We start from the raw sequence: 126,519 nt of genomic DNA on the forward strand, positions 1-126,519 counted from the left end.
GGTCTTCTCTGGACACTCCCTTGCTTCATCAAATCCATATTAAATGCCTTTAATGTGTTTGAATTGGTACAAGACATGAACAGGGTCCTCAAAGAACTCATATTTTCTCAGGGGTGAGATACCTAGATATAGCCACCTATAAGGCAAGTCATAACTGTTAAAATAAAAGATCATCAAATTTAATTATTATGGAGTGCAGGTGCTCCTTGACTTACAATAAGATTACATCCCAATGAATCCACCTTAAGTTAAAAAATACGTTAAGTCAAAATGCATTAAATATACACCTAACCTGCTGAACATCCTAGCTTAGGCTAGCCTACCTTAAATGTGCCCAAAACACATAAAATAGCATAAAATTGGGCAAAATCATCTACCACAAAGCCTATTTTATAATAAAGTGTCGAATATCTCATGTGATATATTGAATACTGTAGTTAAAGTGAGAAACAGAATGGTTGTATGGGTACCCCAAACATGGTTTCTACTGAATGCGTATTGCTTTTGCACCATGGTGAAGCTGAAAAATCAGAAGTCAAAAACACCATCACAAATTGGAAACCTATGTACTAGTCCATTACCACCTACGTACCAGCCCATTAATTCCTTCAGGAAGTATTAAGCAAGGCTTTACCAAAAAAAGGCTTTACACTTAAACTGACCTTTAGTTAACCCCCAGACACTATGGGGGTTTCCAATTCTCTGTGACATTCACTTTATAAATGTTTTGCTACAAACGTAAGGCCCTAACTTTACCCCTCCCAAGAATTTCAGAAAAACAAATTGAGGTAGCACAAAATGGAAGAACTTAGAAGTACTGCTGCAGAAGTACAAAACAAATGAATGCAAACCCATTACCTCATTTACTGGGAATAGATTTTTTAAAATCTGTTTCTGATATGTCTGCATACACATGCACAAAAATGTCTGGAAAGGTACATGAAAAAATTCCTCTTGGGAATCTGAGGAATCTGAGGTAGGAGAGAGTTTTTTAACTTTATATCCCTTTTATGGTTTGAAGTTTTAGCCTTATGTATTCTTTCTGTTATTATAAATAAATATATATAACTTTTTCAATAATAAAACAATGGTTTTCGATAAATAATAAATCTAAGAAAAGGAATTAACACCTATCATATGTGTAGTGTATACCAAGGATGGTGCTGTATACTGTACACGTTTATCTCATTCACTCTGTGTAAAAGCCCCAGGTAACATAATGTGTTTGCCCTTTGCACGAATGAGGAAATGAGACTGAAACTGGTATTATTCTACACAGGAGCTTTACGGTTAAGTACATTTGGAGGACGCCAGGTTACACAAAGTTAAACAGTTTTCTCCACTCTAGCATTTCTTAGAGCCTTCACAATGCTCATGTCCATTGTGAACTGCTAGAGAAGACATGTATGCAAGTATGTTCTCAATGTTATTTGAACTCAGAATCCTCTTCTCAAGAAGGATCTCTCAGAGGCAGGGTTCTTCAACATATGCTTTAGAAACACTGCCCTGTGTGGTCATCTGCAGAATGGTCTTAGTTGAACAGTATGACTGAAGGAAGGGATCCTGGGTCTCAAGTTTGCCATCTGGTGATGGTGTTTTTCTCTTGTAGGGTTCTGAATCTTTTGAAGGGATTACAGTCTAGAGACTAGAAAACTAACTTTGATGGTGATCACACATCCTCTCCTCCACAGTTGGTGGATGTCCTGGAGTCCTGGGATGCTGTAATGACTGCTGCTTTTTAGGGCTTCCATGTCCTTACCCACATGACAAGGTTTATAAGGCTTGCCATCTATCCAGCTAGAAACTCCAGAAATTCATGGAATTGAAGAAATCCCTAGGCACAGAAATTAAGATGTTGACATTTATGTAAGGGCATTAATTACTACTGATAAGAGACAAATGTGTAAAGGGTCACCAGTATTTACACATACATACAACACACACATATCAAGATGACAAAGAAGAAAAGGAAAAGAGTTAAACACGAAATAATTCATTTATTCTTTCATTCTACTCAATGCAGACATTGTGCTAGGCACTGGGGATAAAGTAGTGAACAAAAGACAAGATCCCTGTCTTCATCCAACTTACACTCAGGGAGAACTGGATTTGTACCGTTGCTGCCACTAATTTGCTGTGTGACTCTGGGCAAACCATGGGGCTTCCATTTCTTTATATTTTAAACAATCCAGTTGAGGTCTTCCGTTCCCGAACATTTCAGTTCTAAAGTCATTAGCTGAGGAAGAGCAAGGCAGGTGTCTGTGATAGGGGTAGAGAGGGCCAGTGGCCCAGAGTAGGTGTCAGAGCCCCATTGTGGTAAAGAAAGCATTGATAGGCCAGGGCCAGTGGCTCAGACCTGTAATCCCGGCACTTTGGGAGGCCAAGGTGGGTGGATCACCTGAGATCAGGAGTTCAAGACCACCCTGGCCAACATGGCGAAACCCCATCTCTACTAAAAATACAAAAATTAGCTGGGTGTGGTGGCGCATGCCTGTAATCCCAGCTACTCGGGAGGCTGAGGCAGGAGAATTCCTTAAACCCAGGAGGCGGAGGTTGCAGTGAGCCGAGATCGCGCCATTACACTCCAGCCTGGCGACAGAGAGAGACTCCGTCTCAAAAAAAAAAAAAAGAAGAAAGAAAGCATTGATAAGAGGGAGACCTAGCATGAGATGCCAGAGCCCAGGCAGGATAAAGAAGGCATCAATAGGATGAGGGTGGGGGGAGGAGCAGGTGACCTGTCATGCAGAGACAGAGCCCAACCAAGCAGGGCAGGAGAGCACCCTGGGTGGAAAATCAAAGCCAGGGCAGGGAGAGGAGGGTGATCTTCAGGGACCAAGAGCAGTCAGGAGGGCACCTAGGCAGGCCAGCAATGCAGTGTAGGAAGCCGGAGCTGAGTGGGGAGGGTGTCCACACGGAGTGGCCGCCTGGAACAGGGAGTCAGAGCCCAGACACAGAGCGAAGGGGGTCCCCGCATGGATGGGCAGTGGTGGTGGAGCTCAGAGATTGGCTACAAAGAGGATGACAGATCAAACAGTCAAGGACAGGAGGATGCCAGGAGCCAAGTTTCTCCTTCAGAGCTCTGGCTCTGACTTCGCATGCTAAGTTGCCCACCTGTATAGATGAGAAGGGGAAGGACGTTACAAACATGGAAGGGGAGAAAATCTGAGTTCCATGAGAATTTCAAAACAGGTCATCAGAAATAAAGAGAAAGAAAAGCTACATGGTGTGAATTCTGAAGGAAGCAATACCTCCAGGAAAGACGGCTGTCAGACAAATGCATGAATGAAGTCAGGAATTTCTCATGCAAAGGAGAAAAACTGTTACGACGAATACAACAAAGTCAAGTATTTCAAAGGAAGGGATGTGATATTATTTCTTATTTCCAATACTTGAAGTAAATAATTTTTATTGTGCCTTTAGCATAAAAACCTATAGTGTTGTGTTGGAACTGAATGTATCACATGAATCATAATATATATACGTATATATATATACACACACACACACAAAGAGAAAGAGAATATTTTGTATATTTTAAATATATCTAATAATATATATTTATATATAAACAATATTTAAATAAATGTAGACACAAAAGTGTGTTTATATAAACACGCATGTATATTTGTACGTTTTTGATATATATCACATATTTACATACACGTATTCTCTAGCTCTGGCCTGGAAGCAGTGACACCCCGTTAACAATGAGCACACCCAAAACCCAGAACTTGATTTATAAATACAAGTTTCCACCAAGAGGAACATGGCTCCTTGGAAAATGGCTAATTCCAGGACTGCAGCAGAGAAAGTCTTAGGTGAGCCAGGAATATCTTGTGCATAAAGGAAGATACAATGAGTGTATATCAAATGGACACAGAATCCAGCTTGAAAAGACTCCCCATTATCAAATGGTGGACAATTTCAGCATCAAAATAAATAATGCTTATAAATAAACATTATTATAAATAAGTATTTATAACATTATTTTATTACATTATACATAAGTCCTAAAAATAATAAATAATACATATAACAGATTATAATCCGTTAAACAAAATAAGAAAACTGATTAATCTGAAATCCCAGGGTGGCACCCAGCAATCTGTGTTTTAACAAGTCCTCCAAGTGAGTTGATGTCTGCTGAAGTTTGGTAACCACTACTCTGGGGTAATTCTCCCAAAAGAAGTAAATCAAGTTTATAGCAAAGTAGCAAATGTCAAGAGATTAAATGGCATTTTGCTTAATAGGTCATTTCTTTGTTAGTTTATGGGAATACTCATGGTCTTAAAGATAGCCAGATTTTCAGAAAAGCCTGCTAAAATTCATCAAGAGCTTATATTTCTGTTGTCTGTACAAGCACTCTTTTTTGTTTCATTTTATTCACTTATTCTTTTTAGCAGGTTTTTAATGAGCTTGTACCTGGAAGGGTCAAGAGGCTCGGAAATCCCCGTTATTTCCCTATAACCTGCACTGTGACCCCACTGGAAAGTTAAGAACATAGAAACCTGCTTATCATACCTCCTGCAGCATTGATGAAGACTAATCTCAACTTCCCCATCTCAGAACAGAGCCTCTGAGTGTCTCCACTTGGGAAACCACCAGTGCCCTTTGCTGCCCCTTCACTGTTGAAAGCTCTGAGCTACTAATAACAGAGAAACCTTAAACTCATCCTTTAGTACATCTACACAATACAGCACCCTCCATTTCCACCTAGTAGTTAAGGGAGGGCAGGGAGAAAGGGATCCAAAAAGCTTTTCCAGGCCAAAAGGAAGTCACCAGGTCACGCGCCTTTCTTTGCATCTTCTCACTTTTTTCTACAGCCCTTTGTTCTTAGGAACTTCCTACACTCCCCAGAGCCAGGTGTTCCAGATAGGATCTTCGGGGCTGATTGCTTCCTGGAGGCATCATTTTGTGCGAAGTAACTCATTTAACACCAGTGGAAGTTTATTGTACATGAAACTAAAATATGTGCCCATGGGAGATGCTGAACTCTGATTCATGTAACCCTGAATGAAGCTCTCTGTGCTCCAGAAGGTGAAAGAAAAGGAACTCTCGAAAGTCTTTTTTAGCTTTAAATTTACTTCTTCATTTTGCTCTAGAGAACCTCAGTCCCTCTGTTTATCTCTGCGGATTTGTTTCCTTTATCTTTCTTTTTCTATTTCTCATCTTTTGTTTCTTCCATTTTCCATCTCCAAAGTCTGAGCTGGTTGGCAGAGGTGTATAGTAAAGATTAAAAGAGCAGAGAAACAGCCATGGTTAGGTTGAGAGGCACAGTGTAGGAAATAGTTTGATTTTCTTCTTCCATTCTAGAACAAAACCCCAAATTTGTAGTAACTAAGCAAGAGAAACATCTGAGAAATAGTCCTGTATAAACACTAGTCCTAAAAATATTAGTAGGAAGTCATAAGCTGATCTGAGGCAAGATGGGTTGAAATTTGCAATGTCCTGTGTGAAATAGCGCTATCCTTTTTATGTTGACAAGATAATATTCTGGATCCTAATTGTTTCCATGTAGTAAAGTATGATTATTTAATGAAATGATCAGTGTAAGTTATTTATTGCTACACAACAGGTCACCTCAAAACTTAAGAATTTAAGATACAACCACCATTCATTTGCTCATGACTATGCAATTTGGACGGCACTCTGCAGAGATAGCTTTGTTCCTCATGTTTATTTAGCTGAGTCATCTGGAAGCTCAGCTGGAGCTGGAGAATCCAAGTTGGCCTTTCTCACCTGTCTGGGTCTTAGCTAGTTGATTAGAAAGGCTAAGTCAGCTGGACCTGTCTTTACCTCAGTCTTTTCTCCTCTAGGGCCTCTTTCTTCCTGAAGCCTCCTCAACCGAATAACCTTGCTTCTTCACATAGCAGTTGAATTCTAAGACAGCCACAGTGGAAAATAAGACCTCTGGCAGTCTGTTGTACCTGAGCGAGTTAGAGAAAACGCCACACTTTGAGATGAATTGAGTGCGTTTATTTAGCCAGCAGCCAAGAGACGGCTAACGCTCAAAGTTCTCTTGGCCCCGAAGAAGGAGCTAGATTTTCTTTTATGCTTTGATTTAGAAAGGGGAGGAGGTGTCTAGTTAAAACAATTTTACAGAAGTAAAGTAGGCAAAAAAGTTAAAAGGATGAATGGTTACAGGAAAGTAAACAGTTTCAGGTGCAGGAGCTTTAAGACTATTACAAGGTAATAGACTCGGGGCTTTGGGCATTATCAATCGGACGAATTCCTGGGAACTGCAGATATAGCTTGCCACAGTATCTTATCAGTTAATTGCATTCTTGGATGTGCTGGGAGTCAGCTTGCACAAGTTAAGTCCTTGAGGAAGGGGCTGCCAGTGAAAGAGCCAAGATGGAGTCTGTCTGGCTCTCTTAGCTAAGGGAGAGTCAATTCAGGTGGAAACAAGACTAGGTGATTAAAAGAAAGGGAGATTCTAAAAACAGGGTTAGTAAAAACAAGGTTGGGCATTACATTCTACAACCAGAACTTGTTCAGTGTCACTTCTACCATATTCTATTGGTCAGAGAAATCACCCATGATTATTGCAGCACTATTCATGATAGCCAAGATATGGAATCAACCTAACTGTCCATCAACAGATGAATGGATGAAGAAAATGTGGTAGATATGCACAATGGAATACTATTGGGCCATAAAAAAAGAATGAAATCAATTAACAGCTGCAGCTGGGGCAGCAGAGGAAGTCAGGATCCCCATGCACTCCCCCAAGAAAGGAGCATAATCCAGTCGCTAAGAAGCAACTGCAGACCTCGCCTCCATTGCATCTTACAGGCCACAGTACTATTAAGAAGTAAAAGGGTGGGAGTTTCTGATCATCATGGCGGACAGGAGACAGAACTAGCTTATAGCTCTGACTTGTACAGACAGAGCAGTGTGCAGAGGCTTGTATTGTGAATTTTAGCTCCAGAACGCCACAAGAACAAACCAGGAATCCCAAGAGGACCCACAGACCCTCTGAAGGAAGCAGACTACTCCTGCAGGACCCAGGAGACTCCCAAATGCTGTGAGTGTCCCAACTGCGGAAGTGGGAAAAGAAGATTCTCCGCTCCCGAACACACACCCCCACTGGGGAAAATAAAGGTCTACTTTGCAGGAGAAGTTTCTGACCTTACCTGAAGCTGAGTCAATTTAGAGAGCTGAGCAAAATACAGGGGTAGAGCAAGCAGTGGGAAAGGCCCTGGGAGTTTCCTGGGTCCCCAAGTAGGCCATTCTTGCCTGGCACCACAGGGATCCTTCAAGAGGGCAGCCAGAAGTGGGGGGAAAATGCCACAAACAGAAGGAAATCTCTAGCTAAACTTTGTAACAATTTGAACCAGGCAAGAAGCCTCCTGGCCAGAACTCGAGGGAGGACACGAATCCTGCATGCAGACTCCACAGGCGGGGGAAGAACCAAAGTCCTTTTCTTTCCAAGCTGGGAGGCAGGTAGCCTGGGGCAAGTTCTCAAGCCCTGCTTGCCCACTGCCTGGACACAGACTCGGGGCTGTTTGTGGGGGGTCATGGTGGAAGTGAGACCGCCCTTCAGATTGCGTGGGAGCTGGGTGAGGCTTGTGACTGCCAGCTTTCCCTACTTCCCTGAAAACCGGCATGACTCAACAGAGGTAGTGATAATCCGCAACTCCAGTGACCTGAGAACCTCACCCCCATTCCCCACAGCAGCTGGAGCAAGATCTGCCCAAGGAGAGTCTGAGCTCAGACATGCCTGGCCCTGCCCCAACCTGATGGGCCTTCCCTACACACCCTGATAGCTGAAGACAAAGGGCATATACTCTGGGGAGTTATAAGGCCCTGTTCACCACCAGTTCCTCTCCATACTACCATAGCTTATACTCTCTGGAAAGCAACACGTCCCAGCAGGAGGCCAACCACCACAAAATAGAGCATTAAACCACCAAAGCCAAGAACCCTGACAGAGTCCATTTCATTCCCCTGACACTTCCACCAGAACAGGGGCAGGTATCCATGGCTGAGTGACCCATAGATGGTTCACATCACAGGACTCTGTGCAGACAACCCCCAGTACCAACCTGGAGCTGGGTAGACTTGCTGGGTGGCTAGACTCAGAAGAGAGATAACAATCACTGCAGCTCTGCTCACAGGAAGCCACATCCCTAGGAAACGGAGGAGAGTACTACATCAAGGGAACACCCCATGGGACAAAAGAATCTGAACAACAGCCTTCAGCCCTAGACCTTCCCCCGACAGAGCCTACCCAAATGAGAAGGAACCAGAAAACCAACTCTGGTAATATGACAAAACAAGGCTCTTTAACACCCCCCAAAAATCACACTAGCTCACCAGCAATGGGTCCAAACCAAGAAGAAATCCCTGGTTTACCTGAAAAAGAATTCAAGAGGTTAGTTATTAAGTTAATTAGGGAGGTACCAGAGAAAGGAAAAGACCAGTGCAAGGAAATCCAAAAACAAGGTACAAGAAGTGAAGGGAGAAATATTCAAGGAAATAGATAGCATAAAGAAAAACTTCAGGAAACATCGGACACACTTAGAGAAATGCAAAATGCTCTGGAAAGTCTCAGCAATGCAACTGAACAAGTAGAAGAAAGAAATTCAGGTCTTCAAATTACCCAGTCTAACAAAGACAAAGAAAAAAGAATAAGAAAATACAGAAAAATACTCCAAGAAGTCTGGGATTATGTTAAACGACCAAACCTAAGAAAAATCAGTGTTCCTGACGAAGAAGAGAAATCTAAAAGTTTGGAAAATATATTTGAGGGAATAATCGAGGAAAACTTCCCTGGCCTTGCTGGAGACCTAGACATCCAAATACAAGAAGTACAAAGAACACATGGAAATTCATCACAAAAAGATCATCGCCTAGGCATATTGTCATCAGGTTATCTAAAGTTAAGACGAAGGAAAGAATCTTAAGAGCTATGAGACAGAAACACCAGGTAACCTATAAAGGAAAACCTATCAGATTAACAGCAGATTTCTCAGCAGAAACCCAACAATCTAGAAGGGCCCTATCTTCACCCTCCTCAAACAAAACAATTATCAGCCAAGAATTTTGTATCCAGCAAAACCAAGCATCATATATGAAGAAAAAACACAGCCTTTTTCAGACAAGCAAATGCTAAGAGAATTTGCCACTACCAAACCACCACTACAAGAACTGCTCAAAGGAGCTCTAAATCTTGAAACAAATCCTGGAAACACATCAAAACAGAACCTCTTTAAAGCATAAATCACACAGGACCTATAAAACAAAAACACAATTTAAAAAGCAAAAACAAAAAACCAAGGTACACAGGCAACAATGGCAACAATGGCATGATTAATGCAATGGTATCTCACATCTCAATACTAACACTGAATGTAAATGGCCTAAATGCTCCATTTGAAAGATACAGAACTGCAGAATGGATAAGAACTCACCAAGCAACCATCTGCTGCCTTCGGAAAACTCACCTAACATATAAGGACTCAGATAAACTTAAAGTAAAGGGGTGGAAAAGGGCATTTCATACAAATGGACACCAAAAGTGAGCAGGGGTACCTATTATATCAAGCAAAACAAACTTTAAAGCACAGCAGTTAAAACAGACAAAGAGGGACATTATATAACAGTAAAAGGCCTTGTCCAAAAGGAAAATATCACAATCCTAAACATATTTGCACCTAACACTGGAGCTCCCAAATTCATAAAACAACTACTAATAAACCTAAGAAATGAGACAGACAGCAACACAATAATAGTGGAGGACTTCAATACTCCACTGACAGCACTGGACAGGTCATCAAGACAAAAAGTCAACAAAGAAACAATGGATTTAAACTATACCTTGGAACAAATGGACTTCACAGATATATACAGAACATTTCATCCAACAACTGCAGAATACACATTCTATTCAACAGTGCATGGAACTTTCTCCAAGATAAATCATATGATAGGCCACAAAATGAGTCTCAATAAATTTAAGAAAATTGAAATTATATCAAGCACTCTCTCAGATCCCAGTGCAATAAAACTGGAAATCAACTCCAAAAGGAACCTTCAAAACCATGCAAATACATGGAAATTAAATAACCTGCTCCTGATGATCATTGGGTCAAAAACAAAATCAAGATGGAAATTAAAAATTATTCCAACTGAACGACAATAATGACACAACCTATCAAAACCTCTGGGATATAGGCAAGACCGTGCTAAGAGGAAAGTTCATAGCCCTAAACACCTACATCAAATAGACTGAAAGAGCACAAACTGACGTTCTAAGGTCACACCTCTAGGAACTAGAGAAACAAGAACAAACAAAACCCAAATCCAGCAGAAGAAAGGACATAACCAAGACCAGGGCAGAACTAAATGAAATTGAAATTTAAAAAAGACCACAAAAGAGAAATGGAAGAAAAAGTTGGTTCTTTGAAAAGATAAATAAAATTGACAGACCATTAGCAAGATTAGCCAAGAAAGGAAGAAAGAAAATCCAAATAACCTCATTAAGAAATGAAATGGGAGATATTACAACTAACACCACTGAAATACAAAAGATCATTCAAGGCTACAATGAATACCTTTACGCACATAAACTAGAAAACCTAAAAGAGATGGATAAATTCCTGGAAAATTACAACTGTCCTAGCTTAAATTTGGAAGAATTAGAATTATATACCCTGAAAGACCAATAACAAATGGTGAGATTGAAATGGTAATTTTAAAATTACCAACAAAAAAAGTCCTGGACTGGACAGATTCACAGCAGAATTCTACCAGATATTCAAAGAAGAACTGGTACCAATACTTTTGACACTATTCCACAAAATAGAGAAAGAGGGAATCCTCCCTAATTCATTCTATTAAGCCAGTATCACCCTAATACCAAAACCAAGAAAGGACATAATGCAAAAACGAAACTACAGACCAATATCCCTGATGAACATAGATGCAAAAATCCTTAGCAAAATACTAGCTAACCAAATCCAACAGCATATTAAAAAGATAATCCACCATGATCAACTGGATTTCATACCAGGGATGCAGGGGTTGTTTAACATACACAAGTCAATAAATGTGGTACACTATATAAACAGAATTAAAAACAAAAATCACATGATCATCTCGATAGATGCAGAAAAAGCATCTGAGAAAATCTAGCATCCCTTTATGATTAAAACTCTCAGCAAAATCGGCATACAAAAACATACAAAAAACATACCTCAATATAATAAACATACAAAATATATACAAAATACATAAACATACAAAATATACAAAATATATAAACATACAAAAAATATACAAAATATATAAACATACAAAAAACATACCTCAATATAATAAAAGCTGTCTATGACAAATCCACAGCCAACATAATACTGAATGGGAAAAAGTTGAAAGCATTGCCTCTGAAAACTGGAACGACACAAGGATGCCCGCTCTCACCACTCCTCTTCAACATAGTACTGGAAGTCCTAGCCAGAGCAATCAGACAAGAGAAAGAAATAAAGGGCAACAAAATTGGTAAAGAGGAAGTCAAACTGTCCCTGTTTGCTGACGATATGATCGTTTACCTTGAAAATCCTAAAGACTCCTCCAGAAAGCTCCTAGGCTCGGTAGAATGATTCAGCAATGTTTCCAGATACAAGATTAACATACACAAATCAGTAGCTCTTCTAAAAACCAGCAGCAACTGAGCAGAGAATCAAATCAAGAACTCAACCTCATTTACAATAGCTGCAAAAAATAAAATAAAATAAAATACTTAGGAATATACCTAACCAAGGAGGCAAAAGACATCTGCAAGGAAAACTACAAAACACTGCTGAAAGAAATCATAGATGACACAAACAAATGGAAACACATCCCATGCTCATGGATGGGTAGAATCAATATTGTAAAAATGACCATACTGCCAAAAGCAATCTACAAATTCAACACAATCCCCAAACAAAATACCACCATCATGTTTCACAGAATTAGAAAAAACAATTCTAAAATTCATACGGAACCAAAAAAGAGCCCGCATAGCCAAAGCAAGACTAAGCAAATAGAACAAATCTGGAGGCATCACACTACCTGACTTCAAACTATATTATAAGGCCATAGTCACCAAAACAGTATGGTACTGGTATAAAAATAGGCATATGGACCAATGAAACAGAGTAGAGAAGCCGGAAATAAACCCAAATACTTACAGCCAATTGATCTTTGACAAAGCAAACAAAAACATAAAGTGGGGAAAGGACACCCTTTTTAACAAATGGTGCTGGGATAATTGGCTAGACACATGTAGGAAAATGAAACTGGATCCTCATCTCTCACATTATACAAAAATCAACCAAGATGGATGAAGGACTTAAACCTAAAACCTGCAACTATAAAAATTCTAGAAGATAACATTGGAAAAATCCTTCTAGACATTGGCTTAGGCAAGAATTTCATGACCAAGAACCCAAAAGCAAATGCAATAAAAAAAAGATAAATAGCTGGGACTTAATTAAACTAAACAGCTTTTGCACAGCAAAAGGAACAGTCAGCAAAGTAAACAGACAATCCACAGAGTGGGAGAAAATCTTCACAATCTATACATCTGACAAAGGACTAATATCCAGAATCTACAACAAACTCAAACAAATCAGTAAGAAAAAAAAAAACAGTCCCATCAAAAAGTGGGCTATGGATAGGAATAGACAATTCTCAAAAGAAGGTATACAAATGGCCAACAAACATATGAAAAAAATGCTCAACATCACTAATGATCAGGAAAATGCAAATCAAAACCACACTGCGATACCACCTTACTCCTGCAAGAATGGCCATAATTTAAAAATGAAGAAACTGTAGATGTTGGCGTGGATGCAGTCACCAAAACAGTATGGTACTGATATACAAATAGGCACATAGATCAATGGAACAGATTAGAGAACCCAGAAATAAACCCAAATACTTACAGCCAATTGATCTTTGACGAAGCAAACAAAAACATAAAGTGGGGAAAGGACACCCTTTTTAACAAATGGTGCTGGGATAATTGGTTAGACACATGTAGGAAAATGAAACTGAAACACTTCTACACTGCTGGTGGGAATGTAAACTAGTACAATCACTATGGAAAACAGGATGGAGATTCCTTAAAGAACTAAAAGTAGAACCACCATTTGATCCAGCAATCCCACTACTGGGTATCTACCCAGAAGAAAAGAAGTCATTATATGTAAAAGATACTCACACACACATGTTTATGGCAGCACAATTTGCATCACATGCATGTTTATAGCAGCACAATTTGCAATTGCAAAATCATGGAACCAAACCAAATGCCCATCAATCAAGGAGTGGATAAAGAAACTGTGATGTAGATATACACGACGGACTACTACTCAGCCATAAAAAGGAATGAATTAATGGCATTTGCAGCAACCTGGATGAGATTGGAGACTATTATTCTAAGTGAAATAACTCAGGAATGAAAAGTCAAACATTGTTTGTTCTCATTGATATATGGGAGCTAAGCTATGAGGACACAAAGGCATAAGAACAATACAATGGACTTTGGGAACTTGGAAGGGTGGAAGCGGGGGCAAGGGATAAAAGACTACAAATAGGGTGCAGTGTCCACTGCTCAGGTGATGGGTGCACCAAAATCTCACAAATCACCACTAAAGAACCTACTCATGTAACCAAATACCACCTGTACCCCCAATAACCTATGGAAAATTATTTTAAAAATAACTGAAAGAATCATTATACCGAAATTAGTATTTCTAGAAACATCAAAAGCCACAATAAACCAATTCCCCTTTATGTTGTAGAACATTAGTTGAATAGCATTGCTTTATAAAGCCATATGACCATAATAAAAAACTAATAGAAAACTAATGATCTATATCACAACTGAAATCAGTAAATCAATAAAAGAAAATAACAGTGACTCTTAATTAAGCCATTCAGCATCCTTGAGATAAAATAAATAAATAAAATCCTGTCATTTGCAGCAACATGGATGAGACTGGCAGACATTATGTTAAGTAAAATAAGTCAGGCACAGAAAGACAAATGTGACAAGTTCTTACTCATGTGCAAGCTAAAAAAATTGATCTCATGGACACAGAGAGTAGAATGATGGTTACCAGAGAGTGGGAAGGGCAGTGGGGAGGGGGAGATAAAGAGGAGTTGATTAATGAGTACGAAAATATGGTTAGATAGAATGAATAAAATCTAATGCTCAGTAGCAATAGGGCAACTATAGTTAGCAATAATTTGTCATGTATTTTAAAATAACTAGAAGAATTGTTTTAGAATGTTTCCAACACAAAGAAATGATAAATGTTTGAGATGATGGATATTTCAACTACCTAAATTTGATCATTGCACATTACATGCTTGTGTCAAAATATCGTATGTACTCCATAAATATGCATAACCATTATGTATCCATAAAAATTTTAAAAAGACCAGTCCAGATTCATGCTACAAAAAGCATGAATTCAAGATGGCAGGATTCACTGGAGGCTGTGATGGTTAATTTTACGTGTCAGCTTGGCTTAGCCATAATATTCAGATATTTGGTCAAAAATTATTCAGATTTTTTGTGAAGGTATTTTTTATTTAATTCTGTTAACATTGTCTCTTACATTTTCTCCAATTTACAAATAGCCTGGCAACAGAAGTTCTGATAAACTGAATTAAAATCCTCATGCTAAGCTGAAGCTTCACCTTATTTATAAAATTCCTTATTTTCCCGATGATTTTATATCATCTCATTTGTTCAAGATTTTCAATTTTTGGATGTTATTAATTTGCCTGAGTGTTTTGGAAGACACTACCAAATAACCTAGTATCTATCCTTTCCTTCTAAAAAAAAAAAAAAAAAGAACTTTAATTTCAGGAGAGCTAATGGCCTGCAAGCAAGTCACGATATTTCCCAACCTCCCTTGAAGCAAAGTGTGGTTATATGATTAAGTTTAGGCTATCGGAAAAATAGGCAGAAATCATGATTGCACCTTCCAGATTTCCAGATCACATTAGAAATTCCAACCACTCTATTTTCCTCTTCTATAGTCTTGAATGCCGACATGGACATCTCAAAAAATGGTAGAACAATCAAACAAAAGGAGCCTGGGTCTTGAATGTCCTCCTAGGTCAGAGATGAAGATGAAGATATTTTATAGATGAGAATTAACACTTAACATTTAAGTGAGTAGACTTTTTGGATTTTGATTTTTTTTTTTTTTTTTGACAGAGTCTCGCTCTATTGCCCAGGCTGGAGTGCAGTGGCATGATCTTGGCTCACTGCGACCTCCACCCCCCAGCTCAAGTGATTCTAATGCCTCAGCCATCTGAGTAGCTGGGACTACAGGCATGCACCACCATGCCCAGCAATTTTTGTATTTTTTAGTAGAGACAGGGTTTTGCCATGTTGGCCAGGCTGGCTTCGAACTCTTGGCCTCATGTGATCCACCTGCCTTGGCCTCTCAAAGTGCTGGGATTACAGGTGTGAGCTACCCACACCCAGCCTTAAGCCAGTAGACTTTGAGTAAAGTGAATTACCCTCTGTAATGTGGGTGGGCCTCATCTGTATTGGGCCATTTTTGTGTTGCTATAAAGGAATACCTGAGGCTGGATAACTGATAAAGAAAAGAGGTTTAATTGGCTCATGGTTCTGCAGGCTGTACAAGAAGCATGCTGCCAACATCTGCTCAGCTTCCGGTGAGAGCCTCAGAAAGCTCACAATCATGACAGAAGATGACAGGGAGCCAGCATGTCATATGGAGATAGCAGGAGCTAGAGAGACAGCAGGAGAGGTGATACCCTCTGAAACAAGATCTCACGCACTCAGAGAACTCACTGTCACCAAGGGGATGGTGCTAAGCCATTCATGAGGGATCTGCCCCATGATCCAATACCTCCCTATAGGCCCACCTCCAACACTGGGGATCACATTTCAACATGAGATTTGAAGGGGTCACACATCTAAACCATATCATTATACAATCAGTTGAAGGCCTTTTTTTATTTTTTTATTTTTCCATGGACAGGTTTTCACTCAGTCACCCAGGCTGGAGTGCAGTGGTACAATCATCTTATTACAGCTTCAATAGCCCAGGCTTCCCGAGTAGTTGAGACTATAGGCACTGGCTAATTTTTTTTTTTTTTTTTTTTTTTTTAGACACAGGCTGTCGAATTCCTGAGCTCAAGCAATCCTTCCGTCTTGGCCTCCCAAAGTGCTGGGATTACAGACATGAGCCACAATGCCCAGCCCAGTTGAAGGCCTTAATAAAAAAAGACTAACCTTTCCCAAAGAAGAAGGAATTCCTCTGGGCTTGAACTGTAACATCAACTCTTCCCAGCCTGCTGTCCCAAATACATGCCTTATTTTGAATTCTAAAACATGAAGCTTAAAACTAATGTTAAAGTAATAAGGTTGTATTAGTTTGCCAAGGCTGCTATAAGAACGTACCACAGGTTTGGGACTTGTCAGCCTCCACAACCACTTGTGCCAATTCCTTAAAATCCTCCCCTCAACCCTACATTTGTATATTCGTTCTGTTTCTCTGGAGAACTAATACAGGCGCCATTCTGCAATAAGCACCATGCATTTTACAGGATATGGAGGCCCATAATCCCCAGAAAGCTTAATAATAATGTATGACATTCAAGGATACTCAGGAGTTTGTGATCTAGCTAGCAAGCGTATAAAACACTAGAAGACACCAAAGACAACAATGCAGAAGTCACTAGTTGATAAACGATTTACAAGTATAAACACTGCCTCCCAGAGGAATGTTGGAATGACAAGAATACTGGTTAAGGAAACTTGCCAACCTGGTAAGCCCATAAAATAGTATAAATGTATAACTAAGCCAAATTGTCAGTAAGTTTCTCAACAAAGATAATGCATTTTATGGCTGGTAATAAAACTTGGAGTAGATAATATCTTCATCCCTGGCATTCGCCATATTGCCCTCAGTGTACCATTTTCCATGCTTTATTCTGAAGTCTAAAAACCTGAAGCTTAAAACTAATGTAAAGTAATGGGGTTGTACGAGTTTGCTAAGGCTGCTATAAGAAAGTATCACAAACGGAGCAGCTTAAACAACAGAAATGTGTCTCACAGTTCTGGAGGCTAGAAATTCCAGATCAAGGTATTGTCAGGGCCATGCTCCCCTTTCGAGGTGTTAAAGAGAATCTGTTCCATGCCTCCCTCTTAGTTAGCTACTGGTAGTTTGCTGCCAAACTTCGGCATTCCTTCACTTGTAGACATATCACTCCAATCTCTTCCTTTATGTCCATATGGTGTTTTTACGTGTGTGTGTGTGTGTGTGTGTATGTCAAAATTTCTATTTTTTATTAAGACATAAGACATATTAAGTTGGAACCTACCCTACTTCAGTATGGCCTCATCTTAACTAATTTAATCTGGAATTATCATATTTCCATATAAGATCACCTTCTAATGTACTGAGAGTTAGGACTTCAACATATGAATTTTGTGGGGGACGGACACAATTTCACCCATAACAATGGATTAAAGTACTAATAAAACCTAAGATTTTTTAAAATAACTCAAACTCTAACTATTTTTGTGGTCTGACTTTTTGGGGTGAAAGACGCTTCTTTTAGGATGTGAACTTGGTGTTTGCTTTTGAGTTGTGTTTCTACACTCTACCACTAGAGGGCAGCATCATCGCTCTTGTCTGTTTCACTGTTCAGCCTATTCTGCAACATCGTCGGTCCTCAATCATCCTCTGTACTATACACACAATAGATACGGAATATATTTTAGACACATATCTTGAGAAGTGGGAAGTGGGGAAGGTATCTTATTCTGGGGAGTCTCGTGTGCCCTAGTCGTCACTGTCCTGGTGGTGATCCTCCCTTTCCTGAATCTCTGACCAGAATCAAACACCAGAGATATTTCAACAGAAGCTGGCATCTCTTCCTCTGAATGGGACACAGGAAGAGGGGTGGGGGTATGAAGACAGATGGTCCTCAGAATAAGGCAGGTCCATCTGAGAAGGAACTGAGCCATTCACTATGCAATAGTCTAACCGCTGAAGTGGAAAGAGCCCTCACTTCTGGTGCCTGGAGACTTACCTCTGATGATGAGCTTGGCCACTAACTGCATGCTCTTGGGCAAGTCACTAACTCTCCATTCTCAGGGTCTTCACCTACAGACAACATCTTAGGACATATTGATAATATCTTCCTTATACTTTCTCTCTTCTTTCTGCACCTAGAGCTCCCTATTCAATACTACATGTTAAGAAAGTTTCCTTAGGTGCTATAATAGAGACCAAAGAAATATGGTTCTCTTTGGGGAATTATAATACAGTGAGAAGAATTTATGGATAGGGATAATTAAAGGACTAAACAGCATATGATCCAATAATTCCCCAGGCTCTCTGCTATAGGAATTTATAGATGGAAGAGAGCAGTATGAAGCAGTAGGAGGGAAATGTTTGGAATTTGGCCATAAAGAATCTTCAGAATTAAGCTGATAGGCTGAAGGAAGAGAGGGTGGTTAATTCAACATAGATATGGGAATTAAAATACAATGTTTTGGGAGAACAGAGAACAAGTCAGCCTGATTTGTAAAAGCCTTATGTTGAGAACGTAAGATGAGCATATAACTATACATTGAATCCCATGCAATTGACATTATTTGATTTGATTTGATTTGATACCCAAATAGTCTAAGCTTTGAGAATAATGTTAATTAATTTAGACTTGGTATCAGAGGCAAAAGGAGGCTGCGTCAATTTCTGAGCCGATGAAAGAGGGTTGTTCCATCCTAAATTGTTGAGCCCCTTAATTATGTGGGTGAGCTTATTCCTGTATGTTTTAGAGGCTGTATGTATTTGGGCTTCAGGCACAGATCAGCAAATCAGGTGTTATTTGGGCTACACTTTCAGCTTTTTACTTGAAATCTTTAATCCTCCCTTTAGAAGATGTGAAAATAGGCAGAACAGCCCAAGATCATGAGAGGACTCAGATAAGGAGCACTTTTTCACCTCCATTTGAGCATTTCCTTAACCATCATAATTCTTCCCACAACTCATACAGACACTCAAGAAACATATGTCATCCCAACTTTAAGGCATTAAAGGTTAAAGGTGTTAAGAAATACTGACGTCCAATCTCAGAGCTGTTGGTTGAATTACCTTTAAAAAAAGAGAACTAATTGAGGCACAGAGCAGAATGATGGTTACCAGAGGCCGGGAAGGGTAATGAGGTTGCGGGGTAGGATAAAGTGGGGATGGTTAATGAGTACAAAATACAAGTAGGTAGAAGGAATAAGATCCAGTGTTTGGTAGCACAATAGGGCAACTATAGTTAACAATAATTTATTGTATATTTTAAAATATCTTAAAGAGTAGAATTGGAATATTCTCAAAACAAAGAAATGATAAAAGTTTGAGGTGATGGATACCCCAGTTACCCAGATTTGATCATTATGTATTATATGCCTGTATCAAAACATCACATGCACCCCATAAGTATGTACAACTATTCTGAACTCATAATAATTAAAAATTTAAAAAGTTTAAAAATTCTCAGCATAGGATTAAATTAGTATTATGATAATAATACTTAAACATGTAAACATAATAGTTATGAAATTCTTATAGATTTCTAGAGCCACAAAAATAAAATATTATTTTACACATTTTATAAATCAAACACAAATAAAAGTAAAAAAATATTAAAAAATCAAGAATAAATAATTAAAATAAAAGAGGGCGACCTAGAATTTGTTAGGTTATCATCCTTAATAGCTATAAAAATTAAGTAGTCCTATGAGATAGGCAGCATATTTGGAAAAAAATGCAGGATGACATCACGTTCAGAAGGCTTTAGACTTAGAATAAAATCTGTTTAAATTTCTTAAAAGCTAAAGAATTAAAAAACATCTCATCAAGTGACATGACATCCTGGGTGGGAGTTGCAGATTTTCATGAGTAGGCAGCAAAGACAGGTTAATTATAACTCCAACTCAGGAAGGTGCACACCCTGTACACAGAAGGCTGGAACACAACCTATGCAAAAGGTTTGATATGTGACTGTAATGAGTTTCAGATATGCCATTATGGTCACTGTCAAAAATCCTATCCCATTCAGTACCCCTAGGTCTAATATCTCACCATCTGCCTAGGTACTCCCCAACATTACCTGCCATAAACAAATCACTTTCTTAAAGCAAGGCTGTTTTAACAGAGAAAGACTTAGAATTAAATACAGAAATGTTTAAGAGAATCAAGACCACAATGTTGATATTTTCTGTTAAGGAATTGTGTATGTTTACCATTTTAGGTATTTGTAATTTTCAAAATGATTTTTTTCTATTCAGATTAGTTTTATAAACCCAATTTATCAATGTGCAATTCAGCAACACACTTAGGCCTGTGATTTTATGAAATCTCATTAAGTTTATACACAGTATTTGAATATTTAAGAAAACTTAAGTTTCATCACATTTGTAAGTTTAATAAATTAACTTATAAGTTTAATAAATTAGATTTCTAACAATAACATAAGAACTTGGGAGGATTCATGAGTTAATTGAAGTACTTAAGAAGAATGTTAGAATATTTAATTCGTAAATACAATTTAAAATGCTTCAAGGGGAGACTGATTCGAGAAATAAAACTCCGGTCTCCTGCACAGCTGGCTCTGCGTGAATTACTCTTTCTCTATTACAGTTACCCTGTCTTGATAAATCAGCTGTGTCTAGGCAGCAGGCAAGGTGAACCCATTTAGTAGTTACAAATTGGGGGGCTAGTTTGGCATTGCCCTTGTGGCAACTTACCCATGGTTCAGTAGTCTGCCTCCTGCAATGGATCCAGAGGCCTCCTAGTTCTCTTGGACTGGGGGCTGACTCTGGTACTGTCTCTACTGGAGGGGTGCTGCTGACCCAACGTGCATGGATTTAATTGCAATAGAGAAAGAGTCCTGGTAAAACATCCTGTAACTGTAGCTCTATTACAGGGTGTCTGCCTGTAGCTCCATGGTGGGGTGTCTGTAACTGTAGCCCTATTATAGGGTGTCTGTCTGTAGCTCGGTCATGGAGTATCTATAGCTGTAGCCCCATTACAGGGTGTCCGGATTGGTAAATATCCTAGGTGCTGCCAACACCTCTTTCCTTCTCCCAGTTGGTTTGGCTCCTTCAGGGGTTTCAGTTTTTCTGTAGCCCCATAGTGGGGTGTCTGTCTCTAGGACCCTTGTGGGGTGTCTGTCCTCGGTTCAGCAGGGGTCCTGGTTTGTCTGTAGCCCCATTGTGGGGTGTCTGTCTTCGCTCAGCTTCTGAGGGGTCTCGGTTGGCTCTCCCTAATTCTTAGGAAGTGTCTTGGTTCAGGAGACTTCTCAATCAGGAAGATTTCGGGGAGATTTCTCAGATGGAGAATAGGAGGATAGTTTGAAAGGGATACTCCTGGAATTCTTGGTTAGGGATCTTGGTTTGGAAGACCTTCTCTCTGTCTTGTCTTTGTTGTGTGTGTGTTTGTATATATGGATGGGATCTCTGAAGGAATTGCTGATGAAAGTTCAGCAGGCCTAACTTGGAAAGTCTGGTCACATTTAGTGAGCCCTGAAGAAAGTTCAACAGGCCTGACTCAGGGAGAATATCCGCTCTTTGTCTTGCTCAGAGACTACCCGTTGAATTACCAGTCAGAGGCCCTCTCCACCTGGAATGAATCAAAGACAACAGGGACCAATGGGAGAAAGTTTCAGCCTTGCCAGGTGGATATTGAGTGCTGAATGAGGTGATTAGTGTCGTTTTGCTATGTGTATTTTGCTTCACCTGGGATGGAAAATGTTAATTCAGTTTCTCATGCAGCTCATTGGGCAGTATTTTGCAAAAGTGAGATTTTGCCTATGGTTCCATAAGAGATTTTTTTTTAATCTTTTTAAAGAGCTTGATATGGTTTGGCTGTGTCCCCACCCAAATCTCATCTTGAATTCCACAAGTTGTGGGAGGGACCTGGTGGGAGATCATTGAATCATGGGGGCAATTTCCCCCATACTCCTCTTGTGGTAGTGAATAAGTCTCATGAGATCTGATGGTTTTATAAGAGGTTTCTGCTTTTGCTTCTCTCTCATTCTTTCTTTGCCTGCTGCCATCCATGTAAGATGTGACTTGCTCCTCCTTGCCTTCTGCCATGATTGTGAGGCCTCCCCAACCATGTGTAACTGTAAGTCCATTAAACCTCTTTCTTTTGTAACTTGCCCAATCTCTGATATGTCTTTATCAGCAGCACGAAAATGAACTAATACAGAGCTCTGTGGTTAAAATCAGCTCCTTAAAAGTGGATATCCAAGCTATAAATATATTTAAAAGACCTTTATGATTTTTTTCTCTTCTTGGATCTTATTTTTCTTCACAGCTGACTGAATTGCTTTTCTCCATTTTGTCTTCTTACCACTCTTGATGCCCACATGAGAGAACCTAAGATAAATTCTAACAGCCTAGGACTCTTGGGGAAAAACAGAGGAGGTGCCACAGACTCCATTCTGGGAAAAACTTCTGTTTTCCTCATGGAACCCCAGGAATTGAAAGAGAATAAATCCCTCTCAAAAATCTAAGGCTCTATTCTGTTTTACACTACGTTGCCTAACATTTTCTATTTTTTTGGGGGGAGGGGGTGTCAAAAATTACATTGCATTATGGGATAGCTTTTAGTCTTGGTTTGTAATAACCAGGTAGGAAATATACTTAAAGGGATGGCTAATAGCAGTTAGAAGACATGCTTGACTCTGATGTTTGGATTAGAGAAGCATGCTCTTGGCCACCTGGAAGGTATGAAAATATCTCCACCCTCCACTAAGAGATGAGATTCCCAAGGAGGATGGGCTGATTACAAAGTGGGCTTATTGGCTTTGGGTTGCTTTGCAATGAAATGCACAGTAGAAGCATTGCACTATCTTCTCCTGTAGTATTTCCCTCTTTTGGGGGGATCCAGGATGTAGCTTAAAAATGGCACCCTTAATTTGGGGGATATATTTTTCCTTCCATCTGTTGCTACTTATTAGGCCCTAAAAGCTGTGTGCTTTCCTGGCCTGTTCCTCCAAGGGCTCCACCCTGAAGCTAGTAATCCAACTAAGAAACTGGCAAATGAAACATCTTACAACTACTGGATCTTCTGTCTGTCTGTCGGTGTATTTATATGTGTAGTGTGTGTGATGTTTAGATAAAAGAGCTCTGACTAATTGGTTTAGAAAAATAAGCACTTAAATCAAATATTTTGTCAGAAAAATAGAAACTTTTTAATGCCTTCTTCTTCATGTGACTTTGGTAATCTTTCAGAAATAAAGACAGTTTTAAATATTTTTGGTAAAATAAACATGTCTTCAAACTTAAGACATTTGGTCTAAATTAGGTCAGATATCAGGTTTGCTAAATGCTTTAAGGTCATAAACTGCTTCTTTGACTTTTGAAAATTGGTCAACTTACCTACTTTGGAGCCATTAGAGATTCTAGATAAGGCCTGGGGACATGTGGAATTAGCCATGCCCCCCTAGCTATGCTGGAAAGAGTCGGGCCTTGTCTGCACTTCTGTCTGATGTCCTAGGCTCCACATTTAGTACATAATTTAAACCCCTTGCTTATCAGGTTTCTCATAAAAAATAAGCCAGGCACGGTGGCTCAAGCCTATAATCCCAGCACTTTGGGAGGCCGAGACAGGTGGATCACGAGGTCAGGAGATCGAGACCATCTTGGCTAATATGGTGAAACCCCGTCTCTACTAAAAATACAAAAAAAATTAGCCGGATGTGGTGGCAGGCGCCTGTAGTCCCAGCTACTTGGGAGGCTGAGGCAGGAGAATGGCGGGAACCTGGCAGGTGGAGCTTGCAGTGAGCCGAGATCGCGCCACTGTACTCTAGCCTGGGCGACAGAGTGAGACTCCAGGTCTCAAAAATTAAAAAAAATAAAAAAAATTTAAAAAGTTGTTAAGAGTTAACATAGTTGAGACTACTGGAGAAACAGTTTTATATACAAGGTAGGTAAGGAAAGTAGAATATGTTTTTGGTAAAAGATGAAAGAAGACATGGGAATATGGTTTTTGTTAAAGGGAATGTAATTTTGTCTAGTTCAGAGGGTTTTAAAGATTGTCTTAACCTATAAGAGTAATGGGACAAAACTGAAGGTTTAAGCAAGTTGAAAAGAGTTTATGAAGGGTTGATCTTTTGCAGAAAGTTCTGTGGGCACGAGCAAGTTGGCTAGGATTTGAAGGGGATTATTTAACTTTTTTCTGTAGGTTGAACGTTAAAGTAAAAGTACACTAATGCAGGGCCAGAATTTGGGCCCATGTGTCTGAATAGCAGGGTTTGTTTAGAAAATTAATCTGCTGTTTAACAGAAGATTATAAAGGGCTCTAAAAGTTTATGAAAATCTTACTTATGGTCAAACTAATTAAAACTGGATAGATTTATAAAATTTTATTTAAAACCTAGCTGAAGCATTAAAGATGCACTAATGCAAACATGAAATTTGGTTTCCTCTTTTGAAAAATTTTTATGTAGTATTGAGAGAAAATGAAAGATTTTTGTTTGCCTTTTGAATAAACTCCAAAAAAAAGGGAGGAGAGAGAGAAGAAACAGATTCAGTTGACTTCATCCTGTCTCCGTTGGATCTTGTTGTTTGGAAAGCTAAATCTCCTATCAGAGTAAAGGTTTCTATTTTTAAAAATTTTGGAGTTACCATTTTAGCTAATGAATGACTTATGGTGACCTGGGATTCTATTTTGTGATATCCAGTGTTTCAAACCTTTGATATTTGACAAACTGTCCAAAACCAAATTATAAAATATATCTTTTTCTGACATAATTAATCTTTTAGATATTACATCCTCTAAAGTCCAAAAGTGATATATTTGGCTTATTCGGTATAAAAATAATAAGTAAGCATTGCCAAATAAGAAATGGTGTTTGGCTTTCTTTGGGCTACGTTTATGTAAATGTGTTATTGGTATATGTTCCAAAATTATGTGAAACTCCTATAATTCTGATATAACTTAGTCTATGTTATCAGTAATAATTATAAGCGTTACGTTATGTTAAATTATTGTGTGCTGCAGACGTAACACATATCTTTATCAATTGTGTCTTTAACTGTGGCTGCCCTAACACTTCTTGTCATCTATAGACAATTATTATTTTGGTCTGTTCCTCTTTAAATGGTGATTTTATAATCAGCTATACAACTCCAACAGGTGCTCTTAAATGCAGGTTTCTGATAACTTTGGAGACTGTGACATTAGGATAGAGGCAAAACTTTCAGAACTCGCATGGAGTGCTGAAATGTTCATGAATATGAAGCAGAACAGAAGTTAATTGCATGGACTGAACTAATATGACTGAAATAATCCTTTTCGACTTTTTGCTAAAAACATTGCTGATCCTTCTTGTTTTTCAGAGCCAAGTAAACTTTTCTCTTGAGCTATTTACAGCTTTTAACAATTGAGTAAAGTATACTCCTATAAACAAAATTTGGAGCATATGTGTTTCTCTCTAACTGCTTTCTCTAGAATTTGGAAACTATTTGTGAGTATTCTTAGCTTATGGCAATATAGTTATTTGCATAAGTGCAGTAAGAATGTTTTCTTTTGCAACAGAGCACCATCAGAGAAACTGGTTAGTTTACCAAAGCTTGGCTGGAATGTTATGCTTTCCTTTAAGGAATCAAATCTGACATGTAGAGCCAATACAAACCCCTTGGGAAAACTGGCCTCATACTCTGTCTGTGCCGTCCCTGTACAGGGTTCCTGACCTGTGGTAAGTAAAGAATGTCACTTTCTAACAGGCTCAAAAACCCCAAGTTATCTTGGTATCTCAAGAGGAGAGGAATTTACCCAGCTTCTAAGTATTTGAGGGTACGAACCCATGGCTAGGCTTAGCTTTAAAAAAAGTCTTATCTGAGAGTCCTTATGGAACAGAGTTCCATCAAAATCAATTTTAAAAGCCTATGTGGAAAGTAAGTATTCTTGCTGCACTTTATGCAAACAATCAGGTCAATTATAATAAAACCAAAGTTTATTTTGTAAACACATCTGTCCTATCATGACTTGTTTTTGTGTGTTTTTTGGTTTTTGGTTTTATTTGAGATGGAGTCTCACTCTGTCACCCAGGCTGGAGTGCAGTGACGTGATCTTTGCTCACTGCAACCTCCGCCTCCCGGGTTCAAGCGATTCTCCTGCCTCAGCCTGCCAAGTAGCTGGGATTACAGGTGCGTGCCGCCATGCCTGGCTGATTTTTGTATTTTTAGTAGAGACGGGGTTTCACCATGTTGGCCAGGGTGGTCTCGAATTCCTGACCTAAGGTGATCTGCCCACCTAGGCCTCCCAGTGCTAGGATTACAGGTATGAGTCACCCCGCCTTGCACATGATTAGTTTTTAATAAAAACAGGGACTGGAGAGAGAAAAATTATGTTTCAAAAAATTATAGTACACCTGTTGTTAGCTGTGCTTGAGTTTTTCCAGCAGTTTGGCCTAAATTCCTGGCAGGCTACAAGTTCCCAAACTAATGCTTTCAAATCTTTACTTTTAAAACTGGGAATTGCATTCCTTATTCTGGTACTCATTACTTACCTTATAGTATGCTGTTTCCTTAAATGTGGTACTACAACTGTAGTTGACAATACTAACGCCTTTATCATGCAAGCCTTGGAATCTCAGCCAGGCCTGCATGAGTATGCTTTGACAGTTGCAAAGTGGTTCCACTCCTTTCACCTTGGGGTCAACACCTACCCCCACATGCCCCTGGTCAACAGGAAGAAGTTAGAATGGTCTTTGCCCTTTTTCTATCTTCATTAGCCAACACCTTAAGATGAGGTGTTATAAAACCCAAAGGGTTTTTTGGGATTGAAATTGCCTTGGCAAAATTGTAACTGAGACAGTGAAAGAGATCTGACATAACCAACTCCAACTTGCTTCTAACCTCCAAGCTGTTCATTCCTGGGTGCAGGCCCACCTAACTTTGGGAGGAACTTATAGTTTATAGGTTGAAACAAAGATGATAACAGCCCTTTCCCAAAACAAACCCCCTTCTTGCCCGGGGACTAGACAGCTTTTATAGGACTAAGAAATTAGCCACAGAATTAGAAATTATGTTTTAGGAGTCATGTAGCTAGAGGCTACAAAATTCTGACCCTCCCCAAATTGCTCCTGGGGGTAAAATCACTATTGTAAAGCCTAAGACCAGTGCTTGAGATATTTTGCAGACCCTGCAGTTGATGGATCAGCTGGCACCACCCACATTGATAAACTGGCTCATCTGATCTTGTGGCCCCCAACCTGGGAACTGACTCAGTGCAAGAAGACAGCTTCAACTCCCTATGATTTCACCTCTGACCTGACCAATCAGCACTCCTTGGTGGCTTCTCCTCGCCCACCAAGTTGTCCTTAAAAACTCTGATCGCTGAATACTCGGGGAGACTGGTATGAGTAATAATAAAACTCCAGTCTCCCACAAAAAAAAAGTGAAATGCTTAAAGGGAAATCTAATTATTTAAGATTATATTCAAACATTAAAGACTCCTTAAAAATGAGTGTTAAAATTTGCTAGACTTAGAATAACAATATTCACAAATTGAATTTAAAAGTATAAGACAGGATTAAGCTTTTAAATTTTTATTACCAGAAATCCACTCTATCCACTGCAAATCTCTCAAAACACCATTCCAAGCTTAAAGCAAAAATCTCTCTTCCTTGCCATTAAGGGATCTTCTCTTATATTATTTCATGCCTATCCTCTATTTTCTCAATTTCCTCTACCTGGGATGCATATGAAACAGAATAAAGAATTTCTGGATATATTCTTCATGTATATTAACTTTTCTTTCACACTTTCAATCTATCATTTTCTCGTATTTTGGGAGAATTTCCCACTTCTCAGCTTTTATTTTTATTGTTCCCATAGCATCCATTGACTCTTGCTTCACCTTTTCAATCCACAACCAAGATACAATCAATCAACCTTGATTAATGAGCTTCTCTAGAAACGAAATGATGAGGAGTGTACCATAACCAAGCCTCCCATATCGACAATGAGCTGGAAGTTGGTGCAATCAGAGGTTGCAGTTTCCCGAGCAAAGGAGATTGGAGAATTACAGAAATCACTAAGGAGTTGGTATCACATCAACAGCCAAAGTTGATATTGCTTAATAATCAGTCCCCACCCTTCACTTTCCTGTGTATACAGCCACAGAGGCGTTCCATCCACAGGGTTTTGTCTGCTTTATAAAATGTCCTTCAGTCTTTCCTACGTTAACACCTGCACTAGAAATCAAACATTGATTTATGTAAAGGTTTTCTCCACTTTGGTTATGACTAATGAAGCATAGGATACTCAAAGTTTGGCAAAAGCTCAGGAATTGAGATCCTAGGTTTTTGGAAGAATGGAGACAAAATACAAATATAAAGTAAGGGAGTAAACCTCCATCCCCATCCCTTCTTTGATAAGGTTTTCCTTTCAGAGCTAAAGGCTCTGGAAATATATAAACACCATAATGCCTGATAATGATAGAGAGGGATGGGCAGAAGGTCAGGGGCTATTTTCCCTCGGGTGGTCAGAGGAGCACCTCTGGGAAAGGACCACCCTCTGGGAAAGTGATGCTTTCCCCCACCTGTCTTAACCTGTTGCCTTGCTATAAAGGAATACATGAGGCTGGGTAATTTACAAGAAAAGAGGTTCATTTGGCTCACTGTTCAGCAGGCTGTATAAGAAGCATGGCACCCGCATCAGCTTCTGGTGAGGGGCTCAAGCTGCTTCCACTCACAGTGGAAGGGGAAGGGGGGCTGGCGTGTGCAGAGATCACATGGTGAGAAAGGAAGCAAGAAAGGGAAGGGAGGTGCCCGGCCCTCTTCAACACCAGCCCTCAGGAAAACTCTCTGGGGAACTGATAGATTGCAAACTAATGAGGATGGCACCATGCCATTCGTGAGGGATCCATCCCCATGACCTAAACCCCTCCCACTAGGCCCCACCTCCAACATTGATGACCAAATTTCAACATGAGACTTGAAGGGGACAAACAAATCATATGTAAACCATAGCAGCACCCCACCATTCTTTATACTCCTTCCCAGCTTTATTTTTCTTCATGTAACTTATGATTGCCTCAAACTATAGAACTTACTTGTTGACTTTGTTATTGACTGTCTGTCCCATGGGAATGTAAGCTTGATGAAGACTGGGACTTTGGCTGAAGTACTGCTGTAGAGTACCACTGTATTCCTAGTTTATTGAACACTGCTTGGCACATGGTAACTACTTAATAAACATTCGCTGGATGGTTGATTGCATTGGTACCCAGGGGTTAAGTGTAGCCTGAAACTAATTTTTCTCATCCCATGATCTAGAGTTGAAAATTTTTATATTTTTGTTATAAAATATTTTTCATGGTTTCAGAACATTTACTGAAACATACTTTTTTTATAAATCAAAACATTTACAAATTGTACTTATTGATCTAAGGTTTCCTAGCACAAGTAGAGAAAATATGACTGTCTCATTTTTGGCTCAAGTTCACAGTTTGCTAATTTTTCACATCATTCCATAAAAATATTAGTCATAAACTACAAATCCAATAATGTAACCATAAAGTTGTCATGATAGTGTTCCAATGTATTGCTCATTTCAGGAACTAGAGGCAGATAGCCCTAGAGTTTGGACTTAGACCTGAACCAAATATCCCTCCTTTGAGAACTTGCTGAGTTGATTTTACTTGTAATCTCTGTGTGCAGACTAGAGGAGTGGAAATTTCTGCTCTCTCACAAAGACTGTAGACTATTTGCACTTATCAGTTTTCAAAATTCCAGGCTTAATCTGGTTCATGCTAATTATTCCCAGTGTTTCTGCTCAGGCCTAGATACCAGTGATGCCAGCTTCACGTAACTGCTGTTGATCACTCGCTCACTCATTCCTTTGAAACTCAAACTTCTTGTCAAAATCATAGAATCCTGTGGGTCTAGCAAACAGCCCTGAGAGATAAGACATACATGGGACAGAACACCATGACCCCCAAGGACTGTGGCATGTGGGCAGTTTCATATGCCAGAAACGTCCTAAGGTTTGTGGCATTATTCAAGATAAACCTTTAGACACTCACATCTGCTCTTTTCAAACTTATGTGACAAAATGAATGTGTCCAGTTCTGGGGCCTGAAGAATCTGCTCACCTGACTCTTTAATGTCACTGTGACACGTATGAGACTAGGCAGCCTTCTGGACTTGCCAGTGCTTGTAGAAAGCTAGGGAGCCTTCATGACTTAGTTGACCACATTTCAGCTCTAGCTGTGCACAAGGCTGCCTCCTTTCCTCCAGGTTTGGGTCATCCCTCAAGGATTCATGCAATCCTCCTTCCTTTTCTCTCATAGAAAATACTGGTCTTTGTGACTAACATTGTACTAAATTATTAGGTTGACAGTGAAGAAAAGACATTCTTTTCAATGGCAATAACCACAATTACTTTTGCACCAACCTAATTGCTTTCCATATGCTTCCATTTCTAGATTCTTAAAATGTGACAACCGGAAGAGCCCCATGGTTCATTCAATGCAATTCCTTACTTTAGAGAGAAGGACATGGTGATTGCCAGAGACCTAAATGCTGGTTAATGGTAGAGCCAGAATCAGAAACAAGATTTCTTGACTCTCCACCGGGGGGCTATTTAGGTCACAGACTAGGTAAGAGTTCTGACTTTTACCCAAGCATTCCATAAAAGGCTTTTCCTCGTTTTAACCTTTCACCTATTGTAACAGAGGGGATGGTGTGGTGGCCATGCTATGGTGCGTGATGACTTTTTACTTTTATGGACAACACCCCAGTCCTCCTTTCCCAGTCTCTCATGGCTTTGCAACCATGTGTCCTAGGGATCATCCCTTTTATCTTCTCTGAAAGATCACACACCCTAGGAAGACTTCTGGCCTACTATTCCCTGTGAAGAACTCAGGTGCTATAGTGATGTCTCACAAAAAAGGATTTCTGTGTCCTGCAGCTTCTGCATGATATAAAGGAGGAGTGTAGCTAAATAACAAAACAAGATTTCAGGTGTCTGCACCAAAATACATACATTCATTTATTTCTCATTGCAGCAACAGGATAAACAAGTATAATTCCATGGTCAAGGAGTTACAAATAGTAGCAAGCCCAGTAACCTTGAGCATATCTATAAGGCAAATAAAACAAATATTTTTTTCATAGTGTGGGCATCCAACTTTAGATAATCTGGAAAAAAATCACTCTAGCCCTGAATACCACGATGTGCATGATGTGCAAAATGAAAGTATCACCCAAAATATTTTTCAAAGCTAAAAATAAAATATTTAAATTCAAATACTTTAACCAAATTGGAAATGCAAACAGTACACTGAGAGTCATCCTTAGCCAGCTGTTCTCCAAACAAAAGATCAAGAAACAAAACCAAGAACAAAGACAATGTAAAAAAGAAAAGGTTTATCTAGAAAAACTGGAAGCTCATCAAAGTCACATTTCTTCTTCTGATTCTTGTTCTCGTTCAGCATTTTTCAGAAGTCCAACTTCTGAGGAGCAGAGCCTCTTAAGTCTAGATTTAACCAACCTGAGGAGAAAGAAAAGCATCTCAAGTTAGACGGTGTTTAAAATAGAAACCCAGAGCAATATGCACCTATTATACCACAAAGTCTAGATTATTTGGGCAACTGGGGAAGGCAACACAAAAAGGAAAATTACTTTTATTTGGCTTTGGAGCTGCCTGAAAATTTTTGTGGATTAAAGCAGGGTATAAGTAAACAGATACAATGTGGCTTTCCAATGTATTGCATCATTGTTTAATTAGGCATCAGAAGATAACTTTGATCATTTCTTTTTCTTTTTTTCTTTTTCTATTCTTTCTTTTTTTTTTTTTTTTTTTTTTATGAGAAAGATTCTCTCTCTGTTATCCTGGCTGGAGTGTGGTGGCTCTTACTTAGTTTACATCACCTGCTCCCCGGTTCAAGCAATCCTCCTGCTTCAGCCTCCTGAGTAGCTGGAATTAGAGGCATGTATCATCACACCCAGCTAATTTTTTTTTTTTTTTTTTTTTTTTTGAGATGGAGTTTTGCCGTGTTGTCCAGGCTGGAGGCTGGAGCGCAGTGGCACGATCTCAGCGCACTGCAACCTCTGCCTCCCAGGTTCAAGCAATTCTCTGCCTCAGCCTCCCGAGTAGCTGGGATTACAGGCACCCAGCACCACGTCCAGCTAATTTTTTTGTATTTTTAATAGAGATAGGGTTTCACCATCTTGGCCAGGCTGATCTTGAACTCCTGACCTCGTGATCCACCTGCCTCGGCCTCCCAAAGTGCTGGGATTACAGGCGTGAGCCACCGCGCCCGGCCAATTTTTTTATATTTTTAGTAGATAAGGGGTTTCACCATGTTGGTCAGGATGGTCTCGAACTCCTGAACTCAAGTGATCTGCCCGCCTCAGCCTTCCAAATTGCTCGGATTATAGGCATGAGCCACTGTGCCCAGGCAACTTTGACCATTTCTAAAACAATTAAGAGAATCGCTGGGCTGTGGCAAGCCCAGATTAAACCAAGCTCAGTTGAGTTTCTCCATAAAAGCCACATCCAACTGTATATTGCAAACAGGTGCTATATCATATAAAGGAAGTGCATGAAGCCTGCCTCTAGGGTTGGCAGCCCAAGTCAAGGCCCATGTCAAGTGTGGGCTAAATTCAGCCCCTACTTTCTGCTACTAGCTCCTTCCAGGGGGAGTTTCTGTGTAGGGGACAAGCTGTTCAACTGCATGTGATGCCTCTGCCATGATGAATTAAGAAGCTCAAAGAAGTACCCTCCATCCTGGTGACTGTTTTCATAGTTTAAGAGAATCTGGGCCAGGCGTGGTGGCTCACACCTATAATCCCAGCACTGTGGGAGGCAAGGTGGGCAGATGGCCTAAGGTCAAGAGTTCAAGACCAGACTGGCCAACATGGCAAAACTCTGTCTCTACTAAAAATACAAAATTAGCTGGCCATGGTGGCACATGCCTGTAATCCCAGCTACTCAAGAGGCTGAGGCAAGATAATCTTCTGAGTCCAGGAGGTGGAGGTAGCAGTGAGCTGAGATCATGCCACTGTACTCCAGCCTGGGCAACAGAGCAAGACTCCATCTCAAAAAAAAAAAAGAATCCATAGGCCTGGGGGAAGCAGGGATTATAATTTTTGACACTGGAAGATGTGACACTGATTAGCAGCTGAAGCTCAGCAGGCTCTCCACTTCTCTGATGTGAGAAAGAGTATGTCACAAGAACTAGGCAAAGCTTTTCCTGTGCATCATTATTATAAAGGCATTGTGCTGTGACAATATCAATAAAGCATAGTTAACTCCCAGAAATACATAGGAATATGCAAACCAATTTGATAAGCCAAATCATCAATATCATTCTTCACAAATGAAAAACTTCACCAGTCTACCTGCATCTTTACCCTTATTTTCTGCCATATTTTTCTGATGAAGGTCTAGCCTGCCTGTATCAATATGTAATGGCTTTACTTGTGCTCTGAGAGGGGTTTTTGAAATACTTCTGTGGAACTAACTTAAGCTATTGCTTAAGTTTATATAAAAATATATCAGAAAATTTAACCCTTGGTCTTAACTTTTCAAGAGCAATATGAGAGCAAAACTGAAAAGCATATAAAACATGATTTCAAAACAAATGAAGCCTATATTTAAATAGCTCTGCAACATAGATCTATTATCTATTAAAACAGCAAACAAGGGTTTATTGAGGATCTACTATATGTTTGGCAGTGTGCCAAGAGGTGTGGGAAATATGGAAAGGGTCTCCAACTCAAGGAGACACAATCTAGCCAGTAGATAAGACTAACCCACATGAGCTAATAGTGAACATCACAAGAGAGATCCCAATTGTTAAAATGCATGGTGAAGACGATGGGCTGTAAAAACTCTTAAAGGGAGATGAGCAAGAGCTAGAGTCATCACAGAAGTTTTCATAGAAAAGGCGTGCATTTAATGTGAATATGCCAGGTGGAGGGAACTGCATGGTCAGAAAGATTAGGATAATCTTCTCTTCCCCTAGGTAGAGGGGAAGGTTGGAAAATAAAAAATGGAGTGTCCAGTCTCCAGAGTACTATAAGTGGATAAGAGGCCCATTGGGGTCTGAAGGTTTTTGAAACAGGAAGAGACAGTAGTCTTCTTTTGGCTCTGGAGGGGAGCTGACATGAGGAAGGGCGTTTCCTTGGATGCTGGCACTGATCTTGAAGGCTTTCCAGCCCCTAAGGAGATGAGGCCCAGAAGTCAGCCTAGAACAACAGGGGAGAAGCCAAGTTTCACTCAATGGCAGAGCCAGCCTTGACAAGGAGCACATGCACATGCCTTGGAGGAACTGAATGGGGCTAACAGAATGAGAAGGTGGAATTTTCTAGTACCCAAAGCACCTAGACCTCTAGAATGAAGCAACTATAGATCAAAGTGGGCTGACCTGCAGCTGAACAGAGATAGCTGAGAGCTAGACAAAGGAATGATTTCTTCATCCAGTGCCCCAGCACCAGAGCTGCTTCAGCAATGAGGCACAAAGAAGCACAGAGCAGGAGGGGTGACTTGGGGCCCATGTCTAAAGAGAAGGGTGGAAAGTTGGTTCTAGCTGGGACCTCACTGGGCCTAGCAGTAACTACTGCATGTTAGGAATCGGAGAACCTGCTAGATGTGTAGCGTCCAATACAATAGCCACTATCCACACATATATGGATATTTAAATTAATAAAATTAATGTGGCACGAGCTACATTTTAAGTGCTCAATAGCTAGTGACTACCATATTAGACATTGTAGATACAGAACATTTCAATCAGCACTGAAGTCTGAAGGATTAGGTGCTGGAGTCTTCATGCCTGGTCACTGAGACCAGCCAAGCCAATTGTGGTTCAGCATTAACCACCTTAAAGAAAGGAACTGTTATCACCCCTTTCTATTCCTGCTCATCCTTCAAGCTGTAGCTTCATTCTCAATTGTAAAGAGGCCTCCCCTAAACTCCAAGAGTGCTTTTTTCTTCTACTATTTCTGTTTATTGCACTGTATTTTCATTGTGCATCTCCCTAATTTAGTCCTAATTATAAGACTAAAAATTCCTCATGGGTAGGGTCCATATCACATTCATTTTTTTTATACCAAAGAGGAATAAGGAAGAAGAGAAGGAGGAGAAGAATAACAAGAGGAAGAACAACAAGACAATAATATTTATTGAGCTCTTATTATGTCCTAAGCTTAAATACTTGATCTCATTTAGGTCTTATTATTTCCCCATTTTACAAACAACAAAACTAGTACTTAAGGTGGTTAAGTAATTGGCCCAAAGTCATACCGCTGATAAATAGTGCAGCTAAAAATATGTGTTCCTATAACTCTGTTCTACTGCTTCTTACCCACTTATGAAACATTATACTGGGGTTCCTACAAAAAATGGGGTTCTTATAAAAAATTATATAAAATGACTTTTAGAAATATTAGTCAATATCAAATTAGGCAGACACCTACATTTAATGGAACACACACAAGTTGGTCAAAAAAGGACTCGAAGCTTAAGAAGTGCTATAATTGAAGTATCTACACATCGGTAAATGAAGGACTCACTATAGGCAGTGCAGGGTGAGGGAAACCATTCAGAAGAGAGAAGAGGAAATAGCATATGTGGAGACATGGAGGCACAGAGGAGTGTGATGAAAGGTAATGTGAGCATCAAAGGCACAGCAGAGGCAAACCAGCATTTATTCTTTTTACTGGGAATTTTTTGTGTTTGCAGATAATATTCTGCTATGCTACCCTGTCTTATGGGATGATAAGGAATGAAATCCCCTTTTGAATTTTAAATTCAATATCACTGAGTCTTGATAATCACATACCAAGGAACAGAACTTCAATTAACAGAAATTGCTAACTTACCAGGTGATGAAAGCATAATTCATTCCAACGATGACAATGGTTACTGCATAATGCCAACAAAAGCATACGGTGAGAAACAAAATATTTTCATGATCCATCAGATCCCATGCAGGACCTCCACTGGGGGGATACAGGACAAATCCAATCTGTAATTTAGAACAAAAAGCATATATTAAAATAACCAACCACATTCCCAAAAATGGTGCATTTCAAAATACTTGCTTCCAAGGTAAATAACTAAGTTAACTCCAATTATCTAAGATGTAACAGATAAAACATCAGGTTTTGCTGCCTATAGAGAGTCTCTAATATGTCATATTTTCATAAAAGTTTTAAAAGGACATTTAATAATCAGTTTTCAAAATATAAACAGTCATCAAAGCTAGGAATGTCTGGACTTTAAGAGAATGTCTTGGGTTTCTACGTTGTACAGTTTCACTCTGTTATTTCAAAATTGGAGTACAAAAAGTTTTTAAAATAAATAAATGCCCACAGTTAACATTATATTTAATGGTAAAAGACTAAAATCTTTCCCCCTAATATCAGGAACGAGACATGGATGTCTGCTTTCACACTTCTATTCAATGTTGTACTGAAAATCTTAGCTAGAGCAATTAAGCTAAGATTTAGCTAGAGTAATTAAGCCATTAAGAAAAATAAAAGGTATCCATACTAGAAAGAAAGAGGCAAAAATGTCTACATTCACAGATGACATGATCTTATACATAGAAATTCCTTTAAAAATCCATTAAAAAACTATTAGGGCTAATAAATGAGTTCAGCATAGTAGCAGGATACAAAATCAATATGCAAAACAGTTGTATTTCTATACAAAAGCAATGAACTCAAAAATAAAATTAAGAAAACAGTTGTGGCCACGCATGGTGGCTCACGCCTGTAATCTCAGCACTTTGGGAGGCTGAGGCGGGTGGATCACGAGGTCAGGAGATCGAGACCATCCTGGCTAACACAGTGAAACCCCATCTCTACTAAAAATACAAAAAAATTAGCCGGGCGTGGTGACGGGCGCCTGTAGTCCCAGCTACTCGGGAGGCTGAGGCAGGAAAATGGCGTGAACCTGGGAGGCTGAGCTTGCAGTGAGCTGAGATTGCACCACTGCACTCCAGCCTGGGCCACAAAGCGAGACTCCATCTCAAAAAAAAAAAAAAAGGAAAAGAAGACAGTTCCATCTACAATAGCATTAAAAAGAATAAAATACTTTAAGAATAAATTTAATCAAAGAGGTTTAAGACTTGTACACCAAAATCTGCATAACATTGTTGAAAGAAATCAAAGAAGACCTAAATAAATGGTAAGCTATCTCATATTCATAGACTGGAAGCTTAATATTGTTGAGATGGCAATACCACTCAAAGCAATATACACATTCAATACAATTGCCATCAAAATTCTAATTTTTTTATTTATTTTATTTTATTTTATTTTTTTATTTTTTTTGCAGAAATAGAAAAAGCTGATCCTGTAATTCTTATGGAGTTGCAAAGGATCCAGAATAACCAAAACAACCTTAAAAAAGAAAGTTGGAGGACTTCAATACTACAGAACTACAGTAATCCAGAACAACAGTGTGGTACTGGCATAATGATAAACATTTAGATCAATGAAATAAAATTGAGAGTCCAGAAATAAACTCATATGTCTATGGTCAATTGGTTTTTGACAAGGGTGCCAAAGCCATTCAATACAGAAAGAACAGTCTCTTCAACAAATGGTGCTGAGATAACCAGGTATTCATATGCAAAAGAATGAATTTGGACCCCTACCTCATATATAAAATTAACTCATATATAAAATTTATATATATAAAATTAACTCAAAATGGATTAAAGACCTAAATATGAAAGCTAGAACCACAAAATTCCTAGAAGAAAACAGGGAGAAAACTTCATCACTTGCAATTTGTTATTCTTTTTAAGCTATGACACCAAAAGCACCACCAACCAAAGAAAAAAACAGATAAATTGGACTTCATCAGAATTAACTTTTGTGCTTCAAAGGACACTATTAAGAAAATGAAAAGACAACTCACAGCATGAGAGAAAATATTTGCAAATCATATATCTGATAAGAGATTATATCTAGAATATAAAAAGAATTCCTAAAACTCAACAAAAAAAAATTTTAATGGGCCAAGGACTTCAAGAAACATTTCCCCAAAGAAAATATACAAATGGTCAATAAGCACATGAAAGATGATTGATACCATTGTTCATCAGGGGAATGCAAATCAAAACCACAATGAGATACCATTTTTTATTCATTAGGCTGGCAATAATAATAATAATAATAACAAATATTGGTGAGGATATGGAGAAATTGAAATCCTTATATATTGCTGATGGGAATGTAAAATGGATAATCTTGATTATCTGGATAATGAAGATAATAATACATGAAAATGAGGATAATAATATATCCTCGAAAAGTGCCATTGCAAGGAAAGGCCTAAGCACTGAAATTGACACATAGCCAATATATGGTAGACATTTGTAGGATTATCCATAATATTATCTTGGTTTTGAATTTCATTTAGTTCTAGAAACCTGAAATACATTCATCCATTTATCTATCTATCTATCAAAGTTTTTACTGGGATAACATTCTGCAGCTACTGTGGTAACAGTTTTGCAATTCCTCAGGAAGTTAAATATAGAATTCCATATGACCTGGCAATTCCATTTCTACCCAAAAGAATTGAAAATAGGTATACAAAGAAAACTTGTACACCAGTGTTCATAGTAGAACTATTAATAATAGTCAAAAGATGAAAACAACCCAAATATTCGAAAACTGATGATGGATAAGCAAAATGCGGCATACTCATACAATGGACTATCGATCAACCATAAAAGGAATGAAGTGCATGCAACAACATGGATGAAACTTGAAAACATTTATACTAAGTAAAAGAAGCCAGACGCAAAAGTTCACATATATTATGATTCTGATTACATAAAATATCTAGACTAGACAAATATTCATAGAGACAGAAAGCACACCAGTAGTACTGGGGGGCTAGGAGGAGAGAAGGGAGAGTGACTATTTTATGGGCCCAGGGTTTCCTTTCGGGGTGATGAAAATGTTTTGGAACAGATAGAGGTGATGGAGGCACAACATTGTGTACATACTAAATGCCACTAAATTGTATACTTTAAAAATGTTAATATTATGTCATGAGAGTTTTATCCTAATAAACAATAAGTAGATAGAGAGATAATAGATAAATGGATGAATGTATTTCAGGTTTCTAGAACTAAATGAAATTCAAAACCAAGACAAAATAATGGATAATCCTACAAATGTCTGCCACGTATTGGCTGACTACATGTCAGTTACAGTGCTTAGGTGTCTCCTTGCCATGGCCCTTTTCAAGGATGTACTATTACCCTCATTTTAATGTATTATTATCCTTATTATCTAGATAATAAAATTGGGTGATTTAGTGATTTGCCCATGATTACACATCTAATAAATGAATGTTACAAGAAAAAAAAAACACTTCATGTGCAACATTGAATAAAACATTAATTCCATTTCTGTTTGAAATTTCAAATAATTAGAGTAAGTCAGGGAAAACTAAGATTTGTGCCTTAATCACTTGTTCCCATTTCTGGATTCCCTTTAATTGGAAAGAGAACTTCCATTTCTACTGGTGGCGGTACCACCATGTGCTTGTCACATAATCCTCACTCATGTACATAAATGTCACAATAATTCTTAGCCCTTGAAACAACCTCAAGAAGAAGACATCATCATTCTTGTATGTCATAGGAAAAGATTGGAACTCAAGGACTTCAACAACTTCCCCTAGTATTAGAAAATGGCTGAATGACTATGGTAGGGGTCCAAACCAGTAGTTTCTGGCTCCAAAAACTCCATGTTCTTTCTCCCACCCATACTGTTTTCACCATGTAGCCTTTCCATATGGGGCAATATGAAGGACAGTGACCTGGATAACAAGATCAGTTTGAGTCATCTCAGCAGTTCTGATATGGTTTGAACAATCAGTATTGAGATGGAAGGCGGTCCCATGAGGACATGGCACTATATTACCATAAAACACAAATGACAGACTGTTGGCCCTTGAGCCACACCTCTAATTCCCAGACATGCTTTGTCTGGCCTGCACATTTAAAACAATAATTTGCGGCCGGGTGTGGTGGCTCACACCTGTAATCCCAGCACTTTGGGAGGCCAAGGCAGGTGGATCAGCTGAAATCAAGAGTTTGAGACCAGCCTGTGCAACATGGTGAAACCCCATCTCTCCTAAGAATACAAAAAATTAGCTAGGCCTGGTGGCACGTGCCTATAATCCCAGCTCTTGGGAGACTGAGGCAGAAGAATCGCTTGAACCCGGGAGGTGGAGGTGGCAGTGAGCTGAGATCGTGCCACTGCACTCCTGGCCCACAGCCTGGGCCGCAGAGTGAGACTCTGTCTCAAAGAAAAAAAAAACAATAATAATAATTTGCTTTAGTTGCCAACACTTAAAAAAATTAGGAAACATTACACAAAAGTTTGCATTTTCAGCTTTTTTGTAAAAATACAACTATCCGGCAACATTAGGCCTGTATTCCTAAATGGCAAACATGAGTGGAAGCATGCAGTCTCCGTTGATTCATCATTCAGTTTACCTTCCTGACCAAGTAGAGCAATCCAACCAAGGTTTTCTATTTTTGTCCTGGCCCAATGCATTTTATTTGTCAACAAATGTCAGAGTCATACATTTTCCCAAAATACCTTATTAGTTGAAATTAGCAAGGTACTTTATAATAACTTCCTTTTTCCCTTCTTTATATCCTAGGAGACAGAATACAGTTATTGTCTATTGTAGAGACAGGAGAATTAAGTAATGCACACCCTTGCCTCTCCATCCCCAAACAGCTGCAAAAACGTTTGCATCACTGCCGCTGTGCCTCACCCACCAAGGGCTGGGGCCTCTGCATTAGAACAAGGATATATTCTAAAGGCAAGATGTGTCAACATCTCTGGAAGAAGATACATCAGTCATTAAGTTAGAGGTATGAGCTCACAATACTCAGAAACTGCAGGTGGAAAATGCCACCCTGCTGGTTAGACTGTTGCTTTGGGCATATCAGTGTTTTGCAATACCCCTTTTATATACTGCTAGGAAAGCTCACTGTGGGAGGCAAAGTGACCAGAGCCCAGGTCCCTGAAGCCCCTGGAAGAAGGCAAGAATTTCTAGGTCCTCTATGTTCACTGTTTGGAATAACAAGAGAGAAAATCGAGTCACATAGTCAACTCCCAGTTCAAAGGTCCAGTTATCTAAGCTGGGGTCTCATGCCTTCCTCTTACAACAAATTCATGGAAATTGACAGAAAAATTCTGTGTAGAAAGGAGAATTTTAGGGAAGATGAGTGTTAAGAGCTATGGACTAGCCCTCCAGATCCCATCCATCAGTCCTGCCAACATTCCTCCAATGCCATCTACATGACCTGCCCACCCCAGGTTGGGAAGTGATCTGCTCCAGCTCCCAGAGATAAGGGTTAGCATTTGTAGTGGGTTAAACTGTGTCTGCCAATATGTTGAAGTCCTAAATCCCAGTATCTCTGAATGTGATTGTATTTGGAAACAGAGTATTTGCAGATGTAATCAAGTTAAGGTGAAGTCATACTAGATTAGAGTTGGCTCTAAACCCAAACACTGACATCCTTATAAGAAGGCCATATGAAGACATAGGAAAACAAAGAAATACAGGAAGAATATCTTGTGATAATAAAGGCAGAGAATGAAGTCTTGCTGCCACAAGCCAAGGAATGCCAAGGATGGCTGGCAGTTGGCTAGGAGATCAGCATGGGACAGATTCTCCCTCTGGACCCCAAGAAAAAACCAACCCTGCCAAAACCTTGATTTCAGATTTCTGGTCTCCAGAAGAGTAAAAGAATAAATTTCTCTTGTAAGTCACCCAATTTGTGGGGATCTGTTATTACAGCCCTAGGAAACTAAGACAACAGTTGAGTTCAAAATAAGCAAAAGGGTATCACTTGCCCTAAACCTTAAGCCTGGACACATTGGTGACTCTCTTCCGTCTTTCACCTTCTTCTGGAAGCTTCCTCTGCTCCCCTTCCTCTGGAATTAGCAGCCCTCTCCTCAGGACAGCATGCATTGTCAAATTATAGCATATATTTTTCCCAATAACCCCATGAGATATTATTAATATTTCTATTTTATAGTTGGAGGAGTAAGCCTAACGGCACAGAACATATTATCTATGGTGATTCATATAATTAGTGTGGTAAAGCTAGCATACAGATTCAGGTTGGTCTAAACTGCAGGCCCAGGGACTTGTCACTACATGCCATATTCATAATTGCTTTTTGGAGCCTCCAAAATAAAATCTCAAGTCACCTCCATTACGCATCATTAATCCTACCAAACTTTTTGCTGTTCACATCAGGAGAAGAGAAATTTGGAGCCCTTCTCGTCGCCAATCTCTTTAGCACCCGCAGAGTCTAATGCTGAAAGCTAAAGATTTGACTGAGGCCACTGAACAGAGTTAACCGATGTGACTACAGTGAAAGCCATAGAAACACTCCATAGTCATTCTAGGCCAAACACAAATAAATTAGGAAAGCTGAAACCCCAAACTAAGGCTAGAAACTGCCACAACTCATTAAATCCTCCTTTACATACATAAACCACACTTTTATTTGTTGTCTTAATTTGTTTCCTTTTATAAAATTCCAAAAAAACCTCAACCTGCAAAAAAAAAAAAGTTTTTCTTGCTATAACTTGTATGCCATTCTTGAACATCTTGTTTTGACTAGTTTAAGCTTCATTAGTATCACATTTCAAATGTAAATAATTATGTTCTCTAATAGGCAATAAACCTGGGGCTGATTTCCTATAACGAAGTCTGAATTTCCTGTTGTTATCTGATTATCCAATCATTTATTTCAACACTAAAAGCCTAAGCAAATGTTTGATCTGCTGCCGCATCAGACCTCAAAGCATTACTGCTTAGTTGGGCCTTTTTTTCATTTAAAAATGAACTTTTGTCCTTCATAAAGGCAAAACAAAGGCTGAGCTTTCGTTTGGTCTCAGGATCTGTGCAGTCATGGGAGGAATCCCTGTGGGGATTAGTGTAGCTGGGAGATACAGTGGAAGCAACTGTCCAAAAAAACAAGAAGCAAAGACAGCAGGAGCAGCTTCCTCATTCCCTGATTGCCCCCGCACCTGGGCGGTGAGGATGACTGGAGGGAGCTTGGGAATGAGAAGGTGCAAAGGGAGCTTTGGAGATATTCTCCCACACAGAGACACAGGGAAAACATGATTCATGGAATAAAGGGGCTTGCAGGACTTTTTTTTCTTTTTTAAATTGCATGATGTGGCTAGGTTATTGAGAAAACATTTTTGACTGTGATGTGGTTCAAGAAAGAAAGCATTGCTAATAAGTTGGAAGGGAAATTCCCTCTCCATTTACTTACTACCCAATCATTTATATGTGTGTGATAAAAAAGTGGCCAATCGGAGTATTGGTTTCCTTCAGTTCACATCTCCATACTTATGGTTCCAAGAGCCTAGGTGGATGTTTTATCTAATCCCTCTATACACAGTTCATACACAAGTATTAACATATTAACCATTTATGGAGAAGTAGTGAGAAAAAATATGGTAATATGGTGAAAAGCAAGTCACGACATAATATTGTTAGCTTAAGACAGCGTTTTTTGCTGTAAACATTCATATACCACACTCACCAACTGGAAGCATAATATATTCACCTAAGTTTCTAGACATTTTTGTTTCAGAGGGGTGCAGTAGTGGGAGTGTCACTATGGCTAAACCTTCATTTCCTGCCAGTGTGTTTGCACTGGTATTAAATGTTCATTTTTCTTTAAGGCTGCAGACATTATTTAGGCTGACCACCAGGAAAAAGGAAACAGTCTAGTCTAGACATATCAGTAGATGAAAAATTTTCTAAATAATCATGGATTTATGCCCAAAGACATTAATCTCTTCCTTAGAAAAGCTTTTGGGGGAAATATGAAAACATTTGTCTGCCAAAAGGGGCAACACTAAGCCAACCTATTCCCAGTTGAGGTATAACCCACAGCTTCCTCCTTCAGATCCTAGACATTAATTAGTCATTACTAACTGAACACCCATTAATTTCATTAATTCTGCTCTTATGTTTATAATTCCGCTCTCTTGGGGTTTCCCCTCTTCTCCTGCCTTTCTTTATTTGAATATTTAGCTTTTTAACAAACTTGATCTAGTAAATATATGAGGACTCCTAAACAAAACAAAGAGGATATGCTTTCCTTTTGACTACATGGATCATTTACAACCACTGACATTGGGCCGTGTTCCAAAGGAAGTCTCAACACATTACAAAGAGAACACATTCCCTGACGGTAAAACAATTACATTAGAAATAAATAGTAAGAAAAAAAGAATATTTTTGGAAACTTAAAAGTGTACTCCTAAATAACTCATAAATTAAAGAGAGAAGCACATGGAAATAACATTCAAAATTACCCAACAGTGAAAACTACATCAACACATCAAAAAACTACAAACTAACACATCAAATCTTATGGAAGGCAGCTCTAGCAGTGTGCAGGCAAATGTATTTGTTTAAATGCATTTATTTTAAAACAAGAAAGATTGAAAATAAATGAGATCAGCATCTAACTCAAAAAAAGAAAAAAAATAGAGAGAGAAGCAGAAAACAGCCTTACAACAAAGCAAAAAACGAACATAAGAAGAAATGGACAAATCCAGACCTGTAATATAAAACTTCAACAGACTTCTATTAGAAAGTGAGAGATCAATCAGATGAAAAACCATTAGGAATATAGAATCTATAAAAAACACAATCAAAGAGTCCCAAAAGCCTGGTTTCATCCTCCACCTTGAAAGGAGTCCTTTTACTTTCTTTTAGTTCCACTGGAGCCAAAAAACCATCACCGTCTGCTCTGGGCCTGCAGGCTCAGCTCCACTCTTGCTCTGCATTTCTGTTCTACATCCAGCCCACAGGTTTCTTTGGCCTGTTTTTGTATGTTTTGCTTGTATGTCATTGCAGTTAGTGTTTTCTACTTTATTGTTTAAATTTATTTTTAAAATTTTGTTTCCAATTTTCTAGGTTTTTTATTTTATTTTATTTTATCTGTCATTGTTATGTCAGGAGCAGACAAGATACACTGTAGATAAACTGTGTCATCTTGACCAGAAGTCATCTTAACCAGAAGTCATCTCTTTTAAAATTTTTTCCATCTATTTTTATTTTGAATAGGAACACATGTATATAGTAAAACATTCCAAGCAAGAGATATTTTGTGTAATATTTTATATAATTAAATTCACCTATTATCAGCTTTATTACATTATAGAGTATTTGTTAGTTGTTTTTTTTTTCTATGAAGTTTTTCCATTAAAATAACCCTTGGATCTAGCCCCCCTTTACTGGCCTTTGCTCCAACAGCCTTTCTGCTTTCTTACATGCTTAAATATTACATCTTTTCTGTCCCATTTGACCATGATGTTTCTCTCCCCCTCACCTACCATTGCTTTTTATCACTCCTCATGTGCAATACAAATCTCTAAAATAACCTCATTATCCCAAATCTGTGTTCTCTGGTGACTAAAAATCTCTTCTAAGAAGTCTTGCCTGATTAAACCAAAATTCACCTTCCATCCTAGACTTTGTTTACAGATATGTATGCATGTTGGATTATGATTCGTCAGTCTCTAAAAAGTGTGTGTTTACTGATTGGAATTCATGCTTTCAACAACACATCAAGGTTAAAGAGTTAACAGCTTAAAATGGAAAAAGCCTGGGGCCTCGGGTCAGACGAATCCAAATTTAGATCCTAGCTGCGTTATTGTATGAGACTTGGTCTCTCCGAGTCTTCCTATCTGTAAATTGATGATGATAATGCCTGAATTCCAGGCTGTTGCAAGGAAAAAATAAAACAATGTATATATAAAAGTTTGGTACAGTAGCCAACATATAGTTATTTCTCAATAAATAATAGCTTGCTCTCTTTTCTGCCTTCTATGTATTTCTTAAGCTTATTATGCTATAAGCTGCTTTAGTGTCAGGAACTGCTTCTAACTAAAAGCATCGGCTCGGAGTTCCTACATAATGGATGTCCAGGTGTGTGATGAAGTTGTGCATGCACCACTTCCCAGCTGCTCTGACAATTCTGCCATCAGGGCTATTGGGACATTCAAAGAAACATCACTTCTCAGAGGCCCATGATCTTACTACAGGCAGTACATTGGAGGGAAGTCTCTGGGGTCTAGAGCAAACTGCCTCATCAACTAAACAGAGAAGTTACAAGCAAAGAGTCCAAGTACCTTAACTAGAGGCCCCAACTCACCTGAAAGAACCAGCTCCCCTGAAGCAGAGTGAGACTTGACCGCAATAGCTCCAGAAGTACATTGTTCCGAACAAGGAACTCTAGGAAGGCAACGAGGCCTGTCAGAAAGACGATCAAAACCAGTAGCTGGTGCACAAAGATGTCCAGCATTTCCCGGCCATGAGTGTGGTTGTAGAAGATAAAAGCTGATGGGGAAAAAACAGATTGTCTTTTTCAGTGGAACCAAGGACCACCCACTGTTTCTCTCTCTCCCTCTCTCTCTGTAGACAGAATTTTACGCATACGCACATTTGTCCAAAAGAGCAGGTGCCCACTGATGCCCACAGTACTGCATTTTTGGAGACATCACCACCTCATTAGAATAGAATCTTTGAAATCTAACCCTCTTTTTGCTTTCCCTGACCTTTATTCTCTCTCTAACATATTGTGACATTTTCAACGAATGGATTCTCATTATCTCAGGGTGTTAACTGTATTTTTGAATGAATATCTTTTCCTCTTTATCTAAATGAAAAGGATTAAGATGAAGTTGGAATCTCCATAAGATGAAAATATTTCAAAGCATCTTCTAAGCAGGACAAAGAACAGTAAGCATGGCAAGTGCAATAATTCAGATGAGCACACAGATGAATAAGTCAAAGCATCGCCTTAAGGAATTCAGTCCATTGGAGGAGGCAAACACATGGGTGGATTTTGACAGATATAAGAACATGCTCTGGAAGCTCCCAAGAAGTAGTAAATAACTGCATTTCTTCATCCCATAGAGAGATTCCAACTTCATCTTTTTCATGAAGACAAAGAGAAAAGATGTTCATTCAAAATACAGTAACCCCCTGAGATAATGAGAACCGGGCTATTAGTTGTTGACATCCATCGTTTATCCAGCCCTTGTTCCCAAGAGGTATGGGCAAAAGTTCTTATCTTCAGATGCCAGAGGCAAGATGAGTAGGAAGTGACTGCCTCCTGATCAATTTGTGGTTATCTATTGCCATAATCAATCTATTTCTTACAATGTGTGATACATGAAAAAAATCACTAAATGCTTGTTTTCTTCCTACAATAACTGGGAGACCAGCTGAACAAAAAATACTGTTTTTAATTAACTTTCCAAAATTAGGACCCCATATTTTTTATGTGACTGCATTTTTTGGACCCTACTTATCATCAAATGGCAGAGTATTACTGTATCAATATGAAAAAGCCTATTAGTAGATAGTGGAAGCTGTTCTGCTGTGAGTGGCTGCCTCATTTCAGTGTATTCATACTTTATTACTCTGGGATCAGTTTTCATTTGTTAAAAGTGAAAAAAAATGATAATCTTCAGAACAATCCAGAGATGAGTAACCTTTGTAAGTGGTCCTTTGAGACAGATGTGAAATGTGAACATAGCAATTGAACAGTTGTGTTTGCCCAGTTCTACTGAGTGAGTCAGTACAGCATGTAGATCTTTGGCACCCTGCCTAGGACACCCAAGTATTTCATTATGGCCCAGATATATGGCCCTATCAATCAAGGCTGCAACAAGATGCCAGAAGTATATTAATATGAAGGGCTACATAAATGCTCATTAATAGAGAAATGTACATGAAAATATTCACTAATACTTACCCTCCACAAATAAGGCATTTGACAACATTAACTTGGTTAAGGACACAGGAAGTGAACTGATGGTGAAACATAAGATATCTGCCACACCCAACAGCCCAAAGAAGAAATACATGGTGAAATGATGCCAGCCCAGGAGTTGGTTCCAGTGGCCCTGTTTATAGTCATATAACATCAGATGGGGCCCTCCAGGAACAAACTGCTCCCCAGCCATGCCTGCAAAGAAACATATCACAGTTTTAGAAACTCTGCTTTACCTAGAATTCAAGAAGATGCAGGAGGACTAGTCCATTGCTTATTCCAATCTAATGTCCTCTTGTGACATTAATTCTTCTCTCTGAGCTGTTCCCTAACAGCTGAGCACTGGCACTTTAGGCTTGTTTTGGAAGTTCAGATGCTGGTTCAAATAAATAGTTTTAGTCAAAGATAGCCAATTGAATCAAACAACTATTTCAGATCTTCAATGCCAATGATCTTAGTTCCACTGCCTATTCCAATCTAATGACTAAGATACATCCTGAATTATTTGGAGATTTGAATTTGGGAGACAACTCCTATGGGGATTGATTACTTCCTTCTTAAATACTACATCTTTGGGTAGCTGCCATAAAGTAGAGGGTTGTGCTTGGTACCAGATAAAAATGCTACAGAGTTCAGCTTTTCTCCAATTATGATAACTGAGAAAGCCCAGACAGTACTGGGCACAGTGGCTCACACCTGTAATCCCAACACTTCAGGAGGCCGAGGCAGGCAGATCACTGGAGGTCAGGAACTCGCAATCAGCCTGGCCAACATGGTGAAATCCCATCTCTACTAAACATACAAAAATTACCGAGTGTGGTGGCAGGCGCTTGTAATCCTAGCTACTTGGGAGCTGAGGCACAACTACTTGAACCCCAGAGGCAGAGGTTGCAGTGAGCCAGGATAATGCCACTGCACTCCAGCCTGGCCGATAGACCGAGACTCCATCTCAAAAAAAAAAAAAAAAGGAAAAAAGAAAGCCCAGACAGATACAGCAGACGATCCAGTCTGGTATGCAAACAGTTAAACTTTCTTACAGATACTGCCTTATTTGTTAATCTATAGAATTTGGCAAGGAAATTTCCCTCTTTGGAAATGTTACTGTGTAATTTGATGCCATAGCAAAGACCTGTTGCCATGAATAAAGCATGAAGAAATCTAATGGGAAAATCAGAAATTTTATCTTTTATAATGGAGAGGCTAGAGTGGAACTCTCAAGAACACAGAACATTTTCACTGAATCTTCATATGGAAGATTCAGTGGAAGGAAAGGCCTTAGAAGTCATCTGGCCTAATCTCTTTCTCCAATTTAGGAACCAAGAAAAAAAGATGAGTGCAGAAGGCTAAAGTCTTCTACAGCCTATCAGAAATTATTTATTGCTGAAGCTTTTCCATAATAACTTGACTAATTTCACATCATTTGCAAAATGGTTTTTGATAGGGTTTATTCTTTCAGAGATCAGAACAATTGATATAAAATTATTTCAGAAGCTCCAACCAATTCTTGAAAAGAAATTCACTTTGACCGGGTAGGCAAGTTAACTACTATGACTAATTCATTAAGAAATAGCTCTTTGTTTAAGTGTAAATTATTACCTTCCCAATGAATTGTATCAGATAGAAATTACAATTAGAATGTGTTGAGATATTTTTGAATAAAAATTCATTTTAGCAATTTCATGATTTTATATTGTTTCATATTTTACATATGAAAACACTCAAAAGGTAAAAATAGAAGACAGAATGGTCCACTCACCAGTTAAAGCCATGCCAACTATTGTAATTCCCTCCAAAATTTCCAATCGATAGAATAATGTTTTGGAACCAAGGTAGCAGGTTCGCTTTTGCTTTTTGCAGATATACTTCAGAATACTCTTTGTACACCACCAAAGACCAATAATAAGAAAGAAGGTTCCAGGGAGGGCATGACCTCTGAAATTCCCCATGATCTACAAATAGAAGAACACACAGAAAATAAAAGATGTTTCATTGCCAGAATCTGGACAAAACATCACTTGTTTCCATAAAGTACACTCTCTTCTGATTATTATGGATACATCACTGAAGATGATTCTGCGGATCCTACATTACTGTGCATAGTAGTAAATACCAGTACAATATCAATAATACCAATAAAAACAAAATAAAAACTCACATTTGTTGAATACTTACCAAGTACTCTGCACTGTGTCAAGTGTTTTATGTTCAGTCTTCAACCTAATTTATGCAACATACCCATGAATGAAGCATTGTTACCCTTTTTTCTTTAGGGATACTCATTGAGAGAGGTTAGACCACTTGCCCAAATCTCACAAATATTAAGCAAAAGTTCCATTATTTTTAACACAGAAATCAAAAGGATTTCTTCACATCCACAGCATATACTTCGCCATACAGTGGCCCTTCAAGCCTATCTGAAGGAAAGTGATATGAAAGTTTTATCTTTATGTTTAAAACTTGAAATGATGTGAAATTGCCTACACATTCTTTTAGGTTGATAATTTCAAAATATCAAGCATCAAGTGTACGGAAGAAACAATTAGTGTTCATCAGATATCTGTGTGCTGCTCCCCACTCTTTCCCAGCCTCTCCCTCCAGTTAGATTGGGCCCGTGTTTTTAGTTCTGGCTAATACACCATAAGCTGAACTAGCACATGTCACTTTCCAAGCTGGGTCAGTTAGCAGTCTACACGACTCCTTTACCTGTCTTTTCTCCTGCCTGGGCAACCATGGTGTGGCATATCTGCAACTCAGAAGCTGATCAACCAGCCTGCTTCAGATTTTGTAAGAAACAATCCCTTATTGTGCTAAGGCAATGAAACTTTGAGATTTACTATTAAAACACCTTAGCCCCACCTAGCCAGATATCAAGCCAAATCGAATTGCAAACTTTTTTTACATTATTGCCACATGGTGGAGTCACTTCTGGTTAATAAACAGAAATACCCTCCATTTTTGGTCCCTGCTATTAAAAAAAAAAGAATTATGTGAGTTTTTAATTACATGAGTAGCCCTTTGTTGAAACATACCATACCATCAACAGAATAATGAAAAGAGAGTCCAGAATCACCCTTGTGGATCTGACACTAGGCCAGGTCCAAGGAAACTCATGAAAGGAGATTTCAGGATTTCCCCTGGCCCAGCAGATTTATTTTATCTCTAGGTGATAATGGGCTGCTCAGTTCAGGACAGACCCCTTTGGGTTACTTCCATCCCTCTGATACAACTGTGAAACTCAGGGGGAAACTCGGAAGCTGACCCAAATACTAAAAGTCTCTTCTATCTCAGTGGCGACCCCAGGCAGTCATTTCAGGACACGCTTGAATCGTCCAAACCATCTAAGAGTCTCAGGCTCAATGTATCACATAGTGCTATGTGAAGGTCCTTGTCCTAACTATGCCTGTAATGGTGTCATGTTTCTTAACCTTTCTAACCTTGGATCTTAATTAATAAAAGAAGGAGGCAGGCCTAGATGAAACCTGGAGTTCTTTCCTGCCCTAAAAGTCTCTGATTTATTATCTTAACCACCACCTTTATCACAGTGTTGCTGAGTTCTGTTTTGGTTTAGGCAATCATATGGGATTGAGAAAACTTCTATATGGGATTGCAAAGTATATACAGACTGCAAATTTTTTGAACTTTTCTGAAAATGAGTTGTATTTGGTTTAAGAAGTGTTAAACATTTTATATTTCTTAGTACAGGAAGCCCACTTGCAGGGATTTATCTTGAAAATATAAATAGAAATACAAGCACTAGGAGAATGTCAAATAAATTACACAGCCACTGAAAATAAGGTTTTCAAATAACTTAAATGATAGGGGACATATTTATTTTTAAAAGTAGGATTAAAAATTAGGGGAAGGGGCTTTGAATTTGGATTATCTAAGTCCGAATACCAACTTTATAATTTGTTAGTTACATAACTTTGGGCAAGTTACTTAATCCCTCAGTGCCACAGTTTTCCCTTCTGTAAAATGGGACAAATAACAGTACCTACATCATAAATTTAAAATGAATTACTCCAAAGCAAATAATCCACAGTACTGTTAAATAAGCTCATGCTATCTTCAACCTACCTCTAACTACCAGAGTAAAACAAAAGTAAAACCAAATGAACAATTTTACTTAGATACTAAGATGGATATAGAAAATCAAGAAACATTGGTACAATTGATTTGGCAATCATTGGTGTAGTGCCCAAGACATTTCTCTTGCTGTTGTCTTAGAGGGTTACTGGGATAATCTGTGGTTATTGAACTCCTTGACTGCAATTAGAGAATAAACTCCTTGAAAGCAGAGTCCATATATCCATTCTTCTTTCTATTCCCCACTGGCTACCCACTGCCTTACATACTATGAGGTTCTAAATTTACAAGGAGTTACTAAGCTCTTCTTATAACACAAAATCATATATTTGCAAAACATCTCTACTCTGATGTCTCAAAGGCCACTCACACTCAACATACCCCAAAACTGAACTAATCATCTTATCAACCCATCTACTGCCAGAAAATAATTTTAGTTACCCTAAAAGAATCCCTGGTTACCTAGTTTGGTTAACAACACTGCCAATTCATCCCTTTGCCCAAACCCAAAATATGAACATCATCCTAGAGTTCGGCTCTTTCCTTAAAAAACAATTGGTAATTGAGATTTATCACCTCTGCTGCCTAACATTGATCCCCTCTAGGGGAAGGGGAAGGGGACCCTTCAATTTCACCTGCTTGGAGAAATCCTTCCTGATGGCCCAAATAGGGGAGTGTCCCTATTATACCCTTTCAAGGCACCCAGTCCTCACATTAGTGACTTCTTTGCATGATTAGTTATTGAAGGTCTGTGCTCCTCAATAGCCCCTATGACCATCATCATATTATGAAAGCCTGTGCAACTGACTGTGGGGGCACCTCAGAGGTTAGGTGCCTGGGCCTTCTCCATTTTTTTTTTAAGGCTCCTAGTATATTAAAAAAGAAAGAAAATGCCAAAACAGAGTCACAAAAATTTTGGTTGCTTTTAAATATTTAGAATTACCTAATAAATACTTTTAACATACAAGCAAACATACTGCCTATGTCATAGATACGATGAAATTTTAATCCAGGCCTTCCCTGAAGGTACAGCTCTAGGCCAAATAGCCCTCTTGACCCACTCTTATGACAAGCCAAGAGGCTCCTGCTGCCCCCAAAGCTGAGAGGATCAGTATATCTCAGCACATCCATCAGGATGTAATAAGGAGGCAATGGGGAACAGTGGAGGGTTTGCGAAGAAGAGTATGAGCTGATCAAAGTGGGGAAAGAAAGGAGTACTCCTTCCTACTTCAGTTATACAACTCCTGTGTCTTCAGCCTTTTAATCTGAAACAATCTGATGGTTCCAATCTTTCTGTTTAAAGATCCAAACAAAATGAAGTCAAAGTATAAGGGTTGTTACATTTGTCTGGCTAAGGAACCCAACAGATACAGTTACTCCTGGCAATAAAAACATCATTCATCTTATTTCACTTTCATTGTGAAAGAAAACATTGTCCATATCCTCAAACATTACTTCACTCTCATCTCCTAGAAACCATTATCTGTAAGTCTCTTTTGTTCCCTGCTTTACTGTTGCCTTCAGGTGCAACTTATTCCTTGTAAAAGCCAAGTAAAGTAGCACACAGTTTGATCAGATTTAAAAGCAGACATTCTCGTTTGAAAGAGAGCACGGGGCTTTCCTCGCCCACAAAAGAGAACATGCAAGCAGCCAGCAGAAACCCCAGGGAAAATGCCAGGGCAGGAAACATGAAAGTCCTTCCTCCGGACTCTCCTACCTGATCCTACCACTTACAACCTCCTAAGAAAAGCAGTTCGGCCGAGCGCAGTGGCTCACGCCTGTAATCCCAGCACTTTGGGAGGCCGACGCAGGCGGATCACGAGGTCAGGAGATAGAGACCATCCTGGCTGACACGGTGAAACCCCGTCTCCACTAAAAATACAAAAAAGTCTCTGGGCGTGGTGGCGGGCGCCTGTAGTCCCAGCTACTCGGGAGGCTGAGGCAGGAGAATGGCGTGAACCCGGGAGGCGGAGCTTGCAGTGAGCCGAGATCCCACCACTGCACTCCAGCCTGGGCGACAGAGCGAGATTCTGTCTCAAAAAAAAAAAAAAGCAGTTCACCCAGGCCTAAAAGACGGACTGCAAGATTTCGTCATTGGTTTCCAGTGTGATTCATCCTAAAAATTCTTCCTCCTCCCCCATCCAGAGAAGCCCTCCACTTCTAATGATACCAAGCATTACCCTCTGGCCTGAAAACAAGAAACCCCTCCTGCTATCCCCATTACCCTACTTTTTGCTGACCACCCCCCGGCGTACACACAGACTCACTCACCACGCAGAAGGGAAACATTTTAAAACTCTGTCCCTTAAGAGATAATATTGGGCAGAGCCCAAGATCTAACTCAGGTGCTAGGTGTTAATTCCCAGGTGTTAACAGCCACACAAACCACAGACCAGGTCTATACACAGAAAAGGAAAATAACTCAAAATAACCCAGAAAAAGAGATGCAATGGTTTTCTTGGTGGAATTCTAATCAAATAGCTAAATTCAATATAAAATGAATACCATTATGAGAAAAAACTTAAAATTTCATCTTGTGCCACCACCAAAATGAAGTATTCCTAAGTCTTCATTAGTGACTCATACTTCAAAATACATTTGTAAATTCCAATACACTAAACAAATCTGAACAGCTTTGCTCTATTTGTCTTAATACTCAAATTGTATCCACATAATGTGTGGATACAAAAATATGTAGCTTTAAAATTTCATTCTCCATCATTATTCTGTACCAGCACTTTCTCCTCCAAATTTCATTTATTTTGAATGAGTCTTCTTAAAGTATCCTTACCTTCACACTTTCCTCAATGTCAAGTCCAACTCAATTCTCTTCTCTTAAGGATTTATAATGGCTCCAGACTCAAGAGGGAAAAGCAGATGCTGAGTGGCCCTAAATCTAAAACTGCCTACTCTTCCTCCTTTGAGATTAAACTAATGTGCTCCTATCTTTCTAGCATGAGCAGATAAACCTTCTGACTAGGTTACAATGCATTTAAACCCAGAGAACACACTCTTTGGAACCTCCTGCCTCCCTGTCCAAACATTGTGCCAGAGGGCAGTTCTGGATGTGACTCACCTTGCCATCCCGCCCACCAGGCCGCTAGCCTCAGTCATGTTCCACCTGCTCTGAAAACCAAGGCCAGTGAAGGATATTGCCACTCTTGCAGGCCATGGAGACAGACAGAAGACAAAGGGAATGGTTAGAGCAGCAATGACATAATAGATCGTGTTCTGTAAGGCATAAGAAGATAATCCATTTTCCTTTTGGCTGTTTTTGTTTGTTTTTGGTTTTTGTTGTTGTTTTTTTTTTTTTTTTTGAGACAGGATCTCACTCTGTTGCCCAGGCTGGAGTGCAGTGAGGCGATCTCAGCCCACTGCAACCTCCACCTCCCGGGTTGAAGTGATTCTCCTGCCTCAGCCTCCTGAGTAGCTGGGATTACAGGCGCATGCCACCATACTGGCTAATTTTTGTATTTTTAGTAGAGATGAGGTTTTACCATGTTGGCCAGGCTGGTCTCGAACTCCTGACCTCAGGTGATCCGCCCACCTTGGCCTCCCAAAGTGCTGGGATTACAGGCATGAGCCACCATGCCTGGCCAAAGATAACCCATTTTCTAACACGCAGTGCCTCAAGAAAGAGATTGCCACAGGGTTGAAGTCATGGCCAAAACCGAAGTTATAGGAATAAGAAAAATGATGAAAGAAAACTGCTGTAGGTCAACAATGCAGCGCAAAGCATTTGGGATGCTCTTCGAATCATCACTTGCATTGTACAGGGACACTTCAGGCACTTGAGGCACCCTCTGCAGAATAGACACAGCACCTGCTCACAACAGAAAGCTTAGGATAGACTGAAGAAACCACAAAAAACAGAAATGCTAAAATATGTCCCTAAGGAACAAACTAATTACAAGTTCTATGGAGGTGTTAAGATGACTGGCATGTGTAAGAGGGGGAGATGACTTTGTCTAAGAAGATGCCTGATGGAGGAGATCGTTCTAAAGTAGTGTGGTAGAGGAGGAGCCCACAGTAACCAGGGGACAGTGGAAAGGAAGCTTCTGAACAGTGGAGAGCAGTTAGGTGAAATCAAGAAAGAAGTGAGAGCTCTGGTCTGCAAGAGAGCTTCTCATTCACTCTCAGCCCAGCAAGCCCAGCCTTCCAAATAAGAGGACGAGTGTCTCTTCTTTTTGCAGATGATAGTGCCAAGACACAGCAATGCTATTTGAATGAGCATGTGGAGACAAACAGAGTAGCATCAAGATACTGAGATTTAAATCCAACTTCCCCATCTCTGTACCCCAGAGGCCATTTGTCTCTTGTCAGTGTCATAAGCTCGGACGTGCTCATTCATATTAGGCTTAGCATGTGACCAGAGACGAGTGTCTCAGCAGCTGCTCCCAAAGCCAGAATGATAATAAAGCTCTGCCAGAAGAAAATAACCACTCTAGAGTGCTATTACCTTATTTATTTTACCTTATTTTGATCTCTTCTGTACCTCTGCCTATTGTTCCACTACCAACCCCTCTCAATGTTTAAATAACTAAAACCATCCACGGCACATCAGCTATTCTTAACCAAACATCTAAAATGACATGAACCCTAAACTTGAAAATATAAGAAAGGATAAGGCAATCCAAAAACTTATGTCTTTAAAAATAAAACATAAAAACAAAAATTAAGAACAAATGTCATATGGCATCACCTGCCTGTAACCAACTCTTCAAAGTAAATAGAAGTCTGGATTGTTTGTCAGTAGTGATGCACCTGTGATGGGAAGGAAGGCATTCATTGAACGCCTATTGTAGACTAATAACTTTACATACATACATCTGTTTATTTTGTCATTAAAACAACTCAAGGAAATACAGTTGACCCATGAACAATAGGGGCTCGAACTGGGTTGGTTCACTTATACATGGGTTTTCTTCTGCCTCTGCCACCCCCGAGACAGCAAGAAAGATCAACCCCTCCTTTTCCTCCTCCTCCTCAGCCTATTCAACATAAAGATGACAAGGATGAAGACCTTTATGATGATCCACTTCCACTTAATGAATAGTAAATATATTTTATCTTCCTTATGATTGTCTTCATAACATTTTCTTTTTCTCTAGCTTACTTTATTGTAAGAATACAGTACATAGGCCAGGCGTGGTGGCTCACACCTGTAATCCCAGCACTTTGGGAGGCTGAGGCAGGCAGATCATGAGGTCAGGAGTTTGAGACCAGCCTGACTAACATGGTGAAACCCCATCTCTACTAAAAATACAAAAATTAGCCCAGCGTGATGACACACACCTGTATTCCCAGTTACTCAGGAGGCTGAGGCAGGAAAATTGATTGAACCTGGAAGGCAGAGGTTGCAGTGAGCCAAGATCATGCCACTGCACTCCAGCTTGGGCAACAGAGCAAGATTCTGTCTCAAAAAAAAAGAAAAAAATACAGTATATAATGAAGCTACATTTCATAACATATGAAATGTGTTAATTGGCTGTTTATAAAAGGCTTCCAGTCAAGTTTGGGGGAAGTAAAAATCTATACTTGGATTTTTTACTGCAAGGGGTGGCCAGACCCCTAACCCCTGCATTGTTCAAGGGTCAACTGTATTATTATCTCTACCATAGATATAAGAAAACCAAAGCTCTAAGGTATTTAGTGACCTACTCTATGTCACAGAGTTAACGAAGACCAGAGCCAGGATTTCAAAGTCCTTGTATGTCTGACTCCAAATCCCTTACCTAAGAACAAAGACTAGAAAAGACTTTTCAATGGCCCCATCAAAGGGTCTCAGTCAAGTACCTCTGAGTAGGTTAAATACCACAGGGAAAAGGCATCTCCTTCTGTTCCTTTCTACCACTGAGCTGCCAGCACATGTTAAGGAGGTAAAGCTTTGCACAGAGCCAACAGTATTTACTTACCACCATTGTAGTCAAAGTCAGAGGGCACAGGACTGCTAACAATAAGGAAAGCTGGGCTTTGTCATTCATTTGTTGGATTGACAAAGGTCTAGATGCTAGTAATAAGCATCACACTGATCATTGGTGATGTAGTAAGAACATAAAGTTGTCATTCTGTGGTTCCAAAGTACATGTTGCTTCACAGTTCAACTCAGTGAACAATGATTTATCACTTTGTATCTAAGGATCTGCTTCAAGTTACAGGGGACTCTACGGTGAGCAAATATATCAGTTTTCTATTGCTGCTGTAAAAACTACTACAAAATTAGTACATTGAAACAACACACATTTATTATATTACCATTCTATGGGTCAGATATTCAACACAGATCTCACTGGGCTATCAAGGTGTCAGCAAAGCTGCCCCTACATGCCTATCACTAAAACCAAGGTGCCACCAAGGCTGCTGCTATGTCCCATTGAAGAGGCTGTAAGGGAGAATACATGTCTTTCCCTTCTCCAACTCCTAGAAGCCACCTCCATTCCTTGGCTTATAGCCCCCCTCCCTCCATTTTCAAAACCAGTAATGTTCCATCTCTTACCACTTCCTAACCATGGATTCCTCTGACTCTGAATTCATCTGGTAAAGGTTCTAATTTTGAGAACTCATGTGATTAGACTGAGTTTACCAGAATAATCCAGGATAATCTCTTCACTGTATGTCATTAATTTAATCACATATGCAAAGTCCCTTTTGCCAAGTAAGGTAATATATTCACAAGTTCCAGGAATTAGGACATAGGCAGGTAGGAACACTGTTCTGCCTACCACAAAAACACAAAAGGACTTACAGTCTGGCAGTTACCACAAAAACACGAAAGGGCTTACAGTCTGGCAGGACAAAGAAGACAGACACAGAAGTGACTGTGATTCCAAAAAGATGGGCTAAGATTTATAGTAAAGGAATAAAATGCTATACGTGTGCTGAGCCCCTTCCTTTAATTCAAGGGAGGGAGAGAGGCATATGACTGGATTTGGGAAGAACTTTAAAGGTCGTCTGAGCTAGACCTTGAGCAATGAGTGGATTTTGAAAGGTGGAACTAAAAGGAGTCACCCTAGACATAAGGAAGAGCATAAATAAACTCACATTGGAAGGAACGTAGAGGAGACATTGTAGTCACTGGGGTACGAGATAATGAAAAGTACAGCTAGAAACTATACACATATGAGAAGCTGGTGAGTGATAGAAATGACAATATAAATTACCAATCCATGGAAAAATTATTAATGTTTTTAGAACTGAGTTTCTATTCATGGATAAAAATTAAACTAGATTCCCTACTCACATCAGATTCAAAAACAAATTCTAAGTGTATTAAAGAGCTAGTTATGAAATTCCAACTTTAAAACTTTTTAGAAGAAAATAGTTGAAGACATCCTTATGACCTTGGGATAAGAAAAAAAAATTTAACAAGGCACAAAAAGCAAAATAATGAAGAAAAAGACTGAGAAAGTTGACCACATCAAAACTTAAAACTTCTGTATACAAATGGCAAACATGAAAAGATGTTCAAGGTCATTAGTCATTTGGGATATCCTAATTAAAATAATAAAAACCAATGCACGCTCACGAGAATGGCTAAATTTTAAAAGACTGACAATTCCAAGTGCTGGTATGGATGTGGACCAGCTAGAACTCTTATACACTGCAGGTAGAAACACAAACAGAACAGCCCCATGGGAAAGCAGCTTGTCACTTTTTATAACATTAAACATACACTTACCATTCGACCCAGCAATCCCCACTAGGTATTTACCCAAGGGAAATGAAAACGATGTCCACACTAAGACTTGTACATGGATCCTCATAGTAGCTTTATTTATAATAACCCAAACCTGGAAATAACCCATTGACATGTGAATCAATGAACAAACTATGATACATCTCCACAATAAAAAGGGACAAATTGTTGATACATGCAAAAACCTGAATTAATCTCAAAAGCATTATGTTACATGAAACAAAACAGACACTAAAGGGTACTTACTGCATAGTTCCATTTATATGATATTCTAATATAGAGAAAACTGTAGTGATAGAAAGCAGATCAGTGGTTGCCTCCGGGTAAAGGGAATAGAATTGACTGCAAAGGGCATTAGGGAACTTTTCAAGATGATGGAAATATTCTATATATTGATAGTGACAACAATTAGACAACCGTACACATTTGCCCAAACTCATCAAATTATACTCTTAAAAGATGTGAACTTTATTGCATGTAAATTACACTTCAATAAAGCTGATTGAAAAGAAGGGAAGAAATATCACTTCTGCCCTTCCTTCTCTTGAAGGCTGGAACATGGTTATGATGGTTAATGCTTTGGCAATTATCTCAGATTATGCAGATAAGGCTCACATCTAGGAGTAGGAGCAGTGCACCTGAAAGAGGCTTATTCCTGAAGATTGTGGATCCACCACTCCATCCCTGCATATCTTATTTTATGTGAGATGGAATCAAACTTCTATCATGTACAAAAGCAAAAAAAATAAATCTACCTTGTATAATAGTAAAAAAAAAAAAAACCACTTAAAACTTCTATATGTCCAAATATTAGCTAAAAGTTATTGACTGCTTTCTGTGTACCACTTTTCATTTATGTAAGTGCTCTTCATCTTAACTCCTTTAATCTTCAAAACAAACCTCTGAAATAGGTAACACTATCACCCCCATTTTACAGATGAAGAAACTGAGATGCAGTTAGAGATTAACTAAAGTATCCAAGGTTGTACTGGTGATAAGTAACAGAACCAGGATTTATACCCATCCTTGGCCCTATGCCTCTCCCACAATGGTACCATAAATAAAGTTTTAAAATACATGACAGACAGAAAAAATATTTGAAATAAATGTAAATGACAAAGGATGAGTACTAGGGAATGTAATTTTTAAATTAGGAATCAATTTGAAAAAGAAAAACTGCTCCCCCATGGGTAAAAAATAAGAATAGACAATTCAACACAAGGCAAAACCCTAATGGTCCAATAATCATATGAAAAGATCCTTGATTCACTAAAAAGCAAAGAAAACCAAATTAAAAACAGGTATTTTTCATCTATTTTATTGCAAAATTTAAAAAATCTATTATATCAAGTGTTGGTGAGGGCATGAGGAAACAAGAACACTCATACACTACGGAAAGTGCAAACTGGCACTGCTATTACACTTTGCCAAGAATTTGGCAGTAGCTAGGATAGTTGAAAATGCACATATGACACAATCCAGCAATTCGATGTGTAGTGTGTACTCTCCCAAAATTCCTATACATGCTCTCTTGTATATGTCAAAAAAAGTTCATTACTACAACTGGTTGTAGTAACATAAAATTGGAAATAATCTGAACATCCATCAATAGAGAAATGAATAAATAATATGATGTAATATATATACAACAGAATATAATACTACAGTAAAAGATTTTTGAATAAAAGAAGTATATCTATGCTTATAAACAGGAATGAATTTTGAAAGCATTAGGTTGAGTGAGAAATGCAAATTGCAAAACAGTGGTAAACTTTGATGCAATTTATGTACTGTTTTTATTTTTCCATTTTTATTTTAGTGGATATATGATTCAGTGGATACATGTGGAGCTTTGTTACCTGGGTATATTTCATCATGCTGAGGTTTGGGGTATGAATGATTCCATCACGCACATACTAAGCATAGTACCCAACAGTAAGTTTTTCAACCCTTGTCCCCTCCCTCCCTTCCTCCTCTAGTAGTCCCCAGTGCCTATTATTGTCATCTGTATGCCCATGTATTACCAATGTTTAGCTCCCACTTATAAGTGACAACATGTGGTATTTGATTTATTTTACCTGTGTTAATTCACCTAGGATAATGGCTCCAGCTGCAACCATGTTGCTGCAAAGAACATGATTTTCATTCCCTTCTATGGTTGCATAGTATTCCATGATGGAAATGTACCACAAATTCTTTATCCAATCCAGTGAGCACCTCGGTTGGTTCCATGTTTTTGCTATTGTGAATGGTGCTGTGATGAACATGTGAGTGCATGTGTCTTTTTGGAGATGTTTGTTGACTGAATAGTTTGTGAAAATTTGCTCCCATTCTGTGGGTTGCCTGTTTACTCTGTTGATAGTTTATTTTGCTCTGCAGAAGATCTTTAGTTTAATTAGGTTCCACTTATTGATTTTTGTTTTTGTTGCAATTTCTTTTGGGGACTTAGTCATAAATCCTTTCCCAAAGCCAACATCCAGAATGGTGTTTCCTAGGTTTTCTCCTACTATTCTTCTAGTATTCATATGTCTATGAAATCATAGATGACATAAACAAATGGAAAAACATTCCATGTTCATAGATTGGAAGAATCAATATCATTAAAATGGCCATACTGCCCAAAGCAATCTACAGATTCAATGCTATTCCTATCAAGCTACCAAGGTCATTTTTTACAGAATTAGAAAATAATATTCTGAAATTCATATGGAATCAAAAAAGAGCTCAAATAGCCAAAGCAATCCTAAGCAAAAAGAACAAAGCCAGAGGCATCACATTATCTGACCAACTTCAAACTTTACTATAAGGCTACAGAAACCAAAACAGCATGTGCTAGTATAAAAACAGACACATAGACCAATGGAACAAACTAGAGAACACAGAAATAAAACCATGCATGTACAGTCATCTAATCTTTGACAAAGTCAACAAAAATAAGCTAAGGAGAAAGGACTCTCAGTTCAACAAAGGTGCTGGGATAGTTGGCTAGCCATACGCAGAAGAATGAACCTCGACCCCTACCTTTCACTATATACAAAAATTAACTCCACTTTGGGAGGCCTAGGTGGGCAGATTGCTCAAGCCCAGGAGTTCAAGACCAGCCTGGGCAACATGGCGAAACCCTGTCTCTACTAAAAATATAAAAAGTTAGCTGGGCATGGTGGCACATTCCTATAGTCCCAGCTGCCCAGGAAGCTGAAGTGGGAGGATCATATGATCCCAGGAATGTGAGGCTGCAGTGAGCCATGATCATGCCATCAAACTCCAGCCTGGGTGACAGGAGTGAGACCCTGTCTCAAAAAAAAAAAAAAAAAAAGAAAGAAAGAAAGAAAAGAAAAGAAAAAGAAAACAATGAACTCAAGATGGATTAAAGATTTAAATGCAAGACCTTAAACTATAAGAATCCTAGAAGAAAACCTATGAAGCACCATTCTAGACATTGGCCTTCATAAAGGATTTTTGACTAAGTCCCCAAAAACAATTGCAACAAAAACAAAAATCAACAAGTGAGACCTAATTAAACTAAAGATCTTCTGCAGAGCAAAATGAACTATCAACAGAGTAAACAGGCAACCTACAGAATGGGAGCAAATTTTCACAAACTATTCAGTCAACAAAGGTCTAATACCCAGAATCTACAAGGAACTTGAACAATCGAATGAGCAAAAAACAAATAACCCCATTAAAAAGTGAGCAAAAGACATGAACAGACACTTCTCAAAAGAAGACATACAAGTGGCCAACAGACATATGAAAAAATGTTCCACATCACTAATCATCAGAGTTATCCAAATCAAAACCATAATGAGATACCATCTCACACCAGTCAGAGGGGCTATTATTAAAAAGTCAAATAAACAACAGATGCTGGCAAGGCTTTGTAGAAAAAGGAACACTTGTACAGTGTTGGTGGGAATGTAAATTAGTTCAGTTCTTGTGGAAAGCATATGGAGATTTCCCAAAGAACTCAGAACTACCATTTGACCCAGCAATTCCATTACTGGGTATACATCCAAAAGAAAATAAATTGTTCTCCAAAAAGACATATGGAAGGACATCTTTGTGCATCATTGACAATTGTGAATAAAGCTGCAATTCATATTTATGTGCAGGTTTTTGTATGGACATTAGTTATCAATTCATTTGAGTAAATACTAGAAGCACAATTCTGAATTGTATGGTGATATGTTTATCTTTGTAAGACTGCCAAACTGTCTTCCAAACTAGCTGTACCATGTTGCATTCCCACTAGCAATGAATGAGAGTTCTTGTTTCTCCACATTCTCGTCAACATTTTGTGGTATCAGTATTTTGGATTTTAGCATTCCTGATAGGTGTATAGTAGTATCTCACTGTTGTTTTAATTTGCAATTCCCTGATGACATATGATGATGGGCATCTTTTAATATGCTCATTTGCTATCTGTATGCCTTCTTTGATAAGAAGTCTGTTCAGATCACTTTTTAATTGAGTTGTTTTCGTGTCGTTGGGTTTCAAGAGCCATTTATATTGTTTAGATAAGTGTCTTTTATCAGATTTATGTTTTGCAAATATTTTCCCCAGTCTGTGGTTTGTCTTTTCATTCTCTTAATGGTGTCTTTCACTGTTAATATTCAAACAATGAATCTAGACATAGACCTTTCTTTTTTCATAAAAATTAACTCAAAATGGTGAAAGACACCATTAAGAGAATGAAAAAACAGAAGTTTTAAATTTTAATGAAATCTAACTTTTATGTTTTTTTCTTTCATGGATTGTCCTCTTGATATATTATTTTAAAATCCTTTTCCACACCCAAGAGCAACTAGATTTTCCTCTGTTATCTTCTAGAAGTTTTACACTTTTGCATTTTACATTTAGGTATATAATCCATTTTGAGCTAATGTTTATGAAATAGGTAAGGTCTATGTCTGGATTCATTTTTTTGCATGTAGATTTGGTGGTTAATTTTATGTGTCAATTTGACTGGGCTAAGAAATGCACAGACAGCAGGTAAAACATTATTTCTGAGTGTGTCTGAGAGGGCGTTTCCAGAAGAGACTGGCATTTGAATTGGTGGACTAAGTAAAGAAGATTGCCTGGGTGGGCATCATTCAATCCATGGAGGGCGTGAATAGAACAAAAAGGTGGAATAAGGGTGAACTCACTGTCTCTTCTTGAGCTGAGGCATCCGTCTTCTCCTGCCCTTGGACATAGGAGCTCCTGGTCCTTAGGGCTTTGGACACTGAGGCTTATACCAGCGGGCTTCCCAGTTATCAAGCCTTCAGACTTAGGCCTCCATAATTGTGTGAGTCCATTCCCATAATGGATCCCCACATATACATATACATATCCTATTGGGTTCTGTTTCTCTGGAGAACCCTAAGACAGTGGGTATACAGTTGTTCCAGCTCCATCTGTTAAAAAGACTATTTTTTCACTACTGAATTGCCTTTGCCCCTTTGTCAAAGATCAGCTGACTATATTATGTGGGTAAATTTCTGGGCTATCTATTCTGTTCTATTCACCTATTTGTCTGTTCTTTCACCAACACCATACTTTCTTGATCACTGCAGCTTTAAAATAAGTTTTGAAGTCAAGTAGTATCAGTACTACGATTCTGTTCTTCTCTTTCAATATCGTGTTGGCCTATTCTGGGTCCTTTGTCTGTCCATATAAACTTTAGAATCGGTTTAATATCCACAAAGTAACTTGCTGCGATTTTGATTGGGGTTGCATTGAATCTATAGATCAAGTTGGGAAGAAATGACATCTTAACAATATTGAGCCTTCCTGTTCATAAACAGAATAGAATATTTCTCCATTTATTTAGATCTTTGATTTTTTGCATAAGAGTTTGATGGTTTTCCTCATATAGATCTTATATATATTTTGTTAAATTTATATCTAAATCTTTTCCTTTTTGGTGCTAATGTAAATGATGTTGTATTTTTAATTTTGAATTCCAGTTGTTCATTGTTGGCATATAGGAAAGCATTTAACTTTTATATTTTTTAATTTTATTTATTTTTGTTAACTTTTATATATTAATCTTGTCACCTAAAACCTTGCTAAAAATCACTTAGTTCCAGGAAGGGTTTTGCTGCTATTGTTGATTCTTTGGGCTTTTCTACATGGACAATTATGCCATCTGTGAACAAAGAGAGTTTTCCTTCTTCCTTCCCAGTCTGTATACTTTTTATTCCCTTTTATCATATTACTGCATTAGCTAAGACATCCAGTAGGATGTGGCATAGGAGTGATGACACGGGACACTTTGTGTTGTTCCCAGTCTTAAGGGGAAAACACCTAGTTTCTCACCACTAAAGTATGATGTTGGCTGTAGGTTTTGTGTAGATATTCTGTATCAAGTTGAGAAAGTTCTCTATTCCTAGTTTGCTGCTTTCTGTTTGTTTTGTTTTGTGTTTAACTTATCTTTTAAAAAAGAAAGACCTAGGAAAAGTTTAGAGCCAAATAATAGAAGACCCTGAATGCCAGTTTCAGAAATTTAAACTTTATCCTATGAACAATAAGAAGCAATAGAATATTTTTGAGCAAAGATGGGATATGATAGGGATATACATCTCTCTGCCTCCGAGAGCCCTTAAACCATCCCATAATACAAGAATCTAGTTTCTATTTAAAGACATCCAGAAAGGTAAATTCCTCCAAGTGCTTTAATAACCCATTCTGATGACAAACAAATCTCACTCTCTGTTGACCTTTCCTTATAGCAAACCTGAATCCCTTATAGGTCCCAGGAAAGATGCAGAACATTCTTCAGTGTTGATGAACTGCTTCAAAGGCAGGACCCCCAAACCCAGTATTACTCTACTGGCTCCCAACCCAGAAGAGAAAGCTGTTTCTCTTTGGTTCAGGGCAGTCACAGGCACCCAGTGGGCCTGACAAGTTTACAAAACAATGTACAGTCAAAATGCAGTGACCACACCTGAATCAGCAGGGCTGACACATTCATTTGCATCACAGCTTCTAAAGGAGAGAGTTGCTATTGTCAAGAGCTCTGTGACAATGACACCTGGGTGAACGTTTGGCTATCTCCTGGGCCAATCTACAGAGAATGCCCTGTGGCTCTGTTCTCATGGCCTCGCCTTCTTTGCCTCTTCTTTACTCCTCTTCCTGTCATCCTGCTCTTCTCTCTCCTTTCTGTCTTCTGCTCAACACAACCAATTCTCAGGAGGACACTAGAGAGTATTTTGGGTTCTGAGCAAATTCTCTACAAAAGCACAGGGACCACCTTGGGAAGGAAAGCCACTCCTAGATAGGATTCCAAAATGGCTTTGTTTGGATTTCCTTGTGTGCAGAAGGTGGAAGACAAGGGCAATCAATGGAGGCCCACAGAGAAAAACAAGGAAATGATTTGCCAACTGAGGCTAATAGATCTCTGAGTTCCCAAAGCTCACAGGCGTACAAACTATACAAGCATCCGGTTCTCCCCACCCCTGAACTCCCTGTTGCCCACTAGAAGACATCTTTCCCAGAGAGATTACACCATGAAATTCAATCTAACCTGATTTTCCTTTAAAAACCTATTCTGGCCAGGCGTGATGGCTCATGCCTGTGATCCCAGCACTTTGGGAGGCCAAGGTGGATGGATCACCAGAGGTCAGGAGTTTGAGACCAACCTAGCCAACATGGTGAAACCCAGTCTCTACTAAAAATACAAAAATTAGCCAGGCGTGGTTGTGGGGTGCCCATAATCCCAGCTATTCAGGAGGCTGAGGCAAAAGAATCGCTTAAACCTGGGAGGCGGAAGTTGTAGTGAGCCAAGATCGTGCCATTGCACTCCGGCCTGGGCGACAACAGCAAAACTCCATCTCAAAAAAAAACCCTACTTCCTCCTTCCCCCTACTGCCAAAATACAAACAAATATGACTGAATCTAGGCCTTTCACCTTGCGACAGGCTGGGGTGTGGGGCCAGGGTTTGGGCCTCGGGTTTTTCCCACTATTATCAGCCCAACCATCTATCCAGTGGACCTGCATCGGAAGGGACAGTGTGAGACATCAGAGAAAGGAGACCATTTTTAACCTGAGGAAGACTGTCATGCCCTGGACAAAGCTTTTGGCAAATTTCTGGCTTTGTTGGGAGGAAATTCAGTTTTTTTTTAGAATAAGTGCCTCTAAGGTTCTTCAGAGGTATGTGTGGGAATACGCAGTGCTCCTGCCTGCCTGCTTATTTATTCATTTCTTAATTCCTCCATGGATCCATTCATGCTTTCAACAAATATTTATTAAACAACTATGATATGCCAGTTACAGTTCTAGTCATCAGGGACAGGACATAGACAAGGTCTTTGCTCTCATGGAACTTATCTTTTAGTGTAAGAAGACAGATAAGAAACAAGAATTCTAGGATATTTAAACTCAAAGTGTGGCGCTCACACCAGCAGTGGCTGCACCAAGCGGGAGCTGGTTGAAAATACAGACTCTCATGGGCCACCTAGACCCACCAAATCAGAATCTTTTTTAACCAGATCCCCAAGTGACTCATATGCACATTAAAGTTTGAGAAACACTGATCCAGGATGGAATTTCTCAACAATGGCACTATTGACATCTAAGATCAGGTAATTCTTTCTTTCTTTGGTGCAGGGGCAGGGTGAGGGGTTCTGTGCACTGTAGGATGTTGAGTAGCATCCTTGGCTTCTACCTGTGAGATGCTGGCAGTACCTTCCCCCTAGATGCGACAACCAAAAATATCTATGGATATTGATAAATGTCCCCTGGGGGGCAAATTCACACTCGTGTCACTAGTTAAGAAACATTGGTCTGGGAGACCCTTGATCAAATCCCCTTAACGTCAAGACTTTTTTTTCCCTTTTTCTCTTAGGAAAAAAGAATGTAACAAACTTAGCTGTTAACTATTTTATCAAAGTAAGTACAACCAAGATCAAGTCCACTTTTTTCAAAAGATTAGGTACAGCAACTAATAGAATAAACAGAACATCATTTGGAAAAAACAAAGTTTGCACAATTCCCATGAGAAAACTTTCACGCAAAAGGCATTCAAGTTTGTGGTTTAATATTACTACTAAGGATAAAGAGACTCAGTGTTAAATATGCATATATGAGGCCAAGGACTTATGATTGGATGTCATCACTACCAATTATATTTGCACTAGGTACAGTCATACAAAGGTCTAGAATATCTCCCCTTTTTGAAAGAGCTGGCCAATTAGACATAATGCCCCAAGTCCACCCTCAAATACTGGAAGTAGGGCAGGGAGAAGTTTGTGAAAAACAAATAAATCTCATAAGCAGAGTCTGAAGCCAGTGAGGTGATATCAAAACATTGTGCAATTTTGACTGGATTAGAAGGGAAAAGCCAACAGAATAACTCTGGTCTCTCAGTCTCTTGGTGTTGGGAAATTTATAGTTCATTGTTAATTTTTAATTAATTTCTTAAAAAAATAGGCCCAGCCATTCAAAATCAGCCTGGCCAACATGGTGAAACCCCGTCTCTACTAAAAATACAAAAATTAGCCAGGCGTGGTACCTGTAATACCAGCTACTCGGAAGGCTGAGGCAGGAGAATCCTTTGAACCCGGGAAGCAGACGTTGTAGTGAACTGAGATTGCACCACTGTACTCCAGCCTGGGTGACAGAGTGAGACTCCATCTCAAAAAAAAAGAGGCCCAGCCAAGGAAATAGTGCCTCCTGATTTTAGCAAGTGCCTGTGACAAGTTAACACGCAAAATAATTTCAGCCAGTGATAAAATAACCCAGGACAATGTGATAGAGAGCTCAGGCTCAGTTCGAGGGGGCGAGAACGGTGGTTCCTATTGGGAAGTGCAGAGCCGAGCTGAGCAGAAGAATCAAGGCTATGGCAGGGAGTGCATCTGTGAGGTGTGTGAGGTCATCAGCCCAGTCCTGCCCTCAAGGACATCTGGTTTCTTGGCTCTAATTCCCAGAAGAAACAGCTTATCTTAAAGACATTTGGTGGCTTGCCAGAATTATTCACAGCCAGTGAATGGTAGAGTGCAGAAATGGAATCCAGTTCTCTGGGGTGCTGGAGGACAGTGCACTTTCTACAGCACCAAATACTCCTGGTTTAATTTCCCACTGCTGGTCTAACAAATTACCACTAATTACAACTCAAGTTTATTATCTTACAGTTCTAGAGGTCAGAAGTCTGAAATGGGTCTCACAGACGGAGAATCAAGGTGCTGGCAGGGCCACGTTCCCTCTCGGGGCTGCAGGGGAGAATCCCTTTCCTTGCCTTTTCCAGCTTCTAGATGCCTCCTGTGTTCCTGGGTTCCGGGCCTCTTCCTCCATCTTCAAAGCCAGCAGCATGGCATCTTCAAATCTCTCTCACTGACTCTGACCCCTTCTCCTGTTGCCACATCTCCTTCTTCTGAGTCCAATCCTCCTGCCTCCCTCCTTATGAGAACCACTGGGCCTACCTGAATAATCCAGGGTAATCTCCCCAGCCCCAAATCCTGAACTTTAATCATGTCTGCGAAATCCTTTGGACTGCGCCAGGTAACATATTCTCTGTTTCCAGAAAATAAAATATGGACATCTCTGAAGGCCATTATTCAGCTTATCACAACCCTCTTAGGAATGACAGTCAGACCGAGGATCTCTAACAAGCATGAAAACAAAAAAATTTTTAAATCGCCAACAGAAGAGGGGAAGAAGCGAACAGGAATAAAAGGAATCTCTATAGACTCAGGTTCCAAGTCAGCCTGGGAGACAGAAGAGCAAAGTGTCGTCCAGGTCTCACACTTGGCTTGAACAGCTCATAAAAAATACCAGTATATAGGGCCCAATCTCTAGAGACTCTCCTTCAATTAGTCTGAGTGGATCCAGGCATCATTTTTTTAAGACCCCAGATTCTAGAATCAGACTACTCTAATACAGAGACCACTGTGCGCTTGACCTGGGGCATCTTATTTAACTTTGCCTCAATTTCTTCTATAAAATGAGAATGACAATATCAATAAAACTACCTTATAAAGCTGAGGATAAGCAGACATAACACAAGTAAAGTTCTTGCCACACAGTAGGCACTGCCTCATGTCATAAGTTTGTTTCTCCTTCAGATGCCTCAAAGCTGTCCACAGGGGTGTCTTCTTCTTCCTCAGGCAGGAACCCAAAGGGATTCCTGTGTGTCTCAGTGTGAAGGGTAGGGCTGGGAGGCATGCTGAGCTCAGGCTTCCCTGCCCTGCCTGGTTGTGATGGGTTCCAGAAGTGCTATCCCCAATGTGCCAAGGGAAGGGCAAAGTTGCAGCCTCCTCACGGGAGTGCACAAAAACAGGAGTGTGTAGGAAGAAACAATCAGAAAGGCGGGAGCTGGGGGTGGAAAAGGTGTGGTGTGCTGTGCTGTGCAGACGTGAGGAATGCTAAGAGCCATCTGATAGTGATCAAGGCTTAGCTGTCTACTAGAGCTGTGATTCTCAGCCTGGATGCCTATGCAAAACACCTGGGAGAACCATAAAAAATATGCATGGTATCTGATCCCCAACCCAGAACCTATGAAATCAGAGTCTCTTGGGGTGAGGCCTGGGAATCTTTTTTTTTCTTTTGTAAGATCTCCAGATTATTCTAGTCAACTGAAATTGAAACCATGGGTCCCCTATCTTAAAGCTGTACCTAAGCTTGGTTGACCTCGCCAACTGCATCACTAAGTGAAGGAAGGGAGGGGAGAGAGAGACCAGTAATAACTGGGCTCCTATTATGTACCAAGACATTTTACATGCACCCATTAATTTAATCATAATAATTATTATCCCCACTTTAAAGATAATGAGAAAGAGCTGCATTTCATAGGGATTATAATGCAACTCACAATAATGTTGTCACAGAACCAAGACTGAGCCCCAAGTCTATGTCCAAAAAGGAACAAGGGAAGAAAAATGGCATTTATCAAATACCCATCTCTCTAGGAGCTGCATAGCATCCTCTTGATTCCATGAGGTACTATTTTTCTCCCCATTTAACATTTGACAAGAGAGAGACTTAGAAAGGCTGAAAAACTTGCCCAGGTCAAACAGCTTATAAATGGCAAAGCTGGGATCTTAATTCAGGCCTGTCAATTTCTAAACTCCCATCTTCTCTTTCATCATTTCCACTCATCTCCATGCCTCAAAAACTCACTGTAACAACCATAACAAGAACAATGAACAATTATCAAATGCTGGCTCTGTATCAAATACTGTACTGACAGCTTTCTATGTATTATCCTAGGAAAATAAAATGATCGTGGCATAAAGACAAAGCAGTTGGTTGTTTAGACTCAGGTTACTCAATGAATAGCATATGGGCCAGCCGCATCACCTGAGAGAGTCAGAGCTCAGAATCTGCATTTTTAAAAGATCCCTTAAGTACTTTAATGTAAAATGTAAAGTACTAAGTAGTAAGTACTTTAATGTAAAAAAGTACTAAGTATTAAGTACTTTAATGTAAAAAGTACTAAGTATTAAGTACTTTAATGTAAAAGTACTAAGTATTAAGTACTTTAATGTAAGTACTTTAATGAAAAGCCTGCTGTAGATGACTTTTGTTCTGGTTTTTATCTTTCCAGAAAGTTGTTTTAGTAATGTGGAGGTACGGCCTAAGACTCTCCAGTTATCAGGCCTTACAAGGAACGAGCAAAAGATGTAGAAGGAGCCAAGTGTTTCTGTTCTCTGGTTTGAGACGATGTTGGGGAGGGCAGAAGGCACCAAAATATCCTTTCATAAATACAGCTTTTTTTCTCTGAGTGTTCCAGGGTGTTGATCTCTAGGCACACACCATTTGACCCCAAGTACTCTGAGCAGAGATCACTCCTTAACAGGACAAATTACGCTGAATGTGAGACTTGCTAATAGTCCTGTGAAAGCAAGAATGGGATAAAGCAGCACTTCTCAAACTTGAGTAATGTGAAGATCTTGTAAAAAGGAAAAAAATTATTCTTTCAGAGCCAGTATTTTGGCCCAAATCACTTCTATTACAAACTTTCTTAAATAGTAAAAATATTTACATGGACAACTGTAAAAATGAAACAAATTTACAAATTAAGCAAAACTACAAACCCAGCAAAAATCAAATACATGAATGCATCTCAAATATAACAAAAAATGATTTTTGCTAAAATAAATCACCAGCATCATCATGGTACTGATAGCTACAAAGTATCATCTTTTTGGTACAGAATATGTAATTACTGTATGCCCCAAACTGGGGCGTAAATCTCTATTCAAATTCTACAGGACAAAACCGTTTCTGCAACAGATGAACTTAAGGAAAAACAAAAAAGAGATAAAGAACAAATCCACAGATCAAAAGAGACTTGAGTCATATCTGTAATTGCAATGTATGCGCTTTATCTGGATCCTAATTCAAACAAAAATAATTCAGGGTGTTTAATTTCATATGGGTCCTAATAGTATTGCATATATATTTTTTAAAGAATCTTTATTTTGTAAAGATATATGCTAAAATATTATGGATCAAATAATGTGATGAGTTGGATTAGCTTCAAAATTGTGATGGTTAATTTTATGTGTCAATTTGGTGAAAACAACTCAGTTTATGGTCAAAGACCAGTCTAGATGTTACAGTGAATATATTTTTAGATATTATTAACATTTAAATCAGTAGACTTTGAGTAAAGCAGATTACCCTCTATACTGGTGAATGGAGGCTGGAGGGGCAGGAGTCATTCAACCAGTTGAGGGTTTTAAAAGACTGAGGTCTTCTCTAGGATGAATGAATTCTCCCTCGAAACTGCCTTTGATTTTGAGATTGCAACATCAGCTACCCCCTGCGCCCCCACCTCCAGGCCAGCAGATTTCAGATTTGCCAGCCCCTGAAAATTGTGTGAGCCAATTCCTAAATCTCCCTCTCCACATCCCACACACAACCTTTTGGTTATGTCTCTCTAGAGAGCCCAAACTTATACAAATATTACCTGGGGGGCGGGAGAAATGGATGGAAGAATAGATAAAACAAAGTTGGCATGAGTTAGTAATTGTTGAAACTGGATAATCGGTATGTTACACTATTCTATTTTTATATATACTTGAAATTTTCCATTTAAAAAGTTGGGAAGGACAAAAAGAGATGGAAGAGCCAAGGAGCAGAGACACGGTCTTTCTGTACAGGGTCTGTACACGTAGACACGTTGTTCTGATACAACAAAATATCAGAAATCAAGGTTGGCCTAGTATGGTGGCTCACACCCATAACCCCCAGCACTTTGGGAGGCTGAGGCATGTGGATCACTTGAGCCCAGGAGTTCGAAACCAGCCTGGGCAACATAATGAAACCCCATATGTACAAAAAAATACAAAAGTTAGGCATAATGGCATGTGCCTGTAGTCCCAGCTACTCAGGAGGCTGAGGTGGGAGAATCGCTTGAGCCTGGGAGGCAAAGGTTGCAATGAGCTGAGATCACTCCACTGCACTCCATCCTGGGTGACAGAGTGAGACGCTGTCACAAAAATAAAAATAAAAATAAAGGCTGGCCTGAGAAATCTGAGCTTTTGACTCCAAGACTCACAAGGGAGCAGTTACAACCAAAAGGTCTGGTCTTGGAGGTGATTCTTCTCTTGATCTTGAACTTCCAGTCTGATTTAGGCTGTTCCCACTATGCCCCCACAGCGCTTGCACATCCCCTCGCTGCAGCATGGCCTCCCACACTATGCTGAGATGACCTCTTTGAGTCTCCATCTCTTCCCGCTACCCAGGAGCTCCTTATTTATTCAAGCCCCAAGCTTGCACTTTAAAATGTTAAATGACTGAATCAAGGCTATGCTGAGTGTGGGACTAGCTAATGCCCAGTGAAAGAAAGAATGAGGTAAAACAGTGTTTCTCAAACTCATATGCTACTGCCTTCTAGCCCCTGGTTTTTTTCTGTTAATTGTTAAAGCCTACAACTAATTGCTTCATTTTTAATTTCTTCATGTTCTCTGATTTTAAATCCCCCTGAACAACCAAACATTCGAGGTCTTATGGGGGAAAGGAGTGTTTGTGTGGAAACAATGGCATTCACCACCATACAACTTTATAAAATGAACCTTCAAAATTCTTGTCCTTGGTAGGAGACAAAAGCCCATCCAACAAACAGGAGCTTCATTTGTAGTGCTTTCTTTCCAATCTCCTATAAAACAAAAACTATCTGACCCTTAAGGCCTCATATGAAAGTCATTTTTTTACATTGCTCTGCCCTTATGGAAACAGAATTTTAATGTGAATGTTCATTAAAATAAGCTGTTTCTTTGGCTTTGTCATAGTGTTCTGCATGCTTTTGGAATAAATTCATTGATTCTACAATCAGAATTTAAAATCCTAGGATACTTCATTTATAAATTAAATAAATGATTTAAAAAACAGTACAATGCCAGCTTTTCTTTCAAACTTAGCTTATAGAGGGAGAAGGAAACTGCGTTTAAAAAAAAGAGAGAGACAGAGCAGAGCATCTAAATTCCAATCTCCTTTAAATTCAAATTTAGACAAGAAAAGGTGGAGAGTTTCTAGTCTGCCATGCTTCATGGAAAATGTTCTGACTCCTGTACAGAAAAAAACAAGGGGTCCAAGTGAGTTGAAGTCTCCTTCCATCCTGCCTCCTCCTCTGTCCCTTCATTTCACTCTTAAAGTCATTACTTCAGCCCCAAGAAATCCCCACCTTCGATTCTGCCCTCACTTCACAGAAGGTCAGGTATACAAATTCATGACAAAACCTCAAAGTAAATGAAAATGAACCAAGAGAATAAATCAACAACTTCCTCCTGGCCTGCCACTGCCCAAGTTGGGTTGCACACCCCTGAGGGAGAGCAAGGATCCCTGAGAAAACGAAATATAGAGCCTTACAGCCTTAGAGATGTGAAAGGTTCCCAGAAAATGCATCAGTAATCTATGTTGACAGTCATGCTGGAATACAACCCATGTTTTTAGTTCCTTTCCTTCAACCCTTGGCACCACTGTGGACATCTGAAGGTAGAGTGACCACACTTAGCAACAACAAAAGTGCAGAACACCCAGTGAAATTTAAATTTCACGTAAACAACAAGTCGTTTTTGAGCACAAGTATGTTCCATATAGTGCATGTGTTGTTTATTCAAAATTCAAATTTCACTAAGGATTCTGCATTTTATGTGGTGATCCGTGAAGGGATTTCCATTGGGTAATGAACATTGCAACAGCCCAGGGTGAAGATTTCTCAAGCAACACCAATCTTATCTGGTGTCCTGAGTTGTCTTGGTTGTGACTTCCAGATATTTTCAAATCTCTATTTGAACATTCTATGCTTTTCTGAAGTATACCCAGGCTATTCCTAAACCAAAAGTGGTCCTGTGCCTCATTAATACAATTAGAAATTTGGTCTAAAATGTCGGTGGTTCCATCAAGTGAACTGAAGATTCCTTGGCCAAAGTTGCATTGCAAGAGGTCATTATGAACTGGTATATCTTTCTTCTCCATCAACAGATACTAAAACACCCACAGTAAAATTGCAGGACAGGATGGAGAGAGATCTGGAAATCTTCAGATGTTAAAAATAGGTCTATTTCATATTTCATAAGGTTGGAACCCTTGGTCAAGGAAAATTTCCAATGTTTCTCCCAACCTCGTCACAATTCCCAGCATTCTGTAACCACAGTCACGGAATCATTAGTTTTTTGCTGGTTCTGAGCAAATAGAAAAAAAGGCCAAAGTCTTGGGCCCAAAGTAAGAAGGACTATCATGAGGGTAGCTGAGAATGATGGCACTATATTCACCTTGTTCCTTTGAACAGATTTTTAAAATATAGTATACAAGACATTTGAATTCTTGTTGGAGTTTTGTTTCTTTTCTTGTCATCAAATACTGCAGTAATATATAGACATTTCAGTCACCATAAAGGAGTTTTTGAAATACTTTTTTATTGACCCTCATTTATTCTCACTTTACAAATATCTGTGGTGCACTAACTCTGGACCAGGTGTCCTAGTCCTCTCTTGTTGACTAACTGCTACACACTACATCTTCCAAAGAGATCAATAGAAAGAAAGGTGATCTCTTGCTCAGTCATTCCTGATGTAGGTGGTGTCCTAAAAAGCATATATATTACAATTTTAAATTACATTTATGTATTTTAAATACCTATTTTAAAATACTGACATAAATAGAGAATATGAGATTTTTATGTCTTCATCCAAAAAATTCAGAAACATGATGATAGCCACATGGACTCACTTTGTGCCTGTGACTGCAAATATAAAAGCCAACCTTGAACTAGATTCTTCCTTCCACTTAAAGCTTCCTAATTCGCAAAGGACCTTGCTTAATTACTTAGGGGACTCTAAAACAGTCTGTTCTTTGTACCTTAATTTGTTGGAGTTGTGACCGGTCTGTTGCAATCTAAAACTAATGGATTTCGAAAGAGAAAAGAAAATCTAGAATTTTTTTGGCAGATAATTTTTTTCATCTAAAATAACAAAGTTATTTATGGCTAACTTGCCTGAAGTCTATCTGCCGTACTATCTAAAGAACCCAACCCCAAGGGGTACAAATTACTTTTAGCCTCATGGTGTCAACTGATGAGAAAACTAAGGCTTAGCAAAGATAAATGACTCTTGAAAAGGTTCCCACAGCTAGTTTAATGGCAGAGCTGGGGTTTGAAGCTAGTTTGATGGACGCCAGAACCTGAGCTCTTGTTAATATTCTTTCTTCCCTGGGAGGTAGTGGCCCTTAGCATTTAAAGAATGATGACTCAAGTATGCCTGGCCCAGAAGAAAATGCAAGGCTAGAGTAGAAATATGGGAAGATGGCTGAAGATGAGACTCTAAGAGCTCCTCAAGCTAAAGAGCCTGGCAGTAGAACATGCTTCTCTGCAAACGGTGTCATTGCCCATAGAAGGAAAAGGTAAAGGTGAAAAGTGAGAGACATACAGAAGCTAACAGCACACTGCTCCTCTGCCAGGAGCAGGGTGCTATCAGGGAAGTTACATGGGCTAAATGGTATTTCAGGAAGATTAACTTGGCAGCATCACAGAGAGTATATGAAAGGGAGAAAGAGGCTGGAGGCAAGGAAACTAGTTAAGTGGCTGCTGCAGACGCTCATTTCCCAGATGGTGAGTCTGAGTCAGAGCCAGGGGAGAGAACAGGGAATCAAGGGACAAATGTGAGTGTTATTCACTACCCACCATGAAGGAAGAACAGACCAGCCCCGGGACCTCCAAGGCCAGGACTGTGGTCAGTGATGCTTCTGAGGCAGAGAGAAGAAAGGAAGGAAAAGTGCTTCCAGAGCCAGTACTACTTGTCACATCGCTGCAGCCTAGAGTACATGCCTGTCCTGCCTGTCTCCCCATACCACAAGCTCTGAAAAGTCAGGGGACACTTCATGGGTCTGTTTCTCCCCATTGCTGACCACAAGTGTTTGGGAGTCTCAAGAAATACTCCCCCGCAGGCTGTTTCCTCTACCTGGAATGCTCTGTCTCCACTTTTGGCTGGAAACTCCGTGTAGCAAGAGCCTCCCTCAAGGCACAGCACAAATGTGTCTTCCTCAGAGAGGGCTTCCATGGGCCAGCTGAATGAAGTTAGGTCTTCTCCTTTTTCCTTTCCATAGAAACTTGTCCTCACAGTATGCATCACAATGTGTAATTTTGTATTTGTTTTTTTTTTTACATTTATTTTTAAAATATCTTTCTGTTGCTGTTGTTGCTTTTCTACCTTCCCCCCATCAGACATAAGCTCCACAAAGTGCTGCCCAGCAGAAACACAGTGCAAGACACATATTTAATTTTAATTTTTCAGTAGCCACATTTTTAAAAGTAAAAAGAAACCAGTGAAATTAAGCTTAATAATATATTTCATTTAGCCAAATATATCCAAAATGTTGTCATTTAAATATGTGCTCAATAGAAAAAAATTATTAATGAGATAGTTGGCATTCCATTTTTTTCTCTTTTTCTTTTTTTTTAGAGACAGGGTCTTGCTTTGTTGCCCAGGTTGGAGTGCAGTGGCTCAGTCATAGCTCACTACAGTCTCAAACTCCTGGACTCAAGTTATCCTCCTGCCTCAGTCTCCCAAATAGCTAGGACTACAGGCACACATCACCATGCCCAGCTAATTTTTTTATTTTTTTAAAGACAAGGTCTCACTATGTTGCCCAGACTTGTCTCCAACTCCTGGCCACAGCAATCCTCCTGCTTCTGCCTCCCAAAGTGCTGGGATTACAGGTGTGAGCCACCATGCCTGGCCTTTTTTTCTTTTTGTACTAAGTCAACATTTCCAGACTTGTGTGAAAATTAAGACCACATATTAGGAATTTAAAAGCAAGACTGACATTTATAAAAATGTCATTGCAGGAAGGAAGGCGAGCTTACTGGTCAGCAATTGAAGACTACCTCAGAAACACATCAAAGACTGGCTTTTTATAGGAAAAGCCTCCACAGACTCAAAAAGCCTCTAGTCTCCTGCCCATAGGAAAGCATGCCCTGGAAATGGCGTGGAGACAACGCGGAGTGTTAACTACCCCAACTTCTGTGTGTATTTCACACTTACAACACATCTCAATTGGGACTAGCTACGTTTCAATTGTTCGATAGCCACATGTGGCTCGTACCATATTGGACAATGCAAAACTTGCAGGATGCCTGACAAACATTACTTACCTAATAAAGAGCTGATGTATGAAGGCAGGGGAAAGGGAAAAGAGAAGGAAAAGAGGAAGAGAAAAAAGATAGATGGGAAGGAAAAAGAAATTAACATCTGTTGAGTAGTTACTATGTTAGATTCTTTCCTACAACAATAAATTATGTCATTTAATTATATATCAACCCTGGTGAGAGAGGTATTATGAGAACCACCTTTATAAATGAGGACACTGGTTTGGAGATGTCATGTCACTTGCCCAAGATCATGCTGCCTTTTGGATGAAAGAAGCAGGATAGAGAAAGCAGTCTCCCCCACCATCCTCTCGCACTCACAGAAGCCACACATAACAAGTCTCTTCAAGCCAGCTTGCCATCTAGATTTCTTTCTCCTCCAATGGAAACTTTCCAGGGTTTCTATGAGTGAATCCCACAGACATTCTCCTTCCAAAAGTATGATCTGACCATTACAGGCTAATGTAGAAGTCTCCTCTCCCTCCTTAAGTGATCCTTATTTCATTAGCTGCTGTTGCCCATTAGAATTCTACTATGACCAAACAAAATGGTGGCACTTGAAGTTCCACTCTCTAGCTTTATGCAGTTCCCTTCCTTCCTTCATTCAATTAGCACACTTCCCAGATAACTCTGTTCAAAAAGGAATAAGAAGGAGAAAGAGAAGAAAGAAAAAGAAGAAGGAGGAGGAGGAGGAGAAGGAGAAGAAAGAGGAGAAGGAAGAGAAAGGAAGAGGAGGAGAAGGAAGAGAAAGGAAGAGGAGGAGAAGGAAGAGAAAGGAGGAGGAGAAGGAGGAGAAAGAGAGAAAGGAGGAGGAGGAGAAGGAGAAAGAGGAGAAAGGAGGAAGAGAAGGAAGAAGAGAAGGAGGAGGGGAAGGGAGGAGGAGGAGGAGGAAGAGGAAAAAAGATTCAAGCTAAAAGTCATCTCATCTCAGCCAGGGAACCTCCTCTGACCACTCTCCAAATGCAAGAATCTTCCCCCTCTTCTGTGTTCCCACAGAACCCAATGGAATTTCTCATGCATATCATCATTGTTTACTTCTTGGATCTCACTCACTGCGCTGTGAGCTCCTGAAAGGCAGAGACTATGACTTTAATCTTTATATTCCCAGTACCCAGAATTTATTGAATAGGGTTGTTAAATGAGTAAATAAATGAATGAATGGATGGATGAGCCCATAGCTCTGTTTAAATGTAAGAACCACCACCTGGTACCACACAGTCACAAGGGCTAAAAGAGGACTAGTATGTACTCTTGCAGTAGCTGAATTCCACCCAGACCAGTTATCCAGGTGTGGTTCACGGCAACACAAACAGACAACATCAGCAGAATGTCTATGACCCCTGCAACCACTGCATAAGAAGTGATGTTCTAAGCGATGCAGAAGATGTAGCAAAGCTGGGAGGTCAGGAACCTGTGGAAGTCATGTGAAATAACCCCAGAATATGGTAGGATGGAAAGAAGCAGTGCTAAGCATTAGAGTTTGGCCACAGAGCCAAGGATCCTGGTCATGCTGGCCTGGAGGGGACAGGGGACATGCAGTGTTGGCATCCTTCTAACCCTTCCTTCTAGAAGGACAGGTGGTGGCAGACTGCACCAAGCAATGGGCGCAACCACAGAACCTTAGTTCTCCCAAACTTACAACATCCTGGGAAAGTACGTCCACCCTCTAGGATCATCTTCAAAGATGTTTATGGACAAGACACTTTGTTGCACCTTGAGCTTGTGGTCTATGCTAGGTCTTGGGCCAGAACTTCTAACCTTAGCTATAGCATATCTGTGTGCCCCCAGTGGGAACAGGTGTGCCAGAGGGAAACACAAATCCCCTAAGCCCCAGGAACAGCCAGGTGAGGGTGAGGGGGCAAGGACTATAGTAGCCAGACCCCGATGGCCTACTGCCTAGGAATGAGCCCTCCCATCTATATAAATCATGTCATGTCCATGTATACTGTGACATGAAAAAGGTTGGGAAGCATTGATTAGACTATAGGCCAGCAGCAGAGAGTTAGAACTTTTAAGAAGAACTTCATTTTGACAGGTCAAGGAGATTGAAGTCTCTCAAATGTGAGTCCAAGCCAAGGCCAGTCTATTTGCGTGGATGTTTCTGTGAATTCAGAAGGAGGATGGAACACTGGGGCCTTGCACCATTGAAAATAAATAACAAAATGCACAAGAGTAAGTGCCAGACTGTCAACAAAGGTGCAATCCAGAAAAACAAACAAATCAAGGGAGTGATACTGCATTTCCCACACAGCTGTGACACACAGGTCAAGGGCCAGAGTCAGCCCCCAAACCACTGTCTGGCACCTCAACACCTCGCTTCCCAACAGGGTATCGTCAAGGGAAGAATTACTCCTTAGAGTAGCTTCACAGACAACCAAGGAGGGGTGGGGAAGGGATTGTTATTGTCAGTGTAGCTGGGCCCACTACCCCCACCCCCAATAGTTACTCTCCTGTTACTGTTTATCTTTGTCTTTTCAAGTATAGATTGGAACTCAATACTGGACAGAGCTGGGCAGGTGTATAACTGGAGTACCATAATGCTGCCTAAGAAGGACTTGGGATGTTAGGAAAGCCTGGCTTCTACAGAACTCTTACCATCTGAAACAACAAGCAAACGTATAAAAATAAATACTCCTCATTACTACTAAGCTGGGCAGAAATATACTTCACAGTCATGGAAACTGGCCCAGAGCTGTACTAGGGCCAGCCTAGAGGACGTGGGCAGGAGCTGAATGTGGCAAAGAGGCTCTGGCTGCTTGATCAGACGTCAGGACAGCCCCACCTGCCACAGCAGCTCTGGCTGACATCACTGTCTCTCTAGATCCTCAGTGGGCAGAAAAAGGCCAACACAACTGGCACAGAATGAGGTGGGATGGACAGCCCCAGGGTGTGTGCGTACGTGCTGCAGCTGGTGTGGCAATGTCATATTCCTAGCCAAGGAGAAGCCACCTCTGAGATCCATATCAGAAAGGGGAAATGAGGCTGGGCGTGGTGGCTCACACCTGTAATCCCAGCATTTTGGAAGGCCGAGGCGGGCAGATCACCTGAGGTCGGAAATTCGAGACCAGCCTGACCAACATGGAGAAACCCCATCTCTACTAAAAATACAAAATTAGCCAGGCATGGTGGTACATGCCTGTAATCCCAGCTACTTGGGAGCTGAGGCAGGAGAATCACTTGAACCCAGGAGGCAGAGGTTGTGGTGAGCCAAGATTGCACCATTGCACTCCAGCCTGGTCAACTGGAAACTCGGTCTCAAAAAAAGAAAGAAAGAAAGAAAGGGAAAATGAAAGCTAAACCCTACCATATCCCATCTCACCTGGAGGTGCAGACGTTGCCCAGACCCCATCCATTCACATTGCCTTTGGGGAACTTAGGAAGTATCAGAGGGAATTTAAGCTCTACTAAATCCCAAATTAAAAGGCATCCATGACCTTCACAGAGCTTCACACACTAAACTTTCCTTCTAGCTTCGAAAGGGGTTCTTTAACATTTTGAAAATTACCAGAAAGCAGATATCCCCCTTCATGAAAGCTAATGAAACATTCACTGACTCGTGATCCATCATGGGCCAAAGAAGACTGGGTGTCTTCTTGATGTGGATCCCATCCTCATACTGCAAAGGTTGCTTCCAGGTCCCAGCCTGGCTGTGACACCATGATGTGATTGACTTATTTGCTCCTCCTCTTTGTTCTCCTACCTCCTGGAGCAAGACAGAGAAAGTGAGAGGCTTTTCTTGGTGATGAGACACTCTCCTTTCACTATGTTGGGTCAGGAAATGGTGAAGGCAGAGGTTGCTGTTGTCCAAAAGCATAAGTTAGGTTGGCAACCTGTGCCTGCCTGCTCCAAGAAAGCAGGGAAAAGACTAGAAGCAGAGGCCCAGCCCCACAAGGGACCATACTTACCTGCATAGTCAGAGGTTTGTGTGGGGCGTACAAGAGGGGCTAGAGAGGTTATTTTTAAAAAGCTCTGCAGGTAGGTACCCAATGTATAAGGCCACTGGATAATAGAGCAGAAGGTATCATTTCCAGAACCCAGCAAGGGCAGAAAAGAGGGCCCCACCAAGCTATCCTTTAACTAGCATCTACTAGCATCTTAACATAGCCCTAAAGAAAAACCCAAAAGTCATATTCTGTGCTCTCAAACAATTATTTTTTTCATGGAACAAAAATGGTGAGGCCTCAGTGAATAAACAAGAGGAAGACAAGGCAACGAGCACTGCTGGTTGGTAATAACAAGAAGGCACTGTCTGCAAATTGTGTTCAGAGCTCTGCAGGGGAGCTCTTTCTCAATGAGACCTGCTCTCATCACCTTATTTAAAATTGCCTCAATACCCTACCCTCTCTTCCTGCTTGATTTTCCCTGTGACACATTCCCTTTTAATACACCCATAATTACTGACTTGTTTTCTTTATTGCATTCCTCCCTCACTAGAATGAAAGCTCCATGTATACAGGATTTTTTTTCTATTTTTCTTCACTGCCTAATCCTTAGCTGTTAGAACTGTGCCTGGCATATAGTAAGCTGTTCAGTACCTAAGTGTTGAGTGGATAAATGGATGGATGGGAAGGATGGATAAAAAGAGTGCCTGGTAGACCTAACGCTTCAGCTGCCAGGTTCCTAAAGGTCCCAGAGGAAGAAAATGCTACAGAAATCAAGAGAAGCATTTAAGGCACATATCTTCAACATCAACTCTTCCTATCCAACCACAATGCTAGATCCCAACAAAAAATGAAATAAAATTTCTACAGAATCATCAGCATTAGGATAGTATTAACTTTGCCTTGATCAGCCACAACCCACAATAAGTTACTTGCACAATGTCATAAATACACAGTACAGTCAGATTCAAACTAGGTCTTTATGAATCAAAAGTTCTTGCTCTTTTCACATTATCACACCAAAGGTTACTGCAGAAATGCCAAACTAACCTTTGGGTGTTTAAATCCCATTTTCCCTTCTGAGTCATTGGTCATCCTTGGTCTCAGTAGATCAAGCACGTTAGAACTGTGGCAGAAGGGACAAGAATGAAGCAGCCAAAATTGAGCCTTTGTTTCTTAGGTAATGCTGAAAAGTTTCTGGAATAAAAAAATCAATAGGCTGAAACTTGACATCTTACAGTCAGTTTTACACACGCGCACACACACACACACACACACCTGTATGCATGTCAAAACCAACTAGTAAGCAAACACAGTATTAAAACTTACCACACTTTTACCTCTGCTCAAGTCCCCCACAAATCATGAGTACTGAAGATGTGCCACTAAGTAGCTAACAATCCTGGGAGATACTGCTTAATGCTCAAGTCAATTTCACCAGCATACACATTGCAACAGCTCCAGAAAACTCTTTTCTTCCTCCCACTCACATGCTTCCCCCGGGCGTTGTACTCATTGCCAGTGGCCTCCACCTCCACCCAACTTACAGAAACCTTACATAGCACCCTGCAATTAATGTCATCAGCCATGCAAATCTGATTGTCAACCCATGGAACATGCTCACAGCTCACCAGAAGACATTGTCCTTTACAATCAGGGAGGCACTACTGAGTCACCATTAGCAGATTTTTCCTTAATGGCTATATAGTAACTACACTCATTTATTCACATTTTTACCAAGTCTGCCTCTTGATTATTTGACCAGCCAGCTTAGCTGTTCAGTGTGTAAGCATGGAAAAGTAAAGGCTCCCACAGGGAACAGGGCCACCCATCGCTTTGCTTTTCTCACCTGGGCCAACCTGCCAAGCCAACCATCTCACACTCATCTTAACCCACACAAGGGGAACAGACGAACACTCCAGTCTGCACCTCTCACCTGAGTCTGAACACAAATATGACTCAGGAATGAATATTCACAGTCGTTAGTGCTAGTTTCAGCACTTGTACCTGCCAGTCAATAAGGCCATTTCTTGTCTCTTGCTTAAGAAATAAGGCCTGCTGGAATGAGTGTGGAGTGCACGTATGAAATAAATAAGAAGGTGTATTGTCTTGTTACCATAAAACAAAGTAAACCAAGATTTTAAAAATGACTTCTTTTCAAAGGACAGAAGTATCACATATTGCCAAGACCTGAATCACCCTTTTAACTACAGACTTTAAATAAGTATGCAAGCTGTACTAGAAGAAGAAAAGAGACCTCTGCAAACCTTCTGTTAAAGGAGATTAAACATTAAATCAATTAAGACAAGAGTATGGACAGCCGTTTCATACAGTGCACATGTGGATACAGAAACTTGGAAAAAAGTGATTAAATGGGCCCTTGATTCTAATTTCTCACTCCTGTTACACTTGAGCGACCTGAAAGCATAGAGGCAGAACCAGCTATGCAACCTGTGGGGCCCGGATGCAAAATGAATCTTTCAGCAGACTTCCAACAAAAAGTTTGAGAAGACTGGCTTCCTTTTTTCTCTTTCTGCTTCTTAACTAGCCTTCCCCTTCATACTGTTCAGGGTCTCAGTGGAACTAACCAGCAGACCCTCCTAAACCCCATAACCACCTCCAATCAAAACCCACTTATCTCATGAATCAAACAGTTCCTCTAATAAATTAATTTTAGAAACGTGGCTAATGATGGTGGATGGCTTGGAGGTGGAGGTAAGCCCAAAAGTGAGGCCTGTAAACAAGCCCATTTAAACCACAGTCTTTTCTTTTTTTTTTTTTTTTTTTATTATACTTTAGGTTTTAGGGTACATGTGCACAATGTGCAGGTTTGTTACATATGTATCCATGTGCCATGTTGATTTCCTGCACCCATTAACTCGTCATTTAGCATTAGGTATATCTCCTAATGCTGTCCCTCCCCCCTCCCCCAACCCCACAACAGTCCCCGGAGTGTGATGTTCCCCCTCCTGTGTCCATGAGTTCTCATTGTTCAATTCCCACCTATAAGTGAGAACATGCGGTGTTTGGTTTTTTGTCCTCGCGATAGTTTACTGAGAATGATGTTAAACCACAGTCTTTTCTAAAAGGATGCCACATAAGAACGGCTTTTTCCAATCACAAGCATCACGGCCCTTTCAATAAGAGGAAGATGCTCAGCTAATTAAGCTAACTTGCTCATGATTTTTCCAGCTGCACAGAGAACACCAGAAACAATATTCATTGACGTTTATCCTCACTTTTTTATTCACCACAGACTCAGAGTTGCCCTCCAAGAATTGTTTCCCAAATCACATCCACAGTAATAAAGAATATCAGCTTGGATGCTCAAATATTTCCTTGTCAATTAAGGAAAAATATGAAAGGCTGATCTTTGGCCTGGGGACAGTGGGAAAGAGGATATTTCTAAACGTCATTTGTTAACTAACACATGGAAAAGGAAAGTAATGATGTGCCAAACCATGAAGGAAAGATGATACACTTCAAGCCTGTGGCTTTTCCTGAAAACTTACTTTTTCAGACATTATCAAGTTCCTCATTGAGAATATTCCATTCCCAGCCAGGTGCAGTGGCTCATGCCTATAATCCCAGCACTTTGAGAGGCCAAGGCGGGCAGATCACCTGAGGTCAGAAGTTCAAGACCAGCCTGGCCAACATGGCGAAACCCTGTCTCTACTAAAAATACAAAAAATTAGTCAGGCGTGGTGGCACATGCCTGTAATCCCAGCTACTTTGGAGGCTGAGGCAGGAGAATCACTTCAACCCAGAAGGCAGAAGTTGCAATGATTCCAGATTGTGCCACTGCACTCCAGCCTGGGTGACAGAGCGAGACTCTGTCAAAAAAAAAAAAGAAAGAAAAATTTCATTCCCACATCTGGCAATATGCCTCATGATTCAGCACCATCAGTGATTGAGAACACATGCAAAGGAAAATTCAAAGGCTTAACCAGGCTTAATGTGAGAGCAGATGCTGTTCTCCATAAAATGCGGGCCCGGAGCTCTCTGGGAGCAGGGATGGGTGTTTTTCCAAAGATAGCCCCCATCTTTTCACTTCCCAAGGACTCATCTCATGCCAGGGAGAGGATACCTCACAGTAAAAATCTCCTCTCAGTTGACCTCTTTCCATTCCCAACTTTTCAAAAACTATTTCCTTCAACACATTATGAAAAGAAAAATGGGGTCTCTTAATTTCAGAAAAATTGAAGAAGTATCCCCTAAGGTGGTATATAATTTCTATTTCCAATCCAAATATAAGATTCACAGAAACAAGGAGGAAAAATATCCCCTCATAGCATTTTCTGAATCTTTACAATTTCTGTGTCAATGAGAACCTGGAGAGAGTTGCTGAAAGAAAGGCAATCATGAGTTTGGGGAGAAAAGGAAGGAGAATAAAGAGAACAGAAAAAAGCGAGGACATGGGAATAAGACTGCGATGGAGGTAAAGGAAACTTCTCTTGATTTTGCCTTTAGTGGTTTCACATTGGTAAGCTAACTCTCTTCCTGTCGAAAAATCAACTCCCAACTGAGAACCAATCAGAACACAGCCACTTATCAGGGCACAGAAGCAGTTTCATCAACTCACTTTTACTCATTATCACCACAAAATATAAGTCATTATGTATGAAGCCAAAAGTAAAACCAGCAACACTTATCACAATTAACATCAATTAGATTATATCAAGTTTCCAGTCCATTTCTCTCCAGAAAGCATAATCTTGCCCTTGATTGAGACTTCCTAGTATCATGTCCAGGAGTATGGAAGGCAATCCGGAGCTCATTAGATAAAAGCAGAGAGCTCTCACCTACGCTCTCGCTTTTTAACTTTTTTTACGGATACATAATCATTGTACATATTTAGTGCTATTTGGATACATGCATACAATGTGTAATGATCAAGTTAGAGTATCTGGGATATCTATCACCCCTGAAATGTTTATCATTTCTTTGTATTGGGAGCATTTCAAATCTTCTCTTCTAGCTATTTTGAAATATATAATATATTGTTGTTAATGATAGTCACCCTACTGTGCTATCAAACACTAGAACTTATTTTTCTATATGAACGTATATTTGTACCCATTAACCAACCTCTCTTCATCCTCCTCCCATACCCTTCCCAGCCTCTAGTAACCACCATTCTACTCTCTAATTTCCTGAGATCAACTTTTTTAGTTCTCATGTATTAGTAAGAACACGTGATATTTGTCTTTCTGTGCCTGGCTTGTTTAACTTAACATACTGACCTGCAGTTCCATCATATTGCTACAAATGACAGGATTTCATTCTTTTTGTGGCTCAATATTTCATTGTATATCTATATACCACATTTTCTTTACCCATTCATTCATTGATAGACACTTAGGTTGATTCCATACCTTGGCTATTGTGAATAGTGCTGCAATAAACATGGGGGTGCAGGTATCCCCTTGATATACTGATTTATTTTCCTTTGGATAAATATCCAGTAGCGAAATTCCTGGACTGTATGGTAGTTCTACATTTATTTTTTTGAGAAACTCCCATATTGTTTTCCATAATGGCTTTACTAATTTACATTCCCACCAACAATGTATAAGAGGTCTCTTTTCTCCCCATCCTTGCCAGCATTTATTACTTTTGTCCTTTTCATAACAGCCATTCTAACTGGGGTGAGATAATATCTCATTGTGGTTTTGATTTGCTGTTCTTTGATGATTAGTGATATTCAGCAGTTTTTCTTATGCCTGTTGGCCATTCGTATGTCATCTTTTGAGAAATATCTCATGGGATTTTTTTTTCTGTTCAGTTGATGGAGTTCCTTGTATATTCTGGATATTAGTCCCTTGTCGAATGAATAGTTGAAAAATACTTTCTTCCATTCGAAGTTTGTCTCTTCATTCTGTTGATTCCCTTGCTGTACAGAAGCTTTCTAGTTTAATATAATCCCACTTGTCTATTTTTGTTTTTGTTATGCGTGCTTTTGAGGTCTTAATTATAATCTCATTGCCTAGACCAATGTCCTGAAGTGTTTCCCCTATGTTGTCTTCTAGTAGTTTTATAGTTTCAGGTCTTAAAGTTTTTAATCCATTTTGAGTTTTATATATATATATAGTGAGCGACAGGGGTCTATTCATTCAGATAGTTTCATTCTTCTGCACATGAATATCCAGTTTTCCCAGCACCACTTTTTGAACAGGGTGTCCTATCCCCAATATATGTTTTTGATGCCTTTGTTGAAAATCAGTTGACTGTAAATATATGGATTTATTTCTGAATTCTCTATTCTGTTCCACTTCTCTATGTGTCTGTTTTTATACCAATGCCATGTTGTTTGGTTACTACAGGTCTGTGGTATATTTTGAAGCCATGTAGTAGATGCCTCCAGTTTTGTTCTTTTTGCTTACTATTGATGTGGCTATTTGGGTCCTTTCTTGGTTCCATACAATTTTTAGCATTGTGTTTTCTATTTCTGTGAAGAATGTCATTAGTATATTGCAACCATCTGAGTGCATGTAAGGGGATGTCAGCGGGGCTCCAGGGATATGGAGATGCATGGGCTGTTGGACTCCAGGTCAAGATGCAGTCTTGTTGGGCCTGGGCTCTCAAAAGGGCACCATGCTGCAGTTGCTTCAGTCTTGGGCTATGTGTGTGACCCATGGTGAAATCCCTCTGAGACAATGCCATCATGTGGGCTCCAGGAAGTTTCTTATACTAGTCTCAGGGTCTGTGAGAGCCAAAGGGCACTCTGTAGCTAGGATTGTGGTAGTCCATGGTGGAAATGTGGAACACGGGGCTGTCTCTCTTCCCTTTTCCTGCACTGAGGAGTCTCTCCTGGCTCCGATCTCAGCTGGGCCAGCTGCTTTGCTTTCCTCTCCTTCCATGCCTGAGAGGTTTCCTGTCACTTTCCTGCTTAGTTCCTGTGTTCTCTCTTAAATACTCTATTTGACATCATGCTTATTTAGTTGCTGTTTTGGTCCTCTTTTGTGGAGAAGGTGAATAACAGGTGTCTCTAGTCAAACATATTGAAGCCCCCTCCTATGCTCTCTTGATCTCTTCTGTATCTATTTCTCTCTCTTTGGAAAACACAGAGAGGGCAGAAGCTCCTCTAATCCATACTGATCTGAAAGAAATTAAAGTATAAACTTACTCTATCTACTTTCTAGTGTTGTTGTTGTTGTCTTTGTCATTATTAAAAACTGTAAGTGAATTGTTCTGGCCATCCAGTCCATCACGGTGGTCATGACAATACTGACTAGCATCCATTCTTCATCCCTGCGTCCGAACTCTAGTTACTCAATCCATGGTACGATAGCCATTGGGAATGAAAATAAAGAGCTCCAAGAACATTTATTAAAAATGTTTTCTAGGTGAAAAAGTGATTTTAAGACCACCCTCCTTTAAAAGACCAACTCATTTCCACTTTTCCCAAAGACCGATCCTTAAGTCCCATTCTCATCTCCCAGAGTAAGTAAAATTTCTATCAAATAACAGTAATATCTTGTGATCATCTTCAAGTAGGAGCTTTCCCACAAATTCATCTGGGCTAAAATATTTTAAGAAATTTAGCATTTTCCAGCAGCCAAAAGATTTGTAAGTTGTATGCAGAAAAGCCACATTTCTGTATAGGCAGAGTGGGAAAGAATGCCCAGGTGCCAGCCAATCTGAAGAAAACATGTTTGTTCTGGCAGCCAAGTATCTAACTAGTGGCATCCTAATGACAGAGTGTCAGGTTGAATTTGGGGGATGGGAGGGAATCAGACAAATAGGCCTGGAAACCAAATTTAAAACCTTCTAAATCTCAGAGGAAGAATGTACATCCCAGGCTCAAATTGTGGAGCTCAGTTACAAACCTCTAGAGCAGTAAGTCCGTGCATGATCCCAGAACACTCCTCTCTGACCCAGCCTCCAACCTCTGCCAATGAACAAGCCCTGACTCTTTAGTCTTGACCAAGTCCTAACGAGACTATACTCACCTCATTCTCTGTATGTTCCTGTTGGCTTCCAAAGGGCTTCTGGTTCTGGAACTTGGCTGAGCTAGCCCCCTCAGACCTGTCCAAGATCTTGGCCTGCCTGGTTTGGTCCTTACTGCTCTCTAAGCCTTTGAATCTGAGTCATACGTTGACCTCAGAAAACTTGTCCCATCTCACCCGCCCATCACCGTTACCTACGACTCCTAGCCCCAACCTCTTAGGATGCACAATGTAATTGGCCGATATCTTAGCTGAGTCTACCTTACTATAATCCAATGGTAAGGCTGAAGGTATCAAACACAGAAAAAATATTTTTTAAAACAGTCATAGACATGAAAGAGGAAGTGCTGTCTCAGAAGCCAAGATAAATATCAACACAGACCATAGTTTGGCAGTCTCTAGATTGTTATGTATAAAATGTTACACTGAAGGCTTAAACTGTTGGACTCTTTAAGGGTTCAAGAATGTGCATGGAAGTTCACCTCCAGGACAGTCAGGGAGAGTGGTGTGTTTCCATTTTAAACTACGTTACTATTTTGGGGTGTCAGACATTGTGAATTTTACCTTGTTTGGCACTGGATTTTTTTTTATTCCCATAAATATTCTTGAACTCTGTTCTGGGATGAGCTTAAGTAACTTAGACGCAGTTTAATACTTTTGCAAATTGCTTTTTTATGATTTATTAGGCAAATATGGAGCAGTGCTCTAGACTGCTAATTATTCCCCACTACTGAGGCAAGGCCTTCCTGACTGTTCTACCAATACCCTGTGGATTATGGGTTTTCCAGTCTGGCTGGAAGGAACAGGCAATATTCTCAGCCTTTGGTGAGAGCCAGGCTCTGTTCTTTTCCCTCGACAAGCTTGGCCCCCAGGTCCCCAGTAGTTTCTCCAAATGCAGGTGCTGGTCAGTACGATGCTGAATCCTTGAAGGCCCCCTCTGCAGTTATAGGGGTCCTCTCTCTCCATGCAGCTCTCTCATTCCTGGTACTCTGTTCCATGAACTCTAACCACCTTGGTTTCCCCAGCCTCCTCACACCTTCTCCTCAAATCGGGAGTCTGAATTGCACTTAAGTTCCTTTCCCTGAGTCTCAGCCTGGAAATTCTCTCCATGCAGTAAGCTGGAGCAGCCCGAGTGTATACCTTTTTGTCTCCTATTTCTTAGAGATCACTGCTCTTCATCACCTGATGACTGGTGTTTCAAAAATCATTATTTCATGTATTTTATCTGACATTTTTGGTTGTGTCAGGCAAAAGGGTAAATCTGGCCCTGTTACTCCATCTTGGGCAGAAACAGAACTTCTTTAAAACACTTTGCACTCAATACTAGTATCATTACACAGAACAGACAATCCTAAAACCAGTGTTTTTCAAAGTAAGGTCTTTGGACCAGCTATGTCAGAATCACCTGGGATGCTTGGCAAAGACGCACTTTTCTACATCACATTCTCAGTTCTATTAAACATAAATTTCCTGCCACTAAAATGTGAGAATCGTTGCCATTGCCATGGCAATTGATTAACAAAAGACAATGAAATCTTCTTCTGAAAGTCCAAAAATGATTGGAATAGGCAGTGGATTAAAAAGTTAAGGGTTGGGGGGATGTTAGGGAGAACAGTGGGAAGTCAGTTTCCTAGAAACTATGGCTCTTTGTTGCTAAATGAACCATTTTCCATGTAGCTGCTTCCTTCTCATTCATTGCCATGGCAGAGCACGTGGTGAGATGGGTGCCTCTCCTGGATGCCTCCACACAAGAGGCTCTCTGGGCAGCAAGCACTAAACCCACCAGGAAATTGTTTAACCAAAATTTGTGTTTCCCCCTCAGTCATTAAATAACCAATACAGCAATGGTAGCCACGCTCCCCAGCGATGAGTCTGTGACAACAACCACACGGTCAACCTTTTGTTCTCCAATCTCAGGAACATCTGGAATGACCCCTCCATCATCTTGACCCATCACAGACCCATTTTCTGGGGGAGGAAACAAAGAGTCTAAAAAGCAGGTATGGGACTTCAACAGAATACAGGCATCTTCAGGCTGAGTTCACCAGAGAGGCAACAGGCTACACTACATAAGCACAGTTTTGCACAAATCTTTTCTGAGACTTGGTTTTGGTCATCTTGCTCATTGAGAAACTAGTGGCATGGTTCTTGCTGCTGGAGAGAAAGTGATAGAAGCACTTGTCCATGCTTGATCCAGTAGAGGAAAGGACAAAACAGAGTGTATCTCACATCCCAGATTATTATGTGTTCCCTGTTTGAACCAGCTGTTACCCAAGCCTACCTATGTTTCATTAACATTGGAGATATCCAGCGGGCAAGGGAGGAGATGAAAGCGTGTGGATACAGGCAGGGCCAGATGACCCAGGGACTTTTGGGCCATTGGTAAATATCTGGATTTTATTTTAAATGCAATAGGAAGCTACTGGAGGGTGTAACCAGGGGAAAAATGTGACTTTTAGTTGTATTTTTCAAGAACCACTCTGGCCGCTCTGTGGTGCATAGGTTATAGGGGGCAAGAATCAAAGTCAGGAGACCCTTGCAGCAGTGCTATTTCAACCACACCCTGTGGACCAGTGCTAGTCTGCAAGCTGTTACCATCTACAAGGACAGGAACTGAGATGAAGTGTTTAGAGGCTTTTAAATATCTTGAAGTAGTTTAACATTGTGGCGATATCCAAGCAAGATTTTTTTTTTTTTTACAAAAATTTAAGGCTACAAGGGACTCGGGGTGGGGTGGGAACTGGTCCTTTACCACAGATAATTTGAGAGCTCTTTGCAGTAATTCAGGGAAAGGGTGCTGGACACTTGAACAAGAGTGGATCAGGCACAGAACAGACAGTGTTTCACTCTCCCAGGATCACAAATGGACAGTAAGAGGAAGCTGGAAGTTCAGGATACAGAGGCTAGAGCACCCAGTGACACCTCTCCCTCTGCCCACCTGCATTAAACCTGAGCACTTGCCAATTCTCTGAAAAGTGGCAACCAATAACATTGTTTCATTCCTGAAAATAATGTTACACATGGCATAAATGTTAACAGTTCAGACACTGGAGTGAAGCTACCCTGTGTTTAAATCCTGATTTCACCACGGTGTGACCTTGCATGAGTTACTTAACCTCTCTGGGCTTATCAATAAAATGGGAATAATAATAGCCTCTTCCCGACAAGTCGTCCATGAGAGTAAAATAAGAAGAAGCCTGAGAAGAGGTTGACACCTAACCAACAGTCACTCAATCATTAGTTGTTCATGTATCTTCCTGTGAAGAAAAAGCTTCATAGCAAGATTGTGGTCACAGAATCACTCACTTCTGCAAAGTATCTTACGTTGGACAAAGTCCCATCACACACATCACTTCATGAAACCTCTGCAATGACATTTAGAAGTAAGGAGAAACAGGCCCAATTTTCTATTGAGGAAAATGAGGCTTAATTTATACAGAGAGGTTCCCAAACTTGCCCCTGGTGGATGAGGTATTGATTCATCTGTCTGCTACCCCACTGGAAATAAACTGTCCAAGAAGTCATAGGAGCAGCAAGGAGAGGCCAGGTGCAGTGGCTCAGGCCTGTAATCCCAGCACTTTGGGAGGCTGAGGTGGGCAGATCACTTGAGGTCAGGAGTTCGAGACCAGTCTGGCCAACATAGTGAACCTCATCTTTACTAAAAATACAAAAATTAGCCAGGTGTGGTAGTGTGTGCCTATAGTCCCAACTACTAGGGAGGCTGAGGCAGGAGAATCGCTTGAACCCAGTGGGCGGAGACTGCAGTGCGCCAAGATTGTGCCACTGTACTCCAGCCTGGATGACAGAGTGAAACTGTGTCTCACAAAAAGAAGAAGAGGAAGAGGAAGAAGGAGGAGGAGGAGGAGAAGGAGAAAGAGAGGAAGAAGAAGAAGGAGAAGAAGAAGAAAAGAAGAAGGAAAAAGGAGGAGGAGGAGGAGGAAGAAGAGGAAGAGGAAGAAGGAAGAAGGAAGAAGAAGAAGAAGAAGAAGAAGAAGAAGAAGAAGAAGAAGAAGAAAGAAGAAGAAAGAAAGAAGGAAAGAAAACAAGGTCATCGTTGTCTTTGGCAGTCCAGCTTCGTGCCCAAGTACACACACACAGAGGTCAGTGCAGAAGGAGGAACAGCAACATCAAGGATGGAGAAACTGGGGGTCAGTTCTCCTGGGTACCTGTTGAAAGGTAAGATGCCTGGAAGGAGTCTGACCCCAATACTCCCCATTCTTCTTCTGCACAACCTTTTTTACTCCCTTTTCACTCTGTCTTCCTCTGGTCTTTATCCCCAAGGTTTAGCCATGACATGATTTTGCTGTGAGCATTTTCTATAATTTTTTTCTTCCTTGCTAACATTTTTAATATTATTTAATTTTCATTAATATAAAGTATTTAGGCCAGGTCCAGTGGCTCACATCTGTTATTCCAGCACTTTGGCAGGCCAAAGCAGGAGGATCACTTGAGGCCAGGAGTTCAAGACTAGCCTGGACAACATAGGGAGATCCCATCTCTACAAAGAAAACAAAATTAAGTTAGCTGGGCACAGTGGCACACACCTGTAATCCCAGTTACATGAGAGGTTGAGGCAGGAAGATGGCTTGAGCCCAAGAGGTTGAAGCTGCAGTGAGCTATGGTCATGCCACTGCACTCCAGCCTGGGCAACAGAGTGGGACCCTGTCTCAAAAAAAAAAATTGATAGATCGATAGATACACAGGTAGAATCCCCAAATCTTTTCTAAATGCATTCCTTATTATGATGTAGCTCTCAATTTTGGTTTCTTTTAATCTGCCTTTAACAGTTTGCCATGATCTTTAGTTTGAATTATGCCTGGCTTTTAAGGAGAGAGAAAGAAAAAATTAGATAATTGGTGAAAAACTCCCTGAGGTGAAGAAAGACATGGATCCTCAAATTGAAAGGACATATCAGGAGAAAAGGTGTTAAAAAAAAAAAAGAAAGAAAGAAAAAGATCCATACCTAGACATATCAAAGTCAGATCTGGAACTTTTTCTTTTTTTTTAATTTAAAGTGTGAGGGTAGTTATATAAAATGTAGGTCTATTTGGATATGAAGAATGTACTCTGAATTTTATGAGAGTAGCTAATAATCCCAACAGTTTGATATTTTTTGGAGGAATCTCTAAGGAACTAATATGTCTTGTTTTAAGAGATATTTGTCTGAAGTTCAGAAATTCCTTAAATTTCACTTTGGTTTCTTTTTCTTCTGTGAAATTTAAGATAAATTAAAAGTAATATTTTTTACTGAAATGTAATTAGTGGTCAACTCTGGGTCCGAGATAGACACAGTCTCTACTAAGAATTGGGTCTATGTGGCAACCCTAGTTGTTGACTCACGTCAGAAAATGGACTAATTATACTTTTAGGTCATTGAGAGGGAATTCAGATGTCTCCTAAACACCTATGTTACTACCACGAAATAACTGCGGCACTGAGGGAAGTTTGGCTCCCAAAAAAGTGAAGTTAATAGGAGCTCTACAAAAATTGGTGAGAAAGATTCCACCTTTCAGCTTAGTTAGACAAGTGAGTTTTCATGGGAATGAGGCAACAGGATAAAAAGGTAACCTCTGTAAACATCCCAAGAAGAAGGAGTTTCCATCCAATTTATTTGTTTTTAATTAGGACCTTAGGTAGAGCTTTCCTCCAACTGTGACTGCTTGAGGCCAGTTCTAAGCGTCATCAGGAATGAAGGACACCAGCCCACCTGTGAGGGTTTGGAACTTTGGCTGGGAAACTCCTCCCACTAGATCCATGGTTCTCAACCCAGGCAAACCATCAGATCTCTGGGGAGCTTTTCACAGATGCCTTGGCCTCACTCCACACCTTCTGAAATAGAATCTCCAGGGGCAGGACAAGCATAGGTGTATTTTTTAAATATTCCACAGGCAATTCAGCTGCACATTGATTAAGCACCACAGGACTAGTCTGTAGAATTCTCAAGGGCAATGTGCTATCTTTTGGAGGCAACGGGAATGTTCAATGAAAAGAGAACTAAAATCAGATAAATTTTCATATTCTTTGCTTACTATACAAGTAGTACAGTTTACCTTTCTAAACATCAATTTCCTTAAGGATATCATATTTTTTAAAAATCAATTTTCCCATCTACTAAAAAGAATTTAATAAAATATCGTGTAGGTGTTTTCAAGCCTGTGGAATTTCACAGGTAGTACAGTTTACCTTTCTAAACATCAATTTCCATAAGCATATCATAATTTTTAAAAATCAATTTTCTCATCTACTAAAAAGAATTTAATAAAATATTGTGTATGTTTTTAAGCTTGTGGAATTTCAAGAATTCTGGAGAAAGGTGCAGGCATACCACCCACTTCCTTGCTGTGGAAAGCACCACCCTGCTGGTCATTTTTTAAAAATTTATCTTGAAGGAGAAACAAAAAGCCACAGAGGATAGCAATCTTTGCATAAAACAGCAGCAAGGAAGGAGTCATTTGCCTCTGGACCTGTTGCCACTTCAAGATTGTTGATGGCACCAGAGGGGCCCAGGCTGCTCAGAAGCGGTGATGGGCGGATGTGGGAAAGGATTTGTTGTCTTCCGAGCTTTCTCTGAGACAGCCGAATATGAGAGTCCTTGGCAGGGGCATTGAAAGTCAGACAAGACTAGAAACAGTCAATCTGACGGCTCACAGAGAGGAGCCAAGAGTCCAGAGAGAGGGAACAGTGCAAACAGGCCTCGTTCAACAAATGTAACCCAATACCACTGTTACGTGTTATAGAAAAAGAACATTCTTTCCCTTGAGTGCTATTGTCTGGTCTCCAGGACACAGTATGTTCACAAGATCTCTGGGTCTCAGTGGACAGATTGAGATGTGTGTATTTTATACTGCTGAGACTTTTTAAAAAAACAAGGTCAGAACAATGTATAAAATATGGTCCCGCAGGGCGCGGTGGCTCACGCTTGTAATCCCAGCACTTTGAGAGGCCGAGGTGGGAGGATCACGAGGTCGGGAGATTGAGACCACGGTGAAACCTCGTCTCTACTAAAAATACAAAAAATTAGCCGGGCGTGGTGGCGGGCACCTGTAGTCCCAGCTACTCGGAGAGGCTGAGGCAGGAGAATGGCGTGAACCCGGGAGGCGGAGCTTGCAGTGAGCCGAGCTCGCGCCACTGCACTCCAACCTGGGCGACAGAGCGAGACTCCGTCTCAAAAAATAATAATAATAATATGGTCCCATGTATATTTTAAAGTAATATTTATGTTTAAATCTATACCTGTGAATGGACTCTTGGAGAAGGTCTAGAAAAATATAGAGCAGACTATTAACAAAGTTTAATTGTGGGGAGAGTAGTGGAAGGGAAGAAACCATGTAAATAGAAGAGGAACCATTACTTTTGACTCTGTACAATCTATTTCAATTTTTTGCAACATGAGGATGTTGCTTTTTTAATTCTAAACACCACAAAAAGGTAAAAATAGTTAAAAAAAAAAAAAATAGCTATCAGCCACCAATGCCATTTGACCACAAGAATAATTTGTCTTCCTTGGAAATACTAAAAGCTATAAAGTGTAGGGGTTTGTTTGTTTGTTTGTCTCATTCTGTTGCCCAGGCTGGAGTGCAGTGGCGCAATCTCGGCTCACTGTAGCCTCCACCTCCCAGGCTCAAATGATTCTCCTGCCTCAGACCCTAAGTAGCTGGGATTACAGGCACATGCCACCACACCCAGCTAATTTTTGTGTTTTTACTAGAGATGGGGTTTCGCTATGTTGCTTAGGCTGGTGTCCAACTCCTGGCCTCAAGTGATTCACCCACCTCAGCCTCCCAAAGTGCTGGAATTACAAGCGTGAGCCACTGCACCTGATCCAAGTACAGAATTTTTGAGTAATTCTATAAGAAAAAATCAGTACTTTAGACATAATTAGAAAAATGATGTCAAGAATGAATTAATATTTTTAAACTATGGCTATGTCTATGCTTATGATATCTACATAGAGACAAACATTATAATGTTGATAAAAATTATTAATGAATTGCTTAACTATCCACATGCAAAAGAATGAAGGTGAACACCTATTACCTTACGCCATTTACAAAATTAACTCAAAATGGAACAAAGACTTACACATATGAGCTAAAACTATAAAATTCTCAGAAGAAGACATATGGAAAAAGCTTCAAGACATTGAATTTGGTAATCATATCTTAGATATGACACCAAAAGGGCAGGCAAAAAACAAAAAAAATAAAGCAATTAGACCATCAACATTTTAAACTGTTATGCATCAAAAGACACTACCAACTCAGTGGAAAGGTAACCCAAAGAATGGAAGAAAATATCTGCAAATAATATATCCAATAGGGAATTAATATCCAGAATATATAAAGAACTCCTACAACACACACACAAAAAAAACCTCTAATTTTAAAATGGGCTAAAGATTGACAAATGGCCAATAAGCACATGAAATGATGTTCAACATCACTAAACATTAGGGAAATGCAAATCAAAACCACAACAAAATGCTTCACACACATTAGGATGTCTATTATTTTTTAAATTAAAAACAGAAAATAACAAGTGTTTGTAAGAATGTGGAGAAATTGGGACCCTTGTGTACTGCTGTGGGGATGTAAAATAGAATAGTGCAGCTGCTGTGAAAAAAACAGTAGGATGGTTCCTCAAAATATTTAAAAATAGGGGGTGATCCAATAATTCCACTTCTGGTTATACACCCAAAATAATTGAAAGCATAAACTTAAATAGATATTTGTACACCAATGTTTATTGCAGCATTATTCCCAAGTAGCCAAAAGATGGTGTATTAATTAGGGGCCTGGGTTCTCCAGAGAAACAAAACCAACAGGACACACACACGCAAACACACACACACATACACGGACAGATTGATTTTGAGAATTGGTTCACACAATTGTGAAGGCTAGCAAGTCCAAAACCTACAGGGTAGGCTAGCAGGCTGAAGGTGCAAGGAAGACTTGCTGTAGTCTCAAGTTCAAAGGCAGTCTGGAGGCAGAATTCTCACTTCTTGAGTGGAATTCAATCTTTTTCTATTCTTTTTTTTTTTTTTTTTTGAGACGGAGTCTCGCTCTGTCACCCAGGCTGGAGTGCAGTGGCGCAATCTCGGCTCACTGCAAGCTCTGCCTCCCGGGTTCACGCCATTCTCCTGCCTCAGCTTCTCCAAGTAGCTGGGACTACAGGTGCCAGCCACCATGCCCGGCTAATTTTTTTGTATTTTTAGTAGAGAGACAGGGTTTCACCGTGGTCTCGATCTCCTGACCTCGTGATCCGCCCGCCTCAGCCTCCCAAAGTGCTGGGATTACAAGCGTGAGCCACCGCGCCCAGCCTCTTTTTCTATTGAGGCCTTCAATTGATTAGATGAAGCCTACCAACATTATGGAGGCCATACTCAAAGTCTACTGATTTAACTGTTAACCTCATCTGTATTAGTCCATTATCACACTGCTATGAAGAAGTACCCGAGACTGGGTAATTCGTAAAAGAAAGAGGTTTAATTGACTCACAGTTCCACAGGGCTGGGGAGGCCCCAGGAAACTTACAGTCATGGCAGAAGGCAAAAGGTAAGCAAGGACCTTCTTCACATGGTGGCAGGAAACAGAGAAAGCAAGTGGGGAAAGAGTCCCTTATAAAACCATCAGGTCTCATGAGAACTCACTCAGTATCACGAGAACAGCATGGGGGAAACCATCCCCATGATCCAATCACCTCCCACCAGGTCCCTCCCTCTCCATGTGGGGATTATGGGGATTACAATTTAAGATGAGGTTTGGGTGGGGACACAAAGCCAAACCATATCATCATCTAAAAAATATCTTCAAAGAAACATTTAGGATAATGTTTGGCCAGATAGCTCAGTACTGTGGCCTAGACAAGTTGACACATAATTAACCATCACAGGTGAAAACAACCTAAGTCCCTCTACCAATGAATGAATGGATAAACAAAAGATGGTATATACATACAATGAAATATTATTCAGCCTTAAAAAGGAAGGATATTCTGGCACATACCACAACATGGATGATACTTGAAGACATTTTGCTAAATCAAATAAGTTAAACATAAAAGAATAAATATTATATAATTCCACTTATATGAGGTACCTAGAATAGTCAAATTCATAAAAATAGAAAGTAGAATATTGGTTCCAGAGGCTGACAAAGTAAGGGGTACAGGGATTTATTGTTTAATGAGTATTAAGTTTCAGTTTGGGAAGATGAAAAATGTCTGGAGATGGATGGTGGTGATGGTTACACAACAATGTGAGTGTACTTAATGCCATTGAACTGTATACTTAAAAATGGTTAAGATTGTTAAATTTTATGTTGTTATATATTTTACCACAATAAAAAAAGAATTGCTTACATGTGCAGGCTTTACTGTGAGCCAAACAATATACTGAATGCTCTCCATGGATTTTCTCATGTAATGAGTATGAGTATCCCCATTTTACAGATAATAAAAGCTTCTAGAGGAAAGTGACTTGCTCAAGGCCACATTGGTAAGAATCAGATCTGGAATTCAAGCCTTCACAGTCTGACTTCAAAGCCTGTGTGCTTAGTCACTATGCCATACTGAAAAGAGCAACTACATTAGATAAAGAGCAACCTAAAACATTTTTCAAATATTTTAAAGTTGATTCGATACACAAAATATTTAAGGAATGAATTCCCAAAAAGATAGATGCCAAATCCAGAGTGGGTATGATTAATAACTATATACCTAAAATAGACCTTCATTGATATTCACCATGAGAAGTCCTTAGCCCAAAACCACAGCATGTCCAGAAATAAAAAGAGAAAGTGGGATGTCCCAAAAGTAGAAGTAGAATGTTTACCTGGCATCTGACCCATTTTCCCACGAGTCTTGGGACATTTCATAGTTTCTCTATTTTTTCAAATAAAAATAGTGTGGTCACAACTTCCTTTTTCAAAGGGGTCAGTCATTCAATTGACATGTAGTGAGTGTCTGCTAGACAACCAGGTGGTATGTGGGTTTTGTTCAAACAAGGTGAAAAGACAGAGTGCATGCCTGCAACGAGATCCACATGTCTCCTCTTTCCATATGGAGCACATTTCATAGACAAGATTCACATTGCTATTCTGGCCCTGCCAGGCAAATTTTACCAAATCAATATCTCCAAATATGCCCTTTCTCCAATGATCTTCCTTCCATGTACTTCTCAACTATCACCACCACAAACAAGAAGAGCAGCTGTAGCTGTATCATACCTAAGGTAGCATAGCCTATTGGTTAAGGCTTGGGCTACAAAGTTAGACTGGGTCTGCACCTGCCACTTGTTCACTGTGTAATCTTGGGCAAATTTCTTAAACTGCCTTTGCTCCTGTCTCCTCAACTAGAAAAACAAGACACAAATAGATACCAACCCTCTCAGGAGGATGTGAGGAGGACACGACCATCATCAGAACATCCACCATGTATTAAGTGATCAGAAAATATTAGTCACAGATGTATCAAATAGCCATCTGTGAATAATGGACTGTTCCAGGGATCTGGGGAGCAGAATAAATGATTATCTGAGAGAAAAAGGGCCTTTAGGGATCATTTCACAGATGATGGCAAGGAGGACCCAAGGGCTCAATGTCTTGCCTGAGGTCACACAGGTGGCCAACAGCAGTGCCAGGCACACCTCTCTACCACAGAACAATGCTCTGAGGGAAGAGAAAGCAAGGGAACTCCAAAGTGACTCTCCACTTAAGTGCATATTACAGTTCTTATCTACTTCAATAATTGTAAGTTATGAAGTTATATGTGTTAAAATGTGAGTAGATGATTCTATCAGCAGGATGAGAAAGAGCTACTTGGCATACACTATGAGCGTGTATGTGGATGGGGAGGGTTGTAACAATCACATCCATGTCAAAGACTTTAGGGCATGGCCTGTTAACAAAAAGTAGCCTGGGTAACTGCCCTGAGCATCAGACCACTTAAACAGAGCTCCAAGACAGCCACCACGGAATGAGTCCAAAACACAGGTCCCAGACTGACTGCCCATCCCTACCCACCCAACCTGCAGGACCTGGATGGAGGTTACAGAAGCAGTGGGGCAGACGGGAAGGGAATGCTGGGCAAGAGAGAAGACAGGACCCCAGAGATGGATTATTCCAGAAACACCTCTTCTGTGTAACTGCTGACAGTTCGGCTTGCCATCTCCTCACCAATCTACCTCCCAAGCCTCTCTTTCCTTATCAGGTAATTTATGCTGTCCCTTCCCACATCTCCTACCTTTCCAAGCTTTCCTCCAACTAACCTCCCACAGATTATCCCAATGTCCCAACATCCACAGGATAGCTCCTCACTTTCCAGCCATAGTGCCTTTGCCCCTGCAAAAGGTCTCCTTCCTCCTAAAATGTTCCTGCTCCTCTATAATCCCTTCCCTTCCTCCCATTCCAAAACCGTTTGGCAAAACCCATTCCCAGAAACGCAAGCCCTTCTGTGAAGTCATCCTACAACAGATAGCCTTTTTCTATCCCCTGCACTTCAGAACCTTCTAGATCTTCCTAAGAAGATCAATTCTACCTCACTCCTCATTCAAGACTCTCTCTCCTTATAGCCTCATACAATGCTGGCTAGCAAGTGGTCAGCACTCAGTTAATACCAGTTGCTAGAGCAGAAGTCAGAATGGCAGCTGGGGAAACTGATGTGCAACAGCGCAGGCTGGGAAGGAAGGTAACAAAGAGTGAGTACAACAGCAAAGGCATACTATGGGACTATGGGCCAGAACTATTCCAAGTGTTTAATGTATGCTAACTCAGTCTTTGAGACAACCCCATGATGTAGGTGCCATTATTATTAGTACATTACAGATGAGGGAACTGAGAAGGAAACTCACCACAGAGGAGGAAATTCTCCATGTTACAGAGGAGGAAGCTGAGGCACAGGGGGGGCTGAGTAACTTGCCCTAGGTAAGTTACTGTTGTAGGGCTGTGAATTGAACCAGGCCAGCTAGCTCTTTACATTGCTTCTCTGCAATACTGTTCCTTCTAAGCCTGCTTCCCTGCAAATCACTTGAGCTGCTCCATCCGCTTTGTATGCATTACCTTTCTGAATCAAAAACACACTCAGAATTTTTTCTTTTTTTTTTTTTAGACGGAGTGTCACTCTGTTGCCAGAGCTGGAGATGGCTGGAGTGCAGTGGCATGATCTTGGCTCACTACAATCTCTGCCTCTTGGGTTCAAGAGATTCTCTTGCCTCAGCCTTCCAAGTAGCTGGGACTACAGGCGCGCACCACCACACCAAGCTAATTTTTGTATTTTTAGCAGAGACAGGCCAGGATGGTCTCAATCTCCTGACCTCATAGTCAACCTGCCTTGGCTTCCCAAAGTGCTGGGATAACAGGTGTGAGCCACCGCGCCCGGCCTGCAACTTTTATTTATCGTACTAAATTCCCATCTACTGCTTTCTGAGCCAGAAATTAAAGATCCATTCTATCCAGCTCTCCCATTACAGTAAATAACATATGACAAAAGTCTCAAATCCAAAATATTGGTTAAACAGAGGGGATTATAGATGTTTCAGATGGAGTGGGTCTCAGGCCACTCACCTAACTGAATATTTTTCATCATTCTGTTTCTAAAGCCTGAAATGTATACCGGAACTATCTGCAAGCATGTACATATAACAATTTCATATTATTTTGATAGAATTATTGTTTTAATATACAATTATAAGGTCGGGTGCAGTGGTTCACATCTGTAATCCCAGCACTTTGCGAGGCCGAGGGAGGCACATAACCTGAGGTCAGGAGTTCAAGACCAGCCTGGCCAACATGGCGAAACCCCATCTTTACTAAAAATACAAAAATTAGGTGGGCATAGTGGCGGGCATCTGTAATCCCAGCTACTTGGGAGGCTGAGTCAGGAGAATCGCTTGAACCCAGGAGGCAGAGGTTCCAGTGAGCCAAGATTGTGCCATTGCACTGCAGCCTTGGCGACAAGAGCAAGACTCTGTCTCAAAAACAAACAAACTACAACAACAACAACAACAAAATATATATAGCATATATAGAGTATATATACTATATAGCATATATAGAGTATATATACTATATAGCATACGTAGAGTATATATACTATATAGCATAGTGTATATATAGCACGTATATAGTATATATATACACCATACTATATAGTGTATATATACTATATAGTATATATATATACAATTATAAGTTTATGAACACACAAGTGGTCTGTCACATGTTTGTTTGTTTTTAACTATTATAAAGGAATTCAGGTCTCCCACTATGGATAGGAGAATACCGAAAAGACATATATTTGACTTGCAGCTACCTCCAGATTTAAGTGAAAAATCCAGCAACTACCTGCATAACCCAGTTTTACATAATTTATACTAGACATCCTATTAACAGAAGCAAACGTGTTAATTCTGAAAAGATCAGATGATTTTCTCAATCTCCCATCACAACAGTCCCAGAGTCGGGGATAAAAAACGATTTTGGCTTTACAAATGTCCACAGCATTTTCACAGAAAGAAAATAGAGAAATAAATTTATCAATAGATTCAATTTTGGAGTTAGAGGTTTACAACAGGATGTCAATCACATTGCTGCTCCCAGGATATTTAAAACTAGCGCACCAAAAAAAAAAAAAAGAAAAAATGAATAGCAAACCAAAAAAATTAAATTAAAATGTTAGTGAAACGTTAGAGAAGAGAGCGAAGGGTCCAGTTTGTCGCAGCAAGTGTTACTTTTCTCCCCTTGATGAAGAGAAAGCTGGTGAGAACAGCAAAAAGACACAGGATAGAGACCACGGCAAGAGAAATATGATATCCAGCACGTATCCACAACTTACCCAACTTGGTCTGTTTACTCAACACTTTATTTTTCCCACTTTGCCAGCTTAAACTCAGACAGCGGCTGGGCTTTTGTTGTTGCTGTTTCTGTTCTTTTGATCCCAGAGCCCCATGAAAATTAAACCGTGTGTTGGATGGGATCTGGCCACGTCTCGCATTGGGCGGGGAGGGGGAGTTTTAAACTTGGGTCCCTAGTCGCTTCTTTGGGAAAACGAATAAACAATAAGTGGCGACAAGGAGAGGACGTGGGGGACGTGCTCGGCTGACGTCGGCCGCGAGGGGGCCGCAGAGCTTCTCAGCACAGCTGTCCAGATGTGCTTCATCTGTTCCCCCCGCGGGGCACGGGCCTCGGCGGCCGCGGCTGGCACAAGCCCCAGCTCATTGGTGGCCGCGGCTCCTCACTTGCCGCCGATTGGCCGGGCGGCCCGCCACTCTGGAGGGCCTTGGGCCCGCCCCTCCCTCAGGCCCGCTGGCTGCATCCTAAGGGAACGTGGAAGTGCAGCGCCGTCGCTGATGTGGCACTCGGCGGCTGCGCGCCCGGGACGGCTCGGGGCCGAGAGGGAGGTTGCCTACTCCGAGGTCTTGCCCCTGCCCCGGCCCTGTTATGCTCCTCCTTTTAGACAGACCGCTTTGTTTAAACAGGATGATTTGTAGCCGTTTGGGGGCTGAAAATAAGGCGGATGATTTGTAGCAGTTCGGGGGCTGAAAATAAGACGCGCCTGGTGCTCGGAGTGGAAAAGGCTGGGGCTCCGGGCTGTCCACGCCCCCAAAGGGCATTCAGGCCACGCCTTGGGATTCCTCTCTCTTGTCTTTCTCCAGGGAGCAAATAATAGGGCCCAAGAGCCTGCTCCCTCGGGACGGTATTCTTTCTTTCGGTGGAGGGAAAACCTTAATGAACCCTTCGTTGAAGTCCTTATTAACCAGAATTGAAGTTGTTCCTGCGGAGATGACCAGGGCTGGGTATGAGAGTGGTTTGGCAGACCTGCTTGGTTTTTTGTATTGAGTGATGGTCGTTGTAGGGAACCGAGAAATACTGCTTTGTTATGTGAGAATTGAGACAGGACTGCACCAAACGTTGCTTTGAACTTGGGAGAGCGGTTGCAGGGTTAACCAGTTTTTTGATTAGTAGGTTAGAAGGAGAGGAGGAAAGAAGAGATCTGCAAATCAATTGCCATTATAATTTGTGCATATTGACAGAAACGTTCCCTCATTGAAATATTAAGTGGGCAAGAGCCACACTCACTGGGCTGCACGCCAGGGAAGGCACCAGACCCTGCATTAAACAGTTTCTACCTGCATTATCACATTTAATTCTTACAGCTACCTTATAAAATAGATATTAAAATAATCTCCAAGACCCAGCACCTATCCCAGCATGCCACAGATGTCTCCAAACATATGTTTGCAGTACTCCATCATAGGTACGTAAACTCATCTGCAATTTGCCATCCCTGCAGGGGTCAGAATTTATTATGAGTGTCCAAAGCTTTCACTACAATGATAATGTCTTGTTTGTTGGTGTATTTGTCATCTATTGCTGTGCAACAGATTCCCACAAACTTAGTGCCTTGTACAACACATGTATATCACTGCACAGTTTCTGCAGGTTGGAAGTCCAGGCATGGCCTAACTAGATCCTCTGCTTATGCTCTCACAAGGATGCAATCAAGGTGTCAGCTGGGCTGCATTGTCATCTGCAGGCTCTACTGGGGAAGAATCACTTCCAAGCTTTCTCAGGTCGTTGACAGAATTCATTTCTTTGCAGCTCTAGGACTGACTCCCCAGTTTCTTTCTAGATGTGAGCTAGAGGCTGCCCTTAGCAACGAAAGACTGCTCTTAGGCCCCCAATGGCCATCCACAGTTCTGAAAATCCAGAGAATAGAGATCACAGGGGCCACCTACAAGTCTGTCTGCCACAATTAGATAGTCAGACACCTCAATTTCAATGGACCTGACTGCAATGTTATCATAACTCTGTAAGGCCCCCACAAATGCAGGAGCCTGCTCACCAAGTAAAGTGGCACTACATGAGTAGAACCACAACACTCCAATCCTTCTGGCAGTCAAGGAAACCCACAAAGGAGCAATATTTGAATGTAGCCCTTGAAAGTAATGTGTCATGTGTTCAGCTTTCTGAATCATTTGTAATCTCACAATGCTGCACTTTTTATCACAGAAGCCACTCAACAACGGGCTGATAGTCAAGGTATTGATTAACCCTCCACACTCGTTACCATCAACAGGCATCTGATATTGACCAAAAATCACTAAAAAAAAAAAGAATCCTTGTGCTCTCAGGAAGATGGAGTGGACATCAGTATTCCATTTATCCTGCTAAGCACAACAAAAAACCCTGGACTTTATATATTTTCCAACATAAGAAACTCCAAGAGGTTGAGAGAAGAAGACAGATGAGCTAGAAATCTCAGAACCCAAGGAATGACATGATGCTGAGTTCCCTGGGCTTTCTTTCTGTTGTTTCTTTGTCCCAAACTTGGAGCTGAAGAAGCCAGTAGCCCAAAAATGGCAACAGGCACAGACAAAAGAGTCTCAACGAACGCTGCTATCTCTAGTCAAGTCCAGGAAACGGGAAGCCTAGAAAGACAAAAAGAAAACTTTTAGGCAGTAATAGCTCTACTTCAGCCAAACACCACAGGAGAAACCCTGGCCCCACTCACTCCTACATGAACAGAGGCTGAGTAGAAATCCTAGACTCCCACCTTTTCCAGGCTGTAACAAGGTGAAGCTGCAGAAATCTTTAGCAACGTATTACCAAACAGAATTCAGCAATGTATAAAAATAATTATATACCACAGCATAGTGGAGTTTTTTTCAGGGATGCAAAATCAAAATTCTAAAGTCAATCAACCCGGGCTTGGTGCCTCATGCCTGTAATCCCAGTACTTTGGGAGGCCGAGTCCAGCGAATCCTTTGAGCCCAGAAGTTTGAGACCAGCCTGGGCAACATGACACAACCCCATCTCTACACAAAATATGAAAATTAGCCCAGCATGGTGTCACGCACCTGTAGTCCCTGGTACAGGTGAGACTGAGTTGGGAGGAACACCTGAGCCTGGGAGGTTGAGGCTGCAGTTGCCACTGCACTCCAGCTGGGGCAACAGAGTGAAACTCTGTCTCAAAAAAAAAGACAAAAACAAAAAAACAAAAAACAAAAACAAATGTCGATCAATGCAATTCCTGATACGAACAATCTAAAGAAAAGAAAAATCACATGAATATATCAATCAATGTAGAATAAGCACTTGACAAAATTCAGCACCATAAAAATGCTCAGAAAAAGAAGAATAGAAGGGAATCTCCACACTTGATAAAGAACACCTACCAAAGTACCTACAGCTGACCTTATACTGAGTGTGAAAGACTGGATGCTTTCCATACATACTTTGTAATTCTATTTGTGCAACATCCTTCAAGTTACAAAATTATACAAATAAAGAACAGATAAGTGGTTGCCAGGTATTAAGGAGATGGTGGAGTAGGAGGGAAGTAGGTTTGGCTATGAAAGAACAACATGAGGGATCTTTGTAGTGATGGAAATGTTTATTAATAGCTTGATTGTATCCATGGGATGTTGTTGAGATATTGAGATATTGTAATTCTGCAGACTGTTACCATTGGGGGAAACTGGGTGATGAGTACACAGGCTTTCTCTGTATTATTTCCTACAACTTGCATGTGCATCTACAATTACCTCGAAACAAAAAGTTTAAAAAAATATTTCTGACTCTATCTCCCTCACCTCCTCCTGACCCCCACAATTTAGTAATGCAGTTTGGTCACTGGATGCAACTCTCTCCAGAAAGGGATCATCTTGCTCAGCTGCTTCCTGGGTCATGTTCCAGATGAAAGGAGCAGAGGGTTAGGAAAATTTGGGATCCTCACCTGACCATTCTTGGGCATGATGTTTCATTCTTTCTCTTAATGGTAACACTAGACCAGCTGGGTTGGTGTAACCTTCAGAGTTAGGCTGGACAAAAGGCTAGGGCATTCAAACTTAATTCTGGTTCAGCCACCTGCAATCTCCTGTTGGACTGACCTTGTCCTAGATCGTAAAGGTAATGAACACTTAAGAGTTGAGTTGAGTACACTGCTCACCGAGTCCTCCTATAGTATCCTGTGTGGGCCCAAGCAGTGGACATAAGGGATCTCTATAAACTTTATCAAAATGTACTATCCTTCCTGCACCTGACCCTCTGGACAAAAGGGCTTGGTGTAAATAGGGGACGATTGGGGTGAAAGGAAAGCAACGAGCCGGGGGACATGAGGAAGATACACCTTAGACCCTGCAATATACAGAGGAAAGAGGGACATTAGTGATACTTTGTCTTTCAGAACTGCCTTAGAGCCTTCCTCCCCAGAGAAAATGCCTTAATGATGCTCTCCCAAACTGTTGCAAGCAGCTTAAATTTTACTGACTGTGGTTCTGCCACCCCATCAGATAGTTCTCACCACAATTTGATAACCATTCCTTTAACCTTACCAAGAAGACTGTTGGCAACATCAAAGGATGGCCCCAACTCTTATACTTCCCAAACCAAGCACCTGTCCACACTTCTGAATGTCTTCATCACTCCCATTCTCAGTTACTCTGGGGGGTAAACAAATGCCACTCAGCCAGTGGCACGAACAGACAGGAGAGATAGGACTGGTTACCCTCAGACAGTCTTTCCAAAAACAACCAGCTTCAATTTTTCTAACTTAACTAAGAACCCCAAGACTTACCAACTAGCCAGGAAGCCACATTGGAAGAACTATCATTTGTACTCCTTCCCCCAACCCCACTGATGTGGGTTCCCCTGAGGGCCCCAGCAATTGTTGACAATCCTGGTCTTTCTAGGGGAACCATGCACATCCCCAATACCATCCTTCTTGAGAAGTTTGGCATTAACTTGCCTCCCTCCCAAAAACATAGTGGGCCGGACCTGGTGGCTCATGCCTATAATCCCTACATTCTGGGGGGCTAAGGAGGGAATATTGCTTGAAGCTAGGAGTTCAAAACCAAGCTGGGCAACATAACAAGACCCCACCTCTACAAAAAATTAAAAATTAGCCTAGCATGGTGGCATTCACCTGTAGTCCCAACTCTTCCAGAGGCTGAGGCAGAAGGGTTGCTTGAGTCCAGGAGGTTAAGGCTACAGTGAGCTATGATAGCACTGCTGCACTCCAGCTTGGGCAACAGAGTGAGACCCTGTCTGTTAAAACAACAACAACAAAAACCATAGTGAGTTGCATCTTAGGAGTTGTCAGAAGAGACCTACTAGCATTTAAACAAACACTACCAGCAGATTATGCAACTTTCAGATCACCAAGGAGCTCTCTTTAAAAAATGAGACTACTCTGAGGCAGGAGAATCGCTTGAACCTGGAAAGCGAAGGTTGCAGTGAGCTGAGATTGTGCCACTGCACTCCCGCCTGGGCAACAGAGTGAGACTCCATCTCACAAAAAAAAAAAAAAAAAAAAAAAAAAAGTGAGACTATCCTTGGTTACTTGGAGAAGCTTCCCAGAGGGTAAATGACGCATTACTTATGCACACGCTCCTGGTAGTCTTTCCAACAACGGAAGTTGTATAATTAGAAATGATGGGCCAGGTGCAGTGGCTCTGGTCTGTAATTCCAGCACTTTGGGAGTCTGAGGCAGGCAGATGGCTTGAGCTCAGGAATTTGAGACCAGCCTGGACAACATGGCAAAGCCACATCTCTACAAAAAAATACAAAAAGTTATCCAAGCATGGTGGCACACACCTGTAGTCCCAGCTACTTGGGAGGCTGAAGTGAGAGGATCACCTGAGCCCAGAAGGCAGAGGTTGCAGTGAGCTGAGATCACCCCACTCTGTGCTCCAGCCTGGGCAACAGAATAAGACATTTTCTAAAAAAAAAAAAAAAAAAAGATGATGCAGGACTTACCCCTTATTTTAAATGATGTCATCAGTGACACCATTTTGGTCCTTAAAGGCATTCAGGTCAGTCTCAACTCAATAGCCAGGATTGTTATAGATGATAGACTTTCTCCTTACAGACCAAGTCAGGGACTGTACCATCACTCATACATCCTATTGAATCAAGATTAATGCCTTTTTGGGCCAAGTGGAAAGGTCAACACAGAAACCTAAAGAAAAAGACATTTGGCTTTCAAAGATAGATTCTGATGGTTTGTGGCATTTGGTCAGCTGGTTTAATCCAGGAGCCTGGGTGGAAAGGGAGGTAGATTTGAAGTCAATATTCTGGGACTCCTGATATTTGGAGTCCTGTTGATGGTAGCCTTAATTAAATGCTGCATGGGACAAATTAAAGAGATTTGGTCCCAGCTTCTATTGGTCAGGTTAATCAGATTGGCTGATGGAGTGGCATATTCATGGGAAAATTTGCCCCAAGCGAAGATAGTATCATAAAAACAAGGGTCAATATTGTTAGGAGACAATTCACTGATGTCTCAGGTTTCTGCATATCTTATGAACAGAGACACAGAGAGCCTTTTTTTAGACTATCAGCTCAAGAAGGTAGAGCAAACAGCCTTGGAAAACAAAGATAATGCCTCCTTCCAGAGGAGAGGGCATTTAAAAAAAAAAAAAAAAAGACAATGTCTTATTTCAGAGCAGAAGTTGGAAAGGTTTGCTTGCAAGCATTATAAAATATTGGAAGTTTCTAAGCTCAGAAACCTGCTGCATGTTTAGGCATCAACTGGCCCTCACCATGTCGTCCTGTAGGATTTGGTATTCTGGTAACCAGTGCGAATGCTGATAATCTGGCTCCTGCTATGACTATGAATAATAAACCACCTTTTGTCCCTGACGCAAGAGTCTCATGTCCTTTGTCATCATCCACAACACTGTGGCAGACTAGTTTGTTAGCTTACATGTAGGGGAATATCTCAGAACCTTCACAGTTCTTAACAGAAACACCATGGTCTATTAGCCATCACCACAGAGCCCTGCCAGCCAAGGCACTAAGGCTGGTACTCTGACCCTGCATCCCATTACAGTAATTAAGTCCAGCTTATCCTCACCTGCACTCTCATATTCTGAAATCTTATCTTTGCTTTTAGGGAGCCCAGCACTATGGCAGTATCTCCTATTGTCAAATAGTGGATGGTCACCAGTGCTCAAAAACACCAAGTGGGTTACTCCCTTACTAATGAATTCTTTATTATTGCAATGGATTCAGTTTACTCTGGGTTCTCTTGGGCAACATAATCAAGGGATGAGCTCTCTAGTCTCATATAATAAATCTACCTCCTCTCTGATCCTCCCTCCCTCAATAATCTGCCAAGGCAGATCTGGCATTTCCACCTTTTTTTCTTTGTATTTTTTTAGAGACAGTGTATTGCTCTGCCACCCAGGCTAGAGAACAGTGACACAATAACAGTGGCTCACAGCAGCATCAAACTCTTGGGCTCAAGTGATCCTCTCACCTCAGCTTCCTGAGTAGCTGGGACTGCAGGTGCATACCACCATGCCCAACTAACTTTTTTTAATGTTGTTGTAGATATGGAGTCTCATTATATTTTTCAAGCTGGTCTCAAACTCTTGGCCTCAAGCAATCCTCTCAAAATGCTTGGATTGCAGGCATAAGCCACCACATCAACTCTTTTATTGTAAATCCTTATCATGCCCAAGCTTCAAGGAGTCATTCCAGCAGGCTACTAGTATAGACTCCAAGTGTGCTTTCCAGGTTACTAAATTCGGAGTCAGAAGAGAGTGCTACCATGTTGATAAATTCTTCCCTGTCTGGTCGATATTTCACCACATATACTCCAATATTCACATATGTTCTCCTGGTTCCTGCTGATTCATATTAGCTGGGTCCTGAAATTCTTTTGGAAAGCAAGATATTTAATCTTGGTGAAGACTGTATTTCTCCTCTTAAGCTGTTGGTCTGTAGGCAGTGACATATAGCATGAGCTAATCTCAAGAAGGGTGAACATCGCCCTGCGAAGCAGCCATCTGAGGGAGTTTTTTATGGTTACCAGGAAAATGAGACTAGTCTCCTCCAGAAGAGGGGAAGCAACTGCTTCTGCAAAACTTTAAGGGTTAGGGCACTTGCTCCCTTTTGCCATCAGAGAAGTTCCTGGGACAGAAAGTGAAAAATACATATTGAGTGCTGGAAATGAGATGCTGTTCACCTGAGGTAAAGCTGCACTCAGAAGGAGCTCTCTACTACAGTCGCAGCAGAAATCTGAAGTAGGATAAGAGGATATGATGCAAGGTATCAGCTACAGCTACCAAGCTAATATAAGGGGGAAATGGAATAGGCAAAAATATGAAATTTAAAAGAAATTAATAAAGGAGAGAAAAAGGAACACATAACAGACAAAGCAAATAGGAAGCACAGAGTAGTATGGTAAATTTAAACAGCAATATATCACTAATTACATTAAATGTAAATAAACCAAACACTTCAAATAAAAGACAGATTGTCAGAGTAGATAAAACCCACACACACATGCACACAAATGCATATACAGGTATATGCTGTTTACCAAAAAAGCACCTTAAATATGAAGACAAAGAAAGATTGTGTATAAGTGGATGGAAAAATAAATACCATATGAACAGTAATCAAAGGAAGGCTAATATGGTTATATTTTAATACTAAACAAAATAGACTTTAATGCCAAAAACATTAATAGAAATAGAAATATTTCATAATGATAAAAAGTTCAATGCACTAGGAAGATATGACAGCTCTAAGTTATGTACACCTAATAAGTTATATATGCCTCAAACTATACGAAGCAAAAATAGGCAGAAATACAAGAATAGCCAGGGGTGGTGGCTCACACCTGTAATCCCAGCACTTTGGGAGGCCAAGGTGGGCAGATCCCTTGAAGACAGGAGTTTGAAACCAGCCTGGGCAACATGGGGGAAGCCTTGTCTCTACAAAAAAATACACAAATTAGCCAGGCATGGTGGCTACATCTGTGGTCCCAGCTACTCCGGAAGCTGAGGTGAGATGATCGCTTGAAGTGGGGAGGCAGAGGTTGCCATGAGCCAAGACCTTGCCTCTGCACTGCAGCCTGAGCAATAGAATGAGACCCTGCCTCAAAAAAGAAAGAGAAGAAAGAATGAAAGAAAGAAAGAGAGAGAGACGGAGAAAAGAAAGAAAGAAAGAGAAAGAAAGAAAGAAGAAAGAAAGAAAGAAAGAAAGAAAAGAAAGAAAGAAGAAAGAAAGAAAGAAGAAAGAAAGAAAGAAAGAAAGAAAGAAAGAAAGAAAGAAAGAAAGGAGAAGAGAAAAGAAAATGAAGGGAGGGAGGGAGGGAGGAAGGAAGGAAGAATGGAAGGAAGGAAATAGAGTGACAGAAAGTAGATCAGTGGTTGTCTAGAGCATGGTGGGAGGAAGAAGCAAAAGGGAAGGTTTCCAAAGGGGTACATACGTCAAAGTCTATCAAGTTGGTAAATATTATGTTCTGTATATTTAGCCACAATAAAAAAAGAAAATTATCAAATTGTCACTTTAAATATGTGCAGTTTATTTTATACCAGTTATACCTTAATAAAGCCGTTCAGAATGGTGTATTTAAGCAAAATAATGTAAAAAACACCATTACACAAAAATCTTTGATCCCACAATTATTATTTCTTAAGAATGGATTCCTATAAGGAAATGTACTGGGTGAATTAGTAATAATATTTGTAATATTCTTGAGACACAAATTACATTCAAGAAAGGTTGAACAAATCTCATCTCACTCTCCCAAGTATTGAGAATTACTGGTTAAAAACAGTTGCCAATTTCTCATTTTAAATAGCCTCTTGTTTTCATTTACATTTTTATTAGTATGGACACCATATTTTAGAGGGGCTCAAAGGAAGCCATTTAGGGCAATGTGGTTGTGGAACTTAGGTTTTGTAAGGAATGATGGATGGTGCAGGGATGTTCACCTGAGGAGACCCCATGGGAACAGAGAGGCAGAGAAAGGCATGAGAGCTCTTAAAGGAACAGTAGTGACATCATTCAGGAGAGGATTAAGGCCTTTGCTTTGGGGTACCAGAGGGAAATAAAAAGACCAAGTTCCATGTGGATGGAATCCTTCAAAGAAGGTTTCAGCTCAGGATGAAAAAGGATCTTTGGGGGTCAAAGAGTGGACAGGATTATAACAATATCAACTACTAGAGCCTTAATGCAGTGAAATAATTAATAATACTTATCATTATTATTATCATACTATGAAGGTTAATCTGCTTTCCTAGCCCTTAAACTAATCAAGAAAAGCTGGGGCAACTTGGCAGACACGTTGCAGAGGGAGTTCCTGCCTCAAGTGGGAGTTTGAGCTAGACAGTCTCGAATCATGATCTTTAAAAGTCCTCTGGGCCGGGCGCGGTGGCTCACGCTTGTAATCCCAGCACTTTGGGAGGCCGAGGCGGGCGGATCACGAGGTCAGGAGATCGAGACCACGGAGAAACCCCGTCTCTACTAAAAAACACAAAAAATTAGCCGGGCGCGGTGGCGGGCGCCTGTAGTCCCAGCTACTTGGGAGGCTGAGGCAGGAGAATGGCGGGAACCCGGGAGGCGGAGCTTGCAGTGAGCCGAGATTGCGCCACTGCACTCCAGCCTGGGCGACAGAGCGAGACTCTGTCTCAAAAAAAATAAAAATAAAAATAAAAATAAATAAAAAAAATAAAAATAAAAGTCCTCTGATTTGTTATTCTCATTCCCCCTCTTTCACTTTTTTTCTATTTGCTCCTGTACTTCTCTGGGAATAGTGACTTATCTATCTCACTATATTTGCAAGTTGAGGCATGAGAAATATAGCCTCTTGTTTGTAAGAACATACTGAGCAGACTTTAAACACAGATTCACTAATCACGGATGATGGAATTATTTCAGATATGACAAGACAGATTCCTGGCAGAGTACCTGGTTGGCTCCTTAATCCTATTAAAGTGGTTTATGACCAGTATAACAATATTATTACCCTGTTAATGAATGACTAGCCAGTGCCCATCCCAGCTGATGAGTCTAAACAGACACAATAGTCATTATGAAGATTTAATTTGTTTGCACCTGTCACTCCACCAAAACACTTGAAGGCAGTTTACACAATAGCAATGAAAACATGTGCTATGAAGAAAGATACTGTATAGAGTACACACAACAATGAGAAGGGAGGAGAGCTGGAAGAAAGTAAGAGTTTGAAACAATCTCTTCCTTAATGTTTGAAAACCTGCTAGAAGGGGTATTTGATGCCTTGTTCAAGGCTTTTTTATTTACTTTTGTGAACAATGAGTAGCCAGTCAAGGTCTTCAAACTAGCAAGTGACACGATCTTTTTTTTTTCATGAGTTATCTTTGTGGAAATGATGTGTAGGGTGAAAGGAGGTAGGAAAAAAAAACTAATGGTGGGAAGACAAGCTAGGAGACTGTTGAAATAATTGAGATAAGAGATAATGTTAACTAATCTGGTGGCTGTAACAATTGCCAAAAGGCTTTCCACCTACAAGTTTAAATCATTTCACAATTGTTAGTGTAGGTCCCCGAGGTCCCTAATCTTCCATTAAAACCTTTCCCTCCCATATTATCCTGGCCCACACTCCTCTTTTCTTAAGTTTATGTAGAAAGATGAGGAAATTGCATTTACAAGAATTTCTCTTGGGGGATAAAATATCATATGAATTTAAAATTTAATAACTCACTTGATAGAGGGAATGAAATCCCAAAGCGTATAACAATAGAAACTCACCAATTCCTTCCATTCCCTCATTCTTTCCACAACTAAAGATTGACAGACTGCTGGGGGCCAGACACTGGAAATACAAAGATGGATAAGAAACACAAAGCTCCTAATTTACATTAACTTAAATTAGAATATCTATTATGGAAAACTGTGGAAGTGCCTCCAAAAATTAAAAATAGAATACCACATGATCCAGCAATCTCATTGCTGGGTATATAGCCAAAGGAAATGAAATCAGTAGTCAAAGAGCACACTCATGTTCACTGCAGCTTTATTCACAACAGCCGAGATTTGGAATCAATCTAAGTGTCCATCAACAAATGAATGAATAAAGAAAATGTGGTATATACATACAAAATGGAATACTATTTATCCATAAAAAAGAAGGAAATCCTGTCATTTGGGAAGACATGGATGAACCTGGAGGACGTAGTGTTATGTGAAATAAGCCAGGAACAGAAAGACAAATACCACATGATCTCACATATTTGTGGAACACGAAAGATTTGAATTCATAGAAGTAGAAGTTACATGGTGACTACTAGGAGTTTGGTGAGGTGGTGGGTGGGGCACAGGTTCAGAAAGTTGGGAAGATGTTGGTCCAGGGATAAGATATTTCAGTTAGATAGAAGGAATAAATTAAAGGGATCTATTGTATGGTAATTATGGTTAATTAGAATGTATTGTATTCAAAATTGCTAAGAGAGTAGATTTTAAGTGTTCTCACCACAGAAAAAAATGATAAATATATGAAGTAATGCATATGTTAATTCACTCAATTTAGCCATTCCACATGTATATATATTTCATAAGATAATGTACACAATTACATATAATTTTAATTTATCAATTAAAAATAATGCTTTAAAAAAAGAAATGCAGATTGAGAGTCACTTCCAAGATGGCCAAATAGGAACAGCTCTGGTCTGCAGCTCCCAGTGTGATCAACACAGAAAATGGGTGATTTCTACATTTCCACCTGAGGTACCTGGTTCATCTCACTTGGACTGGTTGGACAGTGGGTGCAGCCCACAGAGGATGAGCCAAAGCAGGGCAAGTTGTCGCCTCACCCAGGAAGTGCAAGAGGTTGGGGGATTTCCCTTCTCTAGCCAAGGGAAGCTGTGACAGACTGTACCTGGAGGAACAGTACACTTTTGTCCAAATACTGCACTTTTCCCATGGTCTTAGCAAACTACAAACCAGGAGATTCCCTCCAGTGCCTGGCTAAGCGGGTCCCACACCCACAGAGCCTAGTTTACTGCTAGCAGAGCAGTCTGAGATTGACCTGCGATGCTGCAGCCTGGCCAGGGGTGTCTGCCATTGCTGAGGCTTGACTAGGTAAACAAAGTGGCCAGTAAGTGCGAACTGGGTGGAGCCCACTGCAGCTCAGCAAGGCCTACCACCTCTTCTCTAGACTCCTCCTCTGTGGGCAGGGCATAGCTGAACAAAAGGCAGAAGACAACTTCTGCATACTTAAACATTGCTGTCTGACAGCTCTGAAGAGAGCAGTAGTTCTCCCAGCTTGGTGTTTGAGCTCTGAGAACTGACAGACTGCCTCCTCAAGGGGTTCCTGACCCCTGTGCAGCCTGACTGGGAGATACCTCCCAGTAGGGGCTGACAGACACCTCATACAGGTGGGTGCGTCTCTATGACGAAGCTTCCAGAGGAAGGATCAGGCAGCAATATTTGCTGTTCTACAGTATTTGCTGTTCTGCAGCTTCTGCTGGTGATACCCAGGCTAACAGGGTCTGGAGTGGACCTCCAGCAAACTCCAGCAAACCTGCAGCTGAGGGACCTATTAGAAGGAAAACTAACAAACAGAAAGGAATAGCATCAACATCAACAAAAAGGACATACACACCAAAACCCCAGCTATAGGTTGCCAACATCAAAGACCAAAGATAGATTAAAACCACAAACATGGGGAGAAACCAGAGCAGAAAAGCTGAAAATTCTAAAAACCAGAGCATCTCTTCTCCTCCAAAGGATCACAGCTCCTCACCAGCAATGGAACAAAGCTGGATGGAGAATGAATTTGACAAGTTGACAGAAGTAGGCTTCAGAAGGTTGGTAACAACAAACTTATCCAAGTTAAAGGAGCATGTTCTAACCCATTGCAAGGAAGTTAAAAACCTTGAAAAAAGGTTAGACGAATGGCTAACTAGAATAAACAGTATACAGAAGACCTTAAGTGACCTGATGGAGCTGAAAACCATGGCATGAGAAATTCGTAACGTATGCATAAGCTTCAATAGCCAATTTGATCAAGTGGAAGAAAGGATATCAGTGATTGAAGATGAAATTAATGCAACAAAGTGAGAAGACAGGATTAGAGAAAAAAGAGTAAAAAGAAATGAACAAAGCCTCCGAGAAATACGGGATTATGTAAAAAGACCAAATCCATGTTTGATTGGTGTACTTGAAAGTGACAGGGAGAAAGGAACCAAGTTGGAAAACACTCTGCAGGATATTATGCAGGAGAACTTTCCCAACCTAGCAAGGCAGGTCAACATTCAAATTCAGGAAATACAGAGAACACTACAAAGATACTCCTCAAGAGGAGCAACCCCCAAGACACATAATTCTCAGATTCACCAAGGTTGAAATGAAGGAAAAAATGTTAAGGACAGCCAGAGAGAAAGGTCGGGCTACCCACAAAGGGAAGCCCATCAGACTAACAGCAGATCTCTCAGCAGAAACCCTACAAGCCAGAAGAGAGTGGGGGCCAATATTCAACATTCTTAAAGAAAAGAATTTTCAACCCAGAATTTCATATCCAGCCAAGCTAAGCTTCGTAAGTGAAGGAGAAATAAAATCCTTTACAGACAAGCAAATACTGAGAGATATTGTCACCACCAGGCCTGCCCTACAACAGCTCCTGAAGGAAGCAGTAAACATGGAAAGGAAGAACTGGTACCAGCCACTGAAAAAACATGCCAAATTGTAAAGACCATCGATGCTATGAAGAAACTACATCAATTAATGGGCAAAATAACCAGCTAACATCATAATGATAGGATAAAATTCACACATAACAATGTTAACCTTAAATGTAAATGGGCTAAATGCCCCAATTAAAAGGCATAGACTGGCAAATTGGATAAAGAGTCAAGACCCATCAGTGTGCTCTATTCAAGAGACCCATCTCATGTGCAGAGACACACATAGACTCAAAATAAAGTGATGGAGGAAGATCTACCAAGCAAATGGAAAACAAAAAAAGGCAGGGGTTGCAATCATAGTCTCTGATAAAACAGACTTTAAACCAACAAAGATCAAAAGAGACAAAGAAGGCCATTACATAATGGTAAAGGGATCAATTCAACAAGAAGAGCTAACTATCCTAAATATATATGCACCCAATACAGGAGCACTCAGATTCATAAATCAAGTCCTTAGAGACTTATGAAGAGACTTAGACTCTCACACAATAATAATGGGAGACTTTAACACCCCACTGTCAACATTAGACAGATCAACGAGACAGAAAGTTAACAAGGATATCCAGGAATTGAACTAAACTCTGCACCAAGTGGACCTAATACACATCTACAGAACTCTCCACCCCAAATCAACAGAATATATATTCTTTTCAGCACCACACCACACCTATTCCAAAATTGACCACATAGTTGGAAGTAAAGCTCTCCTCAGCAAATGTAAAAGAATAGAAATTATAACAAACTGTCTCTCAGACCACAGTGCAATCAAACTAGAACTCAGGATTAAGAAACTCACTCAAAACTGCTCAACTACATGGAAACTGAACAACCTGCTCCTGAATGACTACTGGGTACATAATGAAATGAAGACAGAAATAAAGATGTTCTTTGAAACCAACCAGAACAAAGACACAACATACCAGAATCTCTGGGACACATTCAAAGCAGTGTGTAGAGGGAAACTTATAGCATTAAATGCCCACAAGAGAAAGCAGGAAAGATCTAAAATTGACACCCTAACATCACAATTAAAAGAACTAGAAAAGCAAGAGCAAACACATTAAAAAGCTAGCAGAAGGCAAGAAATAACTAAGATCAGAGCAGAACTAAAGGAAATAGAGACACAAAAAACCCTTCAAAAAATCAGTGAATCCAGGAGCTGGCTTTCTGAAAAGATCAACAAAATTGATAGACCGCTAGCAAGACTAATAAAGAAGAAAAGAGACAAGAATAAAACAGGCACAATAAAAAATGATAAAGGGGATATCACCACCAATCCCACAGAAATACAAACTACCGTCAGAGAATACTATAAACACCTCTACGCAAATAAACTAGAAAATCTAGAAGAAATGGATAAATTCCTGGACACATACACCCTCCCGAGACTAAACCAGGAAGAAGTTGAATCTCTGAATAGACCAATAACAGGTTCTGAAATTGAAGCAATAATTAATAGCTTACCAACAAAAAAAAGTCCAGGACCAGATGGATTCACAGCCGAATTCTACCAGAGGTACAAGGAGGAGCTGGTACCATTCCTTCTGAAATTATTCCAATAAACAGAAAGAGAGGGAATCCTCCCTAACTTATTTTATGAGGCCAGCATCATACTGATACCAAAGCCTGGCAGAGACACAACAAAAAAAGAGAATTTTAGACCAATATCCATGAAGAACATTGATGCAAAAATCCTCAATAAAATACCAGCAAACCAAATCCAGCAGCACATCAAAAAGCTTATCCACCATGATCAACTGGGCTTCATCCCTGGGATGCAAGGCTGGTTCAACATATGCAAATCAATAAATGTAATCTAGCATATAAACAGAACCAACAACAAAAACCATATGATTATCTCAATAGATGCAGAAAAGGCCTTTGACAAAATTCAACAACGCTTCATGCTAAAAACTCTTAATAAATTAGGTATTGATGGGACGTATCTCAAAATAATAAGAGCTATCTATGACAAACCCACAGCCAATATCATACTGAATGGGCAAAAACTGGAAGCATTCCTTTTGAAAATGGGCACAAAACAGGGATACCCTCTCTCACCACTCCTATTCAACATAGTGTTGGAAGTTCTGGCCAGGGCAATCAGGCAGGAGAAGGAAATAAAGGGTATTCAATTAGGAAAAGAGGAAGTCAAATTGTCCCTGTTTGCAGATGACATGGTTGTATATCTAGAAAACCCCATCGTCTCAGCCCAAAATCTCCTTAAGCAGATAAGCAACTTCAGCAAAGTCTCAGGATACAAAATCAATGTGCAAAAATCACAAGCATTCTTATACACCAATAACAGACAGAGAGCCAAATCATGAGTGAACTCCCATTCACAATTGCTTCAAAAAGAATAAAATACCTAGGAATCCAACTTACAAGGGATGTGAAGGACCTCTTCAAGGAGAACTACAAACCACTGCTCAATGAAATCAAAGAGGATACAAACAAATGGAAGAACATTCCTGCTCATGGGTTGGAAGAATCAATATCGTGAAAATGGCCATACTGCCCAAAGTAATTTATAGATTCAATGCCATCCCCATCAAGCTACCAATGACTTTCTTCACAGAATTGGAAAAAACTACTTTAAAGTTCATATGGAACCAAAAAAGAGCCCGCATTTGCCAAGTCAATTCTAAGCCAAAAGAACAAAGCTGGAGGCATCACACTACCTTGTAGTATAGACTCCAAACTATACTACAAGGCTACAGTCACCAAAACAGCATGGTACTGGTACCAAAACAGCATGGTACTGGTACCAAAACAGAGTTATAGACCAATGGAACAGAACAGAACCCTCAGAAATAATGCCACCTATCTACAACCATCTGATCTTTGACAAACTTGATGAAAACAAGAAATGGGGAAACAATTCCCCATTTAATAAATGGTGCTGGGAAAACTAGCTAGCCATATGTTGAAAGCTGAAACTGGATCCCTTCCTGACACCTTATACAAAAATTAATTCAAGATGGATTAAAGACTTAGATGTTAGACCTAAAACCATAAAAACCCTAGAAGAAAACCTAGGCAATACCATTCAGGACATAGGCATGGGCAAGGACTTCATGTCGAAAACACCAAAAGCAATGGCAACAAAAGCCAAAATTGACAAATGGGATCTAATTAAACTAAAGAGCTTCTGCACAGCAAAAGAAACTACCATCAGAGTGAACAGGCAACCTACAGAATGGGACAAAATTTCTGCAATCTACTCATCTGACAAAGGGCTAATATCCAGAATCTACAAAGAACTTAAACAAATTTTCAAGAAAAAAACAACCCCATCAAAAAGTGGGCAAAGGACATGAACAGACACTTCTCAAAAGAAGACATTTATGCAGCCAAAGACACATGTAAAATTTTCATCAATACTGGCCATCAGATAAATGCAAATCAAAACCACAATGAGATACCATCTCACACCAGTTCGAATGGCGATCATTAAAAAGTCAGGAAACAACAGGTGCTGGAGAGGATGTGGAGAAATAGGAACACTTTTACACTGTTGGTGGGACTGTAAACTAGTTCAACCATTGTGGAAGTCTGTGTGGCGATTCCTCAGGGATCTAGAACTAGAAATACCATTTGACCCAGCCATTCCATTCCTGGGTATATACCAAAAGGATTATAAATCACGCTGCTATAAAGACACATGCACACGTATGTTTATTGCGGCACTATTCACAATAGCAAAGACTTGGAACCAAGCCAAATGTCCAACAACGATACACTGGATTAAGAAAATGTGGCACATATACACCATGGAATACTATGCAACCATAAAAAATGATGAGTTTGGGGTGGAGCCAAGATGGCCAAATAGGAACAGCTCCGATCTACAGCTCCCAGCCTGAGCGACACAGAAGACGGGTGATTTCTGCATTTCTGTTTGAGGTACCGGGTTCATCTCACTAGGGAGTGCCAAACAGTGGGTGCAGGACAGTCGGTGAAGCGCACTGTGCATGAGCCGAAGCAGGGAGAGGCACTGCCTCACTCAGGAAGCGCAAGGGGTCAGGGAGTTCCCTTTCCTAGTCAAAGAAAGGGGTAACAGACGGCACCTGGAATATCGGATCAGTCTCACCCTAATACTGCGCTTTTCCAATGGGCCTGGAAAATGGCACACTAGGAGATTGTGTCCCGCACCTGGTTCGGAGGGTCCTATGCCCACGGAGTCTCGCTATTGCTAGCACAGCAGTCTGAGATCAAGCTGCAAGGTGGCAGCGAGGCTGGGGGAGGGGCGCCCGCCATTGCCCAGGCTTGTTTAGGTAAACAAAGCAGCCAGGAAGCTCAAACTGGGTGGAGCCCACCACAGCTCAAGGAGGCCTGCCTGCCTCTGTAGGCTCCACCTCTGGGGGCAGGGCACAGACAAACAAAAAGTCAGCAGGAACCTCCACAGACTTAAATGTCCCTGTCTGACTGACAGCTTTGAAGAGAGTAGTGGTTCTCCCAGCACGCAGCTGGAGATCTGAGAATGGACAGACTGCCTCCTAAAGTGGGTCCCTCACCCCTGAGCAGCCTAACTGGGAGGCACACCCCAAGTAGGGACAGACTGACACCTCACTCGGCCAGGTACTCCTCTAAGACAAAACTTCCAGAGGAACTATCAGACAGCTGAATTTGTGGTCTCACAAAAATCCGCTGTTCTGCAGCCACCACTGCTGACACCCAGCCAAACAGGGTCTGGAGTGGACCTCTAGTAAACTCCAACAGACCTGCAGCTGAGGGTCCTGTCTGGTAGAAGGAAAACTAACAAACAGAAAGGACATCCACACCAAAAACCCATCTGTACATCACCATCATCAAAGACCAAAAGTAGATAAAACCACAAAGATGGGGAGAAAACAGAGCAGAAAAACTGGAAACTCTAAAAAGCAGAGCACCTCTCCTCCTCCAAAGGAACGCAGTTCCTCACCAGCAACGGAACAAAGCTGGATGGAGGATGACTTTGACGAGTTGAGAGAAGAAGGCTTCAGACGATCAAACTACTCTGAGCTACGGGAGGAAATTCAAAACAATAGCAAAGAAGTTAAAAACTTTGAAAAAAAAATTAGAAGAATGGATAACTAGAATAACCAATGGGGAGAAGGGCTTAAAGGAGCTGATGGAGCTGAAAGCCAAGATTCAAGAACTACGTGACGATTGCAGAAGCCTCAATAGCAGATGCGATCAACTGGAAGAAAGGGTATCGCTGATGGAAGATGAAATGAATGAAATGAAGAGAGAAGGGAAATTTAGAGAAAAAAGAATAAAAAGAAATGAACAAAGCCTCCAAGAAATTTGAGACTATGTGAAAAGACCAATCCTACGTCTGATTGGTGTACCTGAAAATGACGGGGAGAATGGAACCAAGTTGGAAAACACTCTGCAAGATATTATCCAGGAGAACTTCCCCAATCTAGCAAGGCAGGCCAACATTCAGATTCAGGAAATACAGAGAACACCACAAAGATACTCCTTGAGAAGAGCAACTCCAAGACACATAATTGTCAGATTCACCAAAGTTGAAATGAAGGAAAAAATGTTAAGGGCAGCCAGAGAGAAAGGTCGGGTTACCCACAAAGGGAAGCCCATCAGACTACCAGCTGATCTCTCAGCAGAAACTCTACAAGCCAGAAGAGAGTGGGGGCTGATATTCAACATTCTTAAAGAAAAGAATTTTCAACCCAGAATTTCATATCCAGCCAAACTAAGCTTCATAAGTGAAGGAGAAATAAAATACTTTACAGACAAGCAAATGCTGAGTGATTTTGTCATTTTGTCACCACCAGGCCTGCCCTAAAAGAGCTCCTGAAGGAAGCACTAAACATGGAAAGGAACAACCGGTACCAGCCACTGCACAAACATGCCAAATTGTAAAGACCATCGAGGCTAGCAAGAAACTGCATCAACTAATGAGCAAAATAACCAACTAACATCATAATGACAGGATCAGATTCACACATAACAATATTAATGTTAAATGTAAATGGGCTAAA

The 126,519-nt window shown here is 40.3% G+C and overlaps 1 protein-coding gene across 3 annotated transcripts; it reads right to left on the minus strand.

The window, feature by feature from the left end:
- Nucleotides 1–31,032: 31,032 nt before the first annotated feature.
- TMEM45A (transmembrane protein 45A) lies at nt 31,033–106,163 on the minus strand. Of its 3 annotated transcripts, none has more exons than XM_058438177.1 (6): nt 84,170–84,316; nt 49,645–49,837; nt 47,871–48,083; nt 46,263–46,447; nt 35,896–36,041; nt 31,033–31,558 (listed from the first exon to the last, which is right to left on the minus strand). In XM_058438177.1, exons 1-6 carry the CDS (start codon nt 84,212–84,214, stop codon nt 31,465–31,467), a joined length of 876 nt encoding a protein of 291 aa, XP_058294160.1. In that variant the 5' UTR covers nt 84,215–84,316; the 3' UTR covers nt 31,033–31,464. The 3 variants fall into 3 exon arrangements, with proteins under 3 accessions (XP_058294160.1, XP_032006199.1, XP_058294161.1); XM_032150308.2 differs by lacking the exon at nt 84,170–84,316 and adding an exon at nt 105,901–106,163 and having other exon boundaries at nt 31,046–31,558; XM_058438178.1 differs by lacking the exon at nt 84,170–84,316 and adding an exon at nt 54,766–54,806 and having other exon boundaries at nt 31,046–31,558.
- Between the last annotated feature and the right edge of the window lie 20,356 nt (nt 106,164–126,519).

The sequence above is a fragment of the Hylobates moloch genome, unplaced genomic scaffold (assembly GCF_009828535.3).
Source record: "Hylobates moloch isolate HMO894 unplaced genomic scaffold, HMol_V3 SCAFFOLD_4, whole genome shotgun sequence".
NCBI lineage: Eukaryota > Metazoa > Chordata > Mammalia > Primates > Hylobatidae > Hylobates > Hylobates moloch.

Excerpts from the sequence above, each read along its gene's own strand:
- TMEM45A (XM_058438177.1), bottom strand. The coding sequence starts at position 84,214 with ATGACCAATGACTCAGAAGGGAAAATGGGATTTAAACACCCAAAG. Across the intron at positions 49,838-84,169 it reads TGGGATTTAAACACCCAAAG|ATCATGGGGAATTTCAGAGG; the intron begins GTTAGTTTGGCA and ends TTCTATTTGTAG. Across the intron at positions 48,084-49,644 it reads AGTTGGCATGGCTTTAACTG|GCATGGCTGGGGAGCAGTTT; the intron begins GTGAGTGGACCA and ends GTTTCTTTGCAG.